The 127,824-nt window shown below is 50.0% G+C and overlaps 3 protein-coding genes across 7 annotated transcripts; 1 reads left to right on the top strand and 2 right to left on the bottom strand.

Annotated features, from left to right (window-relative positions):
- Positions 1-2,529: 2,529 nt before the first annotated feature.
- Spring1 (SREBF pathway regulator in golgi 1) lies at positions 2,530-34,649 on the bottom strand. 3 transcript variants are annotated; one of them, XM_060382526.1, is made up of 5 exons: positions 34,421-34,649; positions 24,303-24,459; positions 21,143-21,294; positions 20,770-20,883; positions 2,530-2,737 (listed from the first exon to the last, which is right to left on the bottom strand). In XM_060382526.1, exons 1-5 carry the CDS (start codon positions 34,529-34,531, stop codon positions 2,678-2,680), a joined length of 594 nt encoding a protein of 197 aa, XP_060238509.1. In that variant the 5' UTR covers positions 34,532-34,649; the 3' UTR covers positions 2,530-2,677. The 3 variants fall into 3 exon arrangements, with proteins under 3 accessions (XP_060238509.1, XP_021498312.1, XP_060238508.1); XM_021642637.2 differs by lacking the exon at positions 2,530-2,737 and adding an exon at positions 15,583-18,940 and having other exon boundaries at positions 34,421-34,648; XM_060382525.1 differs by lacking the exon at positions 2,530-2,737 and having other exon boundaries at positions 18,947-20,883.
- Positions 34,650-34,759: 110 nt separating this feature from the next.
- Rnft2 (ring finger protein, transmembrane 2) lies at positions 34,760-91,803 on the top strand. Of its 3 annotated transcripts, XM_021642658.2 has the most exons (12): positions 34,914-35,017; positions 35,962-36,050; positions 36,315-36,480; positions 36,965-37,023; positions 41,897-42,366; positions 45,365-45,441; positions 49,126-49,226; positions 52,706-52,859; positions 79,823-79,972; positions 81,182-81,247; positions 81,375-81,476; positions 88,787-91,803. In XM_021642658.2, the coding sequence occupies exons 4-12, from the start codon at positions 36,977-36,979 to the stop codon at positions 88,919-88,921; spliced, it is 1,302 nt and encodes a 433-aa protein (XP_021498333.1). In that variant the 5' UTR covers positions 34,914-35,017; positions 35,962-36,050; positions 36,315-36,480; positions 36,965-36,976; the 3' UTR covers positions 88,922-91,803. The 3 variants fall into 3 exon arrangements, with proteins under 3 accessions (XP_021498324.1, XP_021498333.1, XP_060238507.1); XM_021642649.2 differs by lacking the exons at positions 34,914-35,017; positions 35,962-36,050 and adding an exon at positions 34,760-34,900; XM_060382524.1 differs by lacking the exon at positions 35,962-36,050 and having other exon boundaries at positions 34,935-35,017.
- Positions 91,804-93,136: 1,333 nt separating this feature from the next.
- Positions 93,137-116,205, bottom strand: Hrk (harakiri, BCL2 interacting protein). Its single transcript, XM_021642571.2, has 2 exons — positions 115,802-116,205; positions 93,137-98,088 (listed from the first exon to the last, which is right to left on the bottom strand). The coding sequence occupies exon 1, from the start codon at positions 116,147-116,149 to the stop codon at positions 115,871-115,873; it is 279 nt and encodes a 92-aa protein (XP_021498246.1). The 5' UTR covers positions 116,150-116,205; the 3' UTR covers positions 93,137-98,088; positions 115,802-115,870.
- Between the last annotated feature and the right edge of the window lie 11,619 nt (positions 116,206-127,824).

The following is a 127,824-nucleotide window of genomic DNA, read 5'->3' on the forward strand; positions in this document are numbered from 1 at the left end:
CCGGGGATTGAAATCAAGTTGCCAGGATTGGTAGCAGGCGCTTTTGCCTAATGAGCCATCGGGCAGGCCTGTTTCACTTTAATATCCATTCTGTGAGCTGGGCAGAGAAGGAAACTGAGGAGGGCGGGCTGCACACGCATCCAGAATTCAATCCCCTCCAGACTCCACATCCAGCCCTTTCACACTATGCCGTGGAATGCCGATAGACTGGTCATAGCTTCTCCTTTGCAAGAGAGAGCCGTGCTCCCTAGGATGCCCATGAGCATGGAAGGAAACACCACCATCTCTTCTCCCTAGGCAGGAAGAAGGCCTGTTCCTAGAGAAGTCAGGAGCGCACACAGAAGGAGAAAGGTTATACTGCCCCCTTGTGTTGGGAGGACCAGCACACACCTGCAATTTTACAGAAGTGCTGGGCCCACCTCCCAAGATGCTGGGCAAGCCAGTTGCACTCTGCACCCGCGTTTCCTTCTGAGCCTCTCTTCTTTTAAAAGACATTGTCTATCAACTGCAGCACAGTGAACCGCTGTGATTCCCAACACATCTGTACCGAGAGTGTTCCCAGGCAAGCGAACGCTGTCCTCACCCTGCTTTGATAGACGCAGGACCCTCCCACATCAGCAGGCAGGGCAGGAAAGCCACGTTCGTCTGCAGGGTCGTGGTGGGGGTGGACGGTGACAGGAATAAATCAAAGTCTTCGTGTAATTGATGAAAGATGTCGTATTGTTGAATCACATGAAAGATTTTCTGGTCTTTGTTTTGCCAGAAAGAGTTTCCACACATTTCCTTTAACAGGCTTCCTCCACAGGAAGTCATTTCCAAAGACTGCACCCTGAAGCGGCTTGGAGATTTCCCTTCCCCTGCAAAGCCTCAGTTTCTCCTACCTGTAAAATGGAGCCATTCATGAAGAGTCACAGGTACTCTAAGGTTCTTCAGGCTTCTGGGACCCTGAATTTGGAGCATTCCTAGCAATAGCTCACGTCACATGTAAAATGCTAAGATGTTAACAAGTCCTGCCTCTTCACATTACAGGATGTCACATGTATTAGGCTTGCCTGTGACAGAAATTGGGGTGGCCGTCTGTCAAAATCCTCTGCCTGAGTGGTGCCTATACTCACACTTGTAACTAGTTATCAATGAAGGGTGTGTGTGCACAGGCATAGGCTTGATCAAAGGACAGGCCTCCCTCAGGTTTTTGCAATATGCAAGCTGTCAAAGATCTCAAGGCAAGATATTATTCCTGATAAATAGAGGCGGACAATAGATGATTTCTATATTAATATTAATATTACTAAAAAGGTGGCCCTCTCCTGCAACTCATCGAAGACAGGAAGGCCCGTATATAAGGAGTTAGGCTATAGACAGCAGAGACTTCGGCCCTGTGACAGTTGGAGCACCCCCACAACCCCACCTTGCAGGTCACCCCCCTCCCCTGGCCTCTCCTCCTTCGTCTCATGCAGTTCAGAGAAAGGGGGTCTGCATTTTCCTCCTGCTGATGGAGGTTGATTAGCAGTCAGGTGGAGCAGTGCTCGGGGGACAGCACAACAGATTAATTAAATCACTCTGGCGGGCTAAGTGGTGACACTGTGATTTATAGCGCCGCTCACTCAACCAGACAGCGGGCTTTTCTCGCATGCCGAAGGAAGGAGGGCCAAGCTGGCTGGTGGTCACAGAGCTGAGGTACTGCGAACTTTTAGGATGAGCATTTTTACCCTTCAGGCAGAGGGCCCCCTGCTGGGCTCCCATCTCTGGGCTAGGAGACCCATATAGGAGAGGAAGCAGAGAGGAGTGATAGACTGGTCTTGTGTAGGGGGATGCATCTCTGCAGAAGAGGAGCCTCAAAAAGATTCAGCTCACCCTGAAGACACAGCCCCCTGCCGGCCTCAGCCTGGTGACTCGGGGGCCTTTGTCCCTGTTTTCCAGGACAGCATTGTCTCCTCTGTGAGATGTCCCACTGCTATGTCTTAGATGTTTTGTGGGCGGCTGCCTCCACTTCCCTGAGGAACTGGGTCACGCAGGGTAGCGTGACAGCGGGGGATAGTCTAACACATTTAGCAAGAGCCGGCTCTGTGATTCCCTGTGTGGGAGTGGGGAGCTAGCTCATTTCCACACCATTCCAGAATGTCTGTGTGACTGAGCGTGTGTCCATCCCTCTGCAACACAGACACACACACACACACACACACACACACACACACCTCAGCCCTCCAGCACTGGGATTAACAATGCCATGCCCTGATTTTTTTTTTTTTTAATATGGGTGGAACAGGCACTTCACCCTCTTCCCACAGTCTTTCCTAATGAATCTGAAACTGAGCCTCAGTTTCCCCAATTTGTAATGAGTTCTTTCTCTCTCCAGGCTTTCTTTTCTCAATCATCTGATGGCCCTGGGCAGAACTAAGTTAGATATCCATACTTGAGTGCCCAGCCAGCCAGCAACTGGTCATACTCAAGGTGGCTAGACACCCCACTGTTCATGAACAGACCGACGAGAGCACAACAGGATCCACACAGTGGAAGACTACACAGCCAATATTTTTTTAAAAGGGAAGAAAATGGGGGTGCTGATGAAGCAGTCCAGCTGGCAGAGTGCTTTGTCGAATGTGTTCATTCCCCAGCACCACAGAAGCCAGGCCTGGTGGCCCAGGCCTGTAATCTCAACACGAGGCGCATCACGACTTCAAGGACACGTTCGCCTCCACGATGAATTTGAGGCCAGCCCTGGACATATTAGGCTCTGCTGAAAAAAAAAAAAAAAACAAACATTTAAATCTGTTTGAAGGAATGAAATTCTGACCCTTCTATAAGATGGGTGGGCCCCGGGGACATTGTACTAATGGAAAGAGATCATCACAGAATACCATGGGTTCCCAGAACCCAGAAACCTACTACCTTCAGATCAAAGGGAGAGAAAGAGGAAGGTGGTGGCCAGGCAGAAGAGAGGAGCCTGGAGTTAGTGCAGGGCAGGTGTCCTGTTCCGTGTGCGGTATGAAGGTACTGGAGGGTTGGCAGTGTTGGCCGTGCCACAGTGAGGCAACACGCTACACCCCCCGCCCCCCAAACGGCTAAGACAACAAAACTGTGCATATCCCACCACAGTTTTTAAAACTTAGGTAAATTAGATCACTATGACAACAGCAAACAAATTTTCTTTTTATTTTTTTTTCTAGTTAAGTTTTTAATTACCATGTAAAGTAATAGGTTTCATTGTGGTGTTTTTGGAAATGTATGCCCTGTAGTTTGCTCATCACCAGCCCCTCATGGCCCTGCATCCTCTATTTTCTCCTCTCCCCGATTTATTCTCCAATGCTCACTCCCACCTTAACCCCACAAATGCTCTCCAGTCAGTGTAAGCAAAGCATGTGTTCGCAGGGAGCACGCAGAGGGACTCAGACGGAATGAGGAAGAAGCCCATTCTAGGTCTCCAGTGGCTTTTTCCCTAGCCTAGGACTCTCAGAAACCCCGTGAGAAGCCACCGGTCCCTTATCTCAACTATGAAGAGGAGTGGAGTGCCATCAAATATTAAAAGGGTAGAGCGACTGGCATAGTTTTCCATATAAATGACACTACTTACATATATGAAGATTGCTTTTAAAATTCAAATATAATTATTTTCTAAGAGGCATCCAGCAAACGCTGTCTCTCACCCGCGCTCTGACACCTCTGCCTGTTGGCAGACAGCCCAAAGCACTTTGTAACACACCCTCCACGTCCTCAGTGAAAAGTGATCAAAGAATTGGCAGCGAGGAAGACAGGGCAGCTCCGCGAGGGGTGGGGCCAGGCCATTGTCCCTCTCGGTGGGAACAGCTGCTTAGCGGGCCCTGGCACGGCCTGATTATCTCGGGCACACGGAAGGCTCCGGATTCTCTGGGGGCCTGCACCTTGCATTTTAGCAGACAGCTTGGTAAGGATTCGGTGTCAACCCCTTTTGAAATGTCTCCTTGACATGTGGGTGGAGACGGTGCCTGGGAATCTCATTAGGGTCCCCTGTCTCCCTCTGCCACGTCCCCCTGCCTGCTGCCAGTGGGGCTCATGGGGGCACAATGGGCTCCCCCTAAATCAGCCTAGAGAAATTGCCCTGCACGTGCAGTGCGGGTTACCTAAGCAGACCCAGGAAGCCAGCTCCTGGGTCCCGGTGGAAGGCTCATTTGTGGGTGTACGGATCTGAAGTAGGTGGCAGCAGGGCATGGGGGGGAAGGTGGCAGCAGTGAGCAGTTCTGGGTCGGTTTTTGTTTTCGTTTTGAGACAGGGTCTCCTATAGTTCTAGGCAGCCTCGAACCCACTCAAGGTAGCCAAAGCTGACCTTGAACTTCTGATCCTCCTGCCATCACCTCACAAACGATGGGATTACAGGCACACACCTCCATGTCTGGTTTAAGGGCTAATCGCAGTCAATGGTCGGAAACCAGCACCAAGCAGGTAGATTTCATATCTCAGTATGTGCTGGAGTGGAAGAGGGAGCTCTGTGCGTGGAGGGGACAACAGGGACCCTGCAGACCCATTTGATACTCCCCTATTCTTAGTCCTACCCTTCACTCTGCACTCGCTCTTCCCCATCCTTGGTTCCTTGTCTGGACTAGAAACTTAAGCCACTGGTCAGCATTAAGCCATAGTGACAGGCCTGGGCGGGAACTGAAGATCAGGGAGGACATATGCACTGTGCCAACCTGCAATGGCTCCTATGTGGCACCGCCAGGACCTGACTTAGGGCTTATGACTTTTGGAGACCCCTTTGTTTGGTCCTCTGGGTCAGTTTTCCCCAAAAGGAAATGGGTTGGTTTCCTTTCCCTGAAGGGCAGGGTAATTAGCTAGAACTGGCTGCCCAGTAGTGTGTGGGTTCAGAACAGCTTTAGCACCTCACCCTCCACCTACTGGCAGCTAAAGGGCCCCTGGTCTTGGTCTCCAGAGGCAAAGGCTGATGGAAGGAGGGCCAAGTTGCAAAATGAATATATGCATGTGTGTCTCCACACTAATCATCGGAAGGCATTTTCGAAGAGGTGAGCGGAGCGGAGCTGCGGGACCCCCATTAATGGTAACTTTATTTCAGTAATGAGATGCCAGGCTTGGAACAATCACTGTAGCTAATACGCTGTAATCACAGTGATGAAGCCTGCACGCTGGGAGGGGAGGGCGAAGCCAGGTGGGGTAGGGGTGGGGGAGGTGGGAGGGTCTCGGAACCCAGGCCACCTGACATGAAAGAAGTGACAGGAACAGGACAGAGAGGCTCTGGAGACAAGCCCCTGGAGAACAACACTCGGCTGAGAGCATCCAGGCCGGGAGGGAAGATATCCATGTGACTCCATCCTCATCTGAACCCAATCGATGAGGAGCATCCCATCTCACAAGTTCAAAGAGATGGCCAGGGGAGGAAGCGCAGTGGAACTTTCTCAGGGCTCTTACCCACCTTAGAGAGTTCTCTCTGGCAGTGATATGGACATGCAAGCATGGTGCAGAAGGGTGCCAGCACCCAAAGGTGTCAGCGGAGGGAGCGAGCGGTCGAGGTCACAGAGTCCACGCAGGCAGGGCGTTAGGGGCACAGGTAAGCTAAACCACAGCTACAACCCTGCATTAGGCTGACCTCGGCCAGCCTAGGAGAGAGGAGGGAGGGGAAGGGAGGAAGCTACCCACACAGTCCAGGTTCTAGGGGCCACGTGTTATCACAAGAAAATCAGCAATGTGCTCAGAAAGCTCCGTGGTCCCGAACTCCTTGTGACACCCCCCCCAACTCCCATTGGTGTGAGTCTAGTGGGCAGAATGAAGATCCCAGGTTCTTTGTTTTGAAGATCTGTCTTTGTTATTTTTAATTATGTATATGTGTGTGCACAGGTGTAGGCATGTGCATGTGTGTGCGTGTGTGTGTTTATACATGTGGGTATACATGCAGGCACCCACAGAGGCTAGCGGTATCAGATCCACTGGCCCTGGAGTTGCAGACAGTTGTGAGCCTCACAACAGGGTGCTGGGAATCGAACTCTGGTCCTCTCGAGGAACCACTTCTCCAACTGCAGGTTCTTGTACATCTTCGCAGTGAACTGTACAGAGACTCGTGTTAATTACAGGGAAGGAGGTAGTTTACTAAAGGGGAGAACCAGAGGGACCTGAGGTGGGACATGCCTCCCCTTGGCTGGACTCCCTGGGGGAAAGGAGTGCTGAAGATGGGTCCCCAGTGACCCTTTAAGGGTCTTTCACACAGTTCCCACCTCTCCCAAGTTCATAAATGCGTGCGTTTCTGAGCTTGCTCTTTCGGCTAAATGAAGTTCAGATGGACTAAGTCGTTCCCTGGCTCCAGCCTTTCCTAGCACTACAGCTTCCTCCGCTGTGTTTTCTGACCTCACCAACAGCCACCGTTAACTCCCGGCAGAGTCTGCTGTGTCTCCAAGAATTGTCTGCAGGGTTCCCCAAGCACTGGGGTAAGTAAAACAGTTTCTCTGCTGGGGTATAGCTCAGCGGTAAAGTGCTTGCCTAGGTTCAGTTTGAAGCACTACAACTCACATTCACACACATGTACACACACAGACATACACACTCATGCACACACACAAACACACAAACACACTCATGCACACATATACATGCACATACATGCGCACACATACACACACATACATGCATGCACACAGACACACTCACTCATACACACACATGCATGCACACACACAGCTTCCTGGGTTCTGCCCAAGCTTTCCACAGGGAAAGGCTATAGCTGTCCAAAAGCTGCCCTATCGCCATTACCACAGGTTTCTTGGTGCCTCCAGACTAGGATGGCGAGGACTTCTGTGTAAGGCACAGGACTTAGAAGATTTAGATGCAGGATCAGTGAACACATTCCACAGACCAGTCCTGCCCCAAAGCGAACCATTGTGCCCCACTAGCTGTCAGAAGGACGACCAAATTCCTACATCCAACAGCGACTGGGCCACCTCCATGCACTGAGCTCCAGTCTGCGCCCAGGAGAGAGTCAGGCCTGAATGTGGGTCACTGCCATGGTAAAGCTTGTGTCTTCCTGAAGACAGCAGGCAGAGAGGAGCACACCTGTCAGCCTAGGGCTTGAGGGGTCTAGGCCAGACAGCCTGGTGAGACCCTATGTGGGAAAGAGGAGGGAGGGAAGGAGGGAAGGAGGGAAGGAGGGAAGGAGGGAAGGAGGGAAGGAGGGAAGGAAGGAAGGAAGGAAGGAAGGAAGGAAGGAAGGAAGGACATCATGGGGGACGGGGTACAGTACAGCCTGGGGGTGCAGCACAGCAGTGAGTGGCTCTCAGCAAACCTCTCCAGGGTCCCTCTGGCCCTGGTGAGGGAAGCAGTCTGTGGGGATCCCTGGGAGAGCCTGAGAGGCTGCTGGCATTACCTAGTCAAGGGTTGGGTGCTGGTGGGAGAGTAGGAGCCGGGAAAGGAAGTGTCTTGGTTCTAGAAGGAACATCTGGGCTCCCACCTTCCCTCTGGGACAGATGACCCGGGGCAGAAAGTCCAGAGAGCCTGCAGTTCTTTCTATGGGGCTGCTGCTCATGTGTGTCCCTGAGAAGGGGACTCCTAGCCTGCTCTTCCTCCTAACCCCGTGACTCTCAAGCAGGGACAGTTAAACCCCACAGATGACAATGGGGCAGTATGTGACCTTATTTGTTGTCTAGATGGGGATGAGAGGTGGTGAGGGCATCTAGAGTTGGGAGGTGACTCTTATCTCAGGCTGTCCAGGATGCTACCAGCCATTAAGGACCATCAGGCCCAATGCCAGGTCCAGAATCCCACCCTAAACTGGGTCCTGCCCCCTGCTGGCTCCTCTCCCACCTGGCCTGGTCCTGCCACTTAAGTTAATTTAGCGGGTACTTCATCAGGCGGCTGGCTGAGGCATTCTCACTGACACATCTCGTGGTTTAGAGCCACATTAACCGCGTCTCACTGGCTCCTGACAGTGACACAGATCAGCTGCTTCTGTCTCCGCAACAACCACATAAGAAACAAGAGTGTTGAGGAGGCAATTCATTACCCAGCTGTTAAGAGCAACAGAGCTGGCGCAGAGCTCCACCTGATCGGGCTGCCAGCGAGCACTTGGCCCCGCAGGGTGATAAAACAACTGCAAGCCCCCTCCCCTACTTCCCTCCCCCACCCCCCGCCAACCTTGACACACTGGAGCCCGGCCTCCTGCATACAGGCTGCAGATCCAAGGGGCAGTGTCTATGACAACAAATGGATGGGTTAATTTGTTTCCCGCCCTGTCCCCATCAGGTATTCATACACACAGATCCAGCCACCACCTCAGAGAGCGTGGCTTTAACGCGGCAGGTGCTGAGAACCGCATGCCATGGAAGGAAATAAAAGTGATGTCATTACAGAGACACACTTATAGGGGTCGGCTTGCTTAGGAGCTAGGTTTTTCTCTGCAGGTTATTCTTGCAGACTTAGACCTCAAGTAATACAATACCACACTTCCAGGTGGTATCTTTAAGGAGAGCTAATTAGGGCTCTTGGCACTTAGAACATGAAACATTTTACCATTTTCTGAAAAGCAATTTGCCAACATTAGCTAATTAAAATACCTGGCCCTCCGCTGAGGGGGAGTGGGGAAGAGAGTGAGATCCTCATTTCTAAGCATCTGCTCCAGGGTTAAAAATCCAAATTCCTGTTGCTTCTATTTGGTCAAGGTCCTCTGAAGGCCGTTCCTTGTTGCTCTGAGAAATGTGCTCAAGAGCATTTAAGAAAAGATTCCTGCTTCCCTCACATTTGGAATCTATAACTGGAACAATATGGAAGGATCTTGAACACAGCAACTGGTCCAATAAACCAGAGGCCATCAAACCAGTCCACTAAGCTAGGGTTGAAGGCTGAATCTGGCCCTTGCCTTGTGTTTGTAAATAAAGTTTTATTGGTAAAACAACCAGACTCATTTGTTGGCACACTGACTTTCATAATTTTCAATGTTCACAAAGCTGAGAATGCATTTCCCCTTACAGAGAAAGCTTGCTGGACTAGAGTCAATGCTAAGCTGTCTGCATCTGTCTGACCATGACTTTCCAATCCAGGAAGATGTGACTTGAGGATATGATTAGATTGAAGGTAGGAAAGAGAATCTGAGAAAGAGCGAGGGTTGCCTTTATTTGAATCCCTCCATATGCACACTTAAAGCGATGGTACAGGGGACTAAGAGGCTGGGAGGGAAGAAAGTGTGTGGGCTGGCTATGTGTCTCACCTCCGTTTTCCAGCGACTCAGTTCTGAGCACCTGACTGCTTCTGGCTCATTACTCTCAAGCATAAAGTGGAACAAAGCACTGGCTTTACAGGACAGCTGGGTTTTACTAAGTTCCAAATCCTTTTGCTGCTCTATGAGGGTGCATTGGTGGCAAGCTGTGGGATGAAGGGACGAAGGATGCATCCTTTGTCAGTTGCTTTGCAAGGCTCCAGGACAGCTAGATGAATCTGTGAGAGAGGAAAAGCAGCACACAGAACCCGAAGCTGTCAAAGATGCTACAGGAATCCAATGCCACCCACAACAGGCTTGAGGTCCACCCTCTGAGGCAGTCCCCAGAATGCCGTGTGTGCCGGGGGGTGAGTATTTAGAGTCAAGAATCTCATGCAAATTGTAGTCAAGTAGCTTCTTCCTTAGGGCTGCCTGGCTGCTGAAAAAAAAAATATTGTCACTCATTCATTAAAATCACTTGGCACTCAATATGGTACACAACATGCAAGACAAGGAAATATAGAGACCGAACATCCACACTGAATCCCTGCGCTTCCAAAAACACTGTTTTAAAGAATGTAAAGGGGTAGCCATAGAAATGTAAAGGGAAGGCCCTTCAGGCCCATAGAAAATATATGCAAATCTATATAAACGTATGAGGCACTCAACTCAAAAATGAAGACATCTGGGGAGGGGAGGTTGGTGTGAGAATGTCCCCCGTAGGTTCCAGTGTTTGAACACCGAATCCCCAGTTGGTGTTGTTTGGGGGGAGGGTTAGATGAGGCAGTCTTGCAGGAGGAAGACTGCATCAACAGGGCAGGATTTGAGACTAAAAGCCTCTCTCCACTTCCAGTTTGCTCCCTCTGCTCTGTGAGATGAGCCCTCAGCTTCTGTTCCTGCCACCGTGCCTGTCAGGAGTCACTGCCAAGATGGACAACTCTTATCCCCCTGGAACCAAGGGCAACAGGAAAGTAATGACCACAGTGGTGCATGCCTGTAATCCCACCATCTGGGAGCTGAAGACAAAAGAATCAGGAATTCAAATCCAGCCCCAGACACATAGCAATTTTGAGGCCAGCCTGAGTTACAGGGAGCGACGGGATAGAATGACTTTGGAAGCCTGGAGAGTCCCCCAAAAGAGAAACATGGAGTGACTGAATTGGATCCAGCAACTGCACAGTTAAGGATTCCCAGGAAAACTGAAGACCACATGAAACCACACACAAATCTCAAAGCAACGTGATTCATAGACACCAAAAGAAAAAGAGATCCAAATATCCAACCACAGAGGAGCTCCTGAGCAAGTATTGAGGACACATTCACACAGAGTCCCAGAGGAGTCCCTGGGCTTCTGGCCTCAGTACTTCTGATGTTGGATCTAAGTTCTTGTGTGGGGGCTGGCCTGAGCCCTGGGAAATGCTGGGCAGTGGTGTGGGACCCTTTGGCAATCAAAAATCATTTTCAGAGCTGACAGGATGGTTCAGCAGGTAAAGGTGTTCGAAGCCAAGCCTGAGGAAATGAGTTCAATCCCTGGGACCCACACAGCAGAAGACCACAAACTACTGCAAGTTGTCCTCTGACCTCCACAATAACTCCATGCTACACACATGTCCACATATACATATAAAGACATAAGAAAATGCCTCCAGACATTACTGAATGCCGCAGGGGAGGGGGGTGTCAAAGTCTCCCTCTAGTTCAAACCTGGCTGGCTTAGGTCAATCCTTTCCAGGTCCCATGAGCCACCCGTAATCTTAGAATACCAAGGGAGAAGGACCCCAGATGCCACTCTGTTTACACCCTTCACAGAAGAGCACACAGGACAGGCAAGATATGCAGAGACACAGCAAATCCAGGGAAACTTAAGGAGACTGATTTCTTTGAATCTGGAGATCAGCCTGGAAGGCAGCACTTCCGAAGACTGAGCATCCGTTAGCTAGCACTGTCACAACAGCATGCCACACAGGAAGCTCTCTTCACAGTGGATGGCACCACCTTGGCAGAAGCCAGAAATACAGTGTGATCCCCCTCCCCTCCAGCGCCCTTCCCCCCACCATGCATTTGTGTCCACAAAACAGATGAGAAGACCCACTGAGCTCAGGACTGTGGATGGGAGTGCATAGGCAGCCTTTTTAGCAACATATCACACAGGGTGTGATCACAACATGCTCTCCACAGACGTCTGGAGACACACTGGATTCGGAATTCCCATCAGGCAGATGGTGTGTGTGTGACCTTGAGCCAAGAAGAAGCAGAGCACTGGTCCTCTCCCTCCTCCGAGGACCAAAAGGAGAGAGTGCTGCAGAGGAGGGGTACGTGAGCAGTCCCCTCATATTGCTCTTTGTCACCTAAGGATGGCTAGGAAGATCCACCCATGTTTTGTCCTGGGGAGAAAAGAGGCTGAGAAGGGGGTGGCAAGGGACAGTAAGAAGCTCGTTGCCAGCAGCAGACCTGTTTTCTTCTTTTTCCCTGAGGATCCTGGGCCCTAAAAATGCCAGGTCCGGGAATGAGTCCTGGTTTGCTGTCCCACCAGATGGCTCTCTACCCACAGTCATTGTTTTGGGGGTATCCTGAGTCGCAATCAATACCAGGCACACACTGGGAATGGAAAACCCATGCAGCTGGTGCCACCAAGTGGCACAGTCAGCAACTGTCAGCATGCAAGCCACCAGCCACCAAGCAAGCGCTCAGCTCAGCTGTATCGGCTGCAGCCAAAAGAAAAGGCCCTTAAGGTCATGCCTGACTCACTCTGTGGTCCCCCACAATGCTAAATCAGGTCAGCGAGCTTATTTGTGTCAAATAAATCAACCGAGCCAACTGGTGAGCTGCCTTGAGACTATTTGTCTTGGGCTAGCGCTAAGCACAGACTGCAGGCAGGTTTGGATGCTGTGGAGGGAGCCCAACGAGCTTGACCTGGAGGGCTGTCCGGATCCACGCCCTCCAGTAAAACGTGTGTTCAGCATGGGGGAGGGCGGAGCTGCGAGTGCTTACTGGAGACAGCACAGCATCACACAGAGGCTGCTAGGGAATGCTGAAGGACACTTAAGGGACACCTTCACACGCTGGAGTCCCCAAGCCTTAAAATACAAAAACAAAAAACCACAATGTGGATGGGGGTAGGATATGGGCTGTCCCAAGCATGGGTCCTCTTTCCCCATGCTTCCCATTCTGGAAGATCATGATCCATGGAGCCTTCCCCGGGCCTTTTTTATTTCCATCCTTTTAAAGATCTATTTAATTTGTATGGTGTTTTGTGTTTGTGCATTCCTGGTTCACGGAAGACAGGAGAGGGCATCGGCTGCCAGTGCTGTTACAGATCCTTATGAGCCATTACGTGGGAGCTGTGAATCGAATCCAGGTCCTCTGGAAGAGCAGCAGGTCCTCCTAACTGATGAGCCATCACACCCATCCCACTTCTCATTCTTTTATGTCTGCTTTTAGTGATTTCTCCCCCCCCCCCCCCCACGAACCAACATGCCCAAGAGCTCTGGAGTGCCTGACATCTCTCTTAACATTCCCTGGACAATTGTGCCTACTCCGCAGAGATGCTCCACACGCTCAGCTCTGGCTTTGGAGAATGCCTGAAATTTATCTGTGAAATACAAAAATACTTCTTTCCCCGCTGGGTAAAATCAGATGAGGAGAAAGGGTGACGAATGCAGAGCCAACAGGACGGCCGTTACAAAGGGCTGTAGCCTCTCACTTCTCCGGGCTGGACCATCTGAGTGGAAGGTCTGGGAGGAGTCAGCAGTGAATGGGTAAAGTCAGTCTGCCAGCAACATGGCAGTGTGACTCTATTTTTATTTATACACACACATAAAATACACATTTAGACGCAAATGCTACCCTTTGGGGACTAGGAACCTAAAGGGCCCAATTTCATTTTGAAGGCTTGTTTTTAGGATTTCCTCTTTATAAGAGACATGAGAAGCAGCCCTTCCCAGGGAAGCCCTGCTTAGGAAATACAACATGCTCTGGGCATCTCCGCTCAAGGCCACGGAGTATCTCAGTGCTGAGTGAAAAGAGTCTGCGCACACACAGCTCTGGGCATCCCAACCAAAAGGTAGCTTTGCTTACACTTACACAGGAGTTCGAAGGCTGTTTCTATAGGCGCAGGGCAGCACACATGACAAGCACATGGTACCCAAGAAAATCAGAGAAGGAAGTTGAAGAAAACTTTAGTCCAGGTTTGATCTGTCTTCAGGATGCCTCGGAGAGGGGTTGCTTTGAGGTCAACTGGGGTCCCTGTGTCTAGTGTCCACCTCCTCTGTGCAAAATACAGTATACACAGAGCAATGAAGAGATAAGGTTCTGGCCATGTTTAGCTCGTCAGAGCCAGGATGTGGAATCCATAAATGTGTTAGCTTCCACTCTGGTTGGCAATGAGAATGAGAAACCAAAGCCAGAAAGTCAATTTTACCCAAGTTCATGAATGCCCAGGCTCTTGTGAGGTGGGTCAGGATGCTGGCCACAGACTTCATTCCACTGCTCTACTCTCACACAGTACACAACTGCACAAACACACACACACATATACACACACTCACACACGGCCAATGCATGACACGTGCCTAGAGCAAAACACAGATCATCACATTTGTCATCCAAACCACCAACACCTAAGAAAGAAAATATTTTATTAAACCTTAAAAAAACAACTGTGTGAAAAAAAAAAAACAAAAAACAAAAAACAAAACAACAACTGTGTGTGTGTGTTTCAGCACGTTTCAACATGAAGCCCAAGCTATCCTTGGACTTGGATTTCTCCTGCCCAGCCTTCTGAGTGCCAGCAACTAAACCTCTGTGTTCCATTCACACAGGGCAGGACAAACACGTGTGTGGTGCTCACACATACACACACACACACACACACACACACACACACACACACGCTCCTATCTTCTTAGAACAAGCATGGCCAGTGGTCTAGAACCAGAGTTGTCCATGACACACGGCTCCAGGTCATCTGGGCGTGCTCTGACCACAGGCTTACACTCTGGACCGCACAGAACAGCCGGTCTCTAGTTCTGCTGTTTAATCCCTTTGGCCCTATGGGTTCAGAGAAATGTACAGTCTTGATAGCTGCAACCACATGCGCACTGAAACATCTGAACAGCTGCTCTTCCTGTTTTAACTGGCGAGTTGATTTGTTGTTGGTTATTGTTCAGAGCCAAGGTCTCATTTTGTGGAGCCCAGGTTGAGCTCAAGTGCACAATCCTCCTGCCTCAGCCTCCCCAATGTTGGGATTACAGCCCCCACATTCTGCTAGACCTGTTTCTTTATCTTAAAGGCTGTGGCTTGTGTTTCTTAGTCCTGAACTCTCACAGGGAATGGCCTAGGCCTGCTTAGATGGCTGCTGGGGTTCAGCTGGGAGTCAAGAGTTGGTGGCATAGACGTAACCACTGGTGGTGAACCAAACCACCTTCTACCATTCACATCTTTGAAAATGGACTGGACAAGGGATGCTGCAGACATGCAACTGTGAGAAAGTGGCAACGCTGGTACCCACAGCTGCACTTACACCACGACAAACTGTGTCTAAAAACGCGCAGAAAGAACCTTGCCTGGAAGGTGACACATTGGCAAGAGACGTCCTTAAAAAACTGGGAAGAAAATTGTCCTGGTAGCTAGGTTTTCTTTAGGCTCAGTTCGTTCTTATCTTGCATTCACACTATGCCTTCTTAAACAGAATGAACCCCCAGGAGCCTGCAGGGACAGCTCCGCTCTCACCCTACCCCCACTCCACCGACAGCTCACAGACTTCCAGCTCATTCTGCAGACAACTGTCCACCGGGTGGACGGTGAGCTCACTAAGGACACCGTGCGTGCACGGTGCCTTGAGGCAGGAATGTGCTGTTATGCTGGCATGTCCTGTGGGGATCACAGCGTAATTTAATCAGCACTTGAGCACGGGATTTCTCTGGGGCGGGGAGATAATGAAGTCGGTGCTTAGTGCTGGCAGTCTGTTCAGCCTAGGGCACGGCCGTGACTTGGAGCTGGGCTGTTACCTCGGCACTGCCAATATGCGTGGCCTGACTGCCCTCGGCACCGTGGACCAGGGAGCAGCAACTGCAGACGCCCAGCCCATTAGGGACAAGTGGTGCCTTTCCTAGTCCAGCTTCGGATAGTATCTCCAGACACTGCCAAATGTCCCTTGAGGGCCAGGGATTGGAGAAGGGACTGGCCCTGTGTTACAAAGCATTGCCCGAACTCTATTAGAGAGATGGGTTTGTGAATGTGAGTTAATTGCCTGAGTGTCACATGAGGGACAGTTAATCAAGAAGAGGCTGAGGTTTAAAACCCCAGGAGTCGAAGGGTAGATGATGGAGAGTTTGAGGCTAGCCTGGGATATAGAGAGACCCTGACTCAAAGGCAAAAGACATGAGGGGAAGAGAGGAAAGGAGAGCAAGAGAGATATATAATTATTTCAGGCTTCATTCATTTCAAAATGCTCTGTAGTAAAAAATGGGAAGAAAATACATGGCCAATCAAGACACAGAGTGGGGTTTGGCTCAGTGTGAGTTATTACACACAACTAATAGCACACGTGTACATTATCATTTAACTCACAGATACACACTTAGGACCAGCAAGTTGACTCCATGGGCACTGCCTCCAGGACAGACCTGAGTTCCATGCCAGAATCCACAATGGTGCAAAAGAGAACCAACTCCCAAAAGTTGTCCTCTGACCTAAACCATGGTTCCCATGTGTCCCCCACGATAACAAAACGTAATTTTAAAAAGAGATTTATTTTTACTATCTTATTTGCAAGTATGTGTGGTATCTGTGTGAATGTATGTCGCATGTTTGGGTGCCTGTGGAGGCCAGAAGAGGTCACAAATCCCATCAGTTGTGAGCCTCCCAACATGGATGCTGGGAACTGAAGCCAGGTCCTCTGGAAGAGCAGTAAGCACTCTTAAGCACCGAGGCAACTTCCCCTTCACCTTGAATATTTGAAGTTAAAAAAAAGATCCTCTTTATAACCCAGACTCAACGTCCAATACAAGCTGACACACACAGGACTATGATCTTTAAAATAAATACAGACTGGAACACTGAACTCTTAGGAAGCAGCTTAGGACCTGATTGACATGTGGCTCACTGGAATGGACTGACAGGCACGTCCCGCGGTGGAGAAGTGGCTGCAGGAGCTGAGGTGAACAAGCGCGTGTAACAGCGGACACCAACACATGCTCTGTAGCAGCCAACCACCCCCACGGAAGAAGCCAGACCAACAGGTCACTAACAGTGTCACACTGAGGCCATGAAGGCTGTCACACAGGCCTGCAGATAACAAACCCACTGGCAGTGTTTTCCAGGGGGAAGCACACCCTAGGTGCGTGGTTTCTGTTTTTATCTTAACTGGAAAGTCACAGAGGGAGAGGAAAATAGCTGGTGCTTATCTCTAGACTGGGTGACTTTTGGGCTATTATTTTATCGTTAGTGTTGGGTCCAAAAAACAAAAACAAACAAACTCTTGCACTATAGCCTCTGATTCTAGGAACCCCATCAAGGGAGCTGAAAACCAGCTCTGCAAGGAAGGTGAGGCAGGGTTCTCCACTGGCCAGTGACAAACACAAACACAAACACACACACACCCCTAACTGATTAAAGTACAAACCCCACATTCCGCAGCCACGGCCAATGGAAAGTGACGTTTGTGTTACAGACTGAGTGGATGCAGACGCTGCTGCTCTCCCGTCTGGGATAACTGAAGGCCACCCATTCTTAGGGCAGAGGGTGTGGAGGCGATTCTGCACAGGAGGACAATGGGGCAGGACTCGAGATGAAGTTCTTGTGTGGGTTTGATCGTTCAGTCGTGGCTGGAACTCGGGAGGGCCTCTTGCTATCTCCTCATCTACCTAGTGGAACTCCAGCAAACCGCACTCTGGACCGCAGTGGCGCAGACTGTACACACTCACAGAGTGCACGCGACGTGCCTTCCCAGTGCCAGGTCAGGGAGCGTCGGCAACACGCCAGGCCGTCCACATCGAATGTGTGTCACACAAACGGAGACACACACAGTGACTCAGGGCAGAGACCAATCATCATCAATGCCGACCAAGTCTAGACTAGTATCAAAAGCTGGCATGTGCCTATAATCCCAGCAGCTGGCAGGTGCAGACAGCAGAGTCAGAAGTTCAAGGCTGCTGTCAAACATATACCGAGTTGGAGGCCAGCCTGGGCTATGGAAACCCTGTCCTAAAAAATGACAAAAAAAAAACAAACAAAAAAAGTTACCAGAAAGAATGAGTATGCCAGAACATGCCAGAACATTCCAATATGTGCCAGATTTCATGAAGCTTGAATCAACATACTGAAAAAGTCCAGAGCAAACAGCACAGAATCTAACACTAAAAGTTGATTCCCTGGCCAGGGCCACGGCTCAGCAGCAGAAAGTTTGCTAATCACACACCACGTCCTGGGTTGGATCCCAACACGGCAAGACAAAACGAGAAGACAACTGCCCGGCAGTCTGTCCTCCCTCCTGTAGAGATGACAGAAGACAATTCAGGAGGAGGAAGCAGGAGGGAGCTGAAGGACAGGCGCACACAGCTGGGAGTCAAGTCTCCAGGAGGCCGCTGACAGGAAATCTTGAGACTCATGGCCGGTCCCAGGCCAACCTGGTCCAAAATCACAAAACATCATGTCCTACCCTAAGGGGTGGCAAGGGGTCTGGGGAGAAGTGTTTGTTAATGGGCGGCCTGGTGGCCTGAAAACAAAATGGGAGCATTGGGGGGGGGGGGCGGGGGTGTGTGTCTTGACCTTAGGCTTAAACCTCCATGTCAGTTACTGGTGACAGCTGCCCACCCCTGTAAGCACTGGACGTGGACCTGCTTCTGGGATGCTCTCTTAGCCATGGCAACCACATACATCTCCCACTAGGCTGGAGTAAGAACTTGGAGTTTTTTTCCTTATGCACTACAGGGAGAACAAGTGTTTGCCTCTGACACACAGCCAGGAGCGGAGAGAAGAAAAGAATGAATGATGCTGCGAATGCACACATTCGTCTGTCCCCCACTGGCTTCTGCGACAGACAAGGGACAGGATCCCCCACCTCAAGGCTGAGGAGTTTCAACATGACACGGCGATGGCAAACTCTACTGGGATAGTCAGGCAGAGGTTCAGGCTTCTGACCATCATTTCAGGTATATGAGAACACCCAGGCAACTCTGTGAAGACTCAGGGGGGACCAGCACCTCCTTGAGGGCCTATGCACCCCTGAATGTTGGCATATGGATACGAGGACTGCTGGTCAAAGGTTAAAACAGAACCAAAAATAAGTCCCTACACCCTCACCCCTGCAGGCAAACCCATCTGGTGCAGGAGAGACGTCACTAGTGGCACTCAGGAACCAGGGCAACTGTGGCCTCCTCGAGTGCATTCAGCTGGACAGGCAAAGGTGTGCTGTGAAAACACTGCACCATCCACTCTCTGGAAAGTCAATAAATAACTACAACGAAGGATCAAACAGAAGCAAGCACCGGCCCCTGACCAGCGGTCCCAGTGGTCCCAGGGCCTCGTCCAGCCTCCTCTACAGAACAGCTCTGTCCATCCGCTCCAGCTGGCGGTGAGGGAGCCTGAGACCCCCGATGCCACAAGACACGGTCAAAGCCAAGGATCCCTGTGTGGCTTTCTCCTTCCCGATCTCACGTGGACCACACTGGTTCTGTGTGTGTCCGTCAGGCCTCACTCGGGGAAGAGTTCAGGTGGGCTCTCTCCGTAGCAGTACTTGGCTATGGGGTCACGGTATGTGTTCTCGTGCTGCACGCTCTGTCGGTGAAGGGAGACAGGAGCACGTTAGGAAGGGTCAGCTGCAGTGACAGCCACACACTCCCGCCCACTCCACCTCCAGGGTGCCTAGGGATTTCGAGGAACTTTCTAGAATGGAGTAAGATTCATTGTGCTGAGTGCCATGGAAACAGGACATCACCGAGTCCTTTCTTCTTTTGTCGACGACGGAGCATTTAAAAAACCTGGCTGCGAGCTGGGCGTTCTGAGGCTACTTTTCAATCCATCCAAAATACGGCCTAGGGATACGGCGCAGCTGGCAGAGTGCTTGCTTAGTCATGAAGCCTTGGGTTTGACCCCCGGCGCCTCATAAAACTGGGTGCAGTGGTGCACATTTGAGATCTTCTCAGCAGCACAGTGCGCAACCTGGCTACCTGAGATCCCCACTCAAACAACAAAACAAGGGCAGGCGACACAGCACTGGCTTCCAAGCCGGAGGACCTCAGCTTTATCTCCGGGACCCACATGGGAGAAGGAGAAGTGAACTGTGCAAACGGTCCTCTGACCTCCACATGCGTGTGGCGGCATGCCCTCACACAGGCACAATAATAAACAGGGAGAGAACACAGACAAAACAAACCTGAAACAGACGGTGACCTAGTGGGATTGTCACCTGACCCTGTGGTCAGAGAGACCCAGTCCCTGGTGAGGAGCCCTGACAAGGGACGAAGGAGACTGAGTTCCCGTGTGTAAGCCAGGCACCTTCACGAAGAGCCCCTCTGGCTGGGCACAGCAAGTGAAGTTAGCCCAGACAATCCCCTCCCCCGAACCCCGATGGTGGATTTTCCAGCAACTTCTTGCCATACCAGCAATTTGCGTTTTTGGCTGGTCTAGAGCTCATTAATTAGCCTCTAACTGAAGCTATGCACCATATCAATTCTGCTTAACAGACTTGCAGCCCGGACTCTGGGCACAAGAACCAAGTGGCCATTGAGAACTGTCTCAATGTGCCGGAGATAACTTCCGGCTGTGTCAGCTAGAGGAAGCTACTGTACCAGTTCCCCTTTTCCAGCGTTAGCAGCCGGGAAGAGCGAGGGCATCAGCTCAGTCTCCTCATACTTCCCTTCATGTGTGAGTCTTCCGTCACACTTCCTCACACTTCACCTGGGAAGCTCTCATCAAGACCAGTGGGACTGCACATGCTCAGAGCTCCCTCTATCCCGACCCAGGATCTTCTCAGGTAAACCAGAGATGAAAAAAGGGATTAGCAAACACAAACCCAAAGTTTACAGTGTGCCGGACACAGACATGAGCCGGTTATCGCAGAGGAGTGTGCTTGTGTAACAGACACATGTGGTCCAGCCACAAAGGTGGGGAACTTAGGCAGGCAACATGGCGTAGCATGGAAAGGCGCTTGCCGCCAAGGCAGGGGACCTGAGCTTCATCCTCAGGACCCACGTGGTGTAGGGAGAGAACTGACCCTTATAACTTGTCTTGACTTGTATCGGTATCCCTGAGCCCAGGATAAATGTAAAAGGGAAAATTAATGAAGGTGGGGGCAGAGGCCCTCCAGGACACACCGTGGCCGGCAGGTGCATGCCAGGAGAGCAGAGAGCTCCAGGGTAGGCAGTTTATCCATGTGCTCCAAACCTACCTCCTATCCCTTTGGATGCTGAAGCAAACCACAGCTGTACCCCAGAACAAGTGACAGCCTTCTCTCAATGACTGGTGCTGGATCTTTATATTTCAACCCCCAATAACAGCAGAACACAGTGTCAATGAAGGCCCTTTCCACCCTGGCTCTGCACGGAATGACTGGCTAGAGTTCTCCAGCTCTGACTCCCTCCTTTCTCCCCAGCAGCACTTCTGACCTGGGACGAGGTTCTGCATTTAGCCAAACATAGTTCGAAGTGGTCTTCAACTGCCATGAAGAGGTTCTGGAAGGCCATAGCTGCCCGGTTGAGGAAGCGCTCCAGTAGAAGTTGCTATGGAAACAAGGTATTCAGTACTGGTAGGAACTGCTGGCCAAGCTGGCCCACGGGGAGGTCAGAGGGAGGGTAAGAGGGAGCCGAGTTTCTCATTCACCAGATACCTGTAAGCAATAGCATGGTCCTCTCTGCAAAGTGAGTCAGGGCCCAGCTCCTCTCTTGGGAGAGGCCTCTGCACCCACAGAGCACCGCAGGAGGTGCCTAGCCTCCCCCCAAAGGGCACAGGAGACAAGGGAGAGGCAGCTGGAGCCTGTACCTTGCTGGGCTGCAGACAGCAGGAAACGCAGTGCTCATAGGCTCCACAGCAGCCGTTGGCCAGACATCCATCACAGCAGTACTGCTTTGTGCTGGGGACACTGACATCGCAGCAGCCATTCGCCAGCAGGTCCTTCCTCTCGCAGACATAGCCTGAAAACCAGACACAAAGCTCAGCGGAAGCTAGCAACCTGGCCACCCTCTGGGGGTGAAGAACCAAATGCCCGGGAAGAAGGGGGACAGCTGCCGGGGCACCCTCAGCACCAGGACTAGAAGTGGACACAAGGGTTGGCTTCGCCTGGGCGGAGGAAGATGGGAAGTCGGACTACTCAGTCATTGCTCCACATTGTCATCACGCTCAGCCACTTTCAGTGAGCTCATCACCATGCCAACACTCATATGGTAGAGGTGTTAACACAGGCAAGCAATCTTTTACCTGGGCCTCTTTAAAAAAAAAAAAAAAAGTCAAAACAGGAAACAGCAAGGCACCCATTCACAAAAAAAGCGAGCGCTCTGTGGATTTAAAAGGCAAGCACACAGCTTCTGATGTGCTTTACATGCTTGTTGCTGTTGTGGAAATTTGAAGGGGCTGTTAAAATAGGAAGCCATAGTCCACCTTCGTTAACTCTGCTGCCAGTGTTTGTACCCAAACCTGGCTGTACACAACCACCTTCTACGTTGTTTTAGGAATGGAGTTCGCAAACCCTCAAGCAAGAGAAAAACCCAATTTGCCCCACAGCTGAGAAACACCATGGCGCAGAAGCACATCCAGTGTCAACTAGGCCTTCTCACTGGGACTGCTTTACTGCTCAGGGCCTCTGGGCACAGCTCCTGCACCCTTTGGGGAGCAGGTCAGAAGACTCTAGGTCTAAGTCCATGAGGGCCACCGCCCAACCCCAGACATGCTCCCAGTGGCCAGTCAGGCCCTCAGGTGTGCCAGGGGCTCTTGGATATGTGGGGGGGGGGGCTCTCAGGTGTATGCAGGGACCCTTAGGTATTTGAGTGGACCCTCAGGTATGTGCTAGGACCATTGTGTGTGTGTATACCCTTAGGAGTGTGTGTGTGTGTGGGGGGGGCAGGTATTCACAGGAGCCCGCAGGTCTGTGTGTGCGTGCGTGTGTGTGGACCCTCAGGTTAAGTGTGTGGTCCCTCGGGTGTGTGTACAGGGGCCCGTGGGTGTGCGTGGGGGCCTGCAGGTGTCTGTGGGGGTGCGCAGGCGTGCAGCGGCTGTTCCCAGCCAGCCCGCCTCAGTGCCCGGCTCTGTCCTCAGAGAATGAGGCTGGTGGAGGAGAACTTGTTTTCAGAGCTGCTCTGGAAAACAAGAGCAGGCAGCAGCAGGCTGAACACTGACAATAGGGACACTAGAGGGCCCTCACTCAATACTTGGGAGACCGGGAGAGAACCATTCCCTGCCACCTGGGAGCTGGCAGCTCCTGTTTTGTTTCTGCTTCTGTGTCTCCCGAGTGAAGAGATACACATTCTGATGTCCTAGTAAATGCTTCCTTCCCAGCTGCCCCCACCCACGCTGTTGACAAGGATGCTAAATGGAATTCCCAGAGAGCCAGCACATTCCCCAGGATTCTACCCGGGATGATAAACAACACGGCAAGTCTCTGTTATCAAGAAGACGGACAATACCACGCACCCCAAATGCCACCTGTTGGCACACCTGTCCTTTCCTTTGGAAAGCTGTAAATTAACACTTCAGGCCCCTTTCTTTCCACTGCCAACTCCCAGCTCTTGGCCTTGAACTCTGGTGTTCACCAGTCAGTGACTGGGTCTAACTTCTGGGGAGAAAAAACTCACGTAGGCCTCTCACTGTGTATCATACACCACACAAAAGTTACCTTTTTACCCTTTCAACAGATATGTGTGTGTACATGGGAGTGCAGAGTCCCGCAGAAGCCAGAGCAGGGCCTTGGATCTCTGGGAGCTGAACTTACAGGCAGTTAGTGAGCTGCCTTTGCTGGATGCTGAGAATCGCAACCAAGTCCTCCTGTAAAAGCACCCATTGCTCTTGGCTCACCCATTTCTCCAACCCCTTCTTTTTGTTGATAATTAAAAAAACACAAGAGCTGTGCATAAAACTGGGGCACCCTAGACTGGGTAGTGGTGGCACCCACCTTCAATCCCAGCACCCGGGAGGCAGAGGCAGGTGGATCTGTGAGTTCAAGGCCAACCTGGTCTGCAGAGCGAGTTCCAGGACAGCCAGGGGTACATGGGAAACCCTGTGGTGCTTCTCAGCTCTGCGATGTTGTTCTCCCCAAGTCCTGGGAGACCAGGGCCAGCAAATGTGTTGGTCTTGCCTGGGAAATTAACTTCCAGCTTTTGAGAAGTTTGCGACTCTAATTGGCTGTCTTGCTTAACAATGCCGTTACCCTAGTGGCATGGCAGCATCTCGTTGCTAAACAGCATTAACAGGTGCAAGTTTTCTTTATTAAACCACTTTTCCCATATTTGTTAAGGCCCCTGTGGGATTTTTATCGATTGAGAAGCTGAGTATTTGATTTTTTTTTTAAAGGAATCTGTGAGTCTTTGTTTGACCTAAATTAACCATTTGTAGCTACAATAAAGGGAACTGACAAGCTGCCATCAGATACTGAAACTTCCTGTTTTCAAAGTCTGTAGACACAAGCCCTGGACTCCAAGCCAGGGCCTGGTCAGCCTGTCAGCTAACAGTATCTTCAGTCCTGTGCTCAATTTCATTTTTTTATAAAAGGATTTCATAGGCCAGCAAGGTGGCTAGGCCATAAAGGTGCTCCCCAACAAGCCTGACAATCTGAGTCCAATCCCTGGGATCCACGTGTGAAAGGAGAGAACCGACTCCTACAAGTCGTGCTCTCACCGCCACATACAGGACCTGGTGTACGCACATACACACGGATACACACACACATGCACACGCATGTGCGTGCACACACACACAGATGAGGAACCCTGTGTCTGTGCCTGGTAGGAGTGGCTTGGGACTGAGGCCAGGGCTGGAGCCGTAGGCAGAGGGAACTGCTAGGAGTTCTCAGCCAGCTTCCCAGATGTTGCATGGAACCTGGAATAGGGAGGAGGTATGGAAGACAGGCATGAGCAAGAAGGGAGAAAGCATTGTGAGGGGGGAGAGCAAACCCAGAGACTCAGAGCCTGGAGCGCAGAGGAAGGAGGTGTACCCAGCTCGTCAGTGATGAGGTGTTTCCCTTGAACGGAGTTCCGGCACTGGTTGCTGGGTCGGCTGCTGTTGCCCAGGTTAAACTGCACCTTCCACGGGATGGGCTGTTCACGGTCTTGAACTTGGAGGAGATTCCGATCTCTTACTGCCCTCTCTTCCTGCAAATGAGGCCACAGGGGGAGAGGAAGGTTTGAGGTGCTTTTTCTGCACTCGCCCTAAAGGAATCAACATCCCCACCTCCCTACCTTACCCCTACCTTCTGGCACAGGCCTGGCCTCGGCAAAGCCACAAAACAAGCCATCAGGAAAATGTGTCAAGTTAACGCTGTGCTCCCCAATTGCTGTGTTGATATGCAGGGCCTCAGAAGCGGACAAGAGTCTATGAAATTCGGTGGGAGGGGGGAACACGACTTTTCTCTCTGCCAGCAAGTTAAGTTTTTAAATACTAAAAAATACACACACCACGGAACAGAACACAAAGGCCGAATACTTTCACAACCAGGAGGAGACTATGTTATTCTGATCATCTCAGACTGTCACCTGTCACCTCTACACCACCGGGCCTCAGCTACAGAAGTGACAAGTTGTATTCACTGTAGAAAAACTGAATCAGGGGGATGACTCTAGGGGCAAGACAGAAGCCTGACAACTTGCAAAGGTCTTTTGTTTGGAAAAGCACAGGGCAGTCATCCTTACAACTGCTTTTGGATGCCATTCACAGCCCTTTGCCTAGCCAAGGCAGGGGAGGAGTGGCCCTGGGGGTGAGAGCCTGAATCCTTGCTTAGACAGGAGCCACAGCATTAAACTAGGAGGAAACAGCCGAGCTAGCCAAGCACAAGATAGCCACCTCTGGGAGCTTTTAGCCATGAATGGACAACAAAAAACTTAATAAGAGAACCTCTCCATTGGCTTGTTTTGTGTTTTAAGACATAGCTTCTCATCCTGTAGCCAGGCTTCCCTGGAACTCACAGCAATCCTCCTGCCTTGGCCTCCCAAATACTGGGATTATAGGTATGAGGTGCCACGACCTGTTGGTTTTGGAGGTTTTAAGGCAGCATCTCCCTCGGCAGCCCGGACTGGCCTCTGGGTCCTCTGGTGGCAGCCTGCCAGGACCTGGGATTATAGAACTCTGGTGTGGACCACAGCTTCTATCTTGACGGCAGGCATCACCAAGCCTGCTATCTTGATGGCTTACATTTTTAAGCATCACCAGTGTTGCTCTGTAATCAAGGAGGTCCCCGCATATCTGATGGCAACACAGACAGTTCAGAAAACCAGACCGGAACGTTGTCATTACTGTGGGGAAGCGCACACCTTGCTCTAGGAAACTCTTTAGTGAGTGCCACCCTACGGAAACCACATGCTGAGCTCTCCCGCAGCTCTGTTTCAATGGCAGGGGAAAAACAACACAGAAATACCGAACTAAATGCCAGCACAGTCATGCAGTATCATCACACCATCACACCAAAGTTCTCACGACACCGTTCCTCCAGATTGGCTCTGCCTAAGCTTCGTCCACTTGGGACTCTTCTGTGCTCCAAAGGTGTTTACATGACCCTGGGTATTCAGGTATACAAAATATCTATCTATCTATCTATCTATCTATCTATCTATCTATCTATCTATGGCTGGAGAGAGGACTCATCAGTTCAAAGCACTGGCTGCTCTTCAGAGGACCCCAGATTGGCTCCTAAAACTAGCGTTGGGTGGCTCACAACCATTTACAACTCTGGCTCCAGGATCCTATGACCTCTGTGGGTACCTGAATTCATGTGCACATCGCCACACACAGAGACACACATGCACACACAAAAATTACAATGTAAAAAGTTGTTTAAAAACTGTCCTTAATCATTCTTGGAATAATCTTATTTTTCATTTTATACGAAAATCTGCTGATTGTTAACATCGGGAGGAATTAACTGACCTGGAGAAACTGTGCCATCTTTGCTTCCTGTTAAGCTATCGCCACTCCCCTCCCTCCCCCACACACACACCGGAAGAAAAGGTTTACTTAAAAAACAGTGCTTATCAACATGAAACTCAGAAATCCCAATAAAAGCAGGTTTGTTTTTCGAATATTCACCTCTGACCTCTGACCAAGTTTATACTGGCGCCACTGTTGGCTGTTCTCCACACTAACTGGATAGGAAAGCATTTCCAAGGACCCACATTATCTGGACAATCACATCTTCATGGATGGATAATAATCCATCATGCTGATGTGCCATCATTAAGGAAGCGCAGCCCCCACAGACCAGCAACAGCCCCGGCTTGCTCTCAGCACAGTGCAGTTCAGTGTGGCGCTCTGAGGAAGTCCTGTCAATCGCTGGCAGTAGCAGGTGCTAGACCGTGCCATACAACCTCTCCAGGGTTTGACGAACCATCTGACGTAGCATCAGCAGCACTTAGACAGGTGACCTCTCTCCTACCACAAGCCCATCACGACTGGATCCCCCTCCTTCAAGGTGCTCAATGTAAAGCAGTCTCTTCCAGGTGGCTTTCATGTGCCCTGCCTCTCCTTTTTGTTTCTTTTAAAAGATATGGCAGTTGGCCGTGATGGCACACATCTTTTCTTTAGTCCCAGCACTCAGGAAGGCAGAGGCAGGCAGATCTCTGTGCGTTCTAGGCTGGCCTGGTCTATCAAACAAGTCCAGGACAGCCAAGGCTACACAAAGAAACCCTGTCTCGGGGGGGTTGGGTTGGGGTGGGGAAGAAAGTATGGGTAGCAGGCAGAGGACAGGACTCAGTAGCTAAGTCCTAAGTTACAGAGAGGGGCTGAGTGCAGGAACCCTGGGAGGCAGGGGCTCCCTGAGGTGCAGACCCCTAGCTGACACCTGGAGCAATGCATCCCAGAAAGATCTCCACCATAGGCTCCACCCCAGTGAACAGCAGAGTGGGTCTCCAGCAGCTGAACTTGTCAAACACGAATATTCAAATCCTCTGCCAAGAGGACTGTGTGGTGGGGGTAAAGTGCGGCCGTGCCCAACTTTGAAGGAGGGTGGCAGGGTGCACAGAGGGTCAGATCACCTTCCCCCCAGTGGGTACCGGTCCTCCCCAGAGAGTTCCCTCTGCCCTAACTGGGCTGCCTCACCTTCAGGCTTTTCACCAATATGTGTCTTTCCTTCTTTTGAGATCCAGTCACAGCTGGGCGTGGCGGCGCACACCTGTAATCCAGCACTCAGGTGGCAGAGGCAGGGGAATCTCTGTGAGTTTAGAGACAGGCTGGTCTATCTACACAGAGAAACCCTGTCTCAAACAACGATTTAAAAAAAAAATCCATTCAAAGGGATTTTTACAAAGTGCCACAGACCCTTTAGCTGGGTGCTCCAGGGGGCTGCTGTATGCACGTGAATCAGGGCCACCGGCCCCTAGAGCTGTTAGGTGCCCACACAGATCCTGCGGAGGAAAACAGGGCCAGAAGTGGGCAGAAGCACAGAGAATATTCTTGAGAAGCGTAAGCAGCTGCGGAGCCTGCACAGATTAACACACATGGCTTCTTCTCAGATCTTCAAAAAGGCCAATGAGAAAGCATGCTGTGTAGGCTTCATGGGTAATTATAACACTCAAATGAGACACACGTCAGTGCAAGTGCCACAGCACGAGAATACAAGACAAAGTTGACTGCAGCCTGCACAGAAGTGTCAACAAAGGAGGGGATCCAGCCAGACGGCATGCCAAACAGCTGAAGTTTGAGAGCTGCAGCCTGACAATGGAGAATTATAGTTGCAAAGAATCACAAAGAACTTAAAAAACAGAGAGAGAGAGAGATTTATTATTATTTGTGTGTATGTGGGTGGGGAGGGGTGCAGAAGGTGTTGATCCCATTGACCTGGAGTTAGCAGGTGCTGGCTGGGAACAGAACCAAGGTCCTCTGTAAAAGCAGCAAGCACTCTTAGCCACAGAGGCATCTCTCCAGCCCCAAGAGGGTTTTTAAAGATGGGGAAACACGTGTATGTTGAGGAAACAGTATGCCTCAAGTAAGAGAAGCAAAAACATTCAGATAGAAGGAGAGGAAGAAAGCACCCATCTGTCATAGTGGCCCTTCTGAGGGTGACCCCTCCCGTGCCCATACAAGGGTATAAGTCTTTGTCAGTCACCAGTTTGGGGGGGTGCAGCTCTCTGTACCCACCACACTTTATATAAAGCCTATGTGGTAGTTTGAGTAAGAATGGCCCCCAAAGGACATGTATTTGGCTACATGTACTTGGGCCCCAGTTGGTGGAACTGTTTGAGAATGATTAAGAGGCGTGGCCTTGTTGGAGGAAGAGCCTCACTAGGGATGGGGTTCTGAGGTTTCAAAAGCCCAAGTTAGCTCTCTCTGCCTTATGGATCAAGATGTAAGTTCTTAGCTAGCGCTTCAGCACTATGCCTGCCTGCCTGCTTCCATGCACTCTAACTCTCTGAAATTGTAAAGCCTCAACCAAACAAGCTCTAAGTCGTCAAGGCCACGCACGATGTGTAATCACAGCAATACAAAGGCAGTGCAGACAACCTAAGACAATCTACATAGGTAACTACTTTCCAACAGAGCTCACTGGCCTACCCTCCCTCTCACTCCTGCAGCAGCTAGCAGGCGTCCAGGGAGTAGACTTCAGTGCCCGCTCTGCCTCTACCCCTGGGCACAGTGCTGTGCCCGGGTCACCTGGCGCCACTCACTATCCCTAACCCATTCCCCTGATGGCATCCTCTCCTGCACTCCCATCTCTAACAATTTAAATTATCCCCTAAAGCATTAATTAGGATAAAACCAAAGAAAAGAGGCATTCAAGGATCCAAGGCAACTGGGTTGGCATCTGCCTGGGCAAAGGTTGCCACATAAGCTTGAGAAGTCTCAGGGACCCGAAGCGAGGAAGATGCAGAGCCCAGGGGACTTCTGTGTCCCGAGGCCTCCACTCCATGTATGATGAATACCTCTTCTCCTAGCCCACCCATGTGTGTCCCTCTCACCACTCCACTTCACAGATGAGAGGTGGATGCCAGGCCAGGGGAGACAAGCTGGGCACCCAGCTGCAAGGTGCCAGTCAGCCAAGCCGGAAACCATGCTCAGGACAGGACTGACCCACAAAGATAGAGCATGGAAGAGGGCCTGTGTGAGAGTTTGTGTCTACTGGTGGAAAACTAAAACAGAAGTCCTGAAAATATTTATTTCAAATCAAGTATTTATTCATTAATAAATGGTAATGATGAACTCATGACATATTAGCAACCGTTTTTTGCTGGTCTGTTTTTGTTTGGTAAAAGATGTTTTCTAAAAAAAATATATATATATTCATAATCTGGGTACAGTGGGGCATGCGTCTGATCTCAACACTTGGAGACAGAGCTAGGTAGGTACTCTGTGAGTTTGAGGCCAGCTTGGTCTATCTAGTGAATCCCAGGCCAGTCAAGGCTACATAGTAAGACCTCAACACTCAGGCATGCATGTGCGATGGGTCAGAGAGATGGCTCAGCATCGTCTCAGGTCACCTCTGTGTTCCCTGCTGCTGGCCACTACGAGGACTGAAGCCAGGGTGGGAAACCAGCTCTCATGAGCATATGTGCAGAAGGAAGGGGTGAGGTCCTGAGACCATTCTACATACAACCACAAGTGACGCTGTACCATACCTGACACTAAGTTCTACACCAAAACTTGACAAATGCCCTTCTTACAAGTACGTCGCGGTGTGACCATTGCAAAGCAGCCACGAGGATACTGAAAAAGTCAGGCAGAACGCTCAGCTGGCCCAGCAGTTCATTCCTAGGTCTGTGCCAGGGAGTTATGAAAACATGCCCCCACAAAAACTCCTAAGGGGGTGTTCTTTGCCAAAAGATGGAACCCCAGTGTCTATCAGTGATGAGTGCACTGATGTGACAGCTGCTTACAGGGAAACACTGGGCCTTGAAGATGCAGGTCACAGCAGTTATAAAAGATCCCATGTTACAAGATTCCGTGTAATATGGAATGCTCAGGATGGGGGCAGAGGAGATGTCTCGGGGCAAAGCACTTGGCTTAGCGAGTGAAGGTGCTTGCCACCTAGCCTGACAACCTGAGTTCACACCCTGGGGACCCACGTGATGGGAAGGAAGGACTGACTCCCAAAAGCTGTCCTCTCTCCAGCCTTCCCCACAACACTATACAAACACACAGTCACACAAAATAAATTAAAAGGCAATATTTTTTTTTAAAAACAGGAAGTAGACTGGAGATTGTTTAGGGCAGAGAGAGGGAAAGTGAACAAAAGTGCCATAGTTGTGACTGTGGTAACAGCCACCTTACTGTGACCTTGCTAAAGCTGTTGGGCTGCACAATCAGGTGAGCCCCTGCTTTGCAAGGTGAGCAGTGCATCAGTGGGCACACATGGACTCTGAACACAGCCTACCCACTACCCAAGCGCTGTCAGAGTAATGGCCTGCTCTGTGAACAGACCTTTGCAGTTCTGCCAAATGGTGACACACTTCTGTCACATTATACCCCAGAACCCACATTCACTCACGTCACAGCTAATGGAAGTTGACAAGTTCAGGGGAGGAAACACTGTCTCCAAAAGTCTGATCTTCACTTGAAAGCTTGTGCTTTATCCATCAATGGAGAATGTAAGCTAGCTCTGTGAGGAAGTGGGCTCTCTCCATTCAAGCAAAAGTCTGATGAACAAACCATTCACCACTCATTCTTGTAGGTGAGAAGGAGGGTGTGGTGGCTAGTTTAGCTTGTAACTTGACTGTCAGCCAGAGTTCAGTGCGCAGAAGGCAGCATGGGCTGCCTAGCTCCCACCTCAGTACAGAGCAGAGAGGAGCTTAACATCAGTCATTTTCCTGCTTCCTTCTCAGTGAGCCACCTTCTGTACCTGCCTGTGCAACAGGAGAGAAAATGCTTTAGGGCAAATGTTCTGGCCCGTGCCCTAGTGTGCTGAAAGCCACTACCTGTGTTCCAATTCAGGTTCTTTTAGTACTTTCCACCACGGTTGGTTACTGTTGAGGCAAGTGTCACCGCAGAGGAATACAGCCAACATGAAGTGTTATTTTAAAACAAACTCAGACCTCACAGACTCCGGAGTGTGCAGACCACACTCTTAGAAACTGACTGGCTTGGTTGCTCTGAAAAACTAAGCCCCAGGAGCTTAGCACAAGACAAACTTCTTGTCTGTGCAACCAGTGTCCCACTGTGAGCAGAGACTGTGCTACAGTGTGGGAACTACATATGCACCAAGACCAGAGCTCAAATTGTGGGAGGGAGGGCCAGAATGAGTGAGAGGCCCGAAGGAGAGTTCAGGGAAGGATGCAAGTCTTCAGATCCTTTCTGGATGCCACCAGTCAAGCACGGAGACCGGTTTTCTCAGCAGAGAAGTAATACAGCCACAGGACCTAAAATGAGACAGATGAGCAACACCCAGCCTGTGGCTCCCCTTCACAAATACGAGGCCAAGCAACACAAAGAAAACGAGCTGAAACCAGAGAATGGAAGAGGTGGCAGCTACAAATGAGTCTTAGGCAAAGCAATCCTGACAGCCTGCAAGACAGTACTCCAAGAGTGCTCCAAGAGACTCACAGGAATGGTCCAAGAGCCAACAGGAGAGTGCTCCAAGAGCCACACAGGAGAGTACTCCAAGAGCCACACAGGAGAGTGCTCAAAGAATCTCACAGGAGTGCTCCAAGAGCCTTACAGGAGAGTGCTCTAAGAACCAGAATTGAAACAAAGGTAGAGGCTGTTCTCTGCACCCTAGGGCAAGAGCAGAGGCTGACGCACAGGCTGGCTGGGATATGCAGAAGCATGCCTTCCATTCTTTTAGGGGTACCATTTCACAACCAGACAGGACATTCTACCAACAACTTCTGAGACCTGTATTTCACAGGTGAAAGCCAGACAGATAGCACATGACCACAGAGGCAAGTGGCCAGATGGTGGGCAGAAGACTGCCTGACACTGGGTCACCCGGCATGGCCTGAGTCACTAACTATGGTCAGTTAGACCCAAAATAACCAAAAGCAATTCAATCATGCAGAGAACCTCAAATGAGCACTCTTCACTTGAGCAGAGAATTACACATTTGGGAAGGTCTGTGGTGGAAACCTTATCTAGATTATCAGCCCAGTCACTGCACAGAGAATAGAGAATAGGAAGCAGACATGCACCAGTCCAGGAAATAGACAGGAGTGTCTTGGCCCTGAGGGGGCAGCAGAGATCATTCAGGCACATGAACAAGACAGGACATCACAGAGCTAGAGCCAATGTTTTGGGGACAGGAGTGAAAGAAAGAAAAGAATAGCATAACCGTGGGAACAGTTTTGTCATTTACTGTGACAGTACAAAACTGGCAGAAGAGTTCTGTTCCAGGCGTGTGCAATGGAGCCACTTACCAGAATCTGGGAAACTGAGACAGGAGGATTACAAAGTCAAATCTGGACAAGATAGTGAAACCCTCCATTATAAAAAAAAAAAAAAAAAAAAAGACAAACAATGAAGCAGACAAACAGAAGAGTCTGAGACTTTTGGGACAGATCTAGGTCAGAGTAACAAACATCCTGAGATGTTAATGGCATACAGAGGAACAAGGGGACTGTCCATACCTGGGCAGGTGTAGAGACAAAGCCTGGGGTCGGTTCCAGCACATTCAAAGGTCTACTAGACAAAGGAAACAGCATGGGGTGTGGAAATGGGCTCTACAGACACAAGTCACTAAGACCAACTGCTCACATGACCACACACATCCCTGCAATGTTTGGCCTATGCCTTTTCTTCTTTCCCCTCTCATGGGTCTCCTGCTACCCTAAAGCTTCGGTGACGTTTACTCTCATGTCAACATTTACTTTTATTCTCATCTGTATTTAATGCATGAACCTGACCTCTGAGAACTCCATCAGGACAGCTGTCTCACTCAGTCCTTCCAAAGAAGCTGCAAAAAGATCCGAGTAGACATGTCTTCCACGAAGTAGCCCTTAGGCTCTGCACCACTAGCCATTAGGAAGTGGAAACAAAATTGCAATGAGAACACTACATACCTGTTGTAAGAAGGCAGAAAAGAGAGACTACAGCAGGATACAAAGATGGACTGTAACACAGTGAAAAAGAGCAACACAATCAAAAGATTGTGATACATAAAAACAGAGAATGAAACACAAAATAAAGGTTAAAACGGGTCAAAGGAGATTGTAGCCGTGAAAGGAAGAGGAAGCAGTTGAACCACAGAATGTAACTCTGACAAGGTTGGTTTCCAGGCAAACTTTGGGTACTGTGTCTATTAAAACAGGATTTGTCACCCAGCACAAAAAAATGAAAGGAGAGGTTGAGAAATTAAAAAGCAAGCAAACAAACAAACAACTAAAACCCACCCAACCAAGTTGTGCACAAAAGGGGGCACCTCCAGGAGCCTGCTGGGTCACCCAAGTGGACACAGCACAGAGCCCTTGGTCACTTCCTGGCCTAGCCATCTCTACCTCCTGCCCATGTCCATCAAGAGGCCTGGGACAGTGCAGAAGGGAAGGTGCCAGAGGAGTGTGCACCAGCCGGACATAGGGGAAGGGAAGGTACAATGACCTGGAGTGGGATGGACCCCCCTTTTGGCATCCATGCGGACTTCAATGCACAGGAGGCTAGGAGAGATGAGGCAGAAGACAGGAGGATCAGAAGACTGGAGGACCAGACAATCAAAGGGAGGACTGAGGTTGAGGACCAGAGATTATTGGATTGGAGAAAGGAGGGCTGAGGGAGGATCAAAAGATCAGAGGGAGGAGTAGTGATCCAAGGACTGAAAGCAAGGCTTAGAGGGAGGATTGAATGGCTGCATATCAAAAAGAGGACTAGAAGGTGGAGGACTGCAAGGAGGAGCATCAGAGGAACAGAGGAGGACGATAGAGGACTGAGGACTGAGGGTGGAAGGAAGTGTGAGGACTGAAGTCACGGAAGGAGGGCGGGAGAAGGACGGAAGGTGAGTGGGAAGTGGGCTGGAGGAGGACAGAGGAGGACTTAGGATGGGAGATAGGAAGGCAGAGAATCAGAGGGAGGAGAGCTGGAGGAGGACGAGTTTGGGAGGAAGACGAGATGGAGGATAGGAAGGAGGATTAGAGGAGAATAGAAGATGGGGAGGGGGATGGAGGAGGAAGAAAGATCAGAGGGACGGAGGTCCAGAGCGCAGACGCCTACCTGTTTGAAGGTGCTGCTGAGGAAGTAGACCAGAGACAGCCCGAAAACCAGGGCGAGCACCCAGCGCTTGCGCAGGAGCCGGCGCCACAGCAGCGCCGCAAGGTTCAGCATCCCGGCAAGGCGCAGGCGCAGAGACGACCCCGCAGCATGACCCCCAGTTCGCTCTCAATACCTCCTTGCTAACCCGCAGCGACTCGGGCCACGTGATCCGCCACATGCCCCGCCCCGCCCGGTGACGCCACCGCCAGGCCCCTCCATGCCATCTCGCCATTGGTCCCTCCGGAGTCATGGCCTTCTATTGGCTGAATTTGGAGGTAGAGGCGGGCCGTTGCGGGCCAGAGGCAGGCCTCGCTGTGCCTGGGTCTAAGCGCCTACCTTCACCCTCTGCTCAGCCGGCCGGAAGTCACGTGCCGTCCGGGCCTCTCCAGTGATTGGCTGGGCTGTGTTAGCAGAGGCCGTGATTGCTGAAGTGTTTGGCAGGTAAACGAAGGCGAGGCTCGCCCGCCGCTACCCTTTGGCCCTGCAAGCCAGGCCAGAGAAGCGTTTCCCCAGTTGGCGTGGTGCAGCCCTGGACCGGCCTGGGGACCTGTAGGATCGGTGTGGCCTCATTGGGAGGGCCAGGGTGTGGGGAACAGAAACGGTTCATTCATTCATTCATTCCATTACATCCTGCGTGCAAGATACGCTCCTGGATTCGATCTTAGAATAGTTGTACCGCGTGCTTGCAACAGAATCTCGGGCACTTAATTTAGGATGTTGTGTCAAGCTTGTGAATGGAAACTTACGGATACTGTGTATTATTTTTTTTCTGAGGATGAGTAGTAGTGAGGCCAGGGGGAGGTTAAGCCAGATCGCAAATTTCTGGGATGCGTTACATGATGACATGTCTTTATTTATGAAAATGGCGGGGTTAAAGTTGTAGCTTGGTGATAGAATGCTTGCCTGTAATATGAAGATGATGCTAAGGAGTCTTCCCAGCCAATTTAACCTTCCAGAAAAGATAGGAGCCTTAGCTGGTGGTTTCCTAGGTTGGTGGTCCCAAGAAAGCTGTGCAGAATTAAGAAGCCCTTCCTTTGGCCAGTTGTGTTGGCCTGGACTAAGATGGATCTCTGTAGGGAAAATACTCCAGGAAGCAGAGCCTGTTCACGAAAGCATATCCTTTAATTTTTTAAAGGTTTTATTTTTAAATTATGCGTGAGTGTGGGTTTGTGCGTGTGAGTGCAGGTGCCCTCTGAGGCCGTAGAGGGAGTCTGATCACCTGGAGCTGGAGGTAGAGGTAGTTCTAAGTTGTCAGTGTGGGGGCTGCAAACTGGACTTCCGTCCTCTGCAGGAGCAGTGTGCACGCTGAGCCGTCTCAGGCCTTATCCCTTCTTTCTTGGTCTTTTCTCTGTGTGGGCAGTGGAACAAGGTTCAGGGATCTGGGAAAGCACAGCTGATTTGATCTTTACACAAGTACTCCATCGTAGGAGGTGTCTGGAAGGAGGTACCATTTGCATTAAAGGAGGTAACTTTGTAACCCTCAGTCTTAAACCCTTCTTCAGGGAAGGAACAGCAAGTACCAAGGCCTGGCTGTAGGGTCTGTAACTTTAGAGTGTCTGGAGGTAACTCACAGGACTGACACTGTAAACAGGTGAGGACACATGTCCAACGACTCCAGTCTTTATTCGGGTTTTACTGGGAAGCCAGTGGAAGTTCTAAAATGGTTTTCTGTGTTCCCGGGTTAGGATGCATGGTCTTGTTCTTTCTGCCAGTGTGTGTGTGTGTGTGTGTGTGTGTGTATGTGTATGTATGTATGTATGTGTATGCGTGTATGCGAGCGCATATGCACACTAACTTATTATGTGACACATGTCACCCCGTGGCCTGTTCACCCAAGTGCTTTGTGCCACTCAAGGTCTCAGATGAGCCTCCTGCCCTGTGCCTCCCTCTGAAGAAGAGGAGGGGAAGGCCTGAGCCCTCTGGGACCCAGCGACCACATCCCGTCAGGAACCCTGAATGTCCACGGCGCAGTTCACCAACATGGAGTTCTGAAGTCCAGGTGGCTCCTTGCTGTGCACCAGGTGCCGCGTCTCTGTGAATTCACACCTTCACTTAGGAAATGTGTGAGATGGGAGGAGCCTCTGGGTGTGACCCCTCCATTCCCTCCCAGGGGACAGATGAGGAGCGGAAAGCCACAAAGAGGTTACTGACTCGTCTGAGGTCACACAGCAAGATAAGGGCAGATAACGTTATCTGCCCCCTGTACAAGAAGTACAAGTACCCCATCTTGTACTTCGCTGTGGCCCCATTTGTTGTCTTCTCCTTTTGCAAAGAAACCACCTCCACCTGTGGCTGTCAGTTTCCTCACTGGGAGATAGGGGTGCTAACTCTCTCCTGTGGGATGTAATACCCAGCTGAGGACTGTGTGGCAGAAATGGTAGAAATGTGGTTTGGAAATTGTCAAAGAGCATTAGTCGCATAATGTAGGAGTGATACTTACGGTTACCATGGCAACAGGAAAGGGGTGTGTCAGGAGCTGTGGCTCATACATGTGTCGGCTTTCAGGTGCTAAGGAAAATGCAGAGACGCCACAGTAGCAACACGGACAGTATTCCACCTGAAAGGTAAGAGTGTCCCCCCGCCACCCCCCAGCCCCCCCCCCCACAATTTCTTCCTATATGGGACCTCAGGCTCCACATGGTGAAATGAAAGGAACAATAGCAGCTTCTCAATGTTAGTTGTTGGAGCTATAAAACAGGCCCAATGGATAATTGCTTTGTGGTGTGTTTGGCGGCTTTGCATGCCTATAAGAACATGCCCAAGGCAGCTGGCATTATGAATAAAAAAGGCGTATGTAGCTCAAATATTTGGAGGCTGAGAGAGCAAATGGCAGAGCTGGCTCAGTGGCCATATTTGCCCTCACCATCAGGCATGTACGGCAGTGAGGGTGGGAGTGATTTACTTCTCAAACAAGGCAGAGAGGCCCAGGTAGAAGTCTCAGTGGATAAAAGTGCTTGCCAGGTAAGCCTGAGGAACAAACTTTAGATTCCCAGAACCCACGCCAAAACTGGGCAGGCTGTGCAGTCACCTGTGATACCAGCACCTGGGAGGTAGAGACGGAATCTGGGGCAACTTATCTGGCTGGACTAGTGAAATCTGCTTGCTCTGGGTTCCATGAGAGACCCTCCCTCAAAATATGCAGTGGACATCTGTGCTCTACTTAAACCGGTCTCCTCCACATGCACGCCTCACGATCCCTGCCTTTATTAAGGTTGGGGTACACCTGCCTCAGACCTACCACAGTGGAGAGCGACGGCCTCGCACTGGCTACTGACACAGGGCAGCTGCAAGGACAGGTCTCAAACCCTGTGATATGGAGCCATATGGGTCCACGTAACTCAGGTCAGTGACCATTCCTGCCAGGTTTTCCTTTCTGGAGATGCCTTGCCTCCACTAGCTGCTACAGCACACCCCACAGGGTCCAGCTAACCTCTCTTTTCACTAGTATGGAGTCTTGGAAGTCTAAGGTCAGAGAGCTGACAGATCTATGCTGAGAGCTGCCGCCTGGTTCCTAGATGGCTGTCTGCTGTGTGAACCAATGAGCTTACTGGGGTCATTTTCAGGAACACAAGTGAATCACAGGCAGCTGTGTCACCAAGAAGCCCAGCCCATCAGGAGTGAGACTTATGTTAGGATCCTCCCTTCAGGGAACCTTCCAGCACCTGTATACTCTAGCTCCTCCTGAGACCATGTGCAACTGTTGGGGGTCATAAGATCCCCCTCAACCCCTTCTCCCTCTGTCAGTCCTAATCTTGTGAGGATTGTGAGCAGCTGTTCAGGTTTGAGGAAGGTAGCAGCCATGTCATTCCCAGAGATGGTGTTTTACACCAGTATACAGTCTCAAGCATTTTGTCATAGTCATGGATTGCAGACAGATGTGCCAGCTATGGTTCCTTTGGTCGCGGTGCCAAAGGTCTCAGTTTCTTCAGCCTTAGAAAAATCATACAGGTGATGTCAGACATGCTGATGGATGAAGGAATGTGTCTTCATGAGCATAAGGACATAGCATCTGTCTTACCATTAGCTTGCCTGATGGAGTCTGCTGAGTGGAGGACAGCTTTTGTGGCAGAACAAAACAAACAAACAAACACAAAAAATACTGTCTACCATGCTTTGAGGATGTACTCCATGCCTCCATTAGAGGAGCCTGAAGATGAGAGAATGACGATCGGAGAGAGCAAGACCATTAGCAGAGTCACACAGCCAGGCAGTGGCAGGGCCGAGATTTGACCTTCGGTCCATTTGTTCCCATCAAAATTTGCGCTTCAATTTTTAATCACATTATTTGTTGGGGAGGGGTGCCCGTGTGATGGTATGTGTGTAGGTCAGCTTGTGGGAGTCAGTTCTCTCTTTCTGCCATGTGAGTCCCAGGTGTCAAACTCCTCAGGTTGTCAGGGCTGCCTGCTGATGCTGATGGCTGTGACTCCACCTCATTGGCCCTTTTAGATGCCGTATTTTGCCTTCTCAGATCCAAGTGGATCCATTACCCTGAGCTGTTTGAGCTGTTGCCCTTCAGTGGTTAAGTTTGAAGTGTAGCCTTCAATTCCCTAAAGTATATTCTTTCCCATTTAGGCTACACTCCCTGCTGGATACAGGAGAGGGGCTGAGGGGAGGGAAGCCAACTTAGGAAAAGTCCTTGGTGGGTTGAGCTTTCCCTAGATTTATCGAAGTTCCCCAGAGCCTCAGAAACTCAAGTGAGCTCAGGGGCTGGGGGAGGCTTTCCAGAGTCCCCTAGGATGATAGGGTCATCCACACAGGCCTGGGCACCTGGCAGGACATATGCTTTCTGAGCCAAGATCTTGAAATGCAGAGAGAGCTCAATTCCTTCGAGATACATAGCCATGGTGTCTGTTGTTGTTGCCACTAATATCATCAGTATTTTTATCCAGGGCCCAAGGGAGGAGAACAATTCCCAGGCTTTGGAGCCACCAGGGAGGGGGCCTAGTGGGGAGAGTGATGAGGCAGCCATCTTCAAACTGCCAGGTATAGGAAAATGTACCATGAAGGTCCAGTTTGTGAAGGAAACAACCCTGATATTTCTCCAGACCAAACTGGTCCCTTGCCCCATGTCTCAGAGTCCTATACAACATTAATAGGTTTTCTACAGTAAAAGCAATTCCACAGTCAAATGAGTTTTGTGACTACCAGGCTCGAGCGAACGCTTTAAACAATTCCATTTATCCATGTGTTTTGGGCAGTCTCCTTACACCGTATAGGTCCCAGGGTTTTTTTTTTTTATCAGTTACATTTTATTAACTCTGTATCCCAGCCATGTCCCGATCCCTCATTCCCTCCCAGTCCCTCCCTCCCTCCCTCATCTCCACCGTGCCCCTTTCCAAGTCCACTGATAGGGACGTCCCAGGGTTTGAACACAGGCTTTGCAGCAAGCACTTCTACCCACTAATCCATTTAGCTGGCTCCTAAGATGTACTCTGTTAGTTGCTGGCCATCTTAGAGCCAGACTAAATCCCTCATTCCTTCAAACAGCATTGGTTGAGCATGCTCTGTGAGAGATGCTTTGTGCTTACTGGAGAGGTACAGAAAGGAACAAGCAGTCCAGGAACAAGCTGCACGATGGAACCCCAGGGGATTTGAGAAGTTCAGGTACAGGGTCCACCCCCAAAGATCTTGATGCACTTGGCCTTTGATGGGTCTAGACCACCCATAGTTTTCCTGAGTTCCCCATGGTGATGACAGCACACAGCTAGGATTGAGGGCCTTGGGTCACTAGGGAAAGGTGGGCAATGCACTGTCCACTGAGGTCAGTCCTTACAGGCAGACACTGATTAGTGAGAAGTGGCCACTGTCTTCCCATCGAGGAGGGGATGTGTCAGCTGACATCTGATGGAGAAATTCAGGTAACCTGGACAGGGTGAGGCAGGGCTAGGGGACAGCCTCGTGCCCGTGGGAGCCTGAAGCAGGAGGCTAGGAAGTGAGAAGTCCACTGTGAGACTGGAGTTTAGGGTGCTCATCTGGAACCTCAGTTTCCAGCTGAAAAATGGGAATGCTCTTCTAGAAAATACCTGTTTCTAGAACTGAGCAAAGTCTTCCAGAAATATAGACTGGGAGCTCTTAGAGAGCTTTTAGTGTGATAGTGAAATAATCAAATGTGTGTGTGTGCATGTGTATGTGATACATATATATGTAGAGAAATAAGTAGAGACTGGATGGCACAAGGTCAAGTCCAAAAGCAGCTTTTATGGGGAGTAGAGGGCATAAGAAAGCAAGTGAGTCCAGTGCCAGGATGTGGCTCAGTGGGTAGAGTGCTTGCCTTGCACTCAGAAAGCCCCGGGTTCAATCTCCAGCACTGCAAAAACCTTGTGGCACACACCTAAAATCCCAGGACCTGGGAGATAGAGGTAGAATTGGGAATTCAAGGCCAGCCTCAGCTACATAGCAAGTTTGAGGCCAAGTTAGGATAAATGAGACCCTGCCCCAAGAATGGATGGATGGATAGATAGATAGATAGATAGATAGATAGATAGATGTAGGCTGTAGAGTTAGTTCACCTGGAACCAAATCCTGGGTTCTTATCCCTCACCAGCCATTCACCTGTGACCGAGTGCCTCTGTCTGTGTGCCCCTGTTGGTTTATCTGTGAAATGGGGATATCGTGAATACCTAAGAGGTTGGTAGGAGGATTTTGAATCAAAGTAACACACAGGACTTACCACTGGGCAACATTCCCCACTCTTTTCTTTCTATCTCTCATGGCAGGATCTCACTAAGTTGCCCAGGCTGGTCTTGAAGTTAGGCTACTCCTGCCTCAGCCTCCCAGTGCAGGGATCACCAGCCTGTCGGAGCTGGTGCCACTGGTGGCTTCACCCACAGAGGCTTGCTTCTCGTGGTGCTGGAGGCAAGGTGCCAGGTCTGCTTTCTGGAGTCTCTCTTCTTGACCTGCTGCGTGTCTGACCCAAGCTCTCCCACAGGGACACATGACATGCTGGGTTGGGGCCCACTATTTAAAGAAGGGTCACCTTCTGAGGTTCCAGGGCTCAGGACTACACCCAGAATTTTGAGGGGTGACACAGCTGGGTCAGTTCCATTGTTGGTAATTATGCTCACAATCCCATGAGGTTGCTGGTTTTCTGTCTCATACCTGTTAAACTATTTTTCTGTTGCAAAAACAGACCACTACAGGCTGGATAAAGTTATAAAAAAATGTTTGTTTCACTTACAGTTCCAGATGTTTGTGATACATCTGGTTATGGGTTTTTCCTGGTTCATTCCCTCTTTCCATAAAGCTCCCAGGATACAATCCTGGGCTTACACATGATGACCTCATCCAGTTCTAATTATCCAGAACCGCCCCTCTCCTTGCACCCTCTGGATACCGTAGTGGAGCTAAGTCTGCAACCCTCCTAGCACAGGGGTTGATCTGTAGTGTGAGCTTAGGGCCAGGTTTGATGTGAGCTTTGTCTGCCATCTTGTCCTGCAGAAGCCGCAGCCAGGCGCTCAGCCCTGAGGCCAGTGTCGATGAGGGTGGTGTGTTTGAGAGCCTGAAGGCAGAGACGGCCTCCCCTCCCGCACTCTTCTCAGGCCTGGCAGGTAGCCTGCCTGCCAACCCCTTCCCAGCAGGCCTGGTGCTGGGCTCCACAGCAGGTGGTGGGGACGTGTTCATCCCAATGCCAGCCACCAGGGATGAGGCCGGAAGCCGCAGCACCGAAGGAACCACGTACCACCACCGCCAGGCCCACCACCACTTCCACCATGGCGCCCACCGCGGGGGCTCCCTACTGCAGCATGTGGGTGGGGACCACCGTGGGCACTCAGAGGAAGGGGTGGACGAGCAGCCAGGAACTCCGGCACCTGCACTGTCCGAGCTAAAGGCCATCATCTGCTGGCTTCAGAAAGGACTACCCTTTATCCTCATCCTGCTAGCCAAACTCTGCTTCCAACACAAGCTAGGTGAGTCCGGGTGGGCCCTGCAGTGCTAGGGAAGGGCTGCGCATGCCCGCAACCGGGATCAGATAGTAGCGGGGTTATGGTGCACCATGCCTGAGTACACAGTGTTCTGAGTCAGACTTGGGTTCGAATTCCAGCCCAATTGTATATCTTGTACAAGTGACGTGGCCTCTCTGATTCTCGGTTTTCTCTTCCGCCCATTGGGTTTGAGATAGAAACGTCTTTTGGTCGGAAGAGCAGAGCGTCAGGCTTCAGGGGTCTGAAGCACAGCTCTGGCCTTTCCTAGCTGTGTGACACTGGCTGTGTTATTTAGCTCCCTGCCTCAGTTCCAAGAGTCTTTCAAATGGGGGTTAAATCTAGACAGCTGTCCCCCAGTGTCCCCAGTTCTGCACCTGTAGATTCAGCCAACTACACATGGGACCGTCAAGGAAGGGCTTGGAGTGGCTGGCGGTACAGTGCCTTCATGCATGGGGACTTGTGTTCAGTCACTGGTTCCCATATAAATAGCTGGGCACACACCTGCCATCCCAGCATTGGGGAGGCAGAGGATCCCCGAAGTCCCCTGGCCAGGCTCAGTGAGAGACCTGGGCTCACAAAGTCAGGTGGAGTGTGATGGAGGAAGACACCTGATGTCGATGTTTGGTTCCCCGCGCATGGATGCACGTTCATGTACATGTGAATACACAACCTTTGGGAAGAAGGGAGTGTCAATTGAACTTGCCCTGACCGTTATTCCATTCACAGTACATTCCTGTCACGGTGTGCATTCAGAGCTGATTTAACCTACAAAGAAGGATGTGTGTAGGTTCTGTGCAAATGTCGTGCCATTTTGTGTTCAAAGTGAAGCAGCCATGGATTTGGGTGTCTGCGGGGATCCCAGGGTACTCCCGACAAATGCTGACGGGTGATGTACTTCATGGACTCATGATGACGATGTACTTGAAGTCATGCATGTAGCACCTACAGAGGAAGTGCTCTGCAAGTGTGTGGTTATCTCTGTGTTCTTTGCCGCCACACATTCAAATAACTGGAACTGGAGAGATAGCTCAGCAGGTGAAGGTACCTGGGACCAAACCCAGTGACCTGAGCTCAGTCCTTCAGACCTGAGGAGGAAACCCACTCGCACCACATAAGTTCTATCACACACATACACACACATCTGACAGAGCTTGGCCCATGGCAGGTACTCAGCATGACGGGGTACCTGTCATGTAGTACTTAGCCAAGTACCTAGCACACACTCACAATTTCATGATGGTCCCAGCAGTGTTGGCGGTCTGCCTGCCAGCAAGGTGACTCAGTGGGAAAAGGTGCTTGCCTTGCAAGCCTGACTTGCCGAATTCGATGCCAAGCACCCATGGTTCTGGGGAAGAAGAGAAGTGCTGAAGGTTGTCTGCCTACACACACATACTGTGGCGCATGTGATCTCATGCTCAGAGATGCACATACAATAATAATAATAACAACAATGAAAAAAAAATCTCAAGATGAGACTGTCTTTTGTTTTGCAGTTTTCCCTCTCTGAGGAGCTCCAGCCAACTTTAACCCCCCTCCTCCTTGCTGGAGCCCCCGTGTCACTACCCTTCCCTTCTGTTCCTAGATGTGGAAGCCAACATGTCCTCAAGTCTCACCCTGAATTCTGCCAAACTTGTGCCTGAGGGTTTTTTTGTTTTATTTATTTTGTGAGACAGGGCCTCATTTTGTAGCCTTGGCTGTCGGTGTAACTGTATGAGTTTGTAGCTGAGGCTCACCTTGAACTTGCAGCAGTCCTCCTGCCTCTACCCCCCAGTTCTAGAATTATATGCCACCATGCCTGCCCCTTGGAGCTAGGTTATTTTTGTGTGCAGTCATTATTATTTTTCGTTTTGGTTTGGTTTGGTTTTTACATTCAGTTTGTTTGAGACAAAGTCTTCCTTTGAAGCTCAGCAGACATGAAATTTGGTGTCCTCCTGCCTCAGCCTCCCCTGTGCCAAGATCACAGACAGGTGTGACCGGTGTGCTCCACTACGCCCAGCTTCAGTGTGCTGTTTCAGTGGTTGTTTTTAATTTACATTTGTTTATTTAGTGTGTGTGCATGTGTGCACACACATGTACAATGGCACCCGTGTGGAGGCCAGAGAGTCCTTTCTGTCCTTCTGCAGTGTGGGTCCTGGGGCTTGAACTCCAGTTGTCAGGCTTGGCTGCAAGCCCCTTTACCTGCTGAGCCAGCTTCCCAGCTCTGTTGTTTAAACAAAGGGAAGGGTTACCACTCTTACGTGCTTCTAATGAAGAGAAACATTTCAGTGCAGTCCATCTAGAAGAGAGCGCAACAGTCCAACGCCAGCCGCGCCCCAGTCCTGTCTGCAGTGACAGCGGGATTTGGAAAGTCATTCCATGGAAGCAGGCCCAGGCTGTAGCGTGCTGGACAGTGGTGATTAAGGGAGTTGTGGAATCCAGTTCAGTCTCGTTCTCCTTTCTGCCCAGTCCTCTTCCTGACAGCAGAGAGTTTTATCTTTTCCCTTAGCATTGTTTTGATTCCTTGTAGTCCCCTATGTCTGTATTACAAGTAACTCCAGGTTCATTTTAGAGCAGACAGGGCATCACTGTTGGATGTTACAGCCTGTGTGCCCTGTCCCACTGTGAGATAGGTACTATTAGCTGTCTGCCCATCACATAGAAGGGTACCGGAGCTCAGAGAGGACAGCAACTTGTCTGCACTTACACAGTGGAAGTAACAAAGCTGGAATTTGAACTCTGATCTGGCCACACCCCACAGCACTCTCTCTCTCTCTCCGACTCCCCTAAATCCTCTCCCCAGAAAAGAGTGGGCCGGCATTCTTGCTGATGTACCTAGTAGCCAACCCCTGGAGGCTGACTTTTCTCCCCTCAGTTTGTAGCTTGCCAACTCCAGGAGCATGGTGAATGTTATTTTCCAGCATTGCTCAGGGTCCCAGGCTGGGCTGGAGAGGTCCTAGTGGGTGGAAGCCAGCATGTCCCCTGTGTCACCCTGCTCTTCCCACAGGCATTGCTGTGTGCATCGGGATGGCCAGCACCTTCGCCTATGCAAACTCCACCCTCCGAGAGCAGGTGTCACTGAAGGTGAGTCCCCTGTGGCTGTGATTGATTCTTCTCTGAAGACCTGAGGTCTGACACAGGTCTGTCTAGGCCAACATCAGAGCAGCAAACAAGTTGGAAGGCGAGGGCCCACAGCCAGCATTGTCCTCTGGCTGACACACACACACACACACACACACACACACACTATGACATATGCACACCTGCAGTTACGAATACACACATCTTTCTCACACATACACACAATTAAAAAATTTTCCACTCACCTTCAGGCTCACAGTAGGTACCTTGGGGCTGTCAATAGCTCTATTCACTTTCAGGCCCACAGAAGGTGCCTTGAAGCTGTTGATAGCTCCATTCACCTTCAGACCCACAATAAGTGCCTTGGGGCTGTTAGTCATAGGTTTTCTCTGGAAAGGGGGTTCCGTTTGCTCCATGACTTATGAGACCTTGAGTGACACTATCTTACCTTTATGACAGTAGTAAAATCACACATTCATCTGATACAGACTAGATCTGGGTTCAGCAGCTGCACCTTTAGTTCCAGGACTCAGGAGGGTGAGCTACGGAGATCTGAAGGTCAGGAGTTCCAGGCCTGCTCCCAGTTAGCCTAGAGGGATGACAGCCAACATGCTACACTGTGTTGGGCTAGTAAGCAGGGCTGTTCAGCAGGCTGGCTGTGTTCAAAATATTATCATTGATTATTTTCAACTTGCAGTGGGTTCATCAAAACATCATCCTGTAATGGAAGTTTTGGCTTCATTAAAAACTTAGTTATGTTATATAAATATGTTTTTGTTTCAATCCCAAGTGTGGGATTTTAGTTTGGGCTTTAGTTTGCTCACAGTTGGTAACTGCCTCCTGTGGAGCATGGTCTTTGCCAGCTGGTAATGGCCTGCCTTATGCAGCACGGAGAGGGGCGTGGTCTAGGGGGAGAGGGGCGTGGTCTAGGGCTCTGAGGAATATAAATAGGAGAGCCCAGAAAGAGACGGTGTGGCATGTGGCGTTTTGAAAAGATCAGAGACTGAGAGTGTGGCAGTTTGGAGATACACGGAAGAGACACTTCCTGGCCCAGCGGCTTGAAGGAGATAGATGGAGGAGACTGCTGCATTTACTGTCAAAGGAGATTGCTATAGCCCAGAAGAACCCATCGTCAATCCTAAACAGCTGGGAGAAGCAAGGTGGTCTGGGGCCCCTCTTCCCGCTAACCTCTCTCCTACCTATGGTTGGGGGGTTGGAAGGGAGAGGCTTTAAGGAACCCCAAATAAAAAGAGTTTAAAAACAAGCACAACATCACCTCGTCTTAAGAAGCCACTCTACCAGTTCAGACTCATCAAGGTGATTACATGAGATAAAGCAGGGAAGGGGTTGAACATGGTGTTTTCCCCCTGAAGGCTGTACGGTCCACACATATTGTCTCAGACTTGACCCCAAATCCTGCGCTCAGCTGCAATGTACATATCCAGAGAAGGAGCCAGACACATCCGTCACAACTCCCCCATTATTCCAGGAGTCAAGGTTAATGACCGAGGAAGCACTTCCAGGAGCTGGGAGGTGGCTCAGTCAAAGGCTATGACTTCCTTTATAGCAGAGCAGCCACTTGGGCCGGGAAGAGACCGGCTTTGGGTGTAGAAGGAACATCTTGTGTATAGTATGGCTGTAGCAACTGTCAATAATAAATCTGATGGTTTATAGCTTAGGCAGGAAATAGGAGGTGAGGCATTTGATAGGCAAAGAGAATTCTGGGAGAGAGCCAGGCACAGGAGATTCAGGACAGATGCATCATACCTGAACATAGGTAAAACAAAACAAAACAAAACACCCACGTGGCAAAATGTAGATTAGTATAATGGGTTGTTTCAAGTTATGAGATAGTCAGAGAAGAATCTATATGGTGTAGGTGTTTGTAAAAAGTATTGCATGAGTCTCATGAGTCTATTCTGGGAGCTTGGGGCCAGGGGATTCCCCCACCAGCATTGAAGGGTCAATGGCACAGGGGTCTGGGCATGCCTGCCAGGCACTGGGGCAGGACCATGCCCTTCTCTGCAGACTCTGGACGTGTTCTAGGATTGCTATCAGGCCCAGAGGCTGCTGGGCAACCACAAAGGAGTCTTTGTGTGTGTGTGAGAGAGAGAGAGACAGAGAGAATCAGAGAGAGTCAGGTATCACTCTGTAGACCAGGCTGGCCTCAAACCCTGAGAGCTCCGCCTGCTTCTGCCTCACGAGTGCTGGGATCAAAGATGTGCGCCACCATTGCCCCGCCTTCACACCTAGCTTTTAGACACACCTTCATCTCCAAGTGAAGACAATGATGCCTCTGAGCAAGGTGCTTAACTGCTCTATTGTCTATTATTTCATTCATTTTAATTTTTACTTTATTTATTATTAAGTTACTTATGTATTGGGGTGGGGGCACATGTCACAGTACATCTATGGAGGTCAGAGGACAACTGTTTTGGTCCTGGGGATGGAACTTCAATCCCAAGGCCCAACAGCAAGTCCCTCTACCTGCAAAGCCATCACACTGGCCCTGTTTTACTTGTTCTGAGACAAAGTCTCACATAGCATGGTGGCCTCAGACTTGATATGTCACAGAGATTACCTTGGACTTCTGATCCTCCTTTGAGTGCCACCATGCCCAGTTTGTGCCCAGTTTCTTTTTGTTTTGTGACATGGTTTCTCTGTGTATTCACTTTGTAAACTAGGCTGACCTTCAACTCACAGAGATCTGCCTGCCTCTGCCACCCTGAATGCTGGAATTACAGGCATGTGCCACTGTACCCAGCTTATGCCCAGTTCTTAAATGGACACTGGTGCTAGGCACTTTAAATATGTACTCACTAGTTCTCAAGACCCTGGTGGGTAGATGGCATAGATGCTGCTGTGGACCCATATGTAGTGAAAATTTTGCATTTTTGGTTCTTTAAAAAGCACAGAAATATTATAAGGATATGTTTTTGTTTCAATCCCAAGTGTGAGGGTATGGGGCTGCTCATAACAGCTGGCTATGATTTGCCTCATGCTCTAGCAAAGGCATGGTTTTGACAGCTGCAGATAGTTTCTGCAATTGTGTGATGTTTGGAATTCTGGGAATTTTTCAGAGGGTGTACAAATGCTAGAGCCCTGATAGGTGGGGTTGGTGGTTATTGTTCGTTCATGGGCATTTGTTGCGGTTAGTAATTGTTCTCAAAAAAGAAACAAGAAGAAAGAAATTAGATTCACAGATCTCTCTCTCTCCTCCCTCTATCCTTCTTTCTCTTAGGTGGTAAGACTGGGGGGATAAAGAGTGGAAAAAAGAAGAACCCACAAAGTAGCAAAGACCAGTTACAAGCAAACAAACAAGAAGAAAGACATTAAATTCAGGGATCTCTCTCTTTCTCTCTTCCTCCTCTCTCCTTCTTTCCTCTCTAGTGTTAGAGAAATGGGGTGGGGGGGATAAAGGGTGAAAAAAAAACCCACAAAGTAGCAAAGACTGGCTACAACCATTTAAGTAGCTTGTCCAGAGTTGTTGGGCTATTCCCAGATGGGATGGAACCAATGGGTGTCCATCAAATGCAGGCTAAGGGTGTAAAGCCCTTCCCCTCATGCTCAGCTCTGCTCCCTTCAAAAACCTTCCAGTCAGTGAAGTTTCCAGTCACTGCAGAACATTCTAGAATGTTCCACTACACCTTTGGCTTCACAGCAGCCCCATCTTTACTTTATCTGCAGGAGAAGAGGTCGGTTTTGGTCATCTTGTGGATTCTGGCCTTCCTGGCAGGGAACACTCTCTATGTCCTTTACACCTTCAGCTCCCAGCAGCTCTACAGCAGGTGAGATGGGGCATCTTGGGGCTTGGGGTGCACAGCTGAATGCCATAAGTGAACAAGGATACCAGCCTCAGGCCCTGATTAAGCTCAAATTCTACCTGTTGTCACACACACACACAGAGGACCACATGGAATTAATTTAAGTAATAATTTTATTGAACCGACAGCCTTCGGTAGTTGTGGGTTCCACACTGGTGGATCTGTAACCACAGATATAAAGTACTCAGGAAACAGTTAAGTCTGGACTGAACCATACAGACTATCCTGGCTGCTACCTCCCGAAGCACACTGCAAGACAACTATTTACATGGCACTTACATAGCTTTTGGTATTAAGAGTCCTCTACAGACTGGCTGGTGAGAGTGTGTGAGGTGATTTACAAAGAGGTCATTTGCAAATCGTAGGCAACAGCCTTTGCATTCAGACATCATTGGGACACCCCGGGACAAATCCTTCATGGGAGCCAAAGGATGACAGTCTCCCAAAATATTTCCATACTCAAGGAAGCTGAAGCAGGAGGATTTCAAGTTGGAAGCTAGAATGGGCCACAGAGTGAAACCTTGTCTCGAAGGAGAGAGGGAGGGAGCTGGAGGGCGGGGCAGAATGGCGGTTGGCAGGGTTGGGGAGAGGGAACTGATGGCTTATTGTTTAATCAGTTTTGTGAAAGGAGACGGGGGTGGTAGTGAGAACTGTCCACAGTGTGAATTGCTTATGTTCAATTACACACGTGAGTGATCTGGGGAGATTTCCCATTACTCCTGTTTTACTACAACTGCAAGAGAAAACACATGTCCCAGCATCCCTTCCTGAGTGGGCAAATCTTTTGACCGAAACCGTTTGTTAAGGATAAAGAGCAATACTCTGGGTGGAATGAATATGGCATCGTCTTAGAAATGGTGTTTGGGAATCTTAGATTGAAAGAATCTTTCCAGATTGTTCTCCCTGTGTGGTGATGGTCAAAGGGGTCCCTGTGGGTGAAGAGGAAGGTTGGGCTCTGGACAGGGTGGAAACTCAAGGTGGGCTCGTGGTTTATGGATCATGCCCTCCACTCCCCACACCTGGTGTGAAAACAGGCCTCCCCCTGCCCCGGGGGGGGAGGAGGGCTTCAGTCTTAGGAGTCTGGCATCAGCACTGTCTCACACTCTGCACTGTGCTCCAGAATGCTAAGGGCAGAGAAGGTGAAGTTTCCCAGCAGCGGGGGGCCGGTTTCCCACTCATGCCGTCTTCTAGGCACCATCATGTTCCTGGACTCAGACTCTGTGCCTCTTCAGGTCAGGGCTGAGTCAAACTGTCAACACAGGAGACTGGCAGAGAGGGCAACAGAAAAGCCACAGGGCCGAGACCTTGTCCTGTCTGGTGCCACCAGTCTCCAGTTGTGTGTGAGTGGGTCCAACAGGCACTGGCTTACACTTGGTATTCAGCAATGGGAAGACATTTTTGTATTGCCTCCCCACCTGCCACCACTGCCACCACTACTACAAAAGCAAAGCAAAATCGAGGCGGAGGCATAAATGTCTGTCATCCCAAGAAACCTCGCAGAGAGCAGGAAAGGGTGTGGGGGTGGAGGCTGAAGCTCAAGAGTGGGATGGTGAGTTCAAGGCCAGCCTGAGCCACTTAGGAAGACCACTTTTCAGCAGCATGGTCTGCCTGAGGAGTTTGGGATTCCCAGGAAAGGGTAAGAGCAGAGCCCAGGCATGATGTCAGTGTCTCAGACTTGTCCCTGGAGGTCAGGAACAGCCACTAAATCTTCTAGAGCACAGGCCTTACCCCACAGTCCTCTCTGCCCTGTTAGGTGTCCCAGGCATTTAGAAAATATCTCTCCGTGTTTGCTGTGAGTCTCCGTGTGATGGGGGAAGCAGGTAGGAGCCTGGCTGGCCATTGCCCAGGGCCTCCCACCCAGCAAGAAGAGAGGAGAGAAGCCAGGGCCCCCAGCCTGGCTCTGATCTTTGCATTGTACTCTAGCTGGGGCAGCATGAGCAGGTGACTCAACCTCTCTGGGCCATGGTGTCCTCAGCTTGGAACAGCATAATCTCTGTTCCTGCTTCACCCTTCATAGAACCATTGGGAAGATGAAATGAGTGGAGATGAACAAAGTAAACAGAGCAGGGCTGGGATGACAGAGGAAGACAAGATGTTTTTACTGCAGTTAAAATTATGAATGGGATGTTGGGGAGCAGAGCCAAACCGTGGGCCGTGGACCACGACCAGTTTGGAAACTGCCTTTTTTTTTTTTCCCATCTGCCTGAAGTGAGATAAGTACAGCAACTTCAAAATGCAGTCCTACACGGCGCATCACGAGCGCAGCGGGTTTGAACCTGCCTAGCCCTACGCAGGTGAAGCAGGTTTGCATCTTTCCTAGTAAGGTGCAGTGGGTTGCACCTTACAGAGTCGTATGCAGGTAAACCAAATGGTAACCTGCCTGGCGCAGACGGGTGCAGTGGGCCTACAGTGCGTCTGCTCGTGCACAGGTACCACCGGTCTGCACACTGAGTCATTCCCGTGTGCGGCATGGGTTGGCTGACAGCATTCCTTGTAACCAAGACACCTGGCTGCACACCTAGCTCTGTCTCCTAGACCATGTCTCCCATGTTGCTGTTTCCTTATCTATCACCACTGAGTGATGGGTCTACAGTACATCTAGGATCTCATCTAGGCCTGTCGGTTAAGCTAGGGGAGAGGGAGTGAGCCCTGATTTGCTGATGGCCAGTGAAAGTATGAATGCAAGTGGGTCTGGCTTGTATGGCCGTCTCGTGACCTTGAGCTTCAGCCCTCATCTCTGAAGTGGAGCTCAGTCATGCTTACTGCAGAGCCACTTATGGTAGGAGAATTAATAAGATCAGTGAAGTAAGGACCTTAGGAAAGGGCCCTGGGCTTCCCCTGCTATGCCTCTGCCTCCTCCTCCTTTCTGTGAAGACTGTTCTGGATACATGAAACCAGGTGGGAGGGTGGCAGGATGGGGTGGAACACTCCATAGGCAAAAATCAAGGACCTATGTTTGATTCTCAGAACCCTAGCACTGAGGAGGTGGAAGCAGGGGCATTGCTAGCCAGCCAGCCTAGCCTGATTTCCAAGTTCCAGGTCAGTGAATGATCATGTATCAATAAAAAGGAAAAGAAAAAAGGGTAAATGGCTTCTGAGGAATGCCTGAAGTTGACCTCTGACCTCATCATACATGGACAGGCTCATCTGTGCACACACACGCACCTGCACACACATGAATACATACAACACAAACTCAAATAGTGGGCACCTTTATGATGCTCCAGCCCAATAGCATCATTTAATCCTCAAGGGAACTAAGGCTCTGTGAGATTGAGAGTCCCGGCTGAGGTCACACAGCAGATGGAAAAGCAGGCCACAGAAGTGTGATGCCAAGGTCGGTGTGCTATCTATTGGTAGCATTTACGAGGTTCCCTAGCGAGGGAAAGCTGCCAAGGACCAGGGACTAAATAAGTGACTTGGTCCTCTGAACGTTCCCCCAGCCTGATATTCCTTAAGCCCAACCTGGAGACCCTGGATTTCTTTGACCTGCTGTGGATCGTGGGGATCGCTGACTTTGTGCTGAAGTATATCACCATTGCCCTCAAGTGCCTCATCGTGGCCCTGCCCAAGATCATCCTGGCTGTCAAGTCCAAGGTAAGCGGTGGTGGCTGCCGCCTGTGGCCCCAGTTACTGAGCATGTGTGGGATTCCATTCACCGTTCAGAGGAGAAAAGAACTGGGGCAAAGCCATGAAAGGCCTGCCACCCACCACAATGTCCCTGCCTCTGCACCTGTCAGGTTTTCTTCAAAGCTTTCCTTGATAGAATTTCATCTGATTTTACCTGAAGGGGGGAAGCGAAGCTGTCCACATGCCTGCATCCTGCATCTCTCAGAGAAGGGTGACACTAACAGCTTTTGACTCTGTACATTCCGGGAACTCTTTTTTTAAGGTGACTGAAGTTCAGAGGGAAAGGGCTCTGTGGTCAATTAATAATGCCTACCATGGGCAAAGGAGGGGATGTGGGAGCAGTGATGCTTTGCAGTGTGCAGCAGGAAATACTTTGGGATGAAGAGGTTTTGCTTTTTGTTTGTTTTTTACTGTTTATTGGTCACATCATGTACCCCGATCCCACTCCCCTCCTACCCTCCCTGTACCCTTACAACCTTCCCCACACAGAGAGAAAAAAACCTCACTGTGAAAGCTGTGGTGTATCATTGCTTTGCTTGTAAGTGTTCGTTGGAGTGACTGATTGGTCTGGTATGAGACCCCTGGCTTCTGCTGCTCTGCCAATCCTGGGACCTCACGGGGACTCCTCTCAGATACTCTACGGTTGACCTGTGTTATTGAGGTCCTGCAGTGTGGGATCTCTAGGACCTGCCCTTTCCCACTCCAGTAGTTGGGATGAAGAGTTATTGAGGCAAGGCCTTCAGAACTCGGAGAACTGAGCCATTCCAAAGACAAGTGGAATTGGCCCCCAGTCTTGAGTGACAACTGACCTGCTACTAGGGGTTAATCTTTGTGCAGGTTTCTTCCTCTCGCCACCATGCACTGATTTGCGTGAGCCCAAACCCTAAGATGTTGAGGTTTTCTTGGTGAGGCATATCTCCATGGCCTAACGCATCTTTGTGTTCCTGGGGAGAGGAACCACTGGGCATAAAGGAGCCCTGAGCTACCACTCCAGACCATAATAACCGTGGCCATGGTTCATGCTGTTCCTATAGGCTGTTCCTATAGGCACCATGAACTTGACCCCCAAAAGCAGCATGACCAGTGGTTAGACACAAGGACTGTGGCACCAGGCGCATTTGTGTGGTCCCAGCTAGATCCCTCTCTGTGGGTGTGCTGTTGGGCAGATGACCAAACCTCTCTGAGTTCCTCACCCATCTACTGTTGGAAATCGTGCTGACCTGTAGGAATGGTTGCTTTTGGGAACAAGAAAGTGCTGTGCCTAAGCCCGGGGCATAGGAAACTGCACAAGGAGTGTTTCAGGGCACAAGTTCATTGTCCTCCTTCCAAAATGCATGGATCACATTTTTTTTTTTTTTCAGTTTTTAGACTATTTGCATATTCGTAATGAGGTATGCTGGGAATGTGATGTGTGCTTGAACACAGAATTCACCTGTGTCTCGCCCACATGTCGAGAAGGTGGTGTCAGAAGCTATTGTTGGCACACCTGCTTTCCATTGCGGGGTGCCATGGGAGGTCACGGTGGAATTTTCCACTCGTGTGTGTATGTTTACGTCTGACCAAACAGTTGCAGATTTGCAGTCACTCGGGATGCCATAGTTTTGTGCTGGGTGCTCCACCTGCACTGACATGACTTAATCTTCATGACACCTAATCCAGGGACTTTTCTATTGTCTGATGCTGCAGAGTCCTGGCCAGGTGCCTGTTTCTCAGGCTTTGTGTGCACCGTGTGGTGGCTTTGTATTCCAGAACTGGGAAGCCCAGGGTTTGGAGGCACCCACTTTCCTGTCTCCTCCAAGCTCTATTCAGTCCAAAGAGTGAGAATTCAAGAGCCGTACAGTCCATCTCCTGGGGACCATGTACATTGACTAGGAATAGGTTGCAGCCATCAGCTGCTTGGACAAAGTAGGCCACTTTCTACAGGAATAGAGTCCTAGGCCAGCAACCTGCAGGCACAGGGCATTTCACCTTTGTGACCCTCCTTTTGTTCCCATCCATAGCCAAGCATGGAGCACAGCAGTGCAGGCTGGGGAGGAGCTAGAGCTGAAGCTTAAAGACACGGATGTGGTACTCCCTCCACTCACTTGAGCACCTGCTGGAGTCTCCTGGCTCTCCACTGTCCGCAGGGTCAGCCTGGGAGGTAGGGGAGACACAGTTCCTACAAGAGCTTGTGGTTAGTGCTAAATGCCTCCTGAGAACAGACTGTCAATAGAGGTCATTTCTCCTGCCCATTCTGGCTACTGTCAGGAGCAGCTACTAAGCTGTCAACCACCTGTAGGGCAGTTGGCCTTTGCTGGTTGATCTTGCCGTGACTGTCACTTTTTTCTCACATATGTGGAGACTATGGCGCAGGGTCATTCAGTGACTTGCCAGGACTACAGTCAGAAAGAAGCTATAGAGCAGTCAGGACTGTAGGAAGTCAGTCCACAGTCTGAGCACTGTGGCTATCTGCTGTAGGTGGAAAGAGGCACTGTGCACACCTGCTTCAGACAGTAGGCTGACACCACAGAGTGACACCAGAGGCAGGAGGGCCTCCCAGAAGCTCATGATCTAGCATTTGTGGTGACACATTAGTGGTGTCCACTGTCATGTGCCTTGTCCTCTTGGAATCCTCTCCTTCTTGTCTGTGGGAGAGGTGTCTGATCTACCAAGTCTCGGTTTTGAGTCAGACCTCTTGTAACTTAGGGGATGGCCAATGTGTGAGTTTCATGCTGGGCACACTGTCCTCCCAACCCCCACCATCCATTCAGCTGCCAGCAAGGAGAATCTGGACTGTGGCTACCTGATGAAGGCTTTCCCAGGATGCGTGTGGCTGAGGCAAGCAATGGACTCGCTTCCAAGAGTGGGCATGGGACCCCCTTCTAAGCCTGGGGACTGGGCATCTTCTAGCTGTTCTGAATCTTAGAACATGGCATTCCATGAACCATAGCTATGTTCACAACCTAGAAATGATCTTGAATGCTTTTTCTTGCTTCTTCCTGGAAGCCATCTACTTCTGTCCACTTTGTATCTTAAATGACTCTGAAGTTGAGCATCCTACAGTTTCACCGCTATACCCTAGACTTTGCCTTTCTTAGGCCACCCGAGTGGACCTTTCTTAGTTTCTTCTCTCTGACCCCCTTGTTCTGTTCCTATGCTTTCAGACAGCTGATGTGATGGTTCATCTCATCACTCTTCTCTGCTTCCCTACTTCCTTCCCTAGAAGGGAATGAATGCATCTAGATTATTATTTTGTTGTTATTGTTGAACCACAGCCTCTCTATGCATTCAGAAACACATGGCGCATGCATACGTTTGTGTGTGTGTGTGTGTGTGTGTGTGTGAGAGAGAGAGAGAGAGAGAGAGAGAGAGAGAGAGAATAGGGAGGTGGATACACATGTAAATATATGTGGATGCATGAATTAGATGAATGAGAGGGTGATAGGTGGGTGGATTGTGCATGGAAGGTGAGTATATGAATGAGGGGAGGGGAGAAGATGGATGAATGGATAAATTGATGAGTGGATGGATTAATGAATGGATAGATGCATGATAAAGGGGTAGATGACAATATAGATAGGAGGATGGTCAGAAAGAGGGATGGGTGGGTAGGTGAGAGGATGAATGGAAGGAAAGGTGAATGAGCTGGATGGATGGAGAGGTGGATGAAAAGATAGACAGCAGGAAGAAAGGAAGAATAGGTGGATGGATGGGAGGATAGCCAGAAGGATGAATAAATGGAGGCTATAGTCAGCTATCTTCTCACTTCCTCCACTTTTGACAGCAAGATCTGCGATTCCATCAGCTCAGTTTTCTTACATGTGCAGACATCCAAGCAAGGCAGTCATGAAAGCAGAAATGCACAAGGTAATATTCTCGTCTATGCTGTAAAAAACTATAGGACTGCTCTGGGAGGACTCTGGAGGCCCAGCTCACAGTCGTGATGGCTGAGTGTTGCCAGGCCATCACCAGGAGCCAGGCAGAGTATCCAGCAGGTGGTTTGTTTAAGAATTCCACAGAGAGATGGCTGGGGATGGGCTGTGTGGAAGGCTCAGGGGACATCTCCAGCAAAAAGAAGACAAAGCCCTTCCCTGTAGAGTCTCCCAACACATTGGCTTCTTCAGTCTCATTAGAGGGGAGATTCCCTGACCACTTCACAGAGACTGAACTAAGGAACTTGGCAAAGATTGCAGACCTCGTGGTGACCACAGGCCAGCCACAGGAGAGGGGGTGTGGCTCAGCATTTCATGAGCAGGGTCCTTCTCTCATCAGTCCCTGCTCACAGGGGCCTCATCAGCCAAGGCAGTTGTCTTGGACTTTTAAAACATTTTATTTGAAATAAAATTCACATAAAGTTAAGCAGTAATCATTGAAAAGGGTGTCATTGATCCTGTGACATTTTGACAGTGGCAGTGTAACCGGCACCCCTGTGTAGTTCCAGCACACTCGCATCACCCCAGAGGGAAGCCTGTATTCACTGAGCAGTCACTCCAGGCTCTTCAGGCCAGTCCCAGGCAACCACTCATCTGCCTTTGGTCTGTAGATTCGCCCATGCTGTACAGTTCCTACACACATCATAGCTTTTAACCAACATCTAGTCCAAGTTCATCTGCATTGTGCATGGGCCAGCACAGCCCCACACACCTGTAATCCCAGCACTCAAGAGACAGAGGCAGGAGGATCAGGGCCAGCCTGGGAACACTGTGAGACCTTACTCAGAAGAAAAATTAAATAGGAATTAGAAGATGCCTCAGTAGGTTAGAGCACTCGCCCTGCAGGCAGGAGGTCCTGGCTTCGGGCCCCAGCACCACAGGACAGCCAGGCATGCCTGCAGGTGCCTGTAACCCCAGCATTGCAGGGCACAGGCAGGCAGATCCCAAAACAAGGAGCTTCCCGCTCAGTGAGAGACCCAGCCACAAGGCAGTAAAGGGGAAAGCAATAGAGGATAACACCTAAGGTCCTTCTCTGCCATCTCTGGTAGAATACCCTGCACTCATATGCACACGCACACACGCACACACGCACGCACACATGCACACATACGTATACATACACACATGTGTATACACACACAGACACATACACGCACACACACACACAAAAGCACAACACCACTGCACTGTAGCATGGCTCCTCCTCCATTTCTTTCCATGATGGGGTCTCGTCCCTTAGTGTTGACGGACCACCATTCATTTAGCCAATTGTCCTTTGAGGGACCTCAGGGTGCTTTCCACCTTCAGGCTGGTGTGAGTCGTGCCAGAGGGAACTTTCGTGTGTAGGAACACAAACACGGTCAGTTTAGTGTCTTAGACTTGTTCAGTGAGCTCTCCTGAGTCAGTGAAGAGTCAGGCCTGACTCTCCTAACCCCAATCCAGGCTGGAGTGTCTGTCTTCCTTCTCCTTCACACAGCACTGCATTGGACCAGGGGGTGGATGTGGGCCCTGACACCCCTTTCTCACACCTCTGAGGTGTGGGTGACAGTTATTAATGCCTCCCTGGCAACTGTCCAGCTTCTTCCTTGATGATTATTATTTTATTTGGAGAGATTAATGTGCCAGGTCAGAGCATAATCCAGCCCATAACAAGTGATGTGAATGGCCCTCCCAAGATAAATTGCAGGCTGGGAAAAGGTCCGCAGCCTCTCCTTGCCCGTCTGAGAGCTCTTGAGAATCCTCATCAATCCTTGTCTGGGAGGAAGAAAGCCACGGGTGTTCCTCTGCAGCTGGGGTGGGGCGGGTGGGGGGGAGACACATCTGTCAGGGACCCCTAATGGCCCTCAGCACAGATGCTACTGTGCAGGCCTTCATGCCATCCACTGAGAGAGTGGGCTGGTTGAATATTGCAATTATGATATTGAAGGCCTCTGGTATTTGGCCCCATTTTGATGGCCTGACGTGAGACTGAGTGAGCCACCTTGCCTGGGGACTTGGGGAGTGTTTTCATTTTCTTCCTCTTCTTAATCATCCCTTCGCTGTGGCCAATTCCCCAATTCCCTCATGCTTCCAGCATGAGTGGTTCTGTCAGGAACCCTCACAGAGGGGCCCCAAGGTGAGTCAGGATCCTTGGATTAAAGATGGCGGCCACTGATCTTCAAACTCAACTCCAAATGGTCACCCTGGCCTGGTATCCTGAGCTGCCATCTGCTTTTGTTTGTTTGTCTGTTAGAGTTTCACTGTGTATTAGAATTCCTAATTCCTCTGCATCAGCCTCTTGAGTGCTGGGATTCTGGGTGTAAAGCACCACACCTAGCCCTCAGCTGGCCCTGTCATAAACCCACATAATAGGCTGCGGGTGTAACTTGCCCATATCAGATTAATTAATTAGCCCTGTGTGATATACGCAACTCATGTATCCTGAGCCTGCCAGATTTGGCTTCTCCTCCACCTCTCTCTGCACCATCCTTTCTCCCTCCTTCCACCTGGACCAGCTTCCTTGGGGACTTTGCAGTCTCCTCCTCAGGCCTCTCCTCCTATCCCCTCTGCCTGTGGCAGTGTCACCCAGCTGTTCCCATGACTCTGTCTTTCCCATGGTTCCACTCTCAGCTCCCCTGGCTTCCCTGCCAGTATCATGGACTCGTCCTCTTTAGATTGTTTCATTCACATTGCTGTCTGCCACTCCGCCCCACCCTGCATCATCTCCACTGGAGTGTGAGCTCAGGTGCTCAGAGACCTCATGTCTTAGGAATTTCAGTCCCTGGCAGTGTAGTGGTGATGAGTTGAAAAGAAGACCCTTACCCCAAGTGCTTGTCAGGGTTAAAGCTGGGCCTGCCTCCCCCTCCCCACGGTCCTGTCTTATTCTAGCTCAATGATGGCTCGAGGGCCTCCTTGCTTGCAGGGCCATGTAAAAGTGAGTAAGGCACCTTCCTAGCCATTGTCTGCTCACTGGCTCCTCAGCCAACACACCTGTCAAGCCATTCTGTTGTTTCTTTTTTTGTTTGTTTATGCTTTGTTCTGTTCTAATTTTGTATTGCATTTATTTATGGGGTGGGAGGGGATACTTGGAGGTCAGAGGATAGCTTGCAGGGGTCACTTTTCTTCCTCCATCATGTGGGTGCCCAGAATCAAACTCAGGTCATCGTGCTTAGCAGTAACCATTTTTACCCACTGAGCCATCTGAGCAGCTCTTGTTTCTGGCCTTTTGAGATAAGGTCCCTAGGCTATTCTGAAGCTCTCAATCCTCCTGCCTCAGCTTTCTGAATTCTAGGACCACAGGTATTAGTCCTCACATCCACGCCCACCCTGTCCCTAAAGAAGAGGCTGATGCTAACCTAGACTCATGCCGCCCTGACTCCTTCTGTTCTTAGGAATAGAAGGAAGCCATTGCGTAGTCCATGCTGCCCCTCTTTCTATTAAAGTGAAAGCCTCTTGGCCCAGGATGCTAGAGCTGTGCCGGCCCCATGTGGCAGACAAAAGCTGCCTGTGCTCTCTCCAATGTGAAGGAGCTGAATTCTAGACATTCCTCTCCTGCACCCACCCCATTCGCTCAGGTGTCACATGCAGCTTGTTTCTGTGCAGCCAACACAGATACAATGTCTCCAGGGCCAAGGTCCGAGCTCAGTGGCCAAGAGCTCCTCCACAGCCTGTGATACTGAGTTCTACCCCCACCACCATTGCCAAAAGTTCTGGTGTGCATCACCATTTAGAATTCTGGTGAACATGGCCACTCTCAGGATAGGGTTAAAATTCAACATCCCACTAATATGGTGAACACATTCTTCATTATGAGCTAGCCATGAGCCCGTGGGGACAAGGGCTGGGAGATGATAGCTTAAAAGTGATATGTTGGGGGGTGTCTAGTTGACAAGGGGCGGGCTTGTGATAGTTAATATTGATTTTCATCTTGACAGGATCTCCAGTCACCTAAGAGACAAAACTGTGAGGGTGTTTCTAGACTGAGGTGGGAAGATCTCTGAATGTGGGCAGTACTGTCTGCGAGCTGGGGTCCTAGGTACACAAACACACACACACACACACACACACAGAGAGAGAGACAGAGACAGAGACAGAGACAGAGACAGAAAGACAGACAGAGAAAAAAAAGAAAACAAGAGATCACTGAGTTCCAGCATTCCCCTCTCTCTTCCCTAACTGTGGCCAGCCACTTGAACTCCCATAGCCACGTCTTCCTGCCATAATGGATGGTATCTTCAAACTGTGAGCCTAAAGAACTTTTTTTTTTCTTTAAGGTAATTCTTCTCAGGTACTTAGTCACAGCACTGACAAGGTGGTCACTGCATATGACTAGCTAGCAGGCAGGGGTCACAAAAACAGGAAGTTGTCTTAAGAACTCGGCGTCCCTCTTGTCAAGGGAAGCCACGTCACATGGCAGATACCACCCAGGCCTTGAGTCATGAAAGCTGGAATTCAGTCCTGGCTCCCTCGTTTAGTACTGGGACCTTGGCAATTCACCCAGTGCTCAGCGTGCTCCGCTCAGCCCGTCACATTTATCCCATGAGCCAGGGGGTGTCTATCGTGCCACCACAAGACAGTGGAACAGGACAAGCTAGAGGAGGCTGGGAAAGGCTCTGCCAATCTTACTGCTCCAAGGGACCTACTGTTCGTCTGCCTGCTCTCTCCTTGATGGTCAGGGAGGGGAAAACCAGTGCCAGCAGCTGTCGGGCCCCACTTAGCAACGCTGCTAACACTCGTTGTTTTCTTATGTCCCCAAATCAGCCCCTAAAGTAACAGCCTGAAATGTGTCCCTCAGAACTTACATATTGAAGTCCTAACCCATACTACCTCAGCGTGAGGATGTATTTGCATTTTTAATCTTTAACTTTTATTTTTTCTTATTGAGTCTGTATATGTGCACTTGCCACATCACATGTATAGGAGCTGCGATTTGCTGCAGCAGAAGGAGCTTGAGGTAAGGGACTACACAATGCAGGCAGTAAGAAAGTGGTGGCGGGGGGAGAGAGCAACCACCACATTCCAGTCCTTGTCCCAGCATCATCAAATGGGAACCAAGTGTTTAAAGACACGGTTGCAAGCCGGGTATTTTGAGTTCACATACAGCAGGAGATCACAGGGAAGGCCTGGAGCCTGTGTGGCCATTATTGTCTTACATAGATGGGCACGGAGGTAGTGGTAGGAGGCAGCCATCCCCAGGCAGTATAGCAGCAGGCCTCTAAAGGATCCAACCCTCCAGACCATGTCCTTGGTCTCCAGCACTGTAAGGAACTTTGGTCTGCTGTTGAGCCTGGCATGGTGGCACATGTCTTTGATCTGGGCACTCAGGAGGTAGAGGCAGAGAAGCTCTGGGTTTAAGGTCAGCCCGGTATATATAGATGAGTTCTCTGCCAACCAGTGTACATAGTAAGAGCCAAGGCTACATACTGCATAAACTGCTTTCTGAAAAGAAAGAGATTCTGGTCTTGAAGCCAGCCACTCTGTGACACCTTGTCACGGTAACCCTGACAAAGTTATACCCCAAAGATCAGCCTTCCTAGAGCCCTTTGTCCTTCAAGAAGATTTTTTTGTATCTATCTAGATGTCTGCCTTTTACTACCATAGAATTACTTTGTTAATAAATAATAGAACCACAGAGTTCAAAGGTCAAAGCACCACAAACAGTGTCTCTGTATTTATACATACACACAACACACACCCACACACATTGGGGAAGATAGCCAACATGGACCTCTGAACTCTGCATGCACACATACCAACACACGCACACCACAAACATACACACACACTCCCAAACACATGCATGATCTTAACTCTGCTGGAAGTCAGTAGAAAATCTACATCCTTAGGCTCTGCCCCAGGAGTCAGAAGCCCCAGGGTGCGCCCTTCAGTCAGGACCATAGCAAGCCTCTGGCTGGTCTGAACACAACCACTGCCCTTCGTGCTTCATTCATTTTCAATGTTGTGTGATATTCCCAGTGTACTGGGATGGTTACATCGTCTCTTTGTCTTTTGCCAACATGATACATACAGTGCCCAACAAGCACACACGAGGTGTCTCTAACATGGCCCTCCAGGATGGAATTGTTAGAGTGAGCATCTTCTACCTTGTGGTGACTCCCATCTCCTGCTTTACTGTAGCCCTTTGAGTTGCCTTAAGGCTGCGCTTTCCCTGTGTAGCTCTTCCTGCTTTAGCATGATTGGGAAGTGCCTCGTCTTCAAGGTGGGACAGGGGCCCATCCTAACAGAGGCTAAGTCACTGTCTGTCGGAAAGGCTCTAGGTTGAAATATGGACAGAGTATGACCCAACTGCCCATCTCTCCCTCTATCCTGCCTCAATGGGCCTAGTAGCTCCCTTCTTGCTGTTTGGTTTTTTTTTTTTTTTTTTTTGTTTTGTTTTGTTTTGTTTTGCTAGAGTAGCAGTGGGCAGTTTAGTCTCCCTGACTTTGGTGGGAATCTGTCAAGGATCCTATATCAGACAGATTTTCTTTCCAGAGAAACAGAGGCAGTAGCATACATGTGCTTTGAGGGGTTTATTTGAAGGATTGGACTCCATGGTGGCAGGGTGGGCAGATGTGAAACCCTCAGGATAGCCTGGATGCCCTGGCAGGAGTGACACTGTAGCCAAGAGCAAAAGTCCCTCCTTCTACCAGGAAGGGCTGGCTTGCTCATAAGGCCTTTGCATGGGTTAGATGAGACCCATACGGACATACACACGTGACAGAGGGCAGTCTCTGCCACTTCCTGGCTTGAGGTGTCCACCCCCCGGCAGCTCACAGTGACACATAGGAAAGTGCTAGATGGCAGACGTGGACACTGTGGCCTCATGAGCGAAGCGAATGCAAGATGAGAGCTTCATGATGCTTTCTCACATCCAGTTCAAGGTCCAGCCTGGGCTTGAACAAACATGCAAAGAATACATTAATTTTAATTTTTTTTCTCTGACAAATGTGATAAACACACATGCATGTGTGTGTGTGTGCGTGTGCGCACTGGAGTGTGCATGCATATCTGGTGTGTGAAATCAGAGGGACAATCTCTGTCATTCTTTAAGTACCGTCCAGCGTTTGGACTCAGGCTAGGCAGGCTAGCTGTGAAGTCCCTTCGCCTCTAAGCCTGGCTTTTAACGTGGACTCTGAAGGTCCAAACTGAAGTCCCCTTGTGAGCAAAGAGCTTTACCAACCAAGCCATCTCCCCAGCCCCACAAACAACAACAAAGAACCTTTCAAAAAAAATTATCACAAGGTGGTAGTGTATATATTTATTCCACCTGGGGGGCTGAGGCAGGAGGATTGCCATGAGTTTAAAACAAGCATAGGCTCCCTAATGAGACTCTGACTCAAAAAAACTAACTGTAGGGGTGAAAAAGATAGAAAACAAGGGAAGTGCCCAGTCCAGTTATCACTATTGAATTTGATAAAAAGCATCTCATTTGTGTCTTTGGATCTGTGGCTGGGAAGCACTGCATCATGGGATCATATGATGTCCTATTATTGACCCCACATTCCTACAGAGAGAGAGAGAGAAAGAGAGAGAGAGAGAGAGAGAGAGAGAGAGAGAGAGAGAGAGAGAGCGCCACCGCCATGATGTCAGGGCCTTTCAGCAGAACTCTGACTTCTTCGCGCTCTTGTCTTTATTAGTGCTGTTGTTACACTTATTCTGTGTGTGCAGGCATGTGCCATGGATGTGTGTGGAAGTCAGAGGACAGCTTGGGGGCATCAACTCACTCTCTTTCCACCATGTGGTTCTCGGGTTTAGAACACAGGTCATCAGACTTGGCTGCAAGCTCGTTTCCTCACTGAGCCATCTTGCCAGCCGATGCTCCTGCCTTAGGGTTTTTGCGTTTGTGTTCCCATATATTCCTGTCCCTAAAAAAGAGCTCCTGCCCCTTTGCTTAGATCACTTTGGCTTCTGCTCAGTCATCCGAATGGACCAGTGGGCTGCCCAGGCAGGGGCCTGCTGTAGCCAGGTGCTGTTGAACCTAAGGCCTCGTGGAGAGTCTTCAGTTGAAAGAAGAGCAGAGGGACACGAAGAGGCACTAGTCTCTGCCCAGGACCCGTACGCTTCATTGCATATGAGCCACCCAGCAATATGTATTAACTTCTCTAGGGTCACACAGCATCCTGTGACAGAACAATGAGAAACACTGGGTCTTTCAGATGGTGGGGGCATGCTCTTGGGGACCCATGATATTAATAAAATATCAAATATTATGTGTTAATCCAGTATAAACATGGGAAGTAGCTGACATGTCTGCTCCCATCCTAGGGGCTTCATCTCTGTAAGTTCATTCCATTCTGTTTCAGCTACTGTTCTATTATGGTGAGGAGACACCATGGCCAAGGCAATTCTTATAAAAGAAGGCATTTATTGGGGCCAGCTTACAGTTTTAGAGGTTTAATCCATGATCATCATGGCAGGAAGCAGACTGGCATGGTGCTAGAGCAGTAGCTGAGAGCTTTACAGCCTGATCTGCGGACAGCAGACAGAGAGAGGCACACACACATGCTGGGTCTGGTGTGAACTTCTGAAACCTCAAAGCCCACCCTCCAGTGACACCTTCTAATCCTTTCCAAGCAGTTCCACTCACTGGGAAACAAGTGTTTAAACATAGGAGCCTATGGAGGCATATGCACTCAAAGCGCCCACCACACATGCCCGTAACACTGAGTGAGGTGGATACTCTTAGATCTGACTCTTGGGAAGACAAGGAAACTGAGGCACAGAGAAGGTAACTGGCTTGCTGAACATTAGTGAGTGGTGGGGCAGATACTTGAATTTTATTTCTTTAGTTTCAGAACTCAGTTTTTCAACATGCTGTGACGCATGCATGCACACACACACACACACACAAAACATCACGCAGGTACATGCACGTGTACACATCCCAGACCCAAACTCCTGCCAGCCTACCTTAGGGCAATGGTGACCACTGCCACTGTGCACAGTGGGGGACAGTCATAACCACCCCTGCCAACCAGGCCCCACACCCTCATCCCGGCCTCTCAGACTCAGCCCTCAGCTACCCATGCCCCCTCTTCCGTCTCAAAGGCCTGCCTTTCATTTCTCTCTGTTTTGCTTTGTCCCCCTCCTGCCCCTCCTGCCTCTTTACTCTGTCCCCTGGGAGACCCTCAAAGGCCGCAGTCAGCCACCAACAGAGACAGCAGGGCCAGGGCCCAGTGCACGCCTGGGAGCTCTCACACCTCAGCTCACACTGGAGTGTAGGGGAAGGAGGAGGTTACATTATTTATTTATTTACTCGGTCCTGCCCTGCTCCACACCCCCCAATCTGTTGTTCCCCACTGGGAAAGATGAAAAACAGCCTCAGAAAACAGCAGACAAGACAGACCACATGGCCCCCGCAGTTTAATTTCCCTTAATTCATTTTATATTGAACCAAATGATACTGTTTGTTTTTAATGGCAAACACTCAGCACGGAGGAGGGGCAGTGGGATCCTAGGGGAAAATCAGGAAGGCAGCTGCCGTAGAAATCCTGGCTCCTTCTGTGCCCCCTCCCCAATTCTACCTCCTCGTCTCCTTTAGAACCAGGTTTCCAGGTTGAAAGATGACACCCTTTGTCGGCCCGGATGGTGACTGTCTAGCGGGGAGGCCTGGCTGTACCCCAACTGCGTCAGCCATCCTAGGGTGGGAGATGATGGGAGACTCAGACCCTGGCCGCTGTGGCTGTTCTCAGTGTCCCATCTTGCTTATCACTGGCAAGCAGGGCCCACCCAGTGCCCTGTCTCCACGGAGTACATGGTGGCAGGGTGCCTTAACCCCAGAGCCTGAGGCTACATCACAAGAGGCTCCACAGAAGCTCCTGTCTCCCCAAGAAACAAAAGCAGGCCAACTATCTGGGGCCTACCCTCCTGTGGCCTGAGTGGGGTCTGGTGCCTCTTTGAAGCCTTCTGTGACCCTGTCATTTCAAGACCCTTTTTTTCTGAGGGTGTGCCCTAGCTGATGGCTGTTCTTACACATGAAGAGAACTCAAACTCTGAAGCCCCTGGGCAAGGAGGCAGAGACCTTTCACCAAACCAAGATGGTGCATGCCACAAGAGGTCATTCCAAAGGCCTCTCCACACTGCAGAGGTGGAGACACACCTGCTCGCTTGTCCACACGCATTGGTTCAGACAGGGCTCTGTTCTGCTGGTAAGGCAATCAGGCTGGTTGCAGGTCATGTGACTCATCCCCAGGCATGATCTTTCCTCTAAGACTGGATTCTACCCTCTAGCCATCTCGGCTGTGCTGAAGGAGCCCCCAGAACCATGGCTTCCAAGCTCAAATCTCCTATGGTGTAGCAGAGGCAGGTGGGAAGCAGGTGTCCCAAAACAGCTACCCACAAGGCCACCCTAGGCTCACTCTATACCCGAGGCTGGCCTTGGACCCCATGGCCGGCCTCCTGCCTCAGCTTCCCAAATGCTGGGATTACAGATGTGTGTCACCATATGAGAAATGAGTGGGGATGAGCTAAGCAGTGTGACGCCAGAAGGGCCTTCCAGAGGGACAGCCATAGCAGTAGAAAGTCTCATCCCTAAAGGTGACGTCTGCCAAGCTCTTAACATGCATGGTCACAGTATCCAGAGCCCAGGAAAGACTGGTAATGAATCTGTACTTAGGGCAAGACAAGGGAGCTGGGTGCTGCATTCCCAGAATCAACTGTATCCTACCATGCTACCCACACTTACAGGGACCAGTGGCAACTTCCCAGATGTGGCCCACTGAGAGGATCCACGTACCCAGCCAGCTTGCATGGAGGGCATGGCCCCGCCCCCCTGTTTCCTCTACCAACCTTCCTTTCCTGGGTGAAAAAAAGGGAGGTAGAGCTGAAGCCCAGGAGCCCGCCAGTGTGAGCCTCCACTTGCCTGTTCCTGAAGGCTCCCAGCCAGGTGTGGTAGGGAATGCCTTTCATCCTAGCACTTAGGAGCAGAGGCAGGCAGATCTCTGTGAGTTCAAGACTAGTGTCTACATACTGAGGTTCGGGTCAGCTAGGGCTACATAGTAAAAGTATCTCAAAATAAATTATTAAAATAAGAAAAAAGATGCAGAAATGTGTGCAGATTTGTAAAGATAAGGCATAATTCCTTGGAAACTGTAATGACACTTTTGGGGACAATCTACCTCCCTTTCATTGTCCGGAGGAAACCATTCCCACCTCTGCCTTTGGAACATTTTCTGTCTCCATTCTTGCCAGGCTATTGATCAGGACTGAGTGAACATGAAATTCACAGTTCTACCCCCAGCCAGACTTGAGTTTGGATGTCAACACTGCCCAAGCCAACAACTTTTTGCATTCACCTCCTAAATATTTATCATGCACAGTATGACAGGCATTGGTATGGGCGTAGAAACTGAATAAAAGGGTTCCAGTTGAGGCAGGGCCTGCCCCTTTGGTCAGGTGATCATCATTAAACATAAGACATCAGACCACAATCACACTACTCAGGGATAAAAATAAATCACCGGGGACTGGAAAGATGGTCCAGCAGCCAAGAGCACTGGCTGCTCTTGCAGAGTACCTGGATTTGGCTCCCAGCACCCACAAGGCAACTTACAACCATCTATAACTCCAGTTCCAGGGCACCTGATACTCTCTTCTGACCTCTGTCAGCACCAAGCACACACGTGGTGCACATACATAATGTAGACACGCACACTCATGTGCATACATACATGCACACCCAACAACCACATCCTGGAGGCCTGGCTTGGGGCAGTGGGAAGGGCTCTGAGCTGTGACTACTGCAGTGGGGCTGTCCTCAGCCTAGGATGAGCTGGAGACCCAGGTGTCACGTGCAGGGCCTGCTGCAGGCCGGTGCAGCACAAAGTCTGAAACAGCACTGAGACCTGTAAGTCACCTGTAAGCTCAGCACTTTGGGGGCATGGAGGCCTCACGGCGCGGCAGTGACGTCATCGGCCGGCGCGGCCCCAGCTGCTGGCAAGCAGCCTGTCGTGGGGAGCTCAGGAGGCCATGATGATCTCATCCACCCTGGAGAGGCTGAGCCGCAGCTGACTGACGTCATCGCAGCGCCGTTGCCAGGCAACGGGGAGCTGCTGGGCCCCACCCCACCTTCTGTAGGTCCTGCTTCGCTCTGCTCTCCCCCTTCCCTTGCCCCTGCCCGACTTCTCTTCTTCCTCTTGTTCCTTCCTCTCTTCTCCCCTTCCCCTTCCCTAACATCTATTCTTCCCCTCTCCCCACATCTCACTATATTTTCTAGGCTCTTGTTTGCTGTCTGACCCATGATGTCTTGAAGCACCCTACAGAATTTAAGTCCTAATTCCTCTGCCTGTCTGAGCCTGTTTTCTCCCCTGCTAACGGTGCTAATAAGAACAGCATGGCCTCTGACCAGCTGTGGGGACAGCATAAAGATGCCTAGTTTTCCACAGGCAGCCTCTCCTCTCCCGACAGGCAGCCTGTCTCCTTTTCCGCCTTTGATCAGACGATCCACTCAGTGGCTTAGCCCAGTGTTGTCTCATCTCAGGCTTGGAATTGGTCATAACCACCTCCCTCTCAGAGAGGCGCTGGCTGTGAAGTTTCTGCTTGGGATGTGCCCAAGGAGAATATACCTGGTGGGGTACCTGTGCTCCCAGCCTTGGGAGACTGCTGCAGGAGGATCTTAAGTTTGAGGACCTTAATCTCCAGGCCAACCTGTTCAGCCACTTCTAGTGGCCTTTTCCATCAGGCCTCCGACTGGGTCGTTTCTCTCCTGACTTTGGCCCAGTCTTTTGTCCCTGTGTGGTCCTCTCTGCCTCGTTTTTCTTTATTCCTCTCAGCAGCCTCTCCAGTTCTCCCAGAGCTCAGAGGTCTGCTAGGAGCCTTCTCTCTTTGGGAAGCCCAGCTGGGCCCCTCTGTTCATGCTCTGCCCTTCAGATGACTGACTGCCAGAGCCATGTCGTCCTGAGGGTGCTGGCAGCCAGGACCCCAACATCCCAGAAGCCTGGCAAGTCACTTACCTAGAAAAACAAGCCCTCTGTGTCAGCTTGGAAGAAAAGGCAAATGGACTGGGGCTGAGGGTCCCCCTCTGCCCTCAAGGCTGCCTCATTGTCAGTTTATTCCCCACATTAAAGGACGCTTTAGGGTGCAGCCGGGCTGTGGGCTGTACAACGAAGCTATCTACCTGCCTTTGCTGGATGCTAGGCTTGCCAGGGGAACTCACTTGGCTCCCTTTGCAGTTTTGAAAGATCTGTCTGTACCTGAAGCTGCAACCAGCTTGCCTCCATGGTTTTGAGATGGCTCCTTATTTCTCCAAGCTAGTCTGTTAGCTTTCTGACCCTCTTGATCTTAGGGAACAACTACTTGAATTAAGTGACCAGTGGCCAAGAGGTCAGAGCTCGGTTAATACCCCAGGATACAGACCAGAACACTGAGGTACAGAGAGAGAACATGCAACCCAGGATAATCAAAACTATGAAAGGTGCTCACTGGTCTCTTGGTCTCAAAACTGCACACATTTCACATTGAGCTCACGTTGGCCATTGTCAATATGAGAAAGCCATTTCTCACTCTGTCTCCCAATCAGGAAGGCTTGCTTCATTCACCACAGAGCATTCTATGATTGGCAGACCACCCACAGGGCCATAGCTGACCCTCATTGACTCCCCCCCCCCCACCGTGTATGTGGATGGATCCCACGCCTCTCAGGACTTAGCTCACTGTCTGATGAGTCCTAAGAAGGGGCCTCCCATTGGGCGCGTGTTACTGATATCAACAGGGGCTTCCATTGTTGACATTTTCCAGGAGAATCTCAACAAGAGATCATTAGAAGTCTAACCCAGGGCAGAGGACCAGGAGTCCACACCCTTTATCCTGCACCTTCTCAGATGCCAGGAGGCCCAGCTGAGTCCTACCTACACCCCAGTCCTCACTTCCTCCTTTCTTCGCTGTGTCCTTTCCATGAGAAGTTTGTGTCCAACTCAGCAATGGCCAGTCAATCTTCTTCCACGCCCAGTTTCAGGGGTTACATCTCAAAGTCATTTTTGGATACAAGATGATCTCCCTGTGACGTGTGTCACTCTGTTGATCACCGGGGGTGATATGAATGAGCTGGCTGGCTCTCTCCCTCACCACTCCTGTGTATCCCATGCAAAGCTGTGGGCTTGCTCAGGGGAAAGAAGATACCCTTCCCTGAATTCAGGAGGATTGCTCTTCAGTCAAGGATATAGAGTAGCTGCCTTGGCTATTAAGAACAATGGCTCTTGACCTTCCAAAATGCTGTGACCCTTTAATACAGTTCTTCATGTTGTGGTGACCTTAACTGTAAAGTTATTTTCATTGCTACTTCATAACTGCAGTTTTGCCACTGTTATGAATCATAATGTAAATATCTGATGTGCAGGATATCTGATCTGTGACCCCTGTGAAAGGGGCATTCAACCCCCAAAAGCGTTCAAGACCCGCACGTTGAGAATACTCCAAACAAGTTCTCAGAGTCGCTTTCTTCCAAACTTCACATGCAGATTCCCTGTCGGTAGATTCCCAGGGTAAAACTATGGCCATAGGAATCAGGCTAGCTGTTTGAACCATAGCATCACCCAGGCTGTCTATCAAGACTCAAGGGCTGGCGCTTTCTCAGACAATTAGGAATAGCGCTTCCTCAAGATCCAGCTATACCACTCCTAGGCATATACCCAAATTTTGCTCAAGTACACAACAAGGACATTTGCTCAACCATGTTTGTAGCAGCTTTATTTGTAATAGCCAGAACCTGGAAACAACCCAGATGGCCCTCAACGGAGGAATGGATACAGAAATTGTGGTATTTTTACACAATGGAATACTACTCAGCAATCAAAAACGAGGAAATCATGAAATTTTCAGGCAAATGGTAGGATCTAGAAAAGATCATTCTGAGTGAGGTATCCCAGAAGGAGAAAGACACACATGATATATTATATACTCACTCAGAAAGTCCTATAAGATATGATAAACATAATGAAATCTATACACCTAAACAAGAAAGAGGACCCAGGGTAAGATGATCAATCCTCAGTTAGAAAGACAAATGGGAGGTGCATTGGATGTAGGAGAAAACAAGTAACAGGACAGGAGCCTACAGCAAAGGGCCCCTGAAAGACTCTACCTAGCAGTGTATCAAAGCAGATACTAAGACTCATAACCAAACCTTTGGCAGAGTGCAGGGAATCATATGAAAGAAGGGGGAGTTTGTATGACGTGGAGAGGATAGGAGCTCCACAAGGACCAAACATATCTGGGCACAGGGGTCTTTTCTGAGACTGACACTCCACCAAGGACAATGTATGGATATAACCTAGATCCTCTGCTCGGATGAAGCCCGTGATAGCTCAGTAACCAATTGGTTTCCTATAGTAAGGGGAACAGGGACTATTTCTGACAGGAACTCAATGACAGGCTCTTTGACCTCCCAACCCCCCAAGGGAGGAGCAGTCCTGCTAGGCCACAGAGGAGGACTTTGCAGCCAGTCCTGAAGATACCTGATAAAACAGGGTCAGATGAAAGGGGAGAAGGTCCTCCCCAATCAGTGGACTTGGAAATGGGCAGGGAGGAGATGAGGGAGGGAGGGAGGGCTTGGGAGAGAATGAGAGAAGGGATACAGCTGGGATACAGAGTTAATAAAATGTAACTTAAAAAAAAGACTCAAGGAAAGAGAGAGCCATCCTGGCAGGGAATAGGTGCTCCAGGGGGATGGGAGGAGCCAGTACAAAGGACCCAGGTTCAACTATGCCTGGTTCACGGGGATGCAGGCAGATGATGCTCTGTGCAGCAAATGGAAGACATGGTAGGTACTTCAGAAACCTCTCTTGAGTGTGACAGAAGACACTGGTCTGAGCAGGGTCTGACAGAGTTTTGGGCCCAAGACTGACCTTGCGTTGTGAAAGGTTGTTTTGGCCACCTTTTGAGGAATTTACTGCATAGACCAGGACAGTTAGGGAGCTCTTTGCAATAGGACTTCTAAATTAATTGAATGTTGGTTATGAAATCCAGGCACACCAAGAGCCAGGAATGGAAAGAGTTTGGTTAAAGAGAGGGGACATACTTCACCAAAGGTGCCTAGCTGGGAAAGGACAGGGTTAGGATTTTAACCTAACCAATAGGAACTTACAGAGACCTAACCTTGAATCATAGAGTCCACTACTGGCCAGCCCAGTCATCTGTCTAGATTGCTATGGCAACCAACCTGATGGTTTCATCAAAGGCTTGTTGCCCCCAGTGCTGAAGGCTGCAGAAGCCAAGATCAAACCCTTGAATGATTCACCTCCTTCACAGTGAGGCCCTTCATCCTGGCTTCTGAGCACTTGTCTTCTCTCTGTATAGGACAGGGTGGACTTGAACTCACAGCAATCTTTCTATCTCAGCCTCTCAAGCCTCATGAGGATGAGGTTGGAGTTACAGGGCTGAACCTGACAACTTATTAAGAGGGGTTTATTATTTTTATGTGTCGTGTGAGTGTATCTGGGGGTCCAAGGGACCACGTTAGGTTTCTAGGTGGTTGTGAGTCTCCTGATGTGGGTGCTGGGGCCCAAACTCCAGTCGGCTCTACACGGGCTCTTAACTGCTGAGCTGCCTTTCCAGCCCATCCTGTCTCAAGTGTCCACCCTCATGTGCCGCTGCCTGTATCTCCAGGTGCCACAACAGCCATTTAAACCCACTGCAGCCACACGTTACTCAGGGGGGGTTGTAGCCATACTGAAGTGGGCAGACTTCTTGACATCATTTCCTAAGCAACAGTGTCTATTTACATAGTGTTTACATTGTATCCGCATCCGAAGCTTGTACTGGATGTAGGGCGTGGCTTCTAGGAAGACATTCTGCTGTTTTGTTTGAGAGACTTGAGCATCACGGATTTGACCAGGTTTTGTTTGGAGGATTCTGGTACCACCCTTTGCTGTGGATACTGAGGAATGGGGATTAGGGCTTTGGTGCATAAATTTGAGGAAATGCAGTGCAGTCTAGAGACAGCCAAGTGCCCTTGTCTGAATGCTGCTGCTCTCTCCTCCTCCTGATCTCCTTCCTCCTGCTCATTCCCCTCCTCTACCTTTTGTCCTCGGCTTGAAACAGCAACCATTTAACTCTCTGTGTTCTGTGATTCCAAGTTCATTTGGGGTGTACTGGGGACAGCTCATCTCTCTGCCATCTATTGTCCTCCTGGCCTGGGCAACCCATTCAGGCCTTGTCTCTTGAGTCTGCTACCTCAATTGAAGAAGCAAAGAGTGGCTGGCCCGGGCTACAGCCTCCCTGCCCCCCCCTCACACACACACAGCCTCTTCTATTGCTCCTTCCCACAGCCACCCTCATAGACAGCAAGAGCAGGGAATGAAAACTGCCCTGTCTCTTCAAGTCTGGGCAGTCCAGACAGCCTCTGCCTTAATTCTTACCTGCTTTTTTTTTCCCTCTTCCCTGCTCCTTTTCTTTAGGGTCCCCCCTCCCACACACACCCTTCTTTCATTCTTCCCACTCTGTGATGTTGGGGATGGAAACTAAAGTTTCATGTATGAATCCACACTGTACCACTGAGTCCCCAATCCTTTATTTCCTTTGAACCTGCACAACCCCCTGTCTCTTTCCAGGATGGCACTGATATGTAACCAGTAACTGATAATGTGACCAGGCCAGGGTCAGCATGAGGCTGAGCACTGGCTGTCACCACGGCCTTGCTGTGACGCTGTATTTTAGACCTTTTTGTCCCTTGAATCTGCACAGTGTCTGTGATGTGGTGGCTTCAGGTCACCTGGGCTCCTGAGAGTGGAGGGTTAAAGTTTTAGGAAGTTTGCAGTGGGCCTTATGGGAGTATTTATTTACACCACGGAAATTGGCAAACACACAAATCAGGGACTGTTTAGTCCCAGGACCTTATTTACCAGAACACTGCTGCATGCAGTTGTGAGTGTGTGAGTTTATGTGGTTGTGTGTGTGCGCGCATGTGTGTAAATGAATGAGTGTCTGTAAGAGCATGTGAATGTGTGTATGTATGTATGTATATTATAAGTATCTGAGTGTGGGGTGTACGTGTTAGTGAGTGTGTGTGAGTGCAGGTGGGTGGGTGTGGAATGAGTGCAATGAGTGGAATCTGTGTAAATATGTGTATCATTGTATGTCGATGAAAGAAATGAGGCTTGGAGAAGTGGTGTTATTGTCCAAAGTCGCCCCATTTAGTGGTTGGCAGACATGACCATGGCCAAGTCTTCTTCTCTGGGTCCATAACGGTGCCTTGGATTCCTCTCCCCTATCCTCCGCACTCTTCAGATCAGCAGAAAGTGCCTCCTGTTCATCTTCTTCATCAGCCCCAGCTTGTCTCCATGCTTTTGTTGTTTCCTCGTTTTCCTGCCTTTCTCTGTGCTCAGCCCTCTGTGCTTCAATCCTGACAGTGAGGAAGGGAGACTGCAGCTTGACAGGCACCGCCCTCCCCAACCCACCCCCATTACCTCCCCACCCCTCACACCACAAGTCTTATCACAACAGTCTCCCTGCGCCTCTTTCCTGGTGACAGGGGGAAGAGGTGCCCGCACTCCATCGCCTCTCTCTCATTGTTGGACGTGCCACACAAACTCCGCCTTCTGTTTGGTGGCCGTCAAAAGTAACATGCGAGAAAGCTGGAATTAGGAAACTGCTTAATTATCGAGGATGGCTGCTCTGGATATGCACAGCTCCCAGTGGCCACCCCACCCCACAGCTAATTGCTACTTTTAAGATGGTTCTGCCAGGCTCTCACTCCGTTGATTTTATTCTCCATGACACAGAGGCTTGCTGATGAACTGTGGAATTCTTTCCCACATTCCAAATCCAATTTTCTATTGACCAAGTATGAAAAAGGCACCAAGGGTAATGAGGGTGGGGTGAAGGCCTCAGAGTCACCCACCCTACTGTGTGCAAGGATGTGCCCTAAGTCAGAGATGGAGGATAGATGTCCCCAGCCCAGAGATCTCCTCTGAGGGCCTTGAAGGCCAGCCGGAGAGACAGGGGCTGAGGTTGGGAGAAATGCTATGAAGGGAGAGAGGAGATGATGGGAAGATGGATGGATGGATGACTGGATGAATGGATGGATGGATGGATGAATGGATCTGTAGATAGGAAGGAAGGGTGGATTAATGCATAGAAAGGAAAAAATAGATGATCAAGGTGTCTGGAGAGATGGATCAGCGGATAAAGCATTTGACGTACAAGCATTAAGAGCGGAGTTCAGATCTCCAACAGCCACAAAGAAGCAGGTGGGCTTGGAGCCTTTTAACCTCAGCACTTGGGAGGTGGGGACAGGTGATGCCATGGGCATGCTGGTAGCTTGACACGCTCTGGGTACAGCAAGAGACCCTGCCTCAGAAATAAAGTGGGGAGAGACTGCAGAAGACACATGATGTCAACTTCTGTCTTCCACATGCATACATATACCACATACACATACATAGCTTTGTAAAAAGGGAAATGAGGATTGAGGGTTGGTGGGTACATGGGAGAGAAGAGAGGAAAGTTCTCTGAGGTAAGCTGAATTCTGGAACAAGGGGAAAGGCAGGTGACTGTTAGAAGTTGGGAGAGACTGAGGATAGACATGGAACATGCTAGAGCTGATTGCCACACTGACTGGATTGGGAAATGTGAGCAGGGGCTTTGGAAGTGGCTCAGTTGCTAAGCTGTCTGCCATGCATGAGGATTTGCATTCTGTCTTTAGCATCCATATTGAAATAAATAAATCGGTCAAGGCAGTCGGTGCCACCATGACTCCAGCATGGGTTGATGGAGACAAGAAGATGATGAGTTAGCATAGCAGGTGAACCCCAGATTCAGTGAGAGACCACCTCAGGGTAGAGAGTGATTAAGGAAAACACACCCCAACTTCAGCCTCTGACCTCCACATGAGCCTGAATACACATGTACACACCTGCATATAGGTGTGTGTACGTACCCACAGGTACGTACACACAGACACACACAGACACACACTACACATAAACACATGAAATGTGAAGCTACCTGAGGTATGTCTGTAAGGAGGTCTCCAGGGGCAGATCCTGAGGGTTCTACAGGATGGATGAGTGGGTGGATGGATGGATATATGGATGGGTGGATGGGTGGATGGATCAGTTTCTTCATGGGTGCATACTTGAGTGGCATTATTGGAAGGTAGTGACAGGTAGAGGTGTGGGCTTGCTGGGGAAAGTAGATCACTGGGTCCTGTCCCTTGCTCTGGTCTCTTTCTGTTTCTCATCCACCATGAGAAAGCTGCTTTACCACACACTCTGGTTGCCACAGTATTCTTCCTCTCAGAAGACCTCGAAACACAAACCATTGCCCATGCACAGAGCCCTCTGCTGCCAAAGTAGTCCCTACCTCTAGTTGGTTCTGTCAGGGCCAGCAGTTCTCAACCTGTGTGTCACAATCCCATTGGAGGTCACATATCAGATATCCTGTATATTAGAGTGAAGGAAGCAAGGAACGACTGAGTTTGGGAACCCAGGAAAGCAGTGGGATTCTGCAGAGCTTGGGACCTGCTGTTTGGGATAGACAGGGTGGAGCCTTCCTTGCCATCCTGGAGTGTGTACCAATGCCACATGGCAGCCATTCCCTGCCTTCTACAAGTTCTCAGGTAATATTTCTAGGGCATGGAAAGAGTATTGAAGAGAAAAGCCTTTTAGGAAACAAGCCCCCCCGCCCCCTCGGGACTCAGCCAAACAGTCATAATGGGATCGGATGGCTGGATGACCATTCTTGGTTCTTATGCATTTCTGCTTCAAGAGCGCCTTCTGAATGCCTGTGCCTAGCCATCATGGTAGATGAAAAGAGTTGGGTAGAAAGTCTCCCTTTGTCTGGTGAGATAGTTTAGCTCATAAAAGTGCTGGCTGCCAAGGCTGATGACCCGAGTTTGACCCCTGTAGCCAGTGCAGTGGAAAGAGAGAACTGATTCTGACCTCCACGTATAAGCTGCGGGCTCATACTAACATGAATATGATATATATATATATATATATATATATATATATATAGTAATTGTTTAAGGAATTCAAGCTTATATATTGCATTGGCTTATCACTTCTCCTTGGTTTCCTTCTGTTACTGAGTCCATGATCTTTGTTCTGAAGAGGGCTGGGTGGTTATTCTGCAGACTCAACCATTTGCATTTGTCTCTGGTTTTCTCATGGTTTTATTGAGGACCATAGAAGTGACACTATCCTTCCCAGTGGGTTATATCCTAAAGTTCATGGTGTTAGGGTGACTTATTACTGGGGTGCTGACCTTGGTTGCTTGGGTTACAGGGTGTGTGGTTAACCACAGAGATGCTGTTTCACAGGATAATATTTCATAGCTGTGTAGCTTTCCATCATAGACCTCCAGCAGTCAGGCCCCACCACTGTGGATCTCCTTTGTGCCCCCCCCTTTTGGCTGCTACAAAGATCATCCTGGTGGCATTCTTTCTTGGCACATCTTTGTGCAAGGCCCTGATTACTTTATCAGATGACTTACAGAGCTCACTCACATTTTTGAGGCTGTGGATACCAGAGGAAGGGCTGTTGACTCATGTATATGTGTGCTACTCAGTCTTATTCAAGTGTGATTTACATATAACAAAATACACAGCTTTGCAGCACAATTTCTGAGAGCTGGGGCATGTGACCACACCCACACAAGCACCATTACAACCAGTGAAGAACCTTCTGCCATTTCCCATAACTTGCTGATACGTCTTTAGAGTCCCTTCCTCACCGTGGATAGCCACAGTTCTGGTTTTATCACTCTAGCCTAATGTCACCCATTCTGAGACTTTATGTAAACAAAAATTGTCATGTAGAGTCTGTGTGTGCGTTTATGCATGTGTACATGTCTTTTGTGTATATGTGTGCATGTGGAGGATTCAAATTGATGTCCAGTGTGTCTTCCTCAGCTGTCTATATACTGAGGCAGGATTTCTTGCTGAATCTGGAGCTGACTGATCCAGATACTCTAGTGGGCCAGCTTTCCCTGGGATTCCTTGTCCCTGCTTCCTAAATGCTAGGATTATACCACACCTGCCTGGCTTTTCTGTGGGTGGTAGGGATCTAAACTTCTGTCCTCACGTTTGTTTGGCAAACATTTTATCCACTAAGCCATTTTCCAGCTCCATATGGAGCCTTTATAACCATACTCACAACACATGCCTATGAAATCCAGTCACTGTTTAGTTACAATAGCCAGTATGTCTCCAAGTTTATAAATAGTTCCTGAATTTGTGTTACATGTTCCGCGGTGGGTGGTGCACTTGGGCAGTTTTCTGTGAGTGGGTCTTGTGGCAATAGCTGCTGAGAACATTTCCCACCAGTGGGCCCTTCTCCATATCTCTCAGGGAACCTCCTTGAATGTCAGGGTCCCCTAGCAAGTCAGTGCTTACATTCACTAGAGTCCATGAAGGTGGGGTTTATTCCTCTCCCTTTCCTATCAAAGGCCTTCCCTCATGAGACCTGTTCAAGGCCAAAGGGAGAAGGAGCCCTGAACTTGTGCCTGGCACTGATCTGGGTCCTCTTCCCACTCATGAGCTTTAATTCTCAGAAGAACCTCATGAGATGAAAAAATGGGAATCTCACTCTGAGAGTCAACCCAGAAAGAGTGAGGCCCCATGCTGGTATCTTTCCCAAGGGGTCTTGGCTCTTTGGAGGCCACAAGAAGTAGAAGTGCAGAACTAGGTGGCTGCCCTTGGCTCCCAGCCTGGCCTTCCTGCTCCTATCCTGTGGTGCCAGAATCAGCGCTCTTAGGGAGTTTGCAAGAGGTAGTGACTACCCTCTTGCCCTCCATACTGCTCCCAGCTAGACAGTGACCACACCCGGGCCCTATCCAAAGTGTTCTGTTTCTCCATCCCTGACACCTGATCCTGGCACTTTGATCTTGTGGGCAGTAAACAGTGGGTGGGGGACAAGGACCTCAGACAGGAGCCATGTCTCCCTGGCCTCATCCATCGGTCCCCATTAGAGTGAGCTTGAGTGCTTTCCAAAGCTGATTAATGGCCTGCCTGTGACCTGGACTGTCATTATGGCCATGCCTGAGCCCTCACTCTGTCCTCTGGGTCTTTGCCGCTAACACTAATTGATGCTTTTTGTGTGGCTGCAGGGAAAGTTTTATCTGGTCATCGAGGAGCTGAGCCAGCTGTTCAGGTCACTCGTTCCCATCCAGCTGTGGTACAAATACATCATGGGGGATGACTCCTCCAACAGCTACTTCCTAGGAGGGGTCCTGATCATTCTCTACAGTCTGTGCAAGGTGAGCTGGCTCGGGGCATGCTGGGCCAGGCTTGATGGGGAGCTTAGGACCAGCCACTAGTATCTTCTGACTTTAAATCAAAATGTATTTCATGTACCATAGAACTAACCATCAATCACTCTATCTATGTCTTTTTTCTTTCTTTCTCTCTGTGTTGCTGGGAACTGAACCTAGGGTTTTGCTCATGATAGGCAGGCACTCTGCCATTACTTTTCAAAACTCAGACACAGCATTTCACCAAATTCCTAAGTTTCACCAAATCCTTGAACTCCCAGTCCTCCTGCTTCAGCCTCCGGAGAAGCTGGACGGATTACAGGCCTTTACCACCAGGCCTGGCTGCTGCTAACCTTATGCCATGTGCAGTCATTGGCATCGCTGTTACAGTCTGATGGGACCACCTCCTCTGTATGGTTCCAAAGCATGTCTTCCTTCCGCAAAGACACCCAGTACTCAGCTTTCCTGGGGGGCAGCCGTTCTCCATCCACCTTGCCTCCCAGCCTCTGGCAGACATTAATCCACTTTATATCTTCACAAATGTGCTAATGCTGGGAGTGTCCTATCAGTGGGATGTGCAATGACCTTTCGGGTGTGATTTACCATAACACTTTTGAGATGCATCATAGTATCATAGCATATATCAATACTTTTTAAAAACTTTATTTAGTGTTGGAGGTGGAGTGTGCCATAGTGTACATATGGAGGTCAGAGGGCAGCTTGCAGGCGTCAGGCCTCTCCTTCCCCCACATGGGTCCTAGGGATGGAGCCCAGGAGTGGCAGGCTTGTCAGCAAGTGCTCTACCCACTGAACCGTCTTACTCGCCCCTAAAATAAACTCTCATTCCCTTTCTTGTCTCCCTCTTCTCTCCCTTCTCTGTTTCTGGCTTTAAAGGGCCTAGAGACTATGAATATGACCGCTCTGCTTCCTCCCAACAGGACAAGCCAGGCCATCCATGCAGGAACAGCTAGGGGGCCTTAGCTTGCTCACTGTGATCAGCTGGCAGTGTGGCTATAGTGCAGGAAGAGTAATGCCTGCCCTGAGCTTTATTTATCTAATCAGGGTAACAGAGGAGACTGTTGACACTGGATGTCAGGACAGAAGTCAGGCAAAACTGATAGAAATGGCAAGAAGTTTCCTGAAAATGATCAGTGAAAGACAAAAATGGGGGCCGCCGGGAGATTGTTCTCAGCCTTTGCTCTGCTCTCTTTTCAGTCATTCGACATCTGTGGTCGTGTGGGTGGACTCAGGAAAGCCCTGAAGCTCCTTTGCACCTCCCAGGTGAGTGAGCCTTGGGCCCTGAGAACCAGAGCCTGCAGTGTACAGCAGCCCTTCTTCACCCCACGGAGACTGCCTCCCTCAAGAGCTCACAGCTGTTTGTCTCCTCCTCCCCCTCTTTCTCAAACAGAATTACGGGGTCCGAGCCACAGGGCAGCAGTGCACGGAAGCCGGCGCCATCTGTGCTATATGCCAGGCTGAGTTCCGAGACCCTATGATCCTCCTGTGCCAGGTGAGCAGGCAGCGCCCAGGGGACTCCAGGAAAAGCCTGTCCTGCGAGCCACATCTCGGGGCCCCAGTATGGTCTTTTGGGAGCAGCCTGGTCAAGATGGAAGGCAGCTAGCCCAGGGTTCAAATCTCAGCCCTGCGTCTTTCCAGCTGGGCAGCCAAAGGCAGGCTGATCTTTCTCTCTGAGTCTCGGTGTTATTGGTCCATGTAGAACTTGTCCATCTTGGAATGGTGTGACATCACCCTGTCCCAAGTGCAAGTCCCAGCCACATCCACTCTTTCAAAACCCGTGCTGTGACTCTAACTCAGGGCCTACTTGTCCTGAGTGTCACCAAACACCCCCAGTCCCCGGCAGCATTCAGTGTTTTTTGCCATTATTCTGGCACAGGGTCTCACTGTGTAGCTCAGGAAGCCTTGCACACAGGATCCTCCCGCTGCTACCTATCAGTACTGATCACAGGTGTGCACCACCACACCTGGCTTCTGGCTGGTGCAATGTGGGTGAGGGGTATCACTCCAGCTCCCCATGACCAGTATAAAATGATCATGATGCTGCATGCTAAGTATGTGTCCTACCACAGTTATGGGAACACGGTAGTGCCTAGTACATCAGCCCTGGCTACATCTAAATGAGATCATCTGCGCAGAGCCAAGTCTGTGTGGCTGACCGCAGCAGAAGCCAGCGCTGTCTTTATTATTTTCAGCGCAGTTATCGTTATCTTTCTTTTTATTATTATTGGGATCCTCCAGCCACAGAGGTGAATGATCTGGCTCCCTAATGTGGCCCTTGCCCTCTTCCTGACATCAAGGGCCAGGTGTCAATTCAGTAAGTGTGAGCCAGGGCAGAGTTTAGAAGAGAGGCGGAGGCCTCCCAGAGCCCGGCCCCTCCTGGGGAAGCTTGCAGTCTCCTTAGGGCCTCAGACGCATATTCATAAATAACTATGAACAAGGCAGACAGTGATAAGAGCTGTGTAAGAGAGATTCATGTAGAGCCCCCCGGGACCGGGGCAGAGAGCGATGTGCTCCAGTCTGGGGAGGTTTTTTGCATAAGCCTGGGTTCCAGAAGGAATGAGAAGAAAGGCAGATGGCCTTCCTAACACCCTTGGAAGATGGGATAGGAGGTGGGTCCTTTTTAGCATTAGCAAAAAAAAAAAAAATTGTTATTGCTGTCTGAGACTTTAAAGCAGTTTGTTTTTAATGCTCTTTCTTTTTCTTTTCTTCTCTTTCTCTTTTTGAGACTTGGTCTTAAGTAGCCCAGAGTAGTCTCAAACCCACTGTGGAGCCAAGGATGACAGAAACTAACCCTTCTACCTCTGCCTCTCACATGCTGGGATGGTAGGTGTGCATTACCATGCCTCCTGCGTGCTCCAAGTGTGCTGAGCAAATACTCTACCAACTGACCTCCGACCCCATCCCCTTCACATTATCTGTGGCTAGGTGTGATGGTGCACATCTTGAATCCCAGCACTTGAGAGGCAGAGACGAGGGATCTCCCTCCACAGGTTCAAGGCCAACCTGGGCTCCATGGCAAGCCTCTGTTCAAACAAACAAATGACAGTCTGTTTGCCTGAGTCAAAACTCAGAAAGGAGACATGACAACTAAACACAATTCATAACTGGCTTTGGCTCTCAGGACAGAGAGAGTGGAGGATAAAACTGCTGTGTTTGGACGAAATTTAAATCAAGTCTAGAGTCCATCAGTACTAACATACCAGCTTTGACAAATGCCCTTCTCAGTCACGCAATAATGTAAGGGGAAACTGAGCCTAATAGAGGCCGAGTTTCCACTATTGATCCTTTTCATAACTTAGTCCAGAACAAAGGGTTTGTTTTTTGGTTTTTTTTTTGTTATGTTTTTGTTTTTTTAAGAAAAAAATAATTTTCAAGATATACAAAGAGCCAGTGAGGCAGCAGGTGTCACAGCAGGTGAAAGCGCTGGCTGCATCGCCTGATGGCCTGAGTCCAGTCCCTGGAACCCACGTGGTAAGGAGAGAACGGACTCCCACCCATTCTCCACTACCTCCCACGAACGCACCGTGGTGCACGCACACATACAGAATAACACATACATACATGCATACATACATACACACCTCCCATATATACATGCCTGCATGCATATATATTTGCATACAAAGACTAGTGGCAGGCTGCTTGCCCTTGTCATCAGGCCTCTGTCCCCATACCAACCTCACAAGCAACTTGGTTGCCTGCTTCCATTATCTCTTGCTAAAGCTATTTTACAGAATTCACAATCATGTCAAACATAGCCTGTGCATGTTTTTATTGTGCACGTGTTTCTGTATACATTAACACAAACAGTATATACCCCCAAACATCTTTTAAGACAAACTAAACTTGCAGCATAGTCTCCCTGAGCTGTGTGTGGCTCTGCACCTTTGTAACCCAGGGCTGGTGCTCAGTGATCATTCTGTGTTCCATCTTACAGCCACAGACCTGACACTCTGTGGGTAGACCATCATTTGTCTGGCTGTTTCCTGAGAGGCACAGTCTCTTACCACCTCTTTTTACTGCAAAGATGGCTGTCACAAAGGTGACTAAAACAGATGGATCGTGCCTGCCTGAGCCCACGGTGTTGTTAAATGAGTTCACTAACATGGAGCCTCAGAAGTCCACATGGCCTGTGATTGGGGCTCAGCACATGGCTGAGCCCAGCAGACACTCTCCAGCCATCATCGGGCTCTGGGTAGCATGAGTTTCTACAGGTAGAATCACTGGGTCAGAGGTCGTCCGTTTGGACAGGTCTTGCTAAACTGCCCTCTTTGGAGAGACTACCTGCCTCTTCTCCATGTGACCCAGCCCCTTACTCCTACCCTACCCTCGCTTGCACGCAGCATTACCAAATGCCTTGGCTTTGCCAGACTGACGGGTGACAGCGCTGTCTCAGCTCCGCTTTCATTTGCATCTCCCTAATTATGAGTGTGGCTGGGCATCTCTGCTCGAGCTTTGGAGCCATCTGTATTTCCTTCTCTGTGACGGGGATTATCTGAACATGATGGCGAGGTGAAACTCGTTCTCCTGGCAGTCTCTCTGGGCCTCAATCTGTCTGTCTCTTCCATTCTCCTCACAGCATATCTTCCCAAGGTGGATGAGGAATTCATGGGAGGGGGCAGTCAAGATACCATTGTCCTAGATCTAGGAGTGTCAGCCACATACAGTGGCTGAAGACACCTTGCTGTGCTGCTGTGTGCTGGGCCTGTGAGGGCAGAGGTGATCAGAGCAGGGGAAAATGCCTTACTGTTACTGAATGACTGAGCAGGTCACTTAAGAAAGGTTTCCCCATTTGTGCTTCCCAAGACTAGCCATGATCCTCGCTGCCGTGGTCTTATACGGTGTGGTCTCACACGGTGTGTTCTCCTGCACCGAGGTCTCACACGCTGCCGCCTCACACGGTCTGTGCTTATATACTGTGGTCTCACATGCCATGGTCTTACACACTGAGGGTTTTCACCATAGAGCCCTTTTCAGATATCATCACGATAATTTATGGAGTAAATTATTGTGTAACATCTGTCTCCCTTTGGCCAGACTGCAAGCACTTTGAGAGTGGAGGCTATGGCTGTTTTATTTAGCAGAAGGGACTTAGTACTGGCACAGTGAGTATTAGGTAGATGGATGGATGGATGGATGGATGGATGGATGGATGGATGGGTGGATGGATGGATGGATATGAGTATATAGATGGTTAAATGGATGTGGGTGGGTAGATAGGTAGGTGGGTGGATGTAGATGGATGGATAGGTGGATGGGAGATGGATAGATAGGTAGAGAATATAGATGGGTGGATGGATAACCCACCTGTCTCATCTTCAGAGAGTTATCAGTGAACCTCAGCACATCACTTTCTCTGCCCTCAACACCCTTAAGGTAGCATGGATGGAAGACTGTCAAGCAGTGAGCATCCTTAGAGGCTGTAGATCTGCTCCAGTGCTGGTCCAGGTAGTCTCTCCACATATGCTCATGGAATGCCACCCACCCAGACACAGACCTCGGGAACTGGAGATGCTCAACACCAAGTCAGACTTCTCCAAGGACTCATTTGCCACAGAGCAGAGAGTCATCGGGAAACAAGCACTCTCCTGGTGTAGGCAGGCTGCTGTGAGCCTGGCTGAGTGTGTGAACAGCCAACAAGAAGTCAGGAGAATCATGACATCCATTGACTTGGGCTTAAAAACTGCTCATACCTGATGCGTAAGAGCCTGTATCCATCCGTGGACTCCCTGTGGGGAGAGAGGAGCCCTGTCTATTAGCAGAGCAGACTCAGGCTCAGAAAGGTGCCAAGGTACAGAACCAGGGTTCAAACAAGCTCGCTCCTTGTACAGAACCGGCCTTTGGTGCTATAGCTCTTCCCTTTCCACTAAGCCTCAGCCTCTTATATGGAGGCACCCCAAAGGCTGTGCTGGAGAATTAGGGTACCTTGGCTGGAATTCTTGCCAACACGCTAAGATCTGTCTAGCAAAGCCTGTGCTTGTGGCCTCCTCGGGGAGAGGGAATAGCAGAGCTGGGATCCAGGCTCTGCACGCCTGCCTGTGACTGTTGCATCTTTTTCCTTACGTACTGGGTACTTACTGAGCACCAACTTACCCTAAGTACTAACTCCATATCCAAGCACTACAACTCATGGTGACAGTAGCCTTCTAGGCCATTGGCCCCCCAAGGGTGAAAAAGCATGTCCTGTGCAGGTGTGGATCTCTTAATACAGTCATAGGTGATGATGTTTGCAACTGTGTGTTTGAAAATCAGAATGTGTCTTGGGCCATGGTTTAATTCCAAGTCTGGACATGGCTGGCATGCTTTGTGATAGAAGCGGATCTAAGTTTGACTGACTGACTGACTGACTCATGTGTGTGTCTTGTATAATAGCCACAGTTGCAGCAGTGTTTTTGCTGAATCGGCTGTTTCTGACCTCATGTTCCAGACCCTCCCCTGCGTGCTGTCTGCACACTCTACACAGTAGCACATGAAGGCTGCTGATTCTGCTGTAGAGTCAGGCACTCTATATCAACTACCACTGCTGCATAACAAAATGCTCCAAAGCTTGGTAGCAACACTGCATCTCTGATCTCATAGCTCCCAGGGGGCTGCCATCCCAAGTACCGATTAGCCGTGCCCTCTGCTTTGAGGCAACTCACAAGGAACCATGGCGGGTCCCCAGGCTCACCTGAGGGAGCAGCCTCTTCCAAGCTTCAGGAAATGGTTATGAGCTGGATTCAGTTCCTTGCGGCCTGTACGACTGAAGGTCCTTGATGGCTGTTGTGACCAGAAACCACCCTGGCAGTTTTGTTAGAGCAAGCCTATGAGGACCTCAGAGTGTAAGCAAGGTTTTATAATAAGTTATGGTTTTATAATCTGATCCAGGGATGGCTTCCACTACTGTATTGTCCTTGCTACGAGCAATGCACCAGGGCCAGGGGTCCACAAAGAGGTGAGTCCTAGGAGGAGAAGGTTACTACAGACCATGAGAGACAGCTCTCTGCCATACTCTTGAGACCCGCTGCCTAGCTTCTGTGTGTCCTTGGGCCTGTATCTTCCCCTCTCTGAGTCTCTGACCCATCTCTTTGCTGGGATGTGATCACATGAGTAGAGTTCATTAGCAGTGAAAGGACAGCAGGATAGCAGGACTGCTCCTATCTGACATCTGCTCCTATCTGACATGTGCTAGACCCACCTGCTTGTGTCCCCACTCCTCGGCTCACACAGAAGTCCTGGGACACCCTTCTCGCTTCACAGCCTCTTCCTCCATGCAGGGATCCAGTCTGTGGTCCCTCCATCCATGTGCTACCTGCTCTGAGCTCAGTGTGGGACTGTAGATGAGACTCAGATACCCAGCATTTGAACTCAGTCCCTAGGGCTCCTCTCCCAACTCCATGACCCGTGAGTCCCAGCCTGGAGAAGCACACCCTTCAGCACCAGCTACACTCCTGCTGTGCTGAACCCAGCTGGGAAAAGTACTCCAGCCCGGCCTTCATATGTCTGCAGGGGTGGACAGAGGCAGGCTGAGGCTCATGCGCTCCTCAGCCAGGCCACTGGGCAGACGTGCCTCCTTAAATCCATTTTCTTAGTCCCAGACTCTGTCCATTCTCTGCTGAGGAGGCAGACGCAGGGTCTTTCTCACCCTGGCGTCCTGACCTACATTCATTTCTCAGACATAGTGACAGAGCTACTCGGGGCTGGACAGTTGTCACTGCCATTGGGGACATCGACATCCCATCCAGAAGCCAATAAAAAGCCACGCATTTGGGTGTTATATCTACGTCATTTTAGCATGTCTGTAAGCGCACTAAGGCAGGGTCTCTACTGCCCCATTTTGCAGATGAAGAAAGTGAGTCACAGGAAGTTAAATCACTCACCCAACTTGTAGGGCCTGTGCGGGGACCTGTATTGACCAGCACATTCTCAATCTACCAAGCAAGCGGGTCTTTTAAATGTATAAAGTTATAAATCATGAGCTGGAAATGTAGCCCTCACTTGACCTGTACAAAGCGCCAGGCTCAGTCCCCAGGGCTGAATAAACCAGGCATGCTGCACTCCTGAGACCCAGCACTGGGGAGGTGCAGGCAGGAGGGTGGGGAGTTCAAGGTCACCCCTAGCTCCACAGCTGATGGCAGACTTGATGAGATCCTACCAACTTTCTTTTTTTAACTTTGGAGAAAATCCTGTTAGGCTGCTTCTCTGCTCTGAGCCTTGCTGTGGTTCCTCACTTCTCCCAGAATAGAAGCCAAACAGGGCATCGCGCCTCAGGCCTGTAATGCCAGCATCTAGATCTGCCGAGGCAGGAAGGTCAAGGCCAGCTTTGGTTTCACAGTGAGCTCCAGATCAGTCTAGACTACAGAGTGAGACCATGTCTAAAGAAAGATGATATCCACCAAAAAAAAAAAAGTCCAAATCCTCAAATGACTCACAGGGTCCTACGTAGTCTGTGCTGCCTGCAGCCCTCTGACCTCATATTTTTTTTTTTTTTTTTGTTTGTCTGTCTGTCTCAGCATCCCCTTGCCCCTCCAACTAAGTGATACATCCCAGCCTTAGGGCATTTTCACATGCTTTCCCCTGCCCAGTGTGCCTCCCAGCCCACTCCACCCTCCCACAAAAGGCGCTACTTTCTCAGGATGGCTTCCCCAGGCCTCACCTCTGCCTCCCAGCCAGAGCACCAGCTGCTGACAGTTCGGTTTTAGACGTGATGGGGCCTGTTGTTCTCCCTCCTGCAATACAAGCTCCTGGAGGGCGTGGGTGACCTGCTTAGTTTGCTGCCCTCCCCAGGCTCCCGGGTCACGCTCCTTCCTCCTGTCCCCACAGCACGTGTTCTGCGAGGAGTGCCTCTGCCTGTGGCTGGACCGGGAGCGCACGTGCCCACTCTGCCGCTCTGTTGCCGCGGACACCCTGCGCTGCTGGAAGGACGGGGCCACGTCTGCACACTTGCAGGTGTACTGAGCGGAGCATGAGTGACAGACACCAGGGGGTCCAGGGCTGCTGAGCCCAGCCCTGAGGACTCATGGGAAACAGCCTCCAGCACTTTCTCCTGCCTTCCACCACCTCTACCTGATGATCCCGGGCTCTCCCCACCAACACATTTCTCACGACCCTGGCATCATATACAGGTGTGTGTCCTGCCCCACCAGAAAGGGGAGCCTCCTCATTCAGACTTGGCTTCTCCCCAGGTAGGTAGCCCGTCCACTCTACGTGGAGGAATTGCCCGTACGACAGTCTCTCCTTATTCAACCTGCTTCCGGCCGCTACAAACTGGTATGAGCTGAGGAAGTGCAACCTGACCTAGGTCTGCCAATGAGAGCCACAGGGAGAATGCCCAACATGTAAGCACCAGGTTCCACCCACCCACGTGACCTAGGGCCCTGGGATGAGGGTACTCTCTTTCACACCCTTTGGCAGGTGAGGAAACTGAGATGAGAAACTTGGCACAGTCACCCAGCTAGTAAGGGCCCATGAGTCCCCAGTGCTGCCTGCTGCTGCTGCTGCTAGTGCAGGGGCCAGCATAGCCAGCTTGTCAAAAGCACAGAGGCCGTTCTCACATCCCCTGCTGGTTGAGCGTCAATACTCTGGGCCTACAGCACATCAGAGGCAGAGTACGCAGGCAGCAAATGCTGACCCCCTGAAGTCAAATGGCAGGAGCCGTGGAAAGACTTAACCTCAATTCCTTTTTTCCTGCGCTTTGCCTGGGATAGTCTCAAGAAGGGTCGGCTCAGGCCTAGAAGTGCATGCCCCCTGGCCTCTGTCACTTCCTTTCCCCTCCTTCTCTTCTGTCCTGTCCCTCACTGGCAGCTCAGGCCTTTGCAAAGCTCTGGTGGACATGGATGCCTCCCCTGGGTGCCTTCAATCCATGTCATAGATGGCACCGGGCTCCGGAGCAATCCATTTTCCCCTCCCTCTCTCTAGTGAGGTAATTAGCTCAGAGAAACAACAGTCCTCCCAGAGTCTCTGAAAACACTGCTTGCTGTCTTTAACCAAACAAACGCCTGAGAGGAACCGCAGAGAACACTGGGAACAGCTCACAGGTGCACTTCGCATTCTTGGGTCTCTAGGACACAGCTGCCTTCTCCCCCTGTGAAACACTCTGCTTGGAAACCTGGGATGAGAGCACAGGTGACCACACAGAAGTCTCTGGAATCCTTCCTGCCTTTACCTTCTCCCAGCTCTGTTCTCTCCTTGTCAACATCCGCACCACAGGCTGGCCCAGCCACATTTTCAGAAACTGTATATGGCTAGTGGGATTCACATATATGCCGTGGGGGCGGGGCAGATGGGCGCCTCACTGCCATCTCCCTCCCAACAGTAGATTCAGGACTCATGCCCCTGGGTACCCCCGCCTGGACTTCTTCTTTTGCTTGGCCTCCCTGGAGCTTTCCTGGTATCAGCGCAACACACCCTTGTCAGGGGACTATGGCATCCTTCAAGCTCTGTTACTATGGCAATGGCCGTGATGTTAAGCAATCCCACTGTCTGGATGTTCTAAGAGGAAAGGGAGGATGGGCCCCTCTGTTCTCTCCGGCTTGAGGAGGTACCTAGGGAGAGCACTGGGACTGCCTACAAGTGTTTTTTGTTTGTTTGTTTGTTTTGTTTTTTTAATCTGAGAGATCATTGTGGAGGTTTGGAGCTGGGGGAGACATATGAAGTGTGTCGTGGGATGGAGCAGAGGCAGCCGCTGGGAGTCAGCTTGGAAACCTGACTCCGAACTCTGTATGACTTTGTGATGTCCTTGTACCCTGTATCTCTCAGGGGCCTACAAAACCTGGCGTGTTGCTTGCTAGGACGGAGGAGGCTAACAATGGGCAGAGCTCGCCTAACATGCAGGAAGCCCTGAGCTCCATGGCCAGAGCCCTGTACACTAAGTGCGGCAGTGAACACATGCAGTGCCAGCGCTGGGTAGTGGAAGCAGGGGGATCAGAAGCTCACGGTCATTCTTTGGCTACATGGTATATTCTAGGACAGCATGGGCTACACGGGACTCTATTTTAAAAGAAGAAAAAAGGTAAACAGTGGGGGTTACTGGTAAATGCGCCAATGGTTTTACACCCCCCATTACCTTTCTAACATTACATAAATATAAACTATACCCCTGCCATATAAAGACTACCGCAGCTGAGTGTGTCCCCTGGGGACAGTGAGAGGATGCAGCTGAGGGTCTTATTTGTTCACTTCCCACCCTTCAAGGAAACATCCCATCGGAGGGCTTGGCTTCTGTCTCCCAAACATCAGATTGTGGAAAAGTGTCCCTTGGAGAACACTGCCATTTTCTTCCCTGCAGTGACATGTGAGCCCTTTGTATTAAGCAAGTCGACGGAGCTTCAGGGCTGTGCATCTGGCTCCCAGTATTTTGTGGGTCACAGACTCAAATCCCACTGAGCCCTTAGAGTCTTGTTTATGTATAAGAACTTGAGAATACTATGTGGAGAGGAGGCTGGAGGGGTGCAAAGCTGTTAAGAGTACTTGCCTTGCATTCTTCAGAAGACCCAGGGAATTGAACACTCTCTTCTGGCCTCTACAGGCACCTACACATACATGGCATGTACGTGTGTGTGTGTGTGTGTGTGTGTGTGTGTGTGTGTGTGTGTGATTTAAAACAAAATCTTTAAGAAGTATGTGGGGATAAGAATGGCCTGCTTTGCACCTGAGCCTAACAGAGCCAGCACCTTCTGAAGGGAATGGCACACAGGTATGGAGCCTTGGGAACATCCCGCTGCCAAGGAGGAACAGTCTGGGCAGCAGTCTGAAGTCTGTGGTGCTTTTGCATTCAGACATGTGGTTGTCATTGGTGTCTTTGGGAACCTTCTGCCAATAAACCTCCCTTTTGGATGCAACTTGTCTTTGTGGGTTAATCTGAAGCCAGATAGACCTGTTTTGAAGCAACGGAGAAGTGGCACACGGAGCCTGTGGAGAGGATGCCTTTCCCTTGGGAAGCCAAGAAGGAACTAAGCGGACATGGGTTGGCTGCAGAGCTGCCTCCGTAGGTAGAGTGCTGACCACACAAGCATGAGGACTTGAATTTAGATCCCTAGAATCCATGTTCCCATGTAAAAGGCTGGGCGTGGCAGCCTGACTGTGGGGGCAGGGAAGACAGGCAGCTTCCTGGGGCCAGCCAACCTAGCTTCAAAATCAGACACAGATCCTGCCTCCCAAAGTGAAGTGGAGAGGGACAGATGAAGACCCTGAGTGCTGACCTCTGGCCTCTATACAGGTATGTATGGAGGCACGTACCCATGAAGGAAGAGAGGTGAGAGGGAGCTGTGCAGGACGGTGACCTCTGGGGAGCTCGTCTCCAGTGGCATTTCAAGGGATGCACCCTGGAGGCCCTGTATCTCACTGGTGTCCAGGTACCAGCAAAACACACCCAGCTGCCAGATTGGAGTGTAGAATCAGTGGTGATCAGGAAAGGTTTGCCTGGCTGGAGCGGAGCGCTGCTCGGTGACAGAGAATCTGCTTAGATTCTGCCAGTGAGGGTGGGTGTGTGTCTCTGTGGGAGGGTACGTGCTGAGTGTGCCCATGTGTCTCTGTGGGAGAGTGCTTACAGGTGCCCAAGGTTCTGGGTTTCATCACCAGAAATTGTAGGTAGAGGAGAGAGTTGCTGGTTCATGCTAGGTATCGTGGTTCACCACTACGATCAGACTGAGAGAAGGATTGAGAGTTCAAGGCAGTCCTGGGCTTTATGTTGAGCTCTATCTCAAAAACCAAAATAATTCTAAGAAATACGTACAAACCTGGCCAAGGAGCCAGGCAGAGGTGGAAATCTAAGTGCAAGTTAGTAGCATCAGATGACAGGGACAGTTTTTACCACTAAGGGGCTTGCTAGCCACCTCAGAGAGCCACAGGTCCAATGAAAAAACCCAGTTTCAAAAGGCAAGGTGGAGCTGGGCGTAGTGGCACACACTGTTAATCCTGGCAATCTAGAGCCGAGGCAGACGGACTTCTGAGTACCTGGTCTACTTACTGAGTTCCAGGCTAGCCAGGGTACACAAAGAGATGGCCAGCTCCTGAGGATGATCTCTGACCTCCATATGAGCACACACGTGAATACACACACTAAATCCGAGGATGAGCATGTGGCCTCATGGGCTGCACAGTTGCCATGGTTATCTCATAGTCTCTGAGGACCTTCCCAGAGAAAATGAACAGACAAAGGCCTTCATTAGAGGTGCACAATCAATTTTTTTAATAAAAGTGTTACAAATATGTACAAAGCATCCAGGTAGGAAATTCCCCTTACAAAAGAGCGCAAGGCAACAAGGTCAGGACCCAGACAGAATGTCCCCCAAGTTACTGCCTCTCCCCCAGGCTCCAAATGCCCTCACAGCCACTTCTGCCCTGTGTAAGGGCTCCTTGACCCTTCTAGTGCAAAGACCTTGGGGGTCTAGGAAAGAGGTAAGACACTTCCTATAACCTAGGAAGTGGGTGGGACAGGCCATTTGCACATTAGATCCCCCCTTTCCCTGGAGTTTATTGAAACCAGGGATAATCCCCTGAAATCATTCAGCCTGCTCTCAAGTGTCCCCAAATAAGGCATCCCTTCCCTTGAGCTGAACTGGACACTCCCTGCTAGGCCACAAGAGTGTCCCTGCCCTTGGACTAGCAATGTCTGCCCTTGAGCTAGAATACCTTGCCTTCAACCACAATGAGCAATACGGGAGCCCCTCCATCTAATACAGCAGAGCAGGCACCTCAGCTGGTTTGCGGGAGTCGCCTAGACTTGAATGCAAACATGGGTTCAGCCATTTTGCCGTCTGGGTGGCCCCAGCTTCCTCGCCTGTAAAATGGACTCATCACCAGTACTCCCAATAGGTGGGGGACTCTCAGGGGAAGCCTTGGGGAGCACCTAATGCAGTGCTCAGCAGCCTGCTCTCTCTGTAAAGGGGTCTTTGATTATTGTACAAAGGGACCAATCCTCCTCCCGAGGAGACAACGAGGAGACAACGTAGCAAGCTTCTTAATTGCATTCAGCCCAGAGAGCGGCATGCAGAAAATACTATGTAGCAATCTGCCGGCAAGGCTTGGGGTCACTGTAGTGACCTGGCAGATCTGTTATAAATTATGAGCCAGACTGGAAAGGGACATTTCACGGCATCTGTCTCCAAAAGGACTGTTGCTGTACCATAACTAGTCCATTCGTTCTGAGGTGGAGGTCTTCAGCTGGCACACTGTAGATGCTCAATAAATAGGTGTCGAGTGAATACATTACAACATTTAAAAGATAAACGTTTGACTAAAGCTTTCAAAAGACACCATGTAAACTTTTCCCCTTTCTGGGGCTTCTGACCAGCTCCTGTGGAAATAGTCTGCTGCCCCTCCCTCCAAGTCCCCAGCAGCTTCTGACCTCCCCAATTTCCCCAACCAGACGTTAGGCTCAGAAAAGAAAATAGAAAGAACACAGAAGATAACCTGTGTTCTGGTCACTGCAGCTTCTAACAGTTCACTGTGGATATTAAAAAAGTCCACAATGTAAGCCAGGAGTGGGAGCCCACACCTGTAATCAGGAGGTGGGGGCAGAAGGACTAGAAGTTCAGGGTTATCCTCGGCTGTACAGTGGTGAGTTCAAGGCCAGCCTGGTTCCATGTCTTAAAAAAAAAAAAAAAGACAAATAGTCCACAATTGTGACCCCAGTGTCCCCCAAAGATGCTCATGTAGGGTGTGTGAGGACATGCTCCCTCCCTCAGTTTTCAGTGAGAAAGAATGGCATTCTGTCAATTTAAGAATCATGACAGCACAGTCAGATGCACACAAGACATGAGCTCAGATCTACAAAGTGTCCTTGAGACATTCACAGCCTCGATACCCTGTGACAGTATGCTTTAGTCACCATCTCCATCAAGGTAGAAAGGAAACAGAACAAGGCTATCACAGTGGTGGGGAAGAAGTTTCCAATATGACTGTGAAGGGGGCTGAGATATTGAGGAGACGGGGACAGGGATGGGGACAGGAAGTGTCCACAGGCATGTCCTCCCGGCCCAGGACCATAGAGAGTGGATACTGTCCTTACTGGGCTCTCCAAAAGAATTCTGGCTCATATTCCATCTAGACAAAGGGAGATGGAACTCCAAACATTAACAAACAGAGATCTTGCTTGTGGAGGATGAGGCGAAGGAAAGAAGCTTCCATTCCAGAAGGGAATGGACCCACCCTGGAAGACTTCAGACCCATGAGGCTTCAGTTCCAGAGACTCTGGGACCCTCACCCTCAGAGAGCAGCCGGCAGCTTTTGGACCCAGGTGGCAGATAGCGCCTCATCTCCTCACACAGCCAGCTCCCTAGCAATGATCTCAGAGGCCTCCCAGGCTTTGCATGGACACACACACACACACACACACACACACACACACACACACACTCACGGCTGAAACCCAGCATGAGGTCCTTTTAAAATTTATTTCAAAGCCTCTCTCCCTCTCTTTCCCTCTTCACAGACTCTGCATAGAAGCGAATCAAAACCAATGCTCCTTGGCAGCCAGGGGAAAGTGGGAGATGAAGGGAGGGACAGAGCCAGTGCTTCACACGCTGTGGAAGTTGTGGCTTTTTTTTTTTCTTTTTTGCAATAACATCACCAAGAGAAAGCCCATCCCACTATCTCATGCAGTCCAAGTCACAGCACAGCAGAGACAGTGGAGACAATAGAGACACAGCTAGCATGCTTCAATATCCTAATACAAATGTCCATCAGGAAGCCAAACCTCATATAAAAACAGGCATTTAAAAACAACCCCATCAAATTCGGGGCAATGGAGAAGCGCACTCAAATGAACAGCGGCGGCGTGCGAGCCAAGGCCCGGATTCGATAAATACATGGTTTCCATTACTACAGGAGAGTATTTACAGAGGACTTGGCTAAAAAGTTCCCTTGGGTGGGTCACCACGGGGGTGGGGGTGGGGGCTGGCTCTCTCAGCAACACAGCTTCATTGAAATGAAAATCACCGAAGATGCCAAACCCTGTGTTTGGAGTTCAAATCCTCCAGGGAGATATCATAAGCTAACAGGAAAAGTCAGGCTCAAAAAACAAAACACAAAAAGGGAGGGTTTCTCTGACCTCTCACCCTTGTGCTGGGTCTCTCTGGGGTCAGCGTGTCCCCACTGTGTTCTTGACAAGATCTCTTTAAAGAGGCATTTATGAGTCCCACCATGGTGTGCACCTTCTCTGGAAATGAGACGCTTTGCAAGGACTCTTTTCCTTGCTAGGAAAGGGACTAACTACAAGCAGAGAGTGCCTTCCAGATCATTCTGGAACCCTCTGTGTCATTCTGGCTTGATGAGGGCACGGCCTGCTGCCTGATGCTCTCCTGCCAAACAAGCTCTTTATTTATTTGCTTTTTTTTTTTCCTTTGCTGAGTTCAGTCCTGGCAGTTAAAGGGGGGGAGGGGGGGAGGCTTCAGCACTGAGTTCTCAGTTGCATTTTTCTTTAGTGGGTTATTTAGAGAAATATAAGGCATGGATTAAAAGTGGAGAAAGGAGCCAGTTGATGGCAAACCGAAAGCGTGTGCACTCTAGGACCTGGTCATGTACAGCAAAGTGGGCTGGAAACTGTTTCCCTTGTAGCCCTGTGCACCCCACCAAATAATGCTTCCTAGCAGACTCCCTAATCCCCATGGGATCAGACACCAGGCAAGTGACCTGCAAATCCAGCCAGGAGAAAATGACAGTCCCCTGGCAGGCAGTGTCCCAAATGCTGGGTGCCAAGGCAGGAGGCTCATGAGCCGAGGTCACCCTGCACTCCAGGGCAAGACCTTGTCTCCAAAATTTAAAAAGGAAAAAGTAAAATAAAAATAAGAGTAACTGTCTCACTGAGCCCACAGCGGGCTCTGTCACCATCTCAGCCACAAAGACCACCGTAGGGGGCAATACAGCATCCAGAGGATTATGCAGAGGAATGATACCTGTTTTGCTTCGGATTTTTTTTTTAAATGAAAGCAAAAATTACCCACAACTCCGGAAGCAGTGAGCCTTTGCAACCAAATGTCAGTCTAGCACACAGCTTCAGCATGTGTGTGCAGATATATAGATATATATATATATTTATATTAGCCCTTCTAGAAACTTCTGAAAACAGTAGCTTATTCTGTGTGTGTTTGGGGAGCAGGGGAATCGGACATTTCATTCAAATGGTCCGCCCCTCCCCCAGCATCCCCTGCTTGTAAATCACGCTCCAGCAGAACGTAGCCATTTCTTGGCTCTTTATAAAAACTTAAGCCCTGAATCCCCTCACGAAGTAGGGGGAGGCTATAGCCATCTCCTAAGCAGCTCCTGGCCTGCCCCTCCCCACTCCTACCCACCCCCAAGGGGTTGCTTCTAAGCCCCTGTGAGCACTCCCCCTCCCCCCATAGAGAGACCCCCTCCAGTGGCACTTTTGTCACTTGGCCCTTAAAAAAAAAAAAGAGTATATCTAAAGAGCAAAATAGAAACCTCTCATCCCCTGGCCATCCGGGTCTGTCTGCAAGACTCTGGCCTTACCAAGGACACATTTAGCACCAAGAGAATTTAAAGTGAAGCACCAGACACACTAGATAAGTAGGAAAAGAAAACGACATCCCATCTCTCTGGCTGTGACCATGAGATCTAGAGAGCTGTCTAGAAAGGGACAGAGAGGTTAGGACGTGTCAACAAATAGTGGGACCTCAGGTTGCCCCCAACAAAATGGGCCCCACATCCCCTCTGTCTTTGTCCATCTCGCCTTCGGCCGAGTTCCCTCTACTCCACACCAGCATCCATGCTGGGCAGTTGGTCCAGATCCCACCAGTCCAAGTTTCCTGAACACACAGCAGCAAGCATCTTTCTCCCCTGCTGTCCTAGACATTACAGAGTCTGAGTTCACATCTCAAGGTGTGGAAAGGAGAGGGACCACGTCCCCTGCAGGCATGCACAGATACGGAATTTTGTATTTTCTCTTTTGTGTGTGTGTATATATATATATATATATATATATAGCTATAAGTAAATAGCATTGGGGTGGCTAGCTCTGCAGCTGGACTTCCCGAGGGCTTCCTCAGTCTGTGTTTCCACCGTCAGCTCTGGGTGGGTCTTTACACTCCGCTTCCCTTCCAAGCTCCGGGCTCCCCACTCAGGAAAACGGGAACCAGCTTCCTCCAAGGACACAGCGTTTCACCAACCTGTAGAAATAAAGATTTGTTTTTCTGTCAGTGCAGTCAGCTTCCGGGGTGATGTCAGTGCAGAAGGGGAGGGGAAGAGGGGGATTTGAGACACAAAGCTCTGATTGGGGAAGGGAAGGGCTCCTCAAAGCCAGGCCTGGTTTTTCTCACAGTCCCAGAGGCTCTGTCCATGAGGCAGTAACAGCCTTCCTTCCCTGAGTGCACACACCATACCACCCACATGCACACACACACACACACACACACACACACACACACCTGCGCAGCCCACAGCTTTGATCCCGGCCCTCCAGAGGCAGAAGCAGGCAGATCTTTATGAGTTCTACACCACAAGTTGCAAGATATCTCTATGTAGCCTAACATACAAGAGACCTTTGGTTCCAGCCATAGCACTGCAGTAAACCTACGTGGTCTTGCATGCCCATAATCCCTGCACTTGGGAGGTGGAGGCAGGAGGATCAGGAGTACAGGGTGATCCTTGGCCAGTCCCAGACACTAGGAAGGTGCAGGCTACTCTCTGGTGCACCAGACCCTGCCTAGTGGGAGGAACTGAATTTGGCCCTGAAGGCAGATACTGTTCTCTGTACCAAAATTAAATAAGTTTACTAACAGTAATAGATAAATGGCGGGTAGATGATTAACATAAATAATAGATAAATGATGGATGTGTGATCCATAGGCAGGTAGGTAGATAGGTAGATTGATGAAAATCTTCCGCAATTTTTTATTCTTTCATGTGTATGAATGTGAATCTGTGCACAAGGCCATAAAGGCCAGAAGAGGAAGTCAGTTCCTCTAGAACTGGAGTTAGATACAGTTGTGCGCTACCGTGTGGTTGCTGGGAATTGAACCTGGGTCCTTCATAAGAGCAGCCTTAACTACAAAGCCATCTATCTCCCCAGCCTGGATTGATGAAAATCCAAAGGCTCGTAACCCTTTCCTACTTAGGGATAGGTCCCTCACCTATTCTTTTCATGCCTCCATCTGCCTGTATTCCAGACAGAATTGTGGACAGTCTAGTTTTGTCACTCATCTGCTCATCCCCACTCACCACGATACCATGAGCTAGGAGCCACTGCAGTGTTCCTTGCCCATGGGAAGTTCCGGGCTCACAAGGGGCAGAAGGGAAGAAGTTCTTAACACCACTCTGCTGAAGAGCAGGTGCAGTCTAGGGAAACGTGGGCAACGGCAGCCCAGGACAGGCAGCATGTGGGCACAGGGAGATCCCTACTGAGAACTGGATTCCAAAGAACTAGCCAGGTGACCATGATGCTCTCAGGGCAGGTATAGGCAGGGGGGCGAATAGAGCTAGAAAGGGAGTGAACACCAAACATGAAAAACGAGTCCATAGTAAACCCCACCTGCTACAGTGGGAAGCTTCTCTGATGAATGATGTGGGCATTACTAACGCGTTGGCACAAACGCCGAGTGTTTGGAAAGCAGTTTGATAACATGACTATTCAGCCAACAGTAGCAGTAGGCACCCTTTCGAGCTATAGCTTCCCTAGAAAAGGGTTCTTGATTAGATTTATAGAACCAGGCAAGAGTTCCCTTCTGTGAAATGGGCCTCAATTCCAATTGTAAAGTGGCTGGTTGCTGCCATAGCATTCATGCCACTGTTGCACCAGAGACTAACATGCTAAAGATAAGTGTTGGTGGAGCACTCAGCCCCAGTGGGGATAGATATAACAACCTCTCAGAGTCCCAGGGGATATCACCAAAGAGGAGGCAGAAAGAATGTAAGAGCGGAGGATGGGCAAATGTGAGCAAAAAGATGTCTTCTGGACATGACATGGCTGTTGAAGTCATGACAAGATTGGGCCCATCAATATTTCCTCATGGATGGGACTCCCAGAGGGACTAATGAAAACTAACATTCGTTGGAGGAAGGTGACACTGACTTCAATGGTGTAGCCACAAGATAACTTGTCTATGCTCCACTGAATAATTTTTACCCATGCTAAGGCTGATAATTCTAATTAAACTCAGTGGGCCCTTACAGAAAGAAGACATTGGAAATCTGAGGAGGCTTCCTTAAGAATAAGAGTGCTAATGGAAGAGACAGAGAAATGAGGGAGGAGAATTAAAGGTGAAAATGGCTACATCATATTAATATATGAAACTGTCAGCAAAAAAAAAAAAAAGTGTGGGAAAAACCTGTACACAGATATTCATAGCAACATGATTCAAAATCAACAGGAGGAAACACTCAAATGTGCACTAGAGATAAATTGTAGTATGCTCATATTGTGGAATATTATTGGGCTGCCAAAAGGGAATGAATTTCTACTCATTCTTACACAAGATGGGTCAAACTTGAAAATCTTGTGCTAAGTTGTAAAAACAAAACAAAACAAAACAGAAAGAAAATGAGAAGTAACATATCATGCATTTATACCAAAGATCCACCATAGTAGGCAAGTCTTTGGGCACAGAAAGCAGGATGGTGGCTGCTTAAGGCTATGAGGATAGGGACATCCTGGGGAAAGTGGTTGCTCATGGGCAGTTTCTTTTCTGTTTGCTGTTTGTTGAAACCAGATCTACCTATGTAGCCCAAGCTGGCCTAGAACTCACATTTTTCTTGTCTCCACCTCCCCAGTTCTGGTATTTGATGCCTGACTGATTTCAGAAGCAAAGATGACATGGGTCATCAGAGGAGACACAGACAGAAGAACACACTCAGTGGTTTGAGAGAAAGTCCTCAGATCTTTATTTCCTGGTTGGAAAAAAAAATCCAGAATGTTGACTGTAGTAGTGGGCATCAGTGGTGTCTGGCCAGCAAAGGGCACAGAGACATTAGACCCTGGATACTGTTCAGGGAACTTCCCACTGGTCAGAGACCAGGAAGCCCCAGCCCCAGCCCCACTCTGCCCTGTTCTGAAGTGGTGACAGTCCCCTTTGCCAACCTTGGGGCACCACTGCATCCTAAGCCCTGTTCACATCTCTGTCTTGAGTTCTTGCCAACATTTCCTCTGATGACTCAGGTTGGGGCTAGCCTCTGCCTCTTCCCTGGTCACAGACTGAATGTTATCTGACTTCACAGTGATGAGTCAAATACATGGACCCCCTGCCCACAGTCGACATCAGTGAGTCACTAGGGTCCAAATTGGTGACGTCAAACTGTAGGCTTGCTTAGGTGTTGGTAGAAGATGCTGCAGCCACCCGTCCACTAATTCCCTGTTCCGCAAGGAGGGTGTGGCACACCAGGATCCCTACACCATCCTGGGGTCGATTTCTGCCTTCAGAGAATCCAGAACCGGAGCCATCAATCAACCAACTGATACACACACCTGACTTCATTTATGAAAACTAGCCTTGATGACTCCTAAAAAATCACACTTAGTTGGTTCCTGACGACAGGGCTATGGGGTAAATGTCAGCAGGGCAGTAACCAAGACAGGTGGGAATTCCGTGGCAGACATGCAATCCCAGCACTGAGGAGATGGAGGCAGGAGAATGGAGCAATGGAGGGGGTGGAAGGAATATTTAATGGTTACATACTGTGTTCAATAGTGTGCTGACTATATCTTAAGCGATGATCTCTGGGCCACAGAAGGGCGGGTCTGATTTATATGGGGACCCCAGACCCTTCCTCTCTTTAGCTTCCTGGTCCCCATAAGGAAAGTGACTTTGCTATATCCCACATCCCAGCTCCAAAGCAATGAAGTCAAATCGGTGAGCCAAAGTAAATCTGCTCTCTTGAGAAGTTAATTATCTTGGGTATTTTGTTACAGTGCATTATTTATTTATTATTATTATCAATTATTATTATAATTGATTTGTCTTCCAGTCCCAGTGGGGAAGGCATGACAGGTCAAAGGTCAATGTTTGTGTTGGTTTGAATGAGAAATGTCCCCCATAAGTGCAATTGTTTGACCACTTGGTCCCCAGTTGGTGTTTACAGTCTAGAAATCAGGGTGGGGCTTTGTGCCTGTTAGCTCTTGCCAATGTAACACAAATTAGAGTCACCTGAAAGAGGGAAGGACCCTCAGTTAAGAAACTGTCTCCATTAGATTGGCCTGTAGCAAGACTGTGATGGTTTGATTTGGTTTGGTTTGGTTTGGTTTGGTTTGGTTTGGTTTAGTTTGGTTGATGGTTGATGGGGGAGGGTCCAGCCCTCTGTGGGTGGTGTCATCCCTGGGCTGATGGTTCTAGGTTGTGTAAGAAAGCAGCTTTGGGGCTGGGCTGTGGGATACAGCAACCAGGAAGCAAAAGAGAGGAAGAGTCTGGGGTCCCGATGTCTTCTTTAAGCGTATACCTCAAATGACTGGAAGATTTTTCACCAAATCCCAACACTAAAAGGTTCTACCATCTCCAAGCAGCACACTAGAGTAAAACAAGCCTTAAATGCTCAGCTTTGGGGATACATGGAAGCCACAGCCCTGCAGCTGCCAAAGAGACCAATTCTAGAGTCCATCTGAGCACTGTTTACTGAGCGAGATCCACAGAGACATGAGCCCAGGTGTGCCACTAATGTGCATGTGTCCCTCACACTGCAGATGGCATGTGACATAGTCCCAAAGTCAGGACTGGCCTGGGTGTGCCTTCTCCTCCTCCTCCTTCTTTTTAGGGTTGCAAATATCACCTAAAGAACAAGCCCAACAATCCTGCCCAAAGTCCCACTTCCAGACTGATCCATAACCAGAGCAGCCATTTGAAGGGACTCAGGCGCTTCCCAACAGAAGGCTGGATTGGCAAAGCAAATTATGTGTAGATTAGAAAGATATAAACCTAGGTGAGGTGTGGTGGCCCTCAGGAGGCAGAGGCAGGTGGATCTCTGTGACTTTCAGGCCAGTCAAATCTTGTCTCAAAGAAAGAAAGAAAGGAAGGAAGGAAGGAAGGAAGGAAGGAAGGAAGGAAGGAAGGAAGGAAGGAAGGAAGGAAGGAAGGAAAGAGAAGAAAAGAAAAGAAAAGAAAAGAAAAGAAAAGAAAAGAAAAGAAAAGAAAAGAAAAGAAAAGAAAAGAAACACAGACAGACAGGCAAAGAGATGAAAACCGAACTGTGCTAAAGCTGAACTAAGGCTCACTGGAGTAGCAAGGCCCTAGCCTGTATCCCCATCACCACAAAAGTAGACACCAGGAGATAGACCAAAGGATGTGGTTCTCAACTTTCAGAGTGGAAGGTTAAACACTAAGATCCTTTTCTCCTTTAGTGAGTATGTACACACACACACACACACACACAGAGTACCCTTTATCTGAAATACTTAGTATCAAAGTGGTTTGGGGGGGGTTGTGGGAGATGGAGAGATGCCTCAGTGATTAAGAGCAATTGTTGTTTTTCCAGAGAACCCGTGCTTATTTCCCAGCTCCCACGTGGCAGCTCACAACCATCTTGAACTGCAGTTCCGGGGGAATTTCATGCCCTCTTCTAACTTCCTTTGGTACTGTGCACACATGTTGCATAGATGCCTATGCGCCATATACATAATAAACCACACACCAGACTCATATTAAATAAAATGTTCAAAAAATATTTATGTATTTTTAATTAAAAAGCCAAGTGAGTGTGGAAATCCATCTGTAATTCCTATGCTTAGGAAACAGACAGGGGGTCCCCAGAGTAAGCTGGCCAACCAGTGGGAGACCGTGCTTCAGTGGTGGAGAGAGATGGAGGAAGACACCTGACATTAGCCTTGAGGTGCCAATATGGGCACAGGTGAACTTGCACACAGGTGTGTGCCCACACACAATGTTTTGAAGCTTGTTTTCACATTCGGGTTGCTGAACTTGTCCAGCTAGACTTATGGAGACACAGGCATCTAGGTGATAAGTATGATCCAACACATGTGTGTATAATTTGGCTGAAGGACAAGATACTATACGTTTTGCATCTCCCCTGCCCAGAGCAGGGTGCAGGCTAGTTCTGCATGGGATGTTTTCTGTGCATTTAGCAACACTTTGTCCATCCATTTATCCTTCCTTTCTTCCTTCCTTCCTTCCTTTCTTTCTTTCTTTCTTTCTCTTTCTCAGTTTTCTGAGACAGGTTTTCTGAGTGCAGCCCTGGCTGTCCCGGAACTCTCTCTGTAGACCATGCTGGTCTCGAATTCACGGAGATACCCCTGCCTCTGCTTTCCAAGTGCTGGGATTACAGGCATGCTCCTGCACAACACAGCTTTTTCTTTTTTTCTTATCTGCCATCCTGTCTCCAGAGTCCAGCCCGATGCTAAATGCCACTTCTGCCACACACCAGTGGGCATGGGGCCTGTCAGCTCTCAGCAGGTTGATGTGTTTCAAGGAGTCAGATGGTGGCAGCGCTCCTAGTGCTGCGATTCAAGGGAAAGCTCTTTGGGGCAGCGTTCTCGAAGATGGAAGATTGCTCTAATGGGTTCTCCCTTCAGTCTCCACCTGAGTTTTTCACGCTGGAGGCTGAGGGAGCTCATGGGACTCATAAACCTCTGGGAAAGGTACCTGCTCCCCTGGGCCTGGCCCCTGCTAGCAGCTATGAGGTGTCAACACAACCTGTGAGATTACTAACTCCTTTAGTGTGTGAAGAGAGTAGAGGACTACAGCTTCCACCATTGCCAAGCCCATCCGCTGACCGTCAGGAGGGCTAGCTCAAGCGAGCATCAAGCCCAAGTAAACTGGGCATTCCTTTCTCTTTTTGAGCCAAAGTCTTGCTTTGCTGCTCAGGCTATCCTCAGACTTCTGTCCCAAGCAATCCTCCTGCATCACACTGCTGAGCATGGACTACAGCTGTGTGTCACCGAGTCCAACCCAGACAGACCCTTCATAAAGCAGACTAACTGATATAAGGACAATTGTACCCATATGAGCTACATGATAGAACATGGACATGCCTTGACATGACAGTGTCACCTCTGCGAACTATGCCTTTGGCTTGGAAGGTATCCAAACAGAAATGTTTACTGCGATCTGGTTTCCAGGGTTACGAAGTGGGAAAGGGTAGATGTCCGTGGAGGAGGTGACTAGAGAAGGAAGTGGTGCTTTCTGCCAACAAAGGAATGGCTTGCAGCCATTAAAAGGGCGAGGCCCACCTTCCAGTGCTCACAGGGGAAGATCTCAATGGATGAGCTCACATGCTTAAAGCAGGATCTGCACAGGTGTGCGTGGGCCTGGAGGGAGAGCTGCCAGGGAGGGGGGGATCTTCCAGGTGGAGAGAGGCCTGCTAGGAAGGGGCCCCACAGGTACGCACTGAAATGCACAGAGCCTTCTCTAATGAGCCAGGATGAGTTGTGGCATTATGGGCTGGTAACCCACATACAGGGGTCTTACTGCCACATGGGCACAGAGACTCAGTGTTGCTAGGACCTCCCAGCTTTCAAGGAAAACTGAACATACAGGCTCTGTAGCACCTGCCTTGTAAGTGATGCAGGAAAATCCTAAATCAAACAGGGCCGACCTGTATTCCCACGTGGAAGCCACCGGTATCCAAACTGTGCTCTTTGGAACCACTAGCTGGCTTTTAAACCTACCACATTTTATCACCAAGGGTTTCCTCGGGGCTTCAGTTTGGAAGGTACAGGAGTTGGGTTGGATGGTATTTCATGTCCTAACATCAGGTCTGGATGCTTTGAGAAAGGTGGTGTTTGAGTGGGTCACAGATCTTTCAAGAACAGAGCAAGAAGATGGCTCTTCTCCCAAGGAGGCATGAGCACAAGAGTATGACATCAGCCAGGTTTACTGTGTCATTTCGGGGGAACTTGCTGACTCCCCCCACCCATTCCCGGTTCCATACACCATGTTAGTGGTGCAAGGCACAAATGCACGTGGTGTCCCTTCCCACACCGTGAATGTGGGCACACAGCCTGACCTCCACTGCAAAGAAAAGCAACACACAGACTGTCCCCCCAAACTGTCCACCTCCAAGGCTCATCCATGGCAGACCATGCACAGCACTTTAGATCAACTGTCTCCTGGATGCCAGACACACGGGGCGTATTCTCACAGAGTGAGGGATGGGAGGCCAGGATGCCCTCGATAGACAAGACCCCTGTGAGCAGGTGACATTGGGATCTCAGAGGAGCACCCAGGGCCCTGGAGGTAAACACATGTGTCCAGGGTGACACAACTGGTAAGCAGCAGGGGGGAGCTTTATGTGAGGTCAGCCTGACTCCAAGATTGGTGTCACCCAGCTGCTCTCCCTCCGGCATGAGATATGAGTGAATAGTCTTTTTGGGTTTTGTTTGTTTGTTTGTTTGCTTTTCGTTTTTCTTTTTCAAGACAGAGTTCCCCTGTGAGACCAGGCTGGACTCAAACTTAGAGATCTTCTTGTCTCTGCCTCCAGAGTGCTGGAATCAAAGACCTGTGACACCACTGCTCAGCTGGGTGAGTATTCTTAACGGTAAAGTGGAATTGGTAAGTAAGTCCCATGGTCAGCCAAGTGGTGTTTCTTTTGCTTATTGTGTGTTCCTGTGTGTGTGTGTGTGTGTGTGTGTGTGTGTGTGTGTGTGTAGTGTTGTGTGTGTTCATGTGGGGTTTCTGTGCTTGTGAGGCCAGAGGGGGCAATGTCAGGTGTCTTCATTTCCTCTCCACATTAGTTTGTGACAGGGGCTCACTGAACCTCACTAAGCTGTCCAGTTGGCTGGGTGATCAGTGAGCTTCAGGGAACTGCCTGTCTCTGCCTTCCCAGCTCTGGGATTCCAGGCATTTGTGCAAAACTGTGGCCTTTTACAAGTGACCTCAGGACTCAAACTTGGGTCCACATCCTTGTGTGACAAACATTGTATTCACTGAGCTATATCTCCAGCTCCTATAGGCTGCATTTTAAGTCTGGGGTTGGCTTTCAAAATGGCAGTTCAGAAAAGGAATAACTTGTGTATTGTATGGATGCAAAACTGTCAATAAAAAATCTGATGCCCTACCGCCAAGGCAGGAAATGGGCAGTGAAAAATCGAGGAGACAGAAAGAATTCTGGGAGAGCCAGGCTCAAGAAATTCAGTCAGCTAGATGGATGCATGGTGACTGAGCTCGTGTGGCAAAATGTAAATTAGTGTAAATGGGTTATTTTAAGTAATGAGATAGTCACAGAAGAACCTAGCTATAATGCCTAGGTATTTGTGTAATATTTAATGGGTCTCATGAGTCGTTATTCCAGGAGCTTAAGGATGGGAGGAAAAAACCTAACTGCAACAGCAGTTCTTCTGGAATCCATTTCATTGTGATCAACATGCCCCCTCTATCAGAAGACTACCCTGTAGTCCCCAGTACTCCAGCCAAGCCTGTAGGATAGATATGACTCCTCCCCTTGAGGGTCAGGTATGCTGGGAAACTCTGCAAGGCTTTAGGGACATGGCCCTGCCTTGGAGTTATTTGCACTTCCCCACTGGCTAGAGCACCATGAAGAGCACCCAGACTCTCATAAGGACTGTCTGGATCCTCTTTCTCTGTGTTCTGGCAAGGCTGCATGGCCGGGGGGGGGCGTCAAAGAGCAGGCAACTGAGATCATGTCAGAGACAGCCCCTGCTCCCCTTACTCAGTAACCCACATGTAGCCTATAGGCTACATCTAAGCAGGGAAGTCTAGGTCCTCTCCATGCATGGTCATGGGTTGGTGCATCAGTCTCTGCAGGGCCCCTGGGCTCAGATATTTTGGCTTTGTTGGTCTTCTTGTGGAGCTCCTATCCCCTCCTGGTCCTTCTATCCTCCCCTTCTTCCATAAGACTCCCTGAACTCTGCCCAAAGTTTGGCTGCGAGTCTCAGCATCTGCTTCGATCTCCTGTTGGGTTGAGCCTTTCAGGGTCAGATGGTAGGGGGATGTGGAGATCTTCCCCTTTCAGTGGACTAGGGGAAGGGAAGAGAAGGAAAGAGGGAGGGAGGGTGGGACCTCGAAGAGATGAGAGAGGGGGCTACAATTGGGATTTAAAATGAATACATTGAAAAAAATAAATTAAAAAAAAAAGAACATTGCAGAGAAAGGGTGGCACTGGGAGGCAGAGGCAGGCAGCTCTCTGGGAGCTTGAGGCCAGCACAGTCTAGAGCGTTCAGCACACATAGAGGCCAGCACACATAGAGCGTTCCAGACTAGCCAGGGCCTGACTCAAGTGAGGCCCTGACTCAAAAAGGAAAGAAAGACAAACAGAAAGGAAGGTTCCAACTAGGGATGGGAACAGCCAGAGTCAAGCTGACAGGCACATGATGTACTCAAGCCAGTGAGGGGAATAAGAGTGGGAGGCACAGGGGCGAATGGCAGTGTGAGTCTAGATTCCAGCACATGCTCATGGTAAGACTCAGAGGGTCTTTACCGTAAGTTTATACATTCCAGACGGTCTCCGTAATACAAATGCTGACAAGTGCTTCTGTGCGAGTTCCACCTGTGGCCACTTGTAAGCACAGTGTGTATAGAGCAGGGCCATGGGGCCTTCCTCATTACACCACAAACACTTGGACAGCCAACAGCAGTGGATAGGGAACACAAATGATGAAAGAGCCAAAGGATTCAGTACTAACCAACCCCGGAGTATCAAAGAAGCATCGCAAGGGCGGGCCAGTGAAATGGCTCACTGTGAGTAAAGGCTCTTGCCACCAAGCTTGAGGACCTGAATTTAATCCTCAGGAGCCATGTAGTTAAAGAAGAGAACTGAGTCCAGCAGGTTGGTCTCTGACCTCCACATCTGGGCTGTGGACAAACAAACATACATACATACATTCATACACACACGCACATATGCACACTCACATACACGCAAATAAATAAACATACTTCTTTTAGTTTTTGTTTCTTGAGACAGGGTCTTACTGTGTGGCCCTGGCTGTCCTAGAACTCACTCTGTAGACCAGGCTGGCCTCAAACTCACGGAGATCTGCCTGCCTCTGCCTCCTGAGTGCTGGGCCTAAGTGTGTGCCACCACACCCAACATCTTTGTTTGTTCTGTCCTTTAAAAAAAATAATTAAAGAAAAGAAAAATACTGTAAATGAGAAGGAATCTGTGGCGCTAACACCAGCCCTCTGTATGTGCAGCTCCCCACTGGCAGGCTCACCCACCAGGGGATTGAAAACACCAGGAAAAAAAAATGACATCAGCACTGAACACAGACAGAAGCTGTTGTCATGTTTCCCTAAACAACCCCATGAGCAACTGTCCACACAAGGTGCCTTGGCCCGGGAAACCCTGAGTATCCTCTTGATGAGGTAAAGCATTAGGTAGATTAGGTATATGAACACCACACTGTTCTGTTTAAGGGTCTTAAACCTCCTAGCCTATTGACATCCCAGAGATCCTGAAACAGGCCCCTGCTGATATGGAAGGACAACTGCATCTTAGTAGCAGAGGGTGCAGCTCAGCTAACAGAACACTTACCTAACACGCATAACGCCCCGTGTTCTACCACCAGCACCCGTAAAATAGTCCTGGTGTTGTATGTGGTAATCTAGTACTGCAGAAGTAGAGGCAGGAGGATCAGAAGCTAAAGGTCGTCGTTCACATAAGATACTTGAAGCCAGCTTGGCCTATAGGAGTCTCTGCCCCAAAAGGGAAGGGCTAAAATAATTGAGTTTTTGTTTGGTTTTCTTTTGTGGGGGCTGAGGATTGAGCCCAGGAACTTGTACAGGCTAAGCACAGGACACCACTGAGCTAGATACCCAGACGTGTTGTTAAAAGCAAAACGCAGTGGCTGGAGCTGTCTCGCAGGAGAACACTGGCTGCTCTTTCTGGGGACCTGTTTCCATTCCCAGAACCCACAGGCTCCTAACCATCTGTAACTCCAGTTCTAGAGGGCTCTGATGCCCTCTTCTGGTCTCTGCGGGTACTGTTGCTTGTGGTGCCCAGAGACACATGAAGCCAAATGTACACACACACACACACACACAAAGCACACTGACTGTAGGAGCTGCTCTCTCACAGGACATGTTCACACTGTCTGCGTGATGCCATCTGATTAATAAAACACACATTGTCTGTGTCACGCAGAACTAAGCCATCTCCGCTTAGAGACAGCTGCAGGGGAATGGGTTTATTTGGGCTTTTTGTTAAACCTGGGCTGGGTTGGGACTCCTCCTAACTCCAGTGATCCTCAGAGCTGGGTCAGAAAACCAAAGCAGCTTCCACCTGGCTCCCTGCTCATGTCTTTGAAGAGTTCTGAGTCACTATGCCAGGAGCCCATCGTAAGGCTGCCATGTTGTGAGAGAGCCCGGATTTCAGAAGGCTCTGATTGACAGCTCCAGATCTCTCCAGCCTCAACAGCCAGGCACGTAAGTGCAGATTCCCTCACTCCAACTCAGCCACTCTACAGTGCATCTCCAACTATCCCCTGACCAGATTCCCAGCCCCCAGCATGCACTGGCATAATGAAATAAGCATTTGGAATAATTCATTACTGGGCTCCAGTAGCCAGATAAGCACTCTTTCCTATTGCCTGCTCCCAGTAAAATATCTCCCAGGGGTCGAGGGACAGCTCAGTTGCCGATGTGCTTACTGTTCAGTCACGAGGATCTGAGCACCTATATAAAAAGTGGGCCCTAGAGTGTGCACCTGTAACCACAGCTCTGGGGGAGGCAGAGACATGTGGAGTTTGGCAGCCAGCCAGCATAGCCAATCAGTGAGCTCCAGGATCAGGCAGAAAGCCCCTCTTTAAAAATCAAGTGGGGGGGGATGATTGAGAAGGACACCTGGAGTTGACCTGGATCCTCCACACCTGCACTCGTATGTATGTGGACAACACACACACACACACACACACACACACACACTCACATGTGCACACATACATATGGACACTCAAATACACACACACAATGCAGTGCCTAGTGTACTTAATGCACTGCAAAGCAGTCATTAGTCCAAGGATGGGTTGACTTGACACAGCTGAGGCTATGGACTCCATCCCCACACCACAAAACACTCCTGATGAAGATGTGAACAGCAGTAGAAAATAATAGAAAGTGGCTGTGTGTGGTGGTGGTGGTGGTGGGAAAACAACCAGCTTGCTTAGTTCACGGATGGACTGTTCCCCCAGTGTATAGCTGTGCAGCAGGGGCCAGCAAGTCCCCGGACACTGAGCAGGGCTGGGTCACACAAACGTTAGTGATGAGCAGAGGGAAACAGAAGCTGGGTCCCTTTTTGCCTCTAAGGTTGGTTGGCTTTTCAAAACCTAGAAAAGGGATGGCTGAATCCACCTGGCTGTGTCTGGGGCATATTTAATTACCCAGCGAAGCTATTTCTACTTCCACAGCTAACTCTGGCACTTGTGTGCTTGTGGCCTCTCACTCTACCCGGGGGAATATGTGTCCAGAAGGCCACAGCCTCCTGGACATCCTTAACAGCTATCCTCCTGCAGCAATGACTGCCTCCCTCCCCTGCCAAGCCTGGGTTCTGGGAAGCTAAGCTAAAACGGAGGGTGGCCTGCAGGAATGTACCTCCAGGTTTAACCACCTAATGCCCAAAGTGCCCTCTCTAGCTGGCCAGCCCGCCCACCATTAATTCACTAAAGCACCCCAGTTATCTGCTTTGTCACTGACAACTTCTGGGGCCCACAGGGTCCTCCTTTCTCCTCCTGGTCCCAAGGCAGGGGCCTGCTGCCCTCCCCTGGTTCCCCTCTCAAAGACAGATTTCAGGGCCCCATTCTCTCTCCATCCCCTCCCCCTCTTGAAGCAAGCAGCTCCCAGCTTCGCCCCCACACACACACACACACCACACAGCCTTTTTTGTTTCTCTCCTGTATCTTTAGGTAGTGACTGGGTTACCTCACACCCATCTTTCCCCCCTCCCCGCTCCGGCCTCACTACCCTCCAAGGTGCAGAATGTCCTACTGAACACCCACCCCTACCCCATTACCTCCCGAGGCATCCCCTCCTTCACTGCAGCCCCCAAGCTCAGGGGAAGAGATGACTGGACCTCAAAGCTTGAAGCTTCAACTCCGCTTCATACTTTGCAAAAAGACCCAGGCAGATTCTGTCTGCGTTGGTTTTGAGGCCATAAGAATGAGTTGAGTGAATTAAGAGGCAGGCCCAGCACTAGCTGCTTTTAAAGCTGCTGCCTTAGCACCACCATCCTCCCATCTGCCCTAGAAGAGGATGGCTCCCCTTTACAGCCAGGCTGAGCATGGCTAGGGCTCTTCCCTGAGGTCACACTGCCCACCAAAGCCAGGTACCCCACTCCCATGCTTGGGATGGAACTCAGGGACTCCTGCAGGCTAAGCAAACCCTTTAGCGCTGAGCTGAATTCCCAGCCCTTTTGGTCCCTAAACCTACATCATGTATATGTAAACCTAGATAAATTTACTTGTGTGTGCCCACACAGAGGCCAGAAGTGGAGGTCAGGTGTCTGTATTGTTTCTCCACCTGTTTTTATTTCCAGAGTCGTCCCTTGACACCCCACCACACAGACACACAGACACACACACACACACAGTCATTTTAGCTCAGCTGATTAGCCACAGAGTCCCGATCCAGGATCACCTGTCTCTGCCTTCCCTGCACCCCTCCCTCTAGAGCTGGGGTGACAGCCTCACGCCACTCCACAGGGCTTGGACACAGAGGTAGAGGCTCCACACCGAGGTGCTTGTGCCTGCCTAGCCATGTCACTTTACCCACAGAACCACATCCCAGCCTCCATTGTCTTGTCTGTTCTATCCCCCTACCGTGGCACAAGCTGACTTCCCAAGGCAGGCTAAGGTTCGGCAGGTGGCTCAGTTCAATCTCTCAGAAGGAGAGACCCATGCAAAGGAGGCTGTCCCCCGACCTCTGCGCTTGTGACATAGCACTGGTGTGCCCACTCACGGTAAGTAAATATAATAAAAATAATTTTTCCCAAAAGAATGGCACAGTCCACCAGCAAGGACCACGGGCAGAATGTGGCCTACGATAGAAAGAGAGCCAGTGGTTAAATGTTCAGTAACAGTCACGGTGGCGCACACCTGCGACTGCTTTCATTGTTATTGTTGTTGTTGTTAATATTATTATCTTGATGCCAGGGTTGAATCCACATTAAGCACACGCTCCGTGATCCCTCACGGAGCCACACAGCAGCCCCAACCCTTACAGTCACCCCAGAAGCAGTACCCACTGCTCATTCAACCCTCCTAAAGTTACCTGTGCTGTGAGCTCAGTGTTATTATTGTCCCCATTCCAATGGAAAAACTGAGTCTGGGGCTTTATTTCTTTTGTTCCTTTTATTGGTAGCTTTGAGGAAACAAATGTCACTGGCTCACAGCTGGGGTTCAGGTTTGCTAGGCCCACCGACCTTGGTTAAAGCTATGCCCCTAAAAGATTTGGAGTGGTGTTCCCCAGCCTAACACCCTCCCCTGAGACATACCAGGTAGACAGAGCATTACCATCCCCCCATATGGAGGAAAATGAAGAGCTCCCCCGCCACCAAGTCCAGTACACAGAGCTCAAGCGATTACCCTCTCAGCTGGCTTTCCTTGCCCTAGCCAACTTGGACCGACTGGGAAATGATGGGATTGCTTGTCTTGTCATGGAAATGAGGTAGAGAGCCCAAGCCAGCTTCAGGGGACCCCAGCGTGGACTTGGGGGGAGGGGGCTGGCACAGGGACCAACTGGAGGAAGGCACTGGTACCTCCAAGGATCAGGAGCAGCAGAGAACTGAGAGCCCCATGGGTGTGGCAGCTGGGGGATGCAAGAAAACCCAGGAAGGAGCTGGGGGGGGGGGTGTCCCTGAATCAGGGGGCAGCGTGGAGCTACTTCTGCGACAGATAACAGAGAACAGAGGTAGGAAAGAAAGTCAGTTCTAAGGCGGAAGTTACCTGCTGTCTCCGCTGCACACCCATATCGCACCCAAGAGCAACCCCCACCTCCCACCCCGCCATCCCGGCTCCGGTTTTCCAACTTCTCACCCCCTTCGGGAAACCGAGGGGAGCACCGGCTCCGCCTAGACCGCAGCTTCGTTTTCGGGGTCCCTGGGCATCCCAACACGCATGCATCACCTGTACCGGCTCTGGCCCCGGGGCTCTGGGTGGACCGTCTTGGCCCCCTGGGTGGGGACCTTAACAGAGCGCTTCTGCCATCCCGCCTGTTCCCCCAAGGCGCCAGAGCCAGCTTCCCAGCCTCCCCGCTTCTAGGTTTCCTTCCCTTCCGTTGACTTCTGCACCTGCCTTTTCTTCTTCTCCACACCACCCCCAACTCGGCAACCTGCTCTTCGCTCTCTAACTCATCACCTGTTTTCCCTCTTTCTCTTCTCGCCTTCTTTCTGCCTCCCCAGAAATTGCACATTTTGGGGCGTCATATCTGCGGCACCCCCCACTGAACTAACTGGTCCCACCCCCGGGGATTCCGGAGCAGCGGTACTTTTGAACGGAGGGACAGAGGGGAGGAGCACATGGGACTTCCAGAGCCAAGGGAGCCGGGCACAGGGCGCCCCGAAGAGACAGTTCTCTTCGCCAGCGCCCGGGCTGCGCGGGCCCACGCGACATCTGTCGCCCGCGCTCCCGGCTCACACCCCGCTCACCCCCGCAGCTTCCCGGGCGCTGACACCCCCCACGCTCCGGCTGCCGCCTCTCCCTGCGGCGACGCGCCAGCTTCTCAAGGTGTTTGAGGGCCCGCGGGGCTGGGCTGGGATCAGCGCGACAGCTCAGGGTCCCTGGCTACCTCACCTGTGATCTTCCCCTCTCCATCCCGTCTCAGAGGTCAGCCTAGTGCTCCCGCGCGCGCCCTCTGAATCCTCTCTATCCAAGAACCTAGGAAGGCGACCCTGATACTTCTGCTCGCTCCCCCCCCCCCAAAAAAAAAAAAAAAAACCGCCTAGCACTCAGCCTGGCTCACAGCGAGTGCCCATAGGTCGCCCTAGCAAGGACCCACCAAATGTTAGATGCTCAGCAGCCGGTGACCATCCGGACGGAGCACATAGCAGGCTCCCACCCCTCACACCGTAGCTAGGAAGGTGACAGGAGGCCAAACTCTAAACCGCGACACCTCGTGGTAAAAGAAGCATCAAAGTTACCCGAAAGATGGGCTGCTGAAGTGCGCCTGCCTTCGGGGAGAGGAGCACAACCTAGCCAGTAAGAAACTTCCGTGGGAGCGAAGGTCACAGGGAATAGGGACTCCCGAACTGCAGGTGTGACCCATGGGGAGAGGGGAGTTGAAAGCAGAGACGTGGAAGTCCGGAATGGCTTGGAAAGGGCTCGAGGACCCGAGAAACCGCGGTGCACAGTTATGGGGAGGGTTTTAGGTCCGTCCAGTGAGCGTCTACTTCGTGTTTTTACTGGGGCTGGCGGCGACGTGCGGCGGCTAAAACCACTGTGCTGCGGAGGGAGGAGGGAGGAAGAAAGAAAAGTGAGGGAGAGAAAGGAGCGAAGACGGGAGAGGGGGAGAAGGGAGAGTGAAGACAACAGAGAAGAGAGAGGAGAGGGAAAAGAGATTGAACAGGATAGAGTGGGCGTGAGAGAGGAGAGATAGACAGGGGAGAGGGGAATGGGAAAGAGGAGAGTGAAGCCAGAAGAGAGACAGAGAGAACGACGAGGGGGAAGAGAGTGAGGACACTTGAGAGAGATGAGAGCGGAGATAGAGGGAAGGAGAGGGAGATGGTGGGGAGGAGTAAAGAGTGAAGGCGGCACAGAGACGGGAGAGCGGGAGGAAAGGAGAGGGAGAGGAGACGGGGAGAGGGAGAGGGGTGCGGCGGCGGAGCGGGCGCCCAGGGTCTGGGCTGCGAGGGACAGAGGACAAGCGAGGAGGAGGAGGAGGAGGAGGAGAAGGAGGAGGAGGAGAACGACGACGCTGCCCGCTGCTCCCCGCCGAGGCGTCCCGGCTCCCGCAGTCGAGCTGGCTCTCCCACCCGCTCTCCCGCTCGCCCGCCGCGTACCTGTTGCTCGGTCCGGGCTGGGTCTCGGCTCCGGTCCCCCCCCAACCAAGAAGGCCCCGCGCGCGCCGCCTACGCGCTCCGCCTGCCGAGCAGCCAGGCCGCCAGCGCCGCCACCTGCGCGGCCGCGCACAGCCAGGGCCAGCCGGCGCGGAGCGCGGGCAGCAGCGCGGGCAGCGGGGCCCGGGGCCGCGCGCGGCGCCGCATGGCGCGTCGGTGCAGCTCGTCGCCCAGCGCCTGCAGCCGCAGCGCTGTCACCTGCGCCGCCGCCCAGCGTAGCCCGGGCCGAGCGTCGCCGCAACCGCACACGGCCGGGGGCCCGCGGCCGCGATGCCGGGGACACGGGCACATGGCGTGCGGAGGAGCCTCCCCGGACCCCAAGTTTCGCCCTGCGCCGCGCGTTTGTTGTGCTGACGGCGCTATTATTAATTAAAGTGTCACATGGTGGAGGGGGCGGGGAGGGCGCGGGGAGGGGGTTACATCATCCGGCCGGGGGGGGGTGGGGGTGGGGAGTGTGTGCAGGAGAAGAAGAAGCTGAGAGGTAACTTTTAACCCTCGCGACGCCGGCAGGGCGGGGACGCGGCTGGGGCGTCCGCTGTCTTGCTTCCCCGGCTGGGGGAGGCTGCCTCTCGGACGCGGCCTGGGAAGCCAGCACGGTGCACGCTGGGGGATGGAGCCCGGGCTGTTGTGTGGCTTGGGTGGTGGAGGGCAGGGGGATTCGAGCGGACTTGGCCGGTTTGGGGGTTGACTCGGCACCCGTCAGCTTTCAGGTCGGGGCACACACTCCAGACACGCGTTCACACTCCCTCTGGTGATCTGACCTAAGCGCACCCCGGGGTGAGGGCCTGCACCCTGGAATGGAGGCGCAGGACCGGGCAGGAGGGGTCAGACTCCAATTCAGGGTTGGATGAGCTCGCCTTTGCGCTCCAGACACCCTCCCCCCTCCCGCCCCATCTCAGACACACCGAGGACCTCTCGGAGAGAAGTTCTGCTGTCTGCTTGCTTTGTGAACATGATCTTTCCTGACGGGGTTACGGTTTGTAGCGGACCCTGTAAGTCGCTGGCCTGGTGCCTGCTGAGGTGACCTAACCCGAAGGAAGGCCAATCCAGTTCTGCTCCAGCCTGGACGTCCGCTGGGGAGGGTACTGACCAGCGAGGAGGCTCCTGGGACTCCTCGGGGTGCTAGGGAGACCTGCTTCACCATGTCAGATCCATTGGGATTTGGGCAGCTTTGGGATTTAGACCTGGAGGAGCAGGGAGATGGCCAATGGGGAAGTTTCCATCGCCCCTTCAGACCTACAGAACATTGTCATAGCCTGGCAAAACCTCTGAGCCCTTGGAAAAGGTACTTCATGACCACGAACTTGGTGGCATAGCACCTGTGTCCCAGCGCTACAGAAGCAGAGGCATAGGGGATCACAAGTTCAAAGCCAACCTGGCCCACATAGTGGTTCCAGGCCAGCCAGAAGGAGAACCTTATATTTAAAACCCCCAGAGAGTCAGGGATGACTCTATGGGTAAGGGCACTTGCAGCCAGGCCTAATGACTTAATTTCAGTCCTGTCCCTGTGACCCAAGGAGAGAACTGATTGATACCTACTGGTTGTCCTCTGACCCCCATATGCACACTATGCTATGTGTATGGATGCACAACAGATATATAAGTACTAAATTAATAAATAAATGTCCTGAAAAGAAAACGAACCCAAACCAAAAAGACCAAAAAACTATAAACTTGCCTTTTTTTTTCGGTTTTGTTGTTGCTATTGTCACTTTGTTTTTGTTTTGTTTTAAAAAGTCCTGCTGTATAGCCCAGGCTGGCATTTAACTGGGAACTCTCCTGCCTCATCCTCCTGAGTGCTGGGATGACAGGTGTGCAGTAGTGTGGCCAGCTTGACTGACTTTCATCCACACTCACGGCGTCTCCCTTGGCAGTTTGGTGAAGTGACAGTCAGAGCTCAGCACAGCTGGGCTGTGTGCTCTTGGTGGCCCTTGCCTTCACCCAGTACCTTCCATGCCAGCTGCCTGCTAAGGTCCTGGCATGTGCTACTACAGAGAATCTATTCTGTTCTGTTTTCAAGATGAGGAAGCCAAGGCCCCAGTCCATGAGGCCTCTTGCCCAAGACAGGGGTTAGTGCAAAGCAAAGCCTGGCCCTGAACTAGGGCACCCAGTAGCAGGCACAAAGCTCTTGCTGTGGTTTTACATTGGCCCTGTATTCTGAGGCTGATAATACCTCCCTCCCAGGACCAGGGCCCAGACTAAATGAAAGAACCCTGTGCCAAGCGCCTGGCATGCAATGGGCCCAAATAAACCTTGGTCCCCTCTGCTTCTGGCCAGAACCCCTTTCTCATCTCCTGGGACTCCCCCCTCCCTAATCCCAGCTAGCCTTACAGGAGGACAGCTGAACCACTGCCCGAGTGTAGTGGTCCAAGACTGAAGATACAGTGTCTATTTAAAAAGCCCTTTGGATTTAAATTGAACAACCCCCCCCCTCCTTTTTAATCTCCACGCTTTTAACGGCTCACTTCATGGACATTAATTTTAATGGGACGATTATTACCCTGTTTGGAAGCCTGCCCCTCGAAAGGCTGGGCTCACAAGGTGGCCCTGGGTTGGCTCCCAGCAGCTTGGATGTTTTTGAAGCAGAGAGAGCACAGCTTTGGCTGTGGGGGATGAGAGGAGAAGAGAAGGGGGTTATGGGAAAATGGGGCCAAGGGAGGACCTCTGTCTCCCCATCACTAAATCAGACTCTAAAGTTTGTGCTGCATGTGGAGCATGTGGAGGTCGGAGGGCAACTTGTAGGAATAACTTCTCTCCTCCCACCATGTGGGGTTCAGGGATTAAACCCCAGCAATCAGGCTTGGTGGCAATCACCTTTAGCCTCTGAGAACCAAGATGGGCCCTATTGAAGTATCTATTTAACTATGAAGTAGAGATGAAATCTGTATCTACTGCACAGGCTTAGGACTCTTCTGAACCACCTCCTTGACCACTAGCTTGGAGCCTAGAATACTTTGTTTGTTTAATAAAGGATCTGGGCCTGATGGCAAGGGCCCATGATCTCTGCTACTCAAGAGGCTGAAGCCTCAGAGCATTGCCAGGACTTTTCTGGGCTATGGAGTGAATTCAAAGCTAACCTGGGCAACTTAATAACACCCTGTCTCAAAACAAAAATGAATCCAAGGGCTGGGGATATAGTTTAGTGATAGATCACTGGGGACGGGTTCAATCTCCAATTAAAAAAAAAATAAAGAGGCCTCAGTGTCGACGATGCAGCTGTAGTGACAGAGTCCCTTGAAGAATGCTGGGCATGTTCAGCCTAATATACTCTTTGTTCTCACCAGGCCCCGAGGTCTGGTGTTGCCCAGAGAAGCAGACCCTTTGGCCATTAGCACAGCACTTTCCTAACACTTTGGTCAAAATTAATTTTTGCTAGTATGTTGCAAGCTCTGGTTTGCTCCCCAGCATCACCCCCCCCCCCAAGTGAGTTTGAAGCTTCCCTGGGCAACATAGTGAAAAGGAAAGAAAGGAGGGAAGGAGCAAGGGAAGGAGGGAGAAAGGGAAAGAGGGAGGAAGGAAGGTGGGAAAGGAGGGAAGGAAGCTTTAATAAATGGCACAGGCCTTTAATCCCAGCACTCAGGAGGGAGAGGCAGGTGGATCTCTGTGAGTTCCAGGCTAGCCTGCTCTGCAGAGCTAGCTCCAGGACAGCCAAGGCTACACAGAGAAACCCTGTCTTGAAAAACAACAACAAAAGCCACTTGTTCAAAAAATAGTTCATCAAGTTCCAAATGAAAATTTGTTCAGAGAAAACTTTCCTGTCAGTTGCAAGGGGTCGTGAACTGCTTCACATGGAGGAAGAGGTAAGGCAGGTTTTCTAGTCTAAGATTTCCATGTGTCAAGCTCGGTGCATAGCTGGCAAATATTTGTCGAGACAAAGACTGACTGGTTGAAAGAATGGCCACCTGACTGGCTGGTTGACTGAGGGAATGAATGAATAAATAAATAGCTGACTGACTGGATGACTGGCTCAGTCTCTTCCTGAATAATTTAAATGAACAAACAAACGAACGAACAAATGAATGAATGAATGAATGAATGAAAAGAGATATTTTATTGGCCTTTTTAGCTTTTAACATACAAAGCGGGGGCTGGAGAGGTGGTGCAGAGGTTAAGCACATTTGCTTATAGAGAACCCAGGTTTGGTTCCCAGCACCCACATCTGGCAATTTATTAACACTTGTAATTCCATGTCCAGAGGATCCAGTGTCTCCTGGCCTTTGTGGATACCTGCACACATGTGGCATGTACCTACACACATGTACTCATACATAACACACATATACATATACACATGCACCTGAATACACACATACACACATATAATATGCATACACACATGCATATACACATACATATACATGCATACACGCATACACATGCATACATAACAACTATATACATACATATGCAATACACACACACATAGACAAACATACACAAGCTACACGCACACATAGACACACATACATACATACACTTAATTTTAAAAGTCTAAAAAATAAAATAATGCACAGAAATGTTATAAAAATGACATAAAAATATGTGTGCAAGTATGTATAAGTACATATGTGTGTGTGCATGTACATGCATGTATGTAGGTCTGGTCCAGATCATTATCTTAACTCCTACAGCACTGTTTGGGGCTGGAAAAGGTTGTATAGTTCCTTTGCTCATCCTTTGCTCATTCTGGTGTCTGAGAGCTGCAGAACCTTTCCTCAGGTGTTCTGCTGTGTGTGGTTGTATATGGTGGTAAATGAAGGGACAGCTGTTGCCTTCCCTAAACAGCTGTGTTTTGAAAGATGTCTGTCAATGCCAAGTCTAAATCTGATGCCAGGAGCCAGCTCCCAGTACCATTCATTCTCTGCTTGAAGCTCAGATAGCATGGTGATAGGTTTAAATTTGGGAGCCAAAGGGACCTGGGTCATGGCTGTACTAAATGACAGATGGGTGCCTTGGCAAGTCTCTCTCTGGGTCTTGGGTTTCCCATTTACAGACTGGGAATGAGAACCCTACCATTGGGATGGCTGTGAATACTAAAGCAAAGAATTTTATGCGGGGAGTTAATGACTTGGTTGACACTAAAAATAACTTGTGGTCTCTGTGACTTCTTGGGATTTGTAAATATCCACTTAAGAAACAAAATAAGGACTGTGGCCCAACCCCACTGAGAAAACAAGGACAGTGAGTCAGTTCTCAAGGAGTCTGGAACCTGTATCTCACAGTTCTTCCCTGGAGCATCCCTCCATCTGAACAGACCAGGAGCAGAATGGCTCTTATCCTTCATAAGTATCCCGAGAAGATGGGAGAACCGTTCTGTAGGGGCTTCCCCCAAAGGGCCTTGTTTTTAAAAGCAAAGAGCAGGTGAATGGCCACAGCAGGGGAGAAACAAAATTAACCATCCCATAATTATAGTCTCATGAATATTGCTGAATAAGGGTAAAGCTCGCTAGCATAAAGCCCCTCAATCAGCAATAATCACCTTCCCGAGGCAGGATAGACTTGAGTTGATGAAGGTAGAGGGGAGGGTGACAGTCATGCAGCCATCCAGAGAGTCCAGAGTCTGGAAACGGTCCTCTCTGACCCTGAAAACTCATTCTAGCTATTCCGTCTAGACCTCTGGAGGCAGGTGTTCCCTAGGCAACTTTGCTTCCCTGGAACTAAAGGGCTCCTTAGCATCTAGCAGACAGTGGCCAGAACATTGCTGAACACCCTACTGTGAAAAGAGAAATGAATTGTCTGGCCACAAATGTCAACACATTGCATTCAAGAACCTTCCACGTATTTAGTGCTTAGCATGTATTTGGTGTTAGAAGCAGGAGTACCATCCAAGTTAAGTCAGACACCGTTTTATTATTCACTTGACAACTCCAGCAGGGGACCTGGCAATTTACAGCCTGTGTGCCCATCTGGCCTTTGCCTGCTTTTATAATAGTTTTATTGCTGTGAGGTCATCCCCATTCATTTCTGTATAGGAGCTCAGTGTGTCTGTACCACAGTGACAGAACTGAATTGTTTTGTCATAATGCACAGCACACGAAGCTGTTTGTTATCTGTCTCTTTCCAGAAAAAAAAAGTGCCAACTCCTGGCTCAAAGGAAGGCTGAGTGTGTAATGCTGAGACGAAATCAAGGGATCATGTCATTCTGATGCTGCCACTCTGGCATCTTCTTCAAGTCTGTTTTAATCCTGATGACCCCATTGGACTAAGATGGCCATGAAGAGCGGTAGAGGTCTAAGCAGATTGAAGGTGCATGTTAAAGCTGGCTGTTGGGGCTCTCAGCCATGATGGATGGAGAGGAAGGATGCAGGTTCCTACCTGAAGCACCTGGATGGTGCCATTGCTTGCTGAGACAGAAAAATGATGGACAAAGTTCCAGAGGCCTCGGTTGGCAAGGAGGGTTTGTCTGGAAACAAGCAAAGTTGGAGTGACCAGGCCTGGTAGCACACGGCTATACTCTCAGCACTCAGGAAGGCAGAGGCAGGAGGATCGCTGTGAATTCAAGGCCAGCCTGGTCTACAGAGCGAGTTTCAGGACAGTCAAGCCTACACAGAGAAACCCTGTCACAAAAAAACAACCAAACAAACAAAGAAACAAACAAAAAGCTGAGGTGACTTGGAATGAAGAAAAGAAAATCATGTTGGGGCTCTTGTTTCATAGGCATACAAGTCAATGTCATAGTGAGAAGAGTGTCTTGAGGCTGGGAGATGGCTCTGTAATGAAAGCGTTCACTGCTCAAGCATGAGGACTGAGGTTGGAACCTCTAGCACCCACTCAAAAAGTTGGGTGTTGAGACTGGAGAGATGGCTCAGTAGTTATGAGTGCTGCTCTTCCAGAGGACCAGACTGCAATTCCCAGTGCGCTTGTTGAGAGGCTCACAACTGCATTAATAACTGTAGCTCCAAGGCATCTGATACCCTCTTCCAGCCCCCTTGGGCACCCACATGCACGAGTGCATGCTCACACCCAGACATGAATGCATATATGTAAATAGAAATAAACTTTAAAAGTAACAGCTTTATGAGCATCTAGGTGTGGCTGCACACACCTGTGAGCCCAGTGCTTTGTGGGAGCACAGCAGGAGGACTGAGCCTTAGCTTTTGAGTGATACCTGCCCCTGGAGAGAAAGGTTCTTTCTCCTCTTCAGCCCAGCGTGTAACTGGTCTGAGGACGGGAAGACAGAGGCACTAGGGGGCAGGATAAAGGCCATTATCACACTGGGACAACAGCAGAAATGTAGCTTGTGTTCCTAGGAGAACACCCCAATATCAACAGAGGGCACAGAAGAGCCATGACATCTTCCATGTGTCTTCTGTGCCAGGGTTCCCTAGAGGAACCAAACTCACAGGATGTTTAAGGAAGAGTGATAGGGCTGGGAAATTTAACAGTGGCTGAGGCGCCGGACACCTCAACAACCTCCAACCCAGTGCTGAAGGCCAGGGAAAGTCCCAGGAGAGTCCAGTGTGGAAGGCTGAAGGAGCCAGAGTCTGTGAGCAGGCAATGGCAGGAGCCATGCGAGCTCACAACAACAGTGGACCTGCTTATCTGTGCACGCTGCCTTCCTTGGTTATCCGGCCCATTGCGAGGGTGTGACCCCATTGATGGCAGGTGCCCTCTACCCCAGCCACTGTCTCACTTGTCAGACCTATATGGAAACATCCCCACAGACACAGGGATGTATTTCACTGGCCTAGACAGCAACCAAGACCTACCATCAACCCATCAGCCTGATAGAGTACCCTGCCTGAGGGGGGTACTCTATCTCCCCTATGTTAAGCCATTCTGGAAATCCAGTTGATTGCTACCCCATATCCCTAACCCTCTCTAATCAAAAGCTGGCCATGAAACTCAGTTAGCCTGGACTGAACAGCAGAACCATCGGGGGTGGGAGGGGCACTGGAATTGCAGAAGAGTCTCTGGCCTGAGGAGGCTGCACGAGGGCCAGCACTCAGTGACTTCCTGGGTGGGCTGGTTTAGGGCTGAACTCTCAAGCTCCAGAGGATCTGAATCCCAGAAGATGAAAGCCAGGTAGCGAGTACCCTCTGTAGAAATGGCTCCTGGGTGATGACAGCTGTGGGCCAGACCTGGATCTTGATGTTAAGGGGCGCTCCCTGCTTGACTCTCTTAGGCATCCTTCAAGTTCAGTTCTTCATAATAAGAGCACTGGAGACACAGGGCAGAAAGCCTTCGGGTCTGGTGCTTCTAAGTGAAGAACTAAGCTTCTTCTTTTTAAACATTTATTATTTAACATTTATATATTTAGGTATTTTATGTATGTGAGTGTTCTGTCTTCTTATACATCTGCAACCAGAAAAACTGCATCCCATTATAATGGTTGTGAGCCACCATGTGGTTGCTGGAAATCGAACCCAGGTCCTCTGAAAGAGCAACTGCTGAGCCTGAGCCATCTTTCCAACCCAAAAGGGCTACGCTATTAAGGAACAGGTTCAGTATGGAAGAAGGTGGCCCACGTAGCCAGAATTCACAGAACCCATGGTTGACAATGTCTCTGTCTGCCAAGACTTATGGATAAGAGCTCTTCCTTCCTTCCTTCCTTCCTTCCTTCCTTCCTTCCTTCCTTCCTTCCTTCCTTCCTTTCTTCTTTCCTTCCTTTTGTTCCTTTCTTCATCCCTCCCCCCTTCCCTTCCATTCTAATCCCTTCCTTCTCTCCCCTCCCCTCTCTTCCCCACTCCTTCCTCTTACTTATGTTCTTCTTCTCCCTCCACTCTTTTCCCCTATCTGTCTGTCTGTCTTTCTATCTACCAGACTGGGTTCAAACTTGCAATTCTCCTGTCTCAAATCCCTGAAACATAATAGGTGTAAGCCCTCACCTGGTTTCATTTTATCCTTACACTATAGCTCTGTGACAATTGCTAAGTTGGACACAGAGGGTTCACTTGGGATGTCTTCAGAGAGGACGTGGCTTTGCCTTTTACACGCCATGGAGCTGCTCAGGGTCTCCAAGGATGAGTGGGTTTTCAAGTTCATCAGGAAGGGGTGGGGCATGCTTGTGCACTAAGAAGAAACAAGATCTGAGCCTTGCAACTGTGAATAGTAGTAAGTCCTTCAGAGGAAAACAGTACTTGCTGTAGCAACTAGCTTTAACATGTGCAACCCAACAGTCTTTATTGTCAGCTATTGTGTCGCTTGCTTTTTGCCCCAGGACATCTTCACTGAAATGCTGTGGGTGTCCATGGCAACCCATTTGCTGATACCCCAGACTGGAGTGGGAGGTTGCTTAAACTCTTGGTTTGACCTTCTCTGATGAGGGAGGAGAATCTGTGGATAATTGCTGCCTGCTCTTGCCTCAGGGAGGACACTTCTGAGTTGTGTTCTTCAAGCATCCTTAAAGTACCTAGTACTGAATCACAGTAGGACCAGCTCAAGAATGCTCCTCAGATCTTCCATCCCCACTTTCCAATTCACTTTGTCTTTGTTCAAGGCCGCTGTTTCATGAAGCCACTTTGTCAAATTGGCTAGCTTCTCAAAAGCCACCTCTACCTTGGCTGGTTCTGCCTTCTAGAAACATCAGGACATGTTAACTGTGGGAAACCACAGTCTACAGATGATGAAGAATGTAGGATTGGATCTGTAATCCCAGATCTTGGGAGTCTGAGGCAGGAGGATCTCCATGAGTTCAAGGACACCCAAGCTTCAGAGTGAGCCCTTGTCTCAAAAATGAAAACAACCACTAAGTTCCAAGTCTGTTCTCTCTGGAAAGTTCTTGCTAGCATTTGGGTGTATATTCTTCCTTCTAACACACACACACATACACACACACACACACACACACACACACACACACACGCATCATCAACACCATAATGTCCCAGGACATAGAAGAGGAGGTGGTCACAAAGTTTCACCCCCAGTGAAGAAACTGTTTGCAACTGATGGCTTCTGGGAAAGGGAAAAATCAGTTTACTTCACTGGAGTGGCTCTGAATATATCAACATACCCCAGGGCAGACCACATGCTCAAGAACAGAGGGCCAACGCAAACTGAACCATACCAAACCCACGTTAAAAAAGACTGATTCATTTTAATATGCATTGAAGTCTTGCCTGTGTGTCTCTGTGTCTGTGGGGTGCCAGATTCTCTGGAACTGGAGTTACAGACATTTATGAGCTGCAATGTGGGTGTTGAGAATTGAACTCAGGTCCTCTGGAAGAGCAGCAAGTTTTCTTAACTGCTGAGCCATCTCTCCCAGCCCCCCCCCCCATTTTTTTTATTTATGTGTGTGCTATGCTTTTGTTGTTGTTGTTGTTGTTGTTGTTGTGTTAGTTTCAACTTTAAAAAAAAGAATATGAAGGGGGGTGTGTAGGGACAGAGGATCTGGAAGGAGTTGCGGAAGGGAAAAGGAGTATAAGCAAGGAAGGGCAAAAGAGTATGAGCAAAACATTGTATGAAAACATTTTAAAAATAAATTTAAAAAACTCAAGATAGGTTCTCTGGAAATAGCTAATTAATTATTCTTTACACCAGACATTGGTGGGGCACACCTTTAGTCCCAGGACTTGGGAGGCAGAAACGAGCAGATCTCTGTGAGTTCGGGGCTAGCCTGGTCTACAGAGTGAGTCCAGGACAGCCAGGGCTACACAGAGAAACCATGTCTTGAAAAACAAACAAACAAACAAACAAACACCTTTTTCCCACAATGGCAATGGCAGTGTATTACTGCAGTTTGGATGTGGTTTGAGTGTCCTCCAAGCTTTCCTGTGTTGACATTTAGTCCCCACGTTAGGCATTACGAGTGTGGAAACTTGGTTGACTATGTTACTTTGAAGTGGGGCTTTGGGGAGGGGACTATCATGAAAGTCACTAGTCTGGGGTCCCCATGACTGAATCCTGGCAGTTAAATAAAGAGACAAGAAGAGATGCCCACAGACTTCTGTGTTCTATCTCTGCCATGTCAGAGAAGGCATTGGATTCCCTGGGCTGTGGATGCTGGAACTCAGGTCCGTTGGGAGGACAGCCAGTGCTTTTAAACACTCTTCAGACTCAGAATCACATCTTCTTCTCTAAAGCCATCATTTCTCAACCCTTTCACAGGGGTCGCAGATCAGGTATCCTGTGTATCAGATATTTACATTACAATTCATAACAGCAGCAAATTTACAGTTATTTACAGAAGGAGCAACTAAATAATTTTATGGTTGGGGATCACCACAGTGTGAGGAACTGTATTAAAGGGTCACAGCATTAGAAGGGTTGAGAACCATGCGTTAGGATGATGTGCAGGCATTTCCTAGTGTTTAGCTCACTGCAGCTGCCATGTGCCAGGTACAGTTTCCTGGCTCTGTTCTTATGGAACTGGCATTCTAGATCTTTCTTCTATTTGAACCAGGCATGATTTATTTAACAGTGGCCCGGCGCTGACATTTATGTCACTTGATTCCAGCTTTTGGTCCCTCAGTAGTGCTTCTGTGAGGATTGTTGTTAACGTTCTTTAATATGGACAGCCCTTGATATTCTTTTTATTTATTTACGCAATTTTCTAAGGAGTTAGAATTATGAAAAAAGTGAATATATGCCAATGAGTGTGTTGGGATGTCCATTTCAGTCTGTCCAAGCATCTTCAATCCGTCTGTTGAAACTTACTGGGTTTTTTTTACATGTTTTTTTTTTTACATGTGTCTCTACATGCATGTGAGTTTATGTGCATTGAGTGCATGTACATGGCTCTGGAGGCCAGGGGGCATCAGACCCCCTGCAACTGGAGTTGCTGACAGGGGTGAGCATCCTGACATAGGTCCTGAGAATGGACCTGAGTCTTTGAAGGAGCAGAAAGGCTTTTACCCACTGAGCCACCTCTCCAGGTCGCTGACCGTGTTGCTAATATCACTACAGCAGAAAACAAACAGGCTAATACGGTAGGGGAAGCCATTCAGTTTTCTACCTGCTTAGGTGTGGGCTGAGTAACTTAATGGTTAACTGGTTCACAATTCTCTAGAGATAAAACAAAACAA

Source organism: Meriones unguiculatus, chromosome 4 (genome assembly GCF_030254825.1).
Source record: "Meriones unguiculatus strain TT.TT164.6M chromosome 4, Bangor_MerUng_6.1, whole genome shotgun sequence".
Lineage (NCBI taxonomy): Eukaryota > Metazoa > Chordata > Mammalia > Rodentia > Muridae > Meriones > Meriones unguiculatus.

Excerpts from the sequence above, each read along its gene's own strand:
- Rnft2 (XM_021642649.2), top strand. The coding sequence starts at position 36,977 with ATGCAGAGACGCCACAGTAGCAACACGGACAGTATTCCACCTGAAAG. Across the intron at positions 49,227-52,705 it reads TCCCAGCAGCTCTACAGCAG|CCTGATATTCCTTAAGCCCA; the intron begins GTGAGATGGGGC and ends ACGTTCCCCCAG. Across the intron at positions 52,860-79,822 it reads TCCTGGCTGTCAAGTCCAAG|GGAAAGTTTTATCTGGTCAT; the intron begins GTAAGCGGTGGT and ends GTGTGGCTGCAG.
- Spring1 (XM_060382525.1), bottom strand. The coding sequence starts at position 34,531 with ATGCTGAACCTTGCGGCGCTGCTGTGGCGCCGGCTCCTGCGCAAGCGC. Across the intron at positions 24,460-34,420 it reads TCAGCAGCACCTTCAAACAG|GAAGAGAGGGCAGTAAGAGA; the intron begins GTAGGCGTCTGC and ends CCTCATTTGCAG. Across the intron at positions 21,295-24,302 it reads CCTCATCACTGACGAGCTGG|GCTATGTCTGCGAGAGGAAG; the intron begins GTACACCTCCTT and ends TCTGGTTTTCAG.
- Hrk (XM_021642571.2), bottom strand. The coding sequence starts at position 116,149 with ATGTGCCCGTGTCCCCGGCATCGCGGCCGCGGGCCCCCGGCCGTGTGC.